Below are 144,179 nucleotides of genomic sequence, written 5' to 3' on the forward strand. Positions count from 1 at the left end.
TTGTAATGCCAGTGCATTTAGTTTATTTGACTTAAGAATTGGCAGATTATCCTTCTGCTTTACTGGGAGTCTGACCACATATCGAATAGTGTTGTTACGTACAGTTGTACGTTCAAAGAAGTTCTCACAATACATCTCATCTTTTGTTAACGGAATCTGGGTTCTATGTATGTATGTATATTTATTTTCATTTTAAATTTCATTTTTACAGTATGATTAGTAAATCTTAAATTAATATATAAATAAATATAATTAAAATAGCGACTGCGACACATGTCGTCCGTTGACATCTGGCTTGTTATTTCTTCTAATGCCCAAAATTTACGCAGCGTATTTCTTAGTCACTTCGGTGGTCTTCTGCAGTGTATTTTAATGATTCGTTTTTCCACCACTTCCATTGTGTTCATGTATAAGTGTATGATGTGTTGCATTACATTGCAGGCACCGATATTTTCATGGGCAATAATGACACATATGTCTTGTTCTTAAACAATGAAAGCACAACCTTGCAGTTCTGGCTACCACATATCTCTGTAGCCCAATCATTTGTAGAAATTCTGCGCTATGTGCCAGCAAATACTTACCTTGGCAGTGCACACATTGTCTAATAATTGTATGATAGCCTTTCACAAAATTCTTTGGTTGGATAAGTGTTCCAAACTTTTTCTCCCCATTGGATTTATCGGTCATACTATTCGAATTTTCTAAGAAATTGACCAGCTCCTCAAACTTTGGAATATGTTCTGAACTAATCGTTGACAGCTCCCAGGCTAAATGCGTTCTAGTGTCTAGTTTGTGCAGGACAATAAAAACCAACCACTCATCTTAATGTTGTACGGGATGGCCCAATTGTTCTAACGTACGTAAAGCTGACGTAATGGTGTCACATAGTAATCGAAAGCTTTTTAGTGAGCATTCAGACATCGCTGTTACGTTAACAATTTTCTTCAAATACGCGTTAAAGATTATCCTCTTGTTTCATACTTGTGGACGAGTAAATTCAATGCTGCTGCCCAATGTGCGTCTGTCGTAGTAATGTTGTCTAGCGTGTGTTGAGTTACTAACACTAACGCATATTGTAAGTATTGCAGTTTCTGCGTATTAGATAATGCAAAGACGATTGACATGAATAAATCCTTAAACGCGTACCAATGCAAATAGTTACCATCAAATAACCGAATTTTAATACGAGGCAGATTAAACGTTAATTCCATTCTTGTCACATTTCTAATTATAATTTCATTGGTATTTGAATGGTTTATAATTACAGTTTATAATTAACTATCGCACCGATTAGCTCTCCCAACGTTTCTGAATATATGATTTCGACTTCCATGTAGTTGTCTTCGCTGACTAACGCTACCACTGAGTCACTCGTTTTTTCAATCTTTGCACCGTCATGACTGTAAGCCAACAAATCTTCTCAAGCTTCTTTGTACTGTGTCCGACAACTTTCTAAGAGATTCTTCCCTGTTTTTCAGCATGCTAATTTTCTTGCAATTCTGTCCATTTTCCGATTATATATGAATCAAATGCGACTATTATATGCAAGGTAACCAGAAGTGCCCAGAAGGCTTTTCTAATCTAAAGCAAACAATTGTGCCTAGCGGCTATAGAATGTAACCAGTCGTGTCCGTCGGCTTTTATAGATAGTTCCCAATTGTGCCCAGCGGCTTTTATATACTTTGAAAAATAAAAAAAAAAACTTTATTCATTTACTTCAATAACAAGTGAAAACAATAAAATTTTACATAAAGAGGTTTTCGAACAGAAGTGAAACAACAACAAAAATTTATTTTTTAAATTATTTTAATTAATTGATTTTTTGGCTGACCATACAGCTGTTTCGAGTATTGCCAAATACCCTTCATCAGTGGTCTTGGAAATAATTCTTGTATTTAATTATTCGTAAATAATTATTTTTGAGACTGCAAGTACCAGGAATCGAACTCGGGTCCTGCCAAATATGAAGCTCAGAATCAGCGCACCTTAACCAACTGATTCAAAGCCGTACTTGACTTTTTTGTTCGCATATTTTTGCTGGAGTTTTGTTACTTTTGCTATGAAAGTTTTTATTAACAATTTTACTTGCTGTATTTATATATTAGAACGAAATCATAAACCAGCTGTAGAATAATTGAATTAATTAATTAATTATATTTTTTATTTTTAAGTGTTCAATTTCAAAACTATTCTATTCGTAGAGGCATTATTTGTTGCATGATTTGTTCTTTCTTATGTATAGAACCTAATCTAGGAACGTAATGCTGAGAAAGTCATGCTAATGTTACTCCACTAGTCGCACGGGCGAGAACCAATATTTATTGGCGAGAACCATATTTTTGTGAATAAGTTGTAATTTAACGTCAAATTTTCCAGACGAAAGTGACTATTATAATATTATAATAGTCATTATAATATTTTACTTAATAAACACATGAAAATAAAAGAAAACTGCCACGCCATGAAAATCCGATCAATCACCACGCTTGCGCACGAAAGAAAGAAAACAAAACTTGCTAACAAAGAAAAAGGAACTCACACATAGTGGTTGTCAGATTGATGTCATTTAAGAGTAGGGTATAACTTTGCTTAACTTGGCGCTCAAAAAAATCACTCCGTCACTTTTTGTGTTTTCTAAGTGAAAAACATAAAAAGTGATAATAAACTTATTACAAATAATCGAGACAGTAACTTTTAAACAAAATTTATAAAAAAAAAATAATAACCGATAAAAATAAAATATTATATTTATTTCTTTTGTAGAAAAAGTAAATTTTGACTTTGTTTTGGAATTTGTTTACTTTTCTCTAAATCACACGCCCTTGAAAACAACTGATAGAGACAGCAAATAAAGCTTCAAAGCTCCAAACAAATTTACAAGAAAAGTGTTGCAAAAGAGTCTTGAATTTGTATAATTATGTAGTTATAAAAACAAACTTATGCTAAATAAATAAAATAAATAAATAAAATAAATAAATAATTAAATAAAAATAAATAAATACGCGAAAAGACTCTTAAAATATTGATTAATAAATTCTTAAGTCAAATTAAAATTTTTATTATTTATATATTTAGGAAACCTTTTTCGTGCAATTTAAAATAGAACTTTGAGGATTCATAATTAAAAACGTATGTAAAGTTTCTTTCTCTAGAAAAGAGAGCGATTGTTATGAATGCCTGCGTGAAAAGAAAAAAATTAGCTTAACAAGAATTAAATGTACAGACATGACATTATTTCGATTTACTCGCGACGTCTAGTACCACTCCGCGCTGCTTGTGGTTGTTTTTTTCTTGTCTCCGCCTTGTCTTCTTTAGTTTAAAAAAAAATAATTTTTTTCTTTTGTTTTCATTTATTTCATTTATTTTTACTATATAAACTATCACTATATTTACTATTTATTAATTAACTATGAATTTTAAAAGAAAAAAAGGAACAAATTCTTTAATTTACATATGCATTGCTCGTACATGATAAAAGTAAAATATAAAAAAGAAAAAAAAAGAAAAAAGATTTATACATTTTTTTGTATGGTCTGGAGCTGCAGCGAAAGCTTAAGCAAATTAGAAATTAAGAATAACAATGCTGCCAAAGCCAAGCTTAAAAATGAGGGAAATGCAGTTTACATAAAAGCGGGTAATATAAGTATTGTAGAAATTTTGAAATGTAAAATGAAAAAAAAAAAGATAAAGAAAGGGTAAACCGTGGGAGGTCAAAAAACGGCCTCCAGAATTGTGCGAGATTTGGTAATGAACGGAATAATGACGAAAAAATAGGAGATATAAAAAGGGTAGTGCGCGGTTGAGGAGGGCTTTTTTTTCCACAGTTTTTTTGAAGTGATGACGTTTCTTTTCTAAACTGAACTGAAAATTATTAAAATTTAAGTTAAAGTTTTAAGCATTAATTTGTGAAAAACTATTTTTATTTAAATTACAAATGAAAAAATTAAAAAAAAAGGGAAAGAAAAAGTGTTAACTGAAATAAAAAGTTTATGAAGAACTGTTTTTTTTTAAACTTCATTTTATTATATACAATCTATTCTATGCATGAATAATAAGTACTACTTATGGCAATAATAATATATGATTGGCATGTGCGGGACTACACAGTGGTAATTACCGCGTTATGAAGAATTACAATTTCTAGAATCTACTCGGCAAATCAGAAGCGTATTAATCTACGAATGTCAAAAGTATCCCTCGTTAGGCCTGCGGCAAGGGGGTTAGGGTGAACTACCAGTCGTGAGTGATAGTTGCTGCTTATCTGCTGTATTGACTCGTACACTATAGAGATGGCAAGATCGTTATGTAGGACGTTATTCGGAATAACACATGGGGCGTCGGCGCAGATACGTAATATTTTTGATTGAAACCTCTGAATCATATCTAGATTTGACTTCGCTGCTTTACCCCAGATGGGTATACCGTATGTCCAGATTGGCTTTAAGACGACCTTGTATAAAAGCATTTTATTTTGTAGCGATAATTTGGATTTGGGATTAAGTAGCCAGTAAAGTGAGCGTAGCTTAAGTCCTAACTGCTTCCGTTTTGTAAAGATGTGGTGACGCCAATTTAGACGACGAACAAAATGTACACCTAGATATTTGGCGTTTTCAGCTTCTGGCAATTCACAGCCATTCAGTCTAACGGAAGGGCAGGTACCGTGGCGGAGTGTAAAAGTAGTTTGAACAGATTTGTTATCGTTAGTTTCAATGTGCCAAATGTCTAGGCATGCGTTTACATCGTTCAGATAACTTTGCAAAAGTTGTGAAGCTACTACAGGATCTGCGTGTTTCACCATCACTACAGTATCATCTGCAAATGTCGCAGTGTATGTTTTAGCGCTGAGTGGGAGATCTGCTGTGAACAAAGTATATAAAGTAGGACCCAACACACTTACTTGGGGAACTTCAGCCTCTATTTGAAAAAGTTCAGTGTGACAGCTATTCATTTTAACCATAAAGTGCCAATCTAGTATATATGATTTTAAGACAGAGAAGTAGCTATGCGGTAGTTGTAACTTCAATTTGTAGAGAACTCCGGTGTGCCATACTTTATCGAATGCTTGTGTTATGTCGAAAAAGGCTGCTGTGCAGTATTCTTTATTTTCCAATACAAGTCTTGCGAAGTTGTATACTCTATTTACTTATTGAATAGTAGAGTGGTGCTCGCGAAACCCGAATTGGGAATCAGACATCTATTTGCGATAATTGGCTTTAAACATTTTAGGAATACTCTCTCAAATACTTTTGACAACACAGGAAGTAAGCTGATCGGTCTGTAAGATGTTGCAAGTTCGACGGGCTTACCGGGCTTTGGAATTAATATGATTTTGGCGACTTTCCATTGAGCTAGGTAGTGTTCACAGGTGAAAATTGCATTAAACAATTGGTTTATGAATTAAAAAACCCACATGTGGTAGCTCATGTAGCACCTTTCCGGTTATCAGGTCATATCCTGGAGCTTTTTTGGTTTTAATGTTATTTTTTATGAACCACTTTAATTCACGAGTCAAAGACATAGGAATAGGAAAGTCTAATTGATGCGGTGTGTGGAGAAAACCTTCAACTTCAGAGTCTTTCAGATTATTTTTAGAGCAGCGTGGCTGAAAGACTTTACCGAGGTGCACTGCAAAAGTTTTCGCTTTATCAGCATCAGTTTTAGTCCATTGCCCATTACTCATCTTAATTGGTGGTATATGCGATGTAGGTTCATTAAGTATGCGTGTAGCTTTCCATAAGGAGTACTCAGTGGCCTCAGAGGGAGACAAGCTTGCTAAGTAAATTGCAATGCTTGCATTTTTCCTTGCCTCTAGATTTACTTTGAGTTTTTTGGAGGCTACATTCAGGCGCCTCTTATCGTTAGGATCTCTCGTCATCTGCCAGACCCTACGTAATTTATGTTTTTCAAGCAGTTGTACTTTGATATCCTTGTCTAGATGTACAGTCCTACAATTCTGTGTAGACGGAGTTGCAGACCAAGCTGCCTTTTGTACAATTTTGTTGAATTGTTCTACTGCGGTTTAAATGTCATGATGAGTTTTAAGAGGAATATATGTCGAGAGGTGCTCGCTAATGTAACTACGGAAAATAGCCCAATCAGTTCTTTTGTTGTGAAGTCTGAGTTCTGGAATTTTTAGGGCGATATTCGAATGAATTCCTAACAGAAGAGGCGAGTGGTCAGACGAAATATCTAACCACGACCGCAAGGTTAGATTATTTTTGGGTACGCCCTTACAAATGCAAAAGTCAATGACATCTGTAGCTCGTTTATGTAAATCGTTCGAATTTAACTCGAACGATTTCTTTCGAAAAGTTCTCACTTGCTTTTTCTCACTTCTTTCGAGTTTGCTGTTTATGTAACATGAAAAATTCACCACACGAGAACGTTATGGTGTGATGAGAGAAACTGATGAAAATGGAACGCTTTTTGAAAAAATTGAACGAAAATGAAACAATTTTAAAAGGTTGCTTAGTGTTTGCAAATAGCACTTGTACAAAAAATTTTAATTTATTCACTTTAACTTACTTTTTTCCATTCAAAATTCAAAACTTCTCGCAAGCAATTTGACAGGTGACAAAAACTCGAACGAAAAAAAGTGAGAAAACAATTCACCACAGTTACATAAACACTTCTAGTGAGTAATTTTTAAAGTGAGAAAATCGTTCGAGAAAACGAAGTGAGAAAGTTACATAAACGAGCCACTGGTGTTTTATTTAGATCTGTCGGCCAGTAAGTGGGTTCGCCAGTAGATAGGTGAAATAGGTTGCTTTCTTATATCGTTTTTAATAGCTCGCGTCCTCTGGGTGTTATTAATCTTGAGTTCTTGAGTTGAATTGATGACTTTTAATTGATTGATTGATTGACAGTAGATAGAGACAACAGTTATTTAACCATATACACCTCGTATTGTTATGACTATTGATTGCAGATATACTTCATTGCGATTGATGAGAAATGAGTGGTCAATATTATTTTTTATGATTGTTGTTGCGCCGCCACGGGCGTTACCAGAAGGATGGTTTGCGTTGTACATTGTGTAATATGGAAGCGTCAGATAGCTTGTCGATGTAAAATGAGTTTCACTAATAAGCATAACATCAATGTTTTTGTCAAGAAGAAAAGGCTAAATTTCACAACTGTGTTGGATCAGCCCGTTAGCGTTCCAAAAACCAATCTTTGGACCTCCCATTATTTGGATGCATTAGCGACAAATGCGGTTATGAGGGTGAGTATAGAGCTCATTTGTTCCATAACCGTTTTGAGCATTGATTTAAGCTCAGGAAAATCGTCTTGTTGAGCTGAGTTTACGTGCACCTAATTGTTCATATTGCTAGATTTGACAGCATTTGCAAAAGTTTGGCTTGTTTCATTCAATTTGATGTGTTGTTGCATTTCTGTTTAAGTTGTTATTTTTCTACGAAAGACTGGAAACGCTTTTTTCTCGAGTTGTTTGTAAACTGTGCACCCTTTATAGTTAGCCTGGTGATTACCTTCACAAAAAACTCACCATACATTATTGCCGGCGGTTTTGCGAGAACAATCTGAGTTCAAGTGGTTTTCATACGATTGTAAAAATATTTTGTGTGACCATAGTGCTGGCACCGAGTGCATTGCGGCAATTCGCACTTCTTTTTAACTCATTGTCGAATATTACTAATATTGACGTCTTCATGGCCGAACTAAGTCTTGTTTAATTTCATCAAGAGGTATTGAAGGATGCAGGCTCCTCAACACGACGTTGAAGCTTCTATCTTGCTTTAGCTTGTATGTGTGAAACTCCGTCTGTTTCTCTGCAAGAGCTTTGGTAACTTTTGAGTAAATTTCCGCTGTGTTGGGCTGTATTTAGACTTCATTATTACCCAATATTTTAAGTACAAACTCGTTGGAGTCGGATCATTTAGCAATACCCGAAGTGGTTGATATTACCAACACCCGCTACAAATATTAGTGATTGTTTAGAAATTTTAATTTCTTTAATTACTTCAGCATGTTCTGATGTGTCTCCCTGATTTTCAGCGTCAGAGTTGTCGAGAACCTCAAAACGGTTGGGTGTTGAAAACCAGTTGTTGTCAAGCTTTTTTTGCTTACTCGCAACGTTCTTATGTTCTGCGTTTATAATTGTAGCACTAGTATTAGTTTTCGTTTTAATGGAAATTGGTTTATTTTTTTCAGCTTTAAGTTTTTTTATTTTCTCTTATTAGAGATTCGCAACCTTTTTCTAAGGACTTGTCTTCAAGCGTATTTATCTTACGGGACAGCATCGAGTTCGTAGGTTGATCATTTTCTTGCGATGGTGATGAATTATTTACTTTAATTTTATAGCTGTGGAAATTTCACTAGCTATTTTTGCTATATTTGTTTTGGTCATTGTTTTGTGTAGAGGTTTGGTTGTTGGTTGGTTATTTATTTCAATGTCTTCTGTACTAAGCATTATATAGCCATTTGAAAAGGAAATTCTCTAAGTGTGCAGTAATGTGCTGAAAACAAATGTATCTGTGTGCATTGTAAAAAAACTGCCGGGTAATGGCATTTTATTATAACACTTGGGTCAGAATCGCAGGTTAGACAGATATTATTCGCTGTGATGAAATTGAAAGGTACAAATATTTACATAAATAGAGATCTCACAGTGGATGAACGGTCCAGAAAACAGAATCTGCGCGCAGTAGATAATGAGCTTAGAAGACTGGATCCTGGTGTTGAAGTTCGATTAGGTGATTACTCGCTTTTTATTAACGACAAATCTTGCACTTGGCGAGAAAACAAAATTATTGCTACTACTACAGGAGATGCGAAAATGATTAATAACTTGCTTACTACAACAAAGTTCCAGTGCGATGTCAAAAAAAATATAAGTAATCGTCAGCTGATGGATGTCAATCCAGCAAGAAATACCCTGGACTACATTGCAGTGGATGTTGCCTTGCAGGTGAATTCTAATTAGCAATTGACAGTGTGTCAGTCAGGTGCTTTCTTATAACGTAGCTAATTTAAAAAGTAAATTCAAACATAAGAATTTTTTCACTTTTGTTAACTTATATGTCATATTTTTTCTATTTGAAACACCTGTACTGGTCGAAAACCAAAATAACTTTACTTATTTCTTTCAAGATTATATATTGTGCTGAGTGGGAGCGTCTAAAACTCATAATGCTGGCAGAGCGCGTGGTGGTTGTCTTTATGGTTATAAAAAATGTTTAGAGAAGATATGTTCTCTTAAATTTTTAAACTTTGGTGATAATGTTGTACTATATTCTTGTGCTAATAAAGTTGATTGATTCTTCATTTTACGTTATTTAAATTGCACAAAATGGGAGGAAGATTTTTCTAAACTGGAACAATTTTTAAACTATTTTAATAAACCCGTTTACTGTATTGTTTGTGACTTAAATGTCCATGTAGCAGATAATCAAGTAGTTGATGGTAAATTATTATCCGATTTCCCATTTATTGCGGTAAGAAGAGTATCAAAAGATGTGAAGCTTAACACCAAGGGAAGAAAACTTCTAAGCTTTTTGGAGGACATCGGTGGTGTAATAATTAACAGCAGGTGTCGAGGTGATGAAGATGGGGAATTTACATACGTGGGACCAAATGGGTCAACTGTTGTTGATTTCTGCATCTGTTCATCTCAGTTACTTAGATACGTAAGCTCTTTACATGTTCTTTGCAAATCATTATTATTATTATTATTAAAAGAGTTGACGTGAAAATTGCCCAACAGCCTTCTTTCGTTTTTCATCAAGTTTGGAAGTAATTGCGAATAACGTACAAGTTCCGAAAAAAATGTGGAAAGAAGCGTGGGGAGGTAAATACAGAGAACGGTTAGAAATGACAACTTGTTCTGATTATATAAGTACTAACATGCAGAGTGATGTTAAATTGGATGTATTTCTTGAAAAAGTTCGCGAGGCGATAATTCATCCCATGTTTAAAAGAGGAGATCCCAATAAAGTTACAAATTATGAATATAAATATCTTGGAATATTAATTACGTATAACCTTTCCTACAATAAATATTTGACCTCTAAACTCTCCTTAGGTAAAAGTGCAATTAACTCGACATGGGCAAAGTATTTGTCTAATCCAAAATAACTTTTATAAATAGATTGAAAATTTTCTACACGGCAGCACGTTCGATTGTACTTTACGGGGCCCAAGTTTGGGGTTACAAAATTATGATCCAGTGGAAAAACTTTTTAGATTTATTATAAAAAAAGATAGTATTTCTACCCACTAACACCCCAACTATATGCTCCACTTAGAAACGGGTTTACCGACACAATACAAACACATTTCGCATATGTGAGAAAAATTCTTAATCTCCCCCCCACAAGGCTTCCTCGAATGGTAATATATAAGCTGAACGTATAATTAGCAAAGGTATATATTGGGCCAAAGATTGGAAAAATATGTGTTTAGAACTGGATGTTTCAATAACCAGTTTTAGGAGAATGGATCTTAAACTATTGCACAAAAATATTATAACTTTATATAAACGGAGTGAACACGATTCCTTTGTTGCGAATGCTAGGTCGGAATCTCATGACATGTTCCCACAGCTACAATATGACATTATGCATAATTTTTATTTCGAAAACACTCAGCACATATCGAGCCTACTTCTTATGTGTACAGGCGGTCTTTTTAATTTGAACGGTGGAGAATTTAATACATTCGATTGTTTTTTGTGTAATCGTCATGAAATAGAAAATATATGTCATATTATTGGTGTATGTCCAATTTTCAGAGAACATAGACCTATTTTTTTTGATAAAGCACTTCTGTCTGAAGAAGAAGTGAAAGTCTTATTAAACGGTAGCAATATTTATAAACTGTATAAATTTATGAAAAGGGTTTTAAGTTACAGAAGATTAATTATTGATGAATTTATATAAATAATAATGTTAATATTATGCATCGCATTTTGTATGCCAATCTGACACACAACAAATATGTTATTGTCAATTTAGATTTTAAGTAAAATTCTATAATTTTTTGTAAGTGCTGTATGAATTTCTTTTGAATCAATAAATAATAATAATAATAAATAATAGCCATTTAAACTATTTTCACTTATTTGAGCATGCCACAGTATAACCCAATTACGCATACACTTGTTTTACGGTTTGTTTATATGATTATATATATTTAATTATTTAAGTTTTAAAGTTATAAATAAAATTATTTATGTTTATTTACGTTTTTTAACAAAACACAAAAAAATTGCAAAATTAAAATTCAATTTGTTAAAATAAAAATGTTTAAATTTACATAAACTAAATCTCACCGTTCAAAATCGGGAACTGGTTTTTAAAAGTTTATTTTTTAATTGTAAATCGCTCAAGTATTCATAATTCTGGAATTTTAAATTTAGTATTTTAAACTAAAAGCAAAAAAATTACGGAGTGATCACCGATCGCGCGCGTTTTTAATCGTGAACATTTGTTTAGTCTTTTTTTTTTTTAAATGTAGACATTATTTATTGAATCTTTCATTTAGAAACTAACAATAAATAAATCAAATCTTAAAACATAATTTCTTATTGTTTTAATGAACAATAAATCTTTTTAAAAACAAAATTATTTTTAAACAAAATTTATTTTTTTCCTAAGCTATTGCTTTGGAAAAAGCTATTGCGACATTAAATTATTTAAAGTAAAATATGGTTAAAAATTGAAATCAAATCAAAAATCAGATTCAATGTAATTAAGTAAAATTTATATTTTAAATTAAATAAAAATTTGAAAAGTTAGCAGATGTTAATTGTGTCCTTCTTTTTTAAACGTTTGTGGCCTTTGTTTAATAAGCTTATTGGTTAGAATGATCTTGTAATTTTTAATAGGTACTCACGGCTACATCGAGCAGCTTTTTCTATTACTGTTGGTAAGCCCAAGTCTCTATGAAGGTTAGCATTTTTTATAAACCACGGTGCACCTGTTATAATTCTCAGGATTTTAGATTGGAGCCTTTGCAGTTTTACAATATTTGATGTCATCGCTGTTCCCCACATTTGAACTCGGTAACTTCACATAGGTCTTATTATCGACTTGTGTAGCAGAATTTTGTATGCAAGTAGTAGCAAGTAGTAGCATACGTTGTGCTATTGCGGGGTTTTTGTGTGCACTTAGTATTGCTGTACCGTCAACAAATGTTGCAGTTAAAGTGTTTTCCGTTGGGTTGGGATATCACTTGTATACAGTAGGTATGATATCGGACCTATTACACTTCCTTGGGAAACTCCAACTTTGATAGGACAAGGTTCTGAAACAAAATCTTTATATCTTAAACTAAAAGTTTTGTTGCTTAAGTAGTTGTTAACAAAAGGTGAGTGTTAGCTGGCATGAGAGTTGTAATTTTATGTATTATGTGTTCGTGCCATAGGTACTTTATCAAACGCTTAGGCTACATATATAAATATAGAAGTGCACTATTGTTTATCTTCAAACGACTTTTTAAAGAATGATACAATACACTGTGAGGATCAAATTTAATATATAAATTTCAACCCCACTAACTAAGTGGACAATAAAATCAATCAATAGAATTGTGGTGCAAAATAGCACTTTGCTTTCTTGAAATGTTTCTTGTCGCTTGCAATGGATAAAATTTGGGGTGCAAAATAGTATTTTGCTTACTCGAAATGTTATTTGTCGCTTGCAAATTTGTGTAAAAGGAAGCAAAATTATGGGTTTCGTCCTATTTGTGATTTAACAACATTGCAGGCCGTACCTTACCGACTCTCCGGCTTGTCCAGCACTCTCATCGGATACAACACTTCAACAATTCAACGCCTCAACAATCAGACGCTTCCGGTTTTCTGTTTTGTCCAACGATTTCAACAATTCAACGCCTCAACAATCAGACGCTTCCGGTTCTCTGTTTTGTCCAACGACTTCAGCAATTCAACAATCAAACGCTTCCGGTTCTCTGCTTTGTCCAACGACTTAAGCAGTTCAACAATCAAACGCTTCCGGTTCTCTGTTTTGACCAACGATTTCAACAATTCAACGCTTCTGGTTTATCAAACGCTTCCAGTTCTCTGTTTTGTCCAACGACTTCAACAATTCAACGCTTCTGGTTTATGTGCATCTATAATTTATAAAATCCTCATTAACTCTAATAAACATCATAAAAATACGAAACACAGTGTCTCCTGTTTCTTATTCAAAATATCTTTAACGTACCCCTGGTATACTCGCTGAGTTATACCCCGGCTATAGATAGGGCCGGAAAAGGTCGTTACAGTTGGCGCCCGAGCAGGGACCCTGAAAGAGCTAAGACGCTTTCTGGGAATGACTTCTTGGTATCGACGCTTCGTGAAAGATTTCTCAACAATCGTGCATCCTTTAACGTCATTGTTACGAAAGGGTAGGCATTGGCGATGGCAAGAGGAAAGCAGAAAGCGTTCGATGAACTAAAAAAGAGGTTAACCAAGGCCCCTATCCTACAATGCCCCGACTTCTCCAAACCTTTTTGTCTACAGACCGATGCTAGTGACTATGGACTAGGTGCCATATTGACGCAGCAACATAAAGAAGAAGAAAGGGTGATAGCTTACGCCAGCCGACGGCTAAATAATGCAGAAATGAACTATACGCCTACAGAAAAGGAATGCCTAGCCATTTTCTGGGGCATCCGTAAAATGCGGCCGTATCTGGAAGGGTACAAATTCACCGTCATCACTGACCATCTATCTCTAAAGTGGCTGAACTCTATCGATAACCCAACGGGGCGCATCGCAAGATGGGCGCTCGAACTCCAGCAGTTCAATTTCACAATAGAATACCGCAGGGGTAAATACAACGTAGTAGCCGATGCTTTGTCGAGGCAACCCTAAGACCAGATAGCATTAGCACGAACATCTACGACGGCAGCGAAACCTGATTGGGTGACAAAACGAATGGAAGCGGTTAAGCAGAAGCCACAGAAATATCCAGACTATGTTATCGAAAACCAGAATCTATACCGACACATTCCGAATTACTCCCAAGATGACGACATAAAACCATGGAAACTATGCGTCACCTCACATTTAAGACAACAGATCCGCCGCGAAAACCATGATGAACCGACGGCCGGTCATTTCGGAATCCGTAAGACAAAACAACGGGTGGCTAACAGCTACTACTGGCCTGGAATGTTTAGAGATGTGCGAAAATTTATTTTATGTTGCAATTCCTGTCAAAGATTTAAACCCAGCAAACAGCTTGCTGTCGGACATATGCTGACTCAGCTCGCCGAGGAACCATGGATCGTGGTGTGCGCAGACTTTATGGGACCTTTACCCAGATCTAAACGAGAAAATAATACACGATAAATTCACAAAATGGGTGGAACTTATACCTTTGCGCAGCGCGACGACAGCTGCCGTCCAAAGAGCGTTCAGAGAACGAATAGTGGCGAGGTTCGGAATACCAAAGATATTCATCACGGATAATAGGACCCAATTTACAAGTCATTCTGCACGTAGATTCTTCACGCAGTTAGGAGTTAAACAGCAGTTCACCGCCCCACACACGCCACAGGAAAACCCAACAGAGAGAACCAATCGCACGATTAAAACCTTAGTCAGTCAATTCACCGAAAGGGATATATACCAGAAATAACCCTGGCTATCAATTCATCGGTATCAGAGACGACAGGATTTACGCCAGCTTATTTGAACCACGGCCGCGAACCAAGACTCCCAAACAACGTGTACGATAGGCCAACACCGGGTAGCGGAAATATCATACAATACCCTAGTGACAAGGCAACGAAACTACAAGAAATTATAACTTTAGTCAAACAGAACACTCGTTGTGCAGCCGCAGGGCAAGCCAGACATTACAATCTCCGACGTCGGAATTGGAAGCCAACGGTGGGAGACAGCGTTCTACTTAAGCAACACGCACTCTCGATAGCAACCGACCACGTGGCAGCTAAATTGTCACCTAAGTTTAGTGGACCATACGACGTAAAAGCATTTAAGTCCCCAGTGATTGTAGTACTCACAAGCAAAGACCGCAAGTCTTTGCTCAGTGAAATAAAGCCACACATTAAAAGCTGCCAAGTAAAATACTACACCGACACGCTCTTACCCCAGTCCCCAGCCTCCCCAGCCTAATAAACACAAGCGGTAAGAAATAGGGGTGACTAATTTGGTGTTTCTTTTACTTCCATTACAGCACACATCAATAATTCCCACATCAACGCGCAAAATTGACTAAGATGAGTATTCAAGGAACCGAACATGCGAATGGCGAGATATATCCTACTGGCGACCCCACTCCACCGAAAACCACAGCAAGCCTGGACTCTAAGGAAAACTGGGTCATGTATTGCCGCGAAGTCTTTGGTAGCGATTCCGAAGAAGAATGGCCGTAGGAAGTTTAGCTACAGCAGGTCAAAGTGAACGGCCGATCGTGCAAACAAAAACCGAACTAAAACCACAACCAGTTCCAAAGCAACCGGCAATAAATCAACCACCAATCCGACCAACGACTTGGAGGCCAAGAAAATCAGCAAAGAGAGTTCGGGCCACAAAAATACCCATGCGTCCCAGCATTGAAGTACTTCTGCAGCAACAACAACAATATCATTCAGAACAAAAGCAAGAACTGGCTAAACCCGTGACCGAAGTAATGACACCAACTAAGAGTAATCCACCAGAAGAGTTAGCCACCTGTCCACCAACACCACCCACAGCTAAGAGAATCCTAGCACAGGTGTATGACGACAAACCAACTTCAAATCCTAAACCGGCGGTAAAAAAATACCTACAATCCGACAAAATAACGGCCGCTATAACGACCGAGATACAGCAGAGGATAGTGGTCTTCAACAAAAGGGGCAAGCAGAACTTCCTGTCCCAACACGGAGACTGTGTATATCAAGTCACTATGAGGAAGTCGGGAAAGGTAGTGGTCGCGCTCTTACCTTCGGGAAAGTAGGGAGGGAGTGTGAGGATCAAATTTAATATATATTAACCTACATCCGAAACGCACAATTGGGCACCTTAAAATTTTTAACAACAGGTGGTCACCTAACCTATGTTTGACAGCGAATGACACACAATCGAGTGAAGTAAGAAATAACGGAAGTTCGATGGGTAGCGTCGTGAATAAATATATTGTTTTAGTTAAATAAAGTTAAGTAATGTTATGTAAAAAGAAAGTCTATTAACGTTTTGTAGTTAACGCAAAAAACCAAATTTAAATTAAATCAAAGTTTAAATATATAAGTTTCAACCCTAAAACCCCACTAACAGCTTCTTGACCATGGACTTTGCATGTTTCTTTGAATAGAGTAAATGTAATATTGCTGCCATTGTCAGTTACTAACACGTTGGGAATCATGAATTTCGCGATTATTTCTTCAAAAAACACTCACGAGACTATGGACGTTTCGGCATCGGGTATGGCTACGCAAATCATATATTTGCTGAAATCGTCTTGGAACGTAAGTATGTTTCTATTTCCATTTAACGTAAGGGATAATGATCCCACGATGTCCATGTAGACTATGTCGAACGGCCGATTGGGTGTATCCGTTATCACCATTGGCATTTCCTCCAATCCCGAACTTTTATTCTTCTTACTCTTCTGATTTCGCAGGTCTTAACTGAGATCTTAATATCCTTTTGTATTCCGGCCCTTTTAAATTGACGTCTTATACGAAAGTAAGTTCGTAATGCTCCTTGATGCCCGCCTAGGGGAGAATTGTGAAACTTGCCTAGAACTTCTTTGATCTCTCTGCGATCCGTTAAGTAAACCGCGTCATCTTCTGTTGTCTGATTTCTCTCCTTCTCTTCCATTGCATCCGGGTCACTATTTGTATGTTGTCTTCCTTCTCGGGTGAAAATTCTGGGGACAATCTGCTTAGGGAATTCACGTTTAAATTCGTCTTCCCGGGTTTGTAGCATATTTCGAAATCAAACTCTAGAAGCTTTAATCTAAACCTCGCCAACCTCGTATCTTGATGTTTTAGATTCTCTGTTCTACGCAAAAGGTTTTTGGTCGGTATACACCTCAAAATGTGTCCCGAGTTGATAAGATCTGAAATTGCTTGTGGCCCACACTATCGCTAGAAACTCCTTGTTTATAGTAGAATACCTCTGTTCCGTCGCACTTAATGCTCTGCTAGCGAACTGTGGAGGCAAGCCCTTCTCAGGCTACCCTTGAGATAGAGCTGCCCCCAGGGCTTCATTACTGACATCCGTAGTTAGTATAAATGCTGCCGTCCACGTAAAATTGACTCCCCTTTTAAGTAGGTTCGTTAGAGGTATCACATTTGTGTGTTTGCAATTTTAGGTGATGTTTTCTCAAGGCATTGAATACCTTTCTTAACCGTGTATCATGTTCCCTGAGATTACTTCCATATATTACGATGTCGTCCAGGTAGACGAAACATTCTATTTCCTGTGAACCTGTCAATATATAGTTCACAATCTTCAGGAAAGTGGCCGGGGCTCCTGTTAGACCGCATGGCATTCTCTTAAATTCGTAATGACCAAAGCTCGTACTTAATGCTGTTTTCCCTCGATTCTGACTGTCCAAAGAACCTGGTGATACCCACTTACCAAATCCAGGGCACTGAAGTATCGACTACTCTCCAATTGGTCTAGTATTTCGTCAATCCTTGGTATTGGGAAAACTTGTTATATAGTTACCTCACTTAGACACCTGAAATCCACAACTAGCCTCCATTTCTTTTCCACATTCGTATCTGATTTCTTAGGTACTAAGTGTATGGGTGAGTTCCAAGGGAAAACGCTGGCTGGTTTTATCCCCTTGTTTAACATCTTGTTAACCTGTCTATTTATTTCCTCTCTCTGAGTTTCGGGTAACCGATATTGCTTAATATTAATTGGTGCGTTTCCCGGCGCCGTTAGTATTTCATGTTCGAGAACTTTTCTACACGAGTGTAAATAGTGTAAATAAATCGTTATATTCATCGATGGTTTGCATAATCCATTTCAACTCTTCATTATTTAAATTTTCGTGTAACCGAATGGTGTTCCAAATTGTAGTACATCTTTTCAATTTGTCATCTTCGCTCATATGGTCTTGGGACCTGGTTATATATATTTGTGATGACTCCATATTCCCCTCATTTTCAGAACAATTCTCGGAATTTAATATCGGAGTATTTGTAAATTTAACTGGCCAGTCGTTCGCATTAAGAACCGGAACGCAATCCTTGTTAAAGTTGCCCCTTCGAAGGCTGCTATATATATTTCTAGCCCATTTCTGACACTTAGTGTTGCCAGGTGCAATCTGACATTTCCATTGGAAAGGTTGACATTTTTTAGCATAATATCACTCAGAACGTGTCATTTAATTGTGAATTGTTTTATTTACAGAGACCTGAAAAATTCATCTCGGCCAAGAAATGGCAAAAGTAACCGACGCTCGATCAACGACGTATTCCGTGCAGGTCGTCCAAAACGGCCGTTGTGCCAGAGAACATTGATGCCGTGCATGAACTGATAATGCAAGACCGGCATGTGACATACCGTGAGATAGATGCATCCTTAGGCATTTCTCCCACCAGCATACATTCGATATTGCGTAAAAATGGTTTGTTCTCGTTGGATCCTGCACAATTTGACAATCGCTCAAAAAAAGGCTCGTGTCGATTGGTGCAAAGAAATGTTAAAAAAATACGTTCGAAGTGCTTCAAAAGACGTTTATAAGATCGTCACAGGTAACGAATCATTAATATATGCGTATGTCGGTCACTTCTGAGTTATACACCACAATTTGTTTGCCTTAACACTTCGTTCAATAATGTGTGTGACTAACTAATTAAAACACATTTTTTTGCCAAAATTCGTTTTTATTCAGCAACATAGTCCACTTTTAGGGAGATACAATCATTCCAACGCTTTTGCAATCTTTCGATACCGCCTTTGTAAAACAATTTTTCTTTGCCTTCAAAATAGTCGTTAGTTTCGGCGATTACTTTATCATTTGAGCCAAATCTCTTACGACGAAGCATCTTTTTGAGGTCTGCAAAGAGCCTGTAGTCGCTGGGGGCCAGATCTGGAGAATACGGTGGGTGCGGCAGAAATTCGTAGATCAATTCGTTCAATTTTGGCATCGTTTTCATCGACTTGTGACACGGTGCATTGTCTTGGTGGAACAAAACTGTTTTCTTCGCCATATGAGGCCGTTTCTTTGCGATTTCGTCTTTCAAACGCTTCAATAACGCTATATAATAGTCGCTGTTGATGGTCTTCCCCTTCTGGAGATAGTCGATGAATATTATTCCATGCGCATCCCAAAATACAGACGCCATAACCTTGCCAGCCAACTGCTGCGTCTTTGGTCGCTTTGGGCGGCCTTCACCGGCTTCATGCCACTCAGCAGACTGCCGATTTGACTCTGGAGTGAAATGGTGGATCCATGTTTCATCCATCGTGATGTACCGATGCAAAAACTCCGACTTATTGCCCGTAAACATGTCCAAACAGCTCTTTGAATCATCGATTCGTTGTTGTTTTTGCTCCGGTGTGAGCAAACGCGGCACCCATTTGGAAAACACCTTTTTTATACTTAAATGTTCGTGTATTACGGTGTGTACACTGCCTGCTGATATCTGTAGAATGTCAGCAATCTCCCTCACTTTCACTTTACGGTCGGACATAATGATTTTCAGTGTTTTTTCAACGTTTTCCGGAATAACAGCGTCATTTGGCCAGTAGGTCCAGTAGATGGAATGTCATCGGTGTCTGTACGACTACTTTTGAATTCGGCATACCAATAACAAATGCTTCTTTTTGATGGAGCAGAGTCCGAATAATGTTTTTCAAGCCATTCCTGGCATTGAACAGTATTTTTTTCATTAAAAAACAATGATAAATCAGCACACGGAATTGCTTTGAATTCATTTTTTTTTGAAAACTCAAAAGTAGCGTCACTTAAAGCACTGTAACTTGTAAACAAATGGTCGGATTAACATAAGATTTTAACAGTAAGCCTAAAAAGGTTGCCACTTTCGAAAAAAATATTTATTTAGTATTAGTGCCGCCAGTTATATCTCAGTCACACACATTATTGAACGAAGTGTTAAGTCTTCGGAAAAATTCGAAAAACGAACAAGAGAAGACGAATCATTGTTCACCATGACAACGCGGGCTCTCACACATCGGCTCAAACCAACGTTTTTTTGAGCGACCAAATCGTCGAATTGATGGGTCATCCGACGTACAACCCTAACTTGGCACCCAATGACTTCTTTCAATTCCTGTACATCAAGAAAAAATGCGTGATGAACGATTTTCGTCGCCAGAAGATGCTGTTGAAGACATGCTGTTGAAAACCTTTTTCTTGGAGGTGTCTCAATCCGAGTGGAAAAACTGCTTCGACAATTGGTTTGAGCGCATGAAAAAGTGTATAAATCAGGCTGGACAATACTTTGAAAAACATTAAAACAGTTTTTGATGATAAATATTCACATTTTCATTATTAGGCAAGAACTATATATAGGAGCACTCGTATATGCATATTAGGGGTATTTCCATTTTGTCTATTACAATCTCACTCATACTTAAACCTACTTTTACTGGAACTATTTACTTCGTTCGGGTTGGAATCGTTGTAGTGATAGCTATACAGATTCGTTCGCAGTCGAATCCTGCAGTTAAAGGCAAATTTGTTTCGTGTGTGTCCCCTACGAACCGCACACTCTTATGTACAGTATCTACTATGTGCTAGGTAGCTCATCCCTATCTAGCAGCCCATCTGCTGGTAATACTGTCCCTTCTGGCACTATATGCATCTTAAACTGTAGATGACAGATTAATGCATGCTGTATTCTTACTATCCAATGTATCGGTGCTTCCTCCGAATGCTCATACTAGGTGCCTAATGTCCCCTGCGTCATACTCAAGGTGATTCCCAATAGAATCCGCTTTAATTAGATTCGTATCTGCGCCTAAATCGACTAGAAGCATTAATTGCTTCTTCGCTGATTGATCGCACGGTACTAATATAAAAGCATCATTTTTCATTTGAATGCTTGATCCTCCGACCCCACAGTTTTTTACGATATCGGAAATACCAAATTTTTCAACAAGTTTTTCCCCTTCCCATATGATTATGGAGTTATAAATTTTTTCGAACTTATCGGTTCTCTTTCCACTTCATGATGCCCATAGGCCTTAAGACACTTATCTTTTCGTTGAAAGTTACTGTTTTCTTTCTTATTGATTTTGCTACGTATTGAGGGTTCACGTTTTGACATTGTAGACCCGTTGTCGAGGTTATCTGTGAGTCACTGGCACCCACACCATTCTGGGCCTCTTCTTCCCCACTTTTCACCTCTGTTCCTTTAAATTGTGTATTATCTCCCTTCAATATGTTATGCATATCGTCTATTGTGAATATTTCTTCTATTGAGACCGAACAAGTTATTATTCAACTGTACCTGGTCTTTCAAAATTTGCCCATTAGCTACCTTTCCCTTTTCAAAACTCCAATCTTTAGGTGAGGACTGGGCCGCTCTTAGTTTTCCGAGATTTTCTTCTGTTGACTTTCTCATAAAAGAGAAACCCTTTTATTCCGGGCATCTGAGTATCCTACATTCCGATTCCGCTCGTAATTATTCTGGAAACGTGGTGTTCCTACTTGCGTAGACGCATCTTTACGATTGGAATAGTATCTCCAGGACTGATTAGCTCCTGAACTCGGAAAAACTGGGAATATCACTTCAGTCGGATTGGGTCGGGCTTCTCCTCGTCTCGAACTAGGGCCTTCAACTGGCATATTTTTCCGTTTACAAAAGGTATTCTCCTCATGACCACTTAATTTGCACGTCTTGCAGAACATAGTCCTCAGCCGCTTGATACAATTCGCCTTCCTATGTCCTAAGTCTGCTCGAATTTGGTTTCTATCCCTAGTGGCGAACTCAATGTGATTGTCGGGTTTAGAGATCCTGGCCTATTTAGCGTGTCCAACTTTCTATTAGTGTTTTCCAACTGAATTCTGAGAGTCTCGATCACCAGCTCCTGTTTTTGTTCCGCTGGTTTACCGTCTCTCACTAGATCGTTGGCCTTTACTACCCCCTTCTTTTCCAGAGTGGTTAACAACTTTTCGTTCTCCTCCTTTGCTTCTGTCAGAAGTTCTGTAAACTCCTTCTGACTCTTCCTAAATTTTCGCTGCGGAGAGGAGAAAAGAAGACTCCCGCGGTTAGGATGGCCTGTCATAAGAGGAGACTTATATCCCCCAGTGCCAGTCTGACACTTATGCAAGAAGTGCAAATGGTAGTGAGTTGTGGGCGCCAACTTGCGACATCTGACCAGAGGTGATACTATCTGGTACTTCGGGGGCAGTGGCCCGACAGCTTCGGCTGTGCTGACCATTGGTGTTGGCTTCGAAGTGGTTGTGGTTAATACCCAAACTTACGCGGGAAGATTATTTTGCTTGTCATTCATTCGCGGTGGTGTGCGTTTCAAACCGGGTGCTGCAGCCCAAATTGTAGCAGAGGTCAGTAGGTAGGCCTCGCATCTTACCAAGGTGGAAGTTATAACTTGCATGAATTTCTTCATTGGTACCGGCAAAATAGAAGCAGACTATTCCAATGGGGCGTTGATTGACACTTAAATTAATACGTGTGTTAAGAGCACAGTGATGTTGAGCCTAGACGGCAAGAAATCACGTAAAACAAAAGAGACATCTCTCTCTTCCTAAAATTATTACACTGCAACTTCATATCGAGTTTCTACTTCACCGGATTTTATTTCCTCCACCTCCTCAATCAACTCTAACACATAAGTGATTTCTGCTAGCTGCGATAGTCTTCTACTTTGAGTGTTGTCTTTATGGATTACCGTGAATTCCTTTTTGGGTTGCAAGGAATTAAACTTTCTACACGCATGTACCTGCAATGAAGCAATAAATATCCTGAACTCGTGTACTTCCTGGACTAATTCTTTGTCTGTAAATTTATATCCGGAATCTCTGCAAAAACAATTTTATCAACATCAGCCGGACCGACAATTTTGTCATTTTCACATAAAGTTATCAAAATGGGAGCATGAGTCGAACCTCTTTTTTGAAATTCAATTGTATATATAAAAGCCTCAACTTTGCCAAAAACATCTTTATTTCAAATATCAGATATGAGTTCTTTTAACTTCGATTGAAATACACGCACAAATACTTCAGGCCATAAATGAGATGATTCATTACGATCAAAATTATTTACAATCTCCGGCCAATTCGGATTGCAAATCATTGTAACAAAAAGCGATGGCTTGCCGAAGTGCTGAACAATTGACATTGCATCTAAGTAATTTTGATACATAATTCTCGGAGACCCAATAAAGGATGAAGGCAAAATTACTTTAGGACATAAGCTAACATCTCCTACTTTATTCTTTTGCAAATAATCAGTAATATTGTAATACACATCTGCCCTAAAATTCACTTGATTCTGTCTTATAAAATGTAGTCGACATCTTTGTATTCTCACATACACATATTAACGTGCCAACCAAAATCTCCATTTGGGAATAGTAAAGGATATGCCAATGGATCTAAAGCAGAATCTAATACTGATACATTCTGAACCACACCATTTGTTTTTGAAAAAGATATTGTTAAACCACTAAAACTCACAACTGCTCACCTTTAAAATAAATCAACATGTGGTCACCCAAAACATAGTGACTGCGAATGTCAAAAATAGACACGAGAAAGGCAGTTGTCGAAAGAACGTGCTTGAAGTCTGTTTTTGCGTAGCGCGCTTATTAAAAAATGTGTTTTCAATTATAAATTAAAGGAAAGTAAAATTAAGAAATAAAGTCGAACTAATTATTTTAAATAGTTTTTTAAACTAGTGAACAAGCCTTGGAGAACCACAAGGCAAAACACAAAAATATCTTTTTTGTGAACATTTTGGCGACCGTGACAGGACACTTTCATCCAATTCGCATAATTGGAGTCGGTTTCAGCAGTTGCTGATCAGTGTACAAATATTTTGGTATTCAATTTGCATAATTGGACGCATACAATTAATAAAAGTGATCAATTGGTAGCTTTCGTCTTAACATTTACAATTTCACAATATAATCAAATTTTAAAATACAGTTGCGTGAATTACGGGTAAAAGCATTGCTCTTATTACAAAAAAAAAAACCAATAGAGAACTGTTTACAAAGCACGTGAATATAAATTCATAAGAGTAATTATTATTTTAATTAATGTTGTATTAATTAAGAAAAGTGTCGCATGCACTGTATCTTAAAGCCAGAAAAGTTGTGCGCTACACATTAGCCACAGACTTTCGATTCTTCAACAACAATAAATTTAAGCGTTCGCATCATCTGAAGGTTGAAATTGTAGCAGCTTCATTATGTCACACAAAGAGAACGTAGGAGCTATACCAAAACCACCATCAATAACATCTCTAAAGCAACAAAGAGCATCTTGCAAGGGAAGCTTAACACGAATCAAGAATCTAATTGATTCAACAAAACAGCTATCTTACATTGAACTGGAGTGTATATTATGATTGGTAGAGTCGAACTATAAGCAAGCTGCTTACTATCAATCTGAAATTGAGATTCCGCTGATGGTGGACGCAATGATTTAGATAAGTTGTATATTACAGTTAAAACTAATATATAGTCTCTCATGGAAGTACTCCAACTAAAGGATGTTGTTAATAACGAACACAGCTTTGTAATGCCACCAACAACTAACAATAGTCGTTTACGAGCGTTAAAATTGACACATTTTGACGGAAATAATATGGATTATAAAAATTTTATACACTCATTTAATAACTTAGTTAATAATGATAATACTATATCCAAGATCGAAAAGTTTAACCATTTGTTGACATGTTTAAGTGAAGAGGCGCTATCAACCTTAAAGGCCTTTCAAGTGTCGGAAGAAAATTACGAGGTGATTATTGCACGATTAAATGAGCGCTATGATAATGACACGCTAATATTTTAAGAAAATATATCTGCACTCTTCAAGGTTCCTGCGGCTTTTAAACCGGATTCCAAACAACTCAGAAACATTATAGATACAATGTCAGCGCTTTATAACTCACTTAAAACATTGAGCTCTACGACACAAATCATGGACGCGATTATGATCCATTTGTTAATGAACAAAGTAGATTCCGGTACCAAACAACATTGGTATTAGCAGCTGTCATATGAAACGCTGCCTACGTGGGTAGGCTGTTGTAAAATGTTAGAAAAAAGATGTCAACAATTGGAAACACAAAACAAAAATAATAACCTTCAAGTATCAAATCAATTAACGAATAAACCAATCAACAAGGTATCAAAACAATATACAATGCTCACAAATATAAATAAAATTCAAAAATCCGATTTAGTGTGCGTATTTTGTTTGAAGAAAAATCATTCAATTACTACGTGCCAGCGTTTCATCATTTTATCTACTAAAGATAAGAAAGAAAGGGTACGTCAATTACAATTATGTTTTAACTGCCTTAATAAGAAATATAGTGTAGCGGATATTCGTGTTGGTTTTGTAAGCAGCGACATCATTCCTTGATTCATCAAACTGTTGAGTCACCTGTACAAGTTCCTATTCTACATTCACCTTCTAATAGTGAAAATCAAAATAATTCATTCGCAGCCACAGCACATGCCATTTCAGTGAGAAGCGAGTCAATTCGAAAGAAAAGTACGGTCATTTTGGCTACTGCTATTATTTTCGTGCAAGATGCTGGTGGTTACTATCATATGTGTACTATCATATGTGTTCTCAGGTAAATCTACTAACACATTCATTTGAACATTTATTGAATCTAAGAAAATCAAAAGCATCAATCGATTTATCAGGTGTTGATGACGCTTGTATAATATTAAACTTCCAAACTCAAACTACTATACCATCTAGAGTAAGCAACTTTGAAAAAGCGGTTGAATTCCTGTTAGCAAACAACATCACTGGCTATCAACCTGACGAATCTATTTCTTTAGAAAATATGCCGATGTCAAAAAACATCGAATTTGCAGATCCTGAATTCAATGTCTCGGGAAAAATCGATGCATTATTGGGAACGGAAGATTTTTTCACGTTGTTGTTATCTGGTCGTACCCAGCTCGGCATTAATCTACCAATACTTCAAGAGACTAAATTGGGATGAATTGTGAGTGGTAAGTGTGAACCATCAAGCATGTCGTCTTTAAACTACCGAAGTTCTGCACAACATTCCAAACACTAAATTCTAATGTTGAACGTCTATGGAAATTGGAGGATGTTATCACTCAACTTTCTAAATTCACAATTTAACAACAACAATGCATTTTCTAGAGAATGTGCCGGTAAATGCCGAAAATGGAATAGTAGTACGGTTTCCGTTTAAAACCAATCCCGATGCTCTTGGCAACTTTCGTGACATAGCGTTCCAGAGATTTTATTGGATGGAACGAAAGTTGAATAAAACCCCATCACTAAAAAAGGATTATGCATTGCTTTTAGAGGAATATGAAAATCTAGGTCATATGTCCCCAATCACGTCTCCCGATCTGAGTCGTGCTCACTTCTTCATACCACATCATTACGTTTTGAAACTAAGTAGTGAGATCACGAAATCATGAGTGGTATTTGACGCGTCATGTCGGTCAGCGTCACAAGTAGCACTGAATGACTTACTGATGGTCGGACCAACAATACGAAATGATTTATTTGTTACACTAATTCGTTTTCGTAAACATCAGTATAGGTTGGTGGCCGACATAATAAAATAAAAAAAATGTACCGTCAAGTGTTGCTTCATCCAGTTGATAGGCGCTTACAACTAATAGTATGGCGAGAAAATGAACACAAACCAATCTTAACGTATATGCTTAACACCGTCACATATGACACATCAGCGGGTCCACACCTTGCGATACGAAGTCTCCAGTACGCTGCTGAGCGGACGATTTGGAAACTTTGGTGCAAATAAAAGAAGAAATTTCTGAAATAATGAGTCAGTTTGGGTTGGAATTGTGTAAGTGGCATTGTAGTCATCCTAGCTTAAATCCAACTCTCGAACCTTCAGCTGAATGAAGACACAACCAGTGCACTCGAAGTAAAATGGAGACCAGATAAAGATGAATTTATGTTCTCGTTTAAACCTAAAAAGTTGTCAGGTATTATTACTAAAAGATCGATTCTATCATTTACAGCGTCATTTTTTGATCCATTGAGCCTAATCAATCCAATCATTGTGGTACCACGAATTATATTACAACAGTTTTGGATACAAAATGTTTCATGGGATGAAGGCATTCCAGAAATTTTAGCAAGAAATTTTAAAGAAATCATTGATGATTTGCAACATTTATCGCTGCTGCATATTCCTCGTTTCGTACGAATTGCCATCACAATTGAAGTGCAAGTTCACGGCTTCTGTGATGCATCTGTAAAGGCATACGATTGCTGCCTATACTTGAGATGGTCCGATTCACAAATCGCACTTCATTGGATTCGTTCTGAATCATCAACACTATCCGTTTTCATTGGCAATCGAGTTGCCGACATCCAAAATTTGTCAACAAATACTACATTTCGTCATGTTGATTCTGCAAACAATCCTGCAAACTTGATTTCGCTTGGGTGTTCGGTGCACACATTACAGCCATCCATATGGTTTCACGGGCCAACATTTCTACAAAACGACCTTAATGAATGGCCTCTGCAGTCATCAGTGGAATTACATACCACGCATCTTAATCTGGAACGCAAGAAAACGTGTCTGATTATTCAACAAAGCAAACCACCATATATTGTCGAGCAAATCCATTATTATGGTACCCATCTTAAATGCGTGCGTACATTTGCCTACGTGTTACGTGTCATTCAACCACGATCAAGAAAAATTGATGAACTCACTGCTAGCGAATTAAAAAATGCTCTATATCACATTATTTGGGCTATTCAACAACATCATTTCGCTAGAGAAATTACATTACCGAAAAACAAAAGGCCAATTAAAGGCCCTCTAGCAAACTTATGTCCATTTCTCAAACGATTTGGTAACTTGTTGTTCTTACGTGGCCACCAGTCTGATGAATGCAGATGTGTCGTATGAAGTGAAGCATCCTCTATTATTGCTGAACCGCGAGTCTTAACAACACTCATTCAACAAGAATTCTGCGTCATAAACTGTAATTCTTTAGCAACTCAGGTAGTTCATGATTGCATTCACTATACCAAATATAAACCGAAATTGTTAGAACAAGTAATGGGTAATCTTCCTAAAGAACGGGTCACTGAATGTTTACCGTTCCTGAATGCTGGAGTCGAATTCGCCGGACCAATACCCACACATTTGAAGATACGAGATAAGCACCCATATAAACCTTATACTGCTTTGTTTATATGTTTTGCAAGTAAAGCGTTGCATTTGGAGGCTGTAACAGAATTATCAGCAGATGCATTCATAGCAGCATTAAAACGATTCGTTAGTCGTCGAGGTGTGCCTATGAAGATATTTTGCGACAACGCAACTAATTTCGTTGGTGCAGACAACAAGCTCCGAGAGTTCCGCAATTTCTTCAATAAACAAAGTACAATTAATACTATCACGTCACATTGCGCAAATTTACGTATTGACTTTCCCTTTATACCGCCAAGGGCACCTCACTTCGGAGTACTCTGGAAAGCTGCGGTAAAAATCACAAAATCACACTTGTACACAACCCTATCAATTGCTCGACTTACATTCGAATTACTGGCAACGGCTTTCGTCGAGGTCGAAGCTGTGATGAATTTCCGTCCACTTACAAGTACATCTACAGATCCTAATGACCTATCAGTCTTAACACCAGGTGAATTGTTAATCGGCAAAAAACTAAAGCACATACCTGAACCAATAATTACATCACAGGAAATTTCGTTACTTGTCGATGGAAACAAATTAATGCAGTAAAATCTCAATTTTGGCGTCGCTGGCAACATGAATATTTATGCACTTTACAATCACGATATCGTTGGCAACATCTAACTCGCAATTTAAGGGTTGGAGACTTGGTAACCATTCATGACGATAACCTGCCACCTATGAAATGGCTTATTGGTCGCATCATTCGAACGGTAACAGGAACGGATGGTGTTGAATGTTTATATTTTATATTGCATTTTTTGTTTAAAGTAGTTAAAATAAAACGCGTGCTGCTCATTTTTATTGTCAATATGCAACCCAATGTTGACTTTCGTCAACCTTGCACATTACATACGGTAATCTTAAAAAAACAACAACTTTAATTTTATACAGTTTTTTAGCTTCCAGACTGAACTGGGTTTTTTGATTCTCTCTCTTGCATTTCAAGTCCCAAGTGAACAGCACGCGTTTTATTTTCAATTTTCGATTTATTAAAATTTTAATTTCTTAAATAAAGTGTAATTATTCTGAATAAAATACTTTCGTTGTAAATTTCATTTTTTTTCATAACTTCAATAAATACAAAAACTCTTGTATTTTTTCATTGGCGCCCGAGCAGGGACTTGAAATTAAATAATAAATAATTTAAAAAATTACGAAAAGTGAAATTTAGTGATTATTGTTCGGTGAATGTTGGTGTGGTGAAGTATCAGCACCAGACAAAAACCGCTAATAAAAAAAAAAAAAATTTTTAAACTAAATTTCGTGAATATATTCTAGAGCTGCAATTGGCAGCATCGTGATTTTCGATCAGTTTAATTTTTCATTTTCCACGTGTGTAGTGGTTGCGGTAAATGTCGGTGTGGTGTCAAGTATCAGCACCAGACAAAAATCGTTATTAAAAAAAAAAAAATTCGCTTGCATTCACGAAGACCGTTTGTCTGCTGCACTTGTCTCCAATCAAAATTTCATTTTGCGATCCTCCAGCCTAAAATTAAAACGTGCCCAAATCCTAAATAAAGTTTTGAAGTGAAATTATTTAAATTATTTCGGAAATTATAATTTTTTGTCGCAAAAATAATTAAATTCGCATTTTCCCGTAAACTTCCCGGAACTGTTTTTCGTGCCAGCAAAGTGAGAAAGTTTTCGCCAATTTTTACAACAAAAATTTTCCTGCTCAATTCTTATTGCTGCTGTTGGTCACTGCTACTGCAGTTTCCTGATCAATTCTATTGCTGCTGTTGGCCGCTGCTACTGCAGACTGCTACTGCATTTCGCTGTTGCTGTTCGCTGCTGCTGCAGATTGTCGCTGCTATTCACCGCTGCTGTTGGTTTTCGTTTGTTTTCTGGATGGCGTGCCACTGTAACACCACTGCCGTTTGCCAGGTAAGAAAGTGCAAATAATGAAATTGTTGTACCAGGTCATGCTCTGACTAAACAAAATAGTCAAGAAAGTATTTTAAATAACTTTGCACTGGTAATTATTTGCACTTTTAAAACACATATATTTTTCTATTTCTATAATAAATTATTTGACAAACGTGAAACAAATTTACGAAGCTGAGGTTGAGCTTCATTAACAAATACGTTCGGTAAATCCAATTATTTAATACAAATAATTGAGTAATTTGCAGGGGCAAATTATATACAAAGTGAATGCATTTTTCGTTTTCGTTTTCGCCAGTTACTTGCAACTACTTTGTTGGAATTTACCCATAATCACAATATTGATTATTTATCGTTTTTTATTATTCTATAAACAAAGTGAGTGCATCTTTCGTTTCGCTAATTTCTCGCGTTTACTTTGTTGGAATTTACTTACAACCGTCGCTCAACAGTATTCAAATACTCTTATCGTTCTTTGCGCTGCATTGCCTTCTCTCTTAAAAAATTTAGTAAATTGTGTTCACTATGTCAACAAAAAAGCGAGCATCATCCCCACAAAAAAATGAAGAATTGGATAAACTACTCCAGCAGCGAGAAACTGTAGTGGCCAGTATCTTGCGTATTAAAAAAGTAATTTCTGAAAAAACTGTTGATTTAAACCCTGTAGAACTGGAATGTAGGTTGGACATTCTCAATTCATACATTAAACAGGCCATGACTTGCCAACAAAAAATAGAGTGTATCAACGAGTTTGATGTATTTCGGCCAGATCTAGAAGAAATCTGCGTTGCTTCGAAATCATTGTTTCTACAGGCGTTAGGTAAAAACCGCAAGTCTAGTATCCCTGATACTTCGCATGAATGCAGCAATCATCGTTCCAGGCTGCCAAGTATGCGTTTACCTAAATTTAGTGGGAAACATTCTGAGTACAAAAACTTCATAAGCCTTTTTGAAAGCTTAGTGCACAATGATCAGTCGCTAAGTGATATTGAAAAATTCAATCATCTCATTTCGTGTTTGTCTGACGAAGCTCTTGGTACAGTTAAGGCATTTCAACTCACTGAAACTAATTACTCGAAGGCATTAGCTAGTTTAAAAAGAGTTTACGATAACACTTGTCTAATCTTTTTCGATAGTATCTCGCAGCTTTTTGAACTGCCAGAAATGAACAAGCCATCTGCTTCTGCATTACGCAATATCATAGATACTGTTTCTGCCATATATGAGTCCCTATTGTCAATAGGAGATGATAAGAACATTTCAAATGCGATTCTTATTCATTTAGTCATGTCAAGAGTCGATGCCGCCACGAAATCTAAATGGGAGGAGCAATTAGATTACAATAAGCTGCCGCTCTGGTCTGATTGCGAGACTGCATTAAATAAGCGATACCAACACATTTCTGCTGACGAAGCTTCTACGTCAAGGTCTCGATCGAACAGGCCAAAACAAGACAACTGGCAAGGTAAGAATGTAAAATCGTCACTTATGTGCAAGAAAAATAGTTCGCAAGAGGAAAGTAGATGTTTGTTCTGTAATGCGAAGGAACATGTAATAAATTCATGCTCCGCCTTTGCTGCCCTCTCAGTTACTGAACGGTTCAATTTCATTAAATCATCTTCGGCATGTATAAATTGTCTCAAGAAAGGGCACACGGTATCTAGATGCAAGGCGTCACGCTGCAGAGTGTGTAATCGGTCGCACCATACTCTTTTACACCAATATTCTACTAACACTCCTCAAACAGGTTTATCTTATAATCCAGAACAACCTATTATTTCTCGTGCCTCTGTGAATCATAGCTCATCGAATGACGATCAAATTATTCTAGCCACTGCAGTCATAACCATTCAAGGAAAATCTGGAGAGTATCAGCTGGCCAGAGCACTGCTCGATTCCGGTTCTCAAGTCAACCTTATAACCGAGGAACTTGCACAACGACTGCAACTAAAAAAAGAAGCGAAAACTCTAAACCTGATTGGCATTGGTGAAACAAACTCCACAGTACGGCAAAAATTACATGCCACTGTGAGATCACGTATTAACTCTTATGAGTTTTCTACTGATTTTTGGGTAATGCCTTCAATCTCCACTTACCAACCCGACAAATTTGTGTCAATGAGTAATTGGAATGTTCCTTCTAATCTTTCACTTGCTGATCCGCACTTTCACAAACCGCAAAAGATAGATCTTCTACTTGGTGCCGAAAGCTTTTTCGAACTGTTGTCGATTGGACAAATAAAACAAGGTACTAATCTTCCAATTCTCCAAAAAACTTTACTTGGATGGATTGTATCAGGAAAATATAAAGATGTCCCAAGTAATGTATCTAAGATATGCAATTTAATACGCCTTCAAGAAGCAGAGTCAACAGGTGATTTCTGCTTAAACTCTCTTGTGAAAAAATTCTGGGAATTGGAAGAAATTCCCAAGGAGCTCACTGTCAAAAAATACACAATAGAACAACAACACTGTGAGACCAAGTTTCTCAACACAATTTTACGCTTACCTTCAGGGAGGCTTAAGGTGCAGCTTCCTTTCAAGTCCAACCCCAACCTTCTAGGTCAGTCATATGAAACAGCAAAAAATCGTTTTCTCTCACTGGAACGCAGGTTGTCGAAAGACTGTATGCTTCAGAAGCTGTATATGGAGTTTATGGCAGAGTATCGTGACTTAGGTCACATGACATTAACTACTGACAACTTTTCTTCGACACCTCATTACTATATACCGCATCAGTGTGTGTTGCGACCTCAGAGTACCTCGACAAAACTTCGCGTCGTGTTCGATGCTTCATGCCGAACATCTTCACAAGTGTCGTTGAACGACATTTTAATGGTTGGTCCAACGGTACAAGAAGAATTGTATTCAATCCTACTTCGCTTTCGTATGCACAAATACGCGATGACTGCTGACATTACAAAAATGTACCGTCAAATCGAAATTGACGAGGCAGATCGCAATTTTCAGCTTATTCTCTGGAGGGAAAAACCTACGGATCAGATTAGCGTTTATAAACTGAACACAGTGACATATGGTACTTCACCTGCTCCTTTCTTGGCAACACGTTGCCTAAACTACTTAAGTGACCTGTACAAGAATTCTCATTCAGTTGGAGCAAGGGTTATCCGACATGACTTCTATGTCGATGACCTATTGACTGGAGCTGACAGTCTGAAGGAACTGGAAACAATTCGTACCCAATGTACTGAAATTCTTGATGCGGCTGGACTTAAATTAGCGAAATGGTTTTCAAACCATAAAACGTATGACTCGTCAGACTTCTTTCTAAATGTTAATAATACTGATTCCACAAAGGCGCTAGGTATACACTGGATTCCCCAGAATGATACGCTTAAGTTCCATGTAGACGAAAAGTTTCATGACTTGCGAGCAACAAAAAGAAACATACTATCAGTATCAGCTCGACTCTTCGATCCCCTCGGACTAGTATGCCCAATAGTGACTAAGGCAAAAATTTTATTGCAAGAACTTTGGCTTCAGAAGCTTGACTGGGATGAGTCAATTCCTATGCATCTCGATTCTAGCTGGCAAGCATTTAAAAGCAACCTGACTCAGATGGACTCTATTTCCATTCCGCGGTATGTTCATATTCATTCAAATATAAAATGCGATATTCACGGTTTCGCCGATGCGTCAATGAGAGCGTACGGCTGTTGCATCTACGTCCGAATTCATGATTCGAATGGGATTCATTCTGAATTGTTAACTGCCAAATCTAAGGTTGCTCCTTTAAGCACAAAATCATTACCCAGATTAGAGCTGTGTGCCGCTCATTTATTGGCTAAACTATGGTCTCGAATTCAGCCGTTGATTACTTGCGAAATCGGGGATGTTTATTTTTGGACGGACTCTGAAATTACACTTCATTGGATTAAAACTCACCCATCTACTTTAGCAACAGTTGTAGCAAACAGAGTGGCAGAGATCCAAGAATGGACGAGCGAAGTTCTTTGGAGACACGTTCCATCAAAGCTAAATCCTGCAGACTTAGTCTCCAGAGGATGTGATGTAGATGAGTTGATTCACTCAATTTGGTTTCGTGGCCCATCATATTTGCTTCAAGATGCCACTAACTGGCCAAAAAATAGTCATTTTCCACTATCAACAGATGAGAAAAGTTTAGAGAAACGAAAGGTCAAGGTCGGACTTTTAGCAGTTGAAATTGAACCTAATGTCATTTCAAAACTAATCTGTAGCCAATCATCTTACCCAAGACTGCTGAGAATTTTCGCGTACATTCTACGTTTTATCACTAAGAAAAATGAGAGAGCCAACGCTCTTATTCCGACATCAAAGGAGCTTAATTGGGCATTCTTGAAAATCGTTGAATTTATTCAAAATCACGAATTCAAGGAAGAAATCGAAAAAATGAAGAAGTCGCATAAATTACCAGTCAGCATTCAAAAACTAACTCCATTCATTCATACAGTCCAAGATGGTTCTCGAACATGCAATTTGCTTCGTGTAGGAGGTCGTCTACTAAACGCACCACTGTCTTATGATTCAAAATTTCCCTTGCTGTTACCTAAAAAATTGCATTTTGTCGAGATTTATTTACGATTTCTCCATACAACCAATTGTCATGCTGGTCCAAAAGCCTTAGAAGTGCTGCTTCGTGAAAAAATTTGGGTCATAAATTCAAGCAAGGCATGCAGTAAAACCGTAAGAGCATGCATACATTGTTTTCGATACAAACCTAAGCTGTTGACCCAAGTAATGGGAAACTTACCTGCAGATCGGTTAAAGGCACTACGACCCTTTTTAATTAGCGGTGTCGATTTTTGTGGGCCTGTATACACCACTTTGAAAATTCGTGGTCGACCACCAGTTAAAATGTATATCGCAGTGTTTGTTTGTTTCACGTCAAAGGCTATACATTTAGAACTTGTAACAGATCTGACAACTAACTGTTTTATTTTTTGTCTTAAAAGGTTTGCCGGAAGACGAGGACTCCCAGAAAAAATCTATTGCGACAATGCGACAAATTTTGTAGGTGCCGATCGCAAGCTGAGAGAGCTGATAGAGGCGTTTCGAGAGCACAAGGACGATCTGGCATACTATGCTGCACAAAAGGGCATAGAGTTTGTCTTCATACCACCCAGGGCACCTCATTTCGGAGGATTATGGGAAGCGGCGGTAAAGTCGGCAAAACACCACATACAACGAACAACCAACAGTGCGCTTCTTACCAGCGAAGAACTGCAAACAGTGCTCGTAGAGGTAGAAGCCCTGCTAAATTCTCGGCCACTCAGTCCATTGAGTCAAGACCCGAACGACAAAGAGGCGCTAACACCAGCACACCTGTTGATAGGAGGTACTCTCCACACGCTGCCGCAAGAATCCGCGCAAGGCGTCTCCGACAACAAATTGACCACTTTGAAACGTTGGCGTCTGTTATGCGAGCTCAAACGGAGGTTTTGGCAGGCCTGGTCGAAAGATTACATCCTACAGCTGCAGCCCAAGAACAAGTGGGTGTTCGAGCAGCCGAATCTCGCAGTCGGCCGACTAGTCGTCGTCCAAGAAGACAACCTTCCCTCTCACCAGTGGAAGCTCGGAAGGGTGGAAGCCGTAACTACAGGTCGCGACAATAAGGTCAGGGTCGTTGACGTCAATACCAGCAACGGAATTCTGAGGCGTCCAGTTCACAAATTAGCGATGCTGCCAGAAAATTGAACACATGATCGTGCTTCAACGCGGCCGGTGTTGAATGTTTATATTTTATATTGCATTTTTTGTTTAAAGTAGTTAAAATAAAACGCGTGCTGCTCATTTTTATTGTCAATATGCAACCCAATGTTGACTTTCGTCAACCTTGCACATTACATACGGTAATCTTAAAAAAACAACAACTTTAATTTTATACAGTTTTTTAGCTTCCAGACTGAACTGGGTTTTTTGATTCTCTCTCTTGCATTTCAAGTCCCAAGTGAACAGCACGCGTTTTATTTTCAATTTTCGGATTTATTAAAATTTTAATTTCTTAAATAAAGTGTAATTATTCTGAATAAAATACTTTCGTTGTAAATTTCATTTTTTTCATAACTTCAATAAATACAAAAACTCTTGTATTTTTTCAGATGGCAAGGTCAGAGTAGCCGAAGTTAAGACGCCTGAAACCATATTTACTCGACCCATTGCGAAGTTGGCGTTATTACCGATGTTGAATGATTGATGATTCAAGATGATTCAATGGGGCCAGGATGTTAAACCACTTAAACGCATAACTGGTCACCTTTAAAATAAATCAACATGTGGTCACCCAAAACATAGTGACTGCGAATGTCAAAAATAGACACGAAAAGAGCAGTTGTCGAACGAACGTGCGTGCTTCTTAAAAAATGTTTTTTCAATTATTAATTAAAGTAAAGTAAAATTAAGAAATAAAGTCGAACTAATTATTTTGAATAGTTTTTCTTAAACTAGTGAACAAGCCTTGGCGAACCGCAAGGCAAAACACCAAAATATCTTTTTTGTGAACATATATCATATTTCTCTCAAAGGGTGGTTCATCATTTACAGTCGTAAATATAACCGCAATATCATTCGAGTTGCATCATTATATCTTCGTATATCTGTATCACGATTGACGGTAATTGCCATATAAATCACTCTCTGTGCATTGCATACTCTATAGCAATGTTCCTTCATTGTACGAAATGAACGAATAAATGGATTAATTCTATACAATTCAACAGAAATTTGTCTCAACGAAACAGTATCGCAAGTTTTATTTCATTGCTCTCGCTTTCTATATTGAACAGTATCGTAACTGTTCGAACCAGACATCGTAAGAATACAACGGAGCATAATTTGGCGTACGACCGTATGCTGCTCTGTGATAAAATGTGTTATGAATTTTGAAATGATAAATTCCTCTTGAAACTATGTCAGAAATATTAACTTCCGAACTGACTATAGCATAGGCCGAATTGTAGCTTTGAATATTGTCAAAATAATTTTTGGACGTTTTCTTTATATTTTTATCATTTGATGTGAAACCGTCATACAATGAATTAAAAAAATCATTTTGTGGGTGATGTCCATTACCCTTATGAGAACACATTGTGCAGGAATTTCGTTCACACATTGTATTCTCTGAAGCAAAATGCTTAGCTAAACAATGCCTACAAACCAAATTCATAGAACTAATAGGAAAGGGATCAAAATTAGGCGGTATTTCAACCAATGCACATTTCAACGAACTTCGCAAAGGAACTGAATTATTATCAACATTATCATCAATTTCAATTAAATTTATATTTGTAGTAATAATTACATTTCGTGTTCTACTCGATTGCATATTGATAAAATAGATGTATGTGTGCGCATGGACGACACTACACTTCCAAAAAATATTTCATTAATTGAATGAATGACTGATTAGCACTAAATATCGGCTACCGTACATACAAATTTTGTTCACAATTTTGTTCACAAATTGAAAGTAAAGAAAACTCACCAAAATAAAACAAACGTTGTTAATCCAATTTTCGTTAAAAGTTGCAACAAACCAACCGCATGCAAAGAAACCGGGAACAAATTCTAACACTTATTATTTCGTTGTTGTTGTTGATATTGTCGATTCTACCAACTACATAAAATTGACCTTGGAAAAAAATTTGTCAAAAAATTGACTATCACACAATACACTTGAAATTAATCTAAAAATTTCAAACTCCCCAAAATAAAACGAATAATATTAAAGGTTATTTCCACTTCAATGTGTTTATTTTATTTTTATTTTATTTTTCACTAACAATACTTAAAATTTAATGTGCATTAAAAATGTAATTGTAACAGAATTCAGTATTGCAACACGCAACGTCCAAAAACAATTAAAAGTGGAAAAAAGTCGCAGACACATATCTATTGTAAATGATACACAATTTGCTACAAAAACAATTACATTGAAAAACACATGTATTTTGTTGTTGTAGTCGCTAAATTTAGGTTGACGCATTTTTATCTGTGTTCCCGCTAACGTGCAAGCGAAAAAATAATGTGCACGTCTTCACCTTTCCAACAGTATAAATTTTATTCATTTATATTTCTTGAAGTGAGCGAGGCTACACACTTAGTTTTTTTTTCTAAAAATAAGTAAAATATATTAGGAGTATTCAGGCAACTGATTAGTTACTTAGTTGATTCAAAAACTTCATATAAAAAAAATTTAGCATTTTGATGTTAATCAGTTGCTTGAACGACCCAAAATGGGTAATCTGATTAGTTTGTTGTGTGCAAATGCCTTGGCAGCACTCGTATCAATATTCGTAAATTTTAATATCATTTAAATTTATCATATAATTTATCATATAATTTATCATATAACTAAAATTGCAAACGTGTCATAGGTATATAAAGAAGTAGAATATTCAATTTTATACTTTTTAATTATATTTTATCCCTTTAAAAATTATACTTTTACTGAATTTTATTTATTAATTTATGTTATTATTTTTGCATTTTCTTTTTAAGAAACCCTATGCTCATACCGCCGACGCTTGGTACTGGCAGCACTATTAATCAAATTTTCACTAATCTGAGAATCTCCGAAATAGTAGATTTTCTGCTTAGTTTAATTTTTGTATGCAAATTTTTATTGTAATCAACTACTAAGCAACTCATCAGTTGCCTGTTAGTAAACACTTTTGATTTGTTTGCATAAATATGTGAATTTTTGCTACATGCAATAGCAAATAAGTAATATACCTATATTAATGTCATATAAGTTTGAATTTCGTTATATAATGTACGCAATTTACAAATATGTGTACTTCAATAACATATTTAGATCAGGGTTTGAATTGCTGTTGCTAATTTCTAGAAATTATTTTTGACTATGAAAATAAAGTAAGTAAAATGCAAATGCAACAACAAAACGTACACAATGCAAATGTGTGTGCACGAAACGGGATTGAAGATTTTAACTTTATATACCGTGGCTCACAGCTTATTTCGTGCAAGCAATATTTTTGTAGATTTAGTCGTGAAAATCCAAAATTTTGTTCAAAATAAAAAATTTTAAATATGCAACTTTAAAGAATGTTTAGTTTTTATTATAAAACAAAAAAAAAATTTAGCAAAAATATCAATATTCAAGAAGTTAAGTGAACAAAAACAAACACACACCAAATTCTGACCTCACAGCTTATTTCCTGCAATACATTTTTTTTTAGAAAATTAATAATTTTTGGCATAAAAAAGTGAATTTTAGTATTTAGTGGGATAGTTCTTTTGTTTAATTACTGCCTCCAACCTTGAACGCATTGAAATAACTAATTTTTGAGTATATTCCACTGATATTTTTTGCCATTCCTATTTTAAAGCAGCTTTCATACTTTCCTTGCTATAAATGTTATGTTTTCTTATGTTAGTTTCCAGAATATGCCATAAATTTGCTATGACACTAAAGTCAGGTGATTGGGGAGGTGTTTGGATGATGTGTGGACAATTCCCAACAAGCCAAGTCTGCACAAGACCCGTCTTGTGCTTCAAATCGTTATCCTGGTAAAAACAGAAATTGTTAAATATGCCTAAATATTCGGCACTTTTATGCAAATTTTGCTCTAAAATATTAAGAAACACTTCTTTATCCATTGTTGATTCTATAAATTGTAGATTACCTACTCCTGCCGCTGATTTACACCCCAATAGTATCACATGCTTCCCACCGTGTTTAACTGTGCCATATAAATTTTCTTTTTCGAGCTTAGTATGTGATATATTTGGCGTATTTTTAATAGTATTTCACATATGATTTACCATCTGAAGCGTAGAGATTAAATTTACTCTAATTGACAAAAAATACTGCGTTTCAGAAAGAACTATTCTTGTACAGGTGGTGTTTGGTAAACTGCATGCGAAACCGTCGGCAGGCATGTGATAGTATTGGGGTGTAAATCAGCAATTTATAGAATCAACAATGGATAAAGAAGTGTATCCTAATATATTAAAACAAAATTTGCATAAAAGTGCCGAATATTTAGGCATAATTAACAATTTCTGTTTTTACCAGGATAACGATCTGAAGCACAAGACGGGTCTTGTGCAGTCTTGTGCAGCCACGGTATATAAAGTTATGCAATGCATTAGCAATTAGTCGTTTGACAAAAGTTGACTGGCCAATATTTACGCATTAGTCAAAATATGGTCGCTTTTGCTAATTCTCAGAAAGCAATTCAAACCCTGAATAAAAGAAATAAATAAATATATTTAGATATATATATTCAGAAACATATATTGAATTCCAGTATGCAATTATATTTATAAATATATTGTACTGTCGTTAGAATAGTTGTAGGACATATAGAATAAATAATTAAGATGACCATACAGATTGACCGCAATATGCCCTATACTTCGGCATTATATTCAGAAAATATAAAAATTATATTTTAACAAACAGAACATAATTTTTTTTTATTTAATGGCACTGCGTGTGCCAATTAAACAATTTTTGGGTCATTGATTTAACCAATATTTTAGAAAAAATAATATAAATGCTTGGAACACACTAAAACCTCTGGCCCTTAGACAGCATCGCGCGTTGACAACGCAAAAAGTCTTCTCCCGCCATTACACATCAAATTTTACAAGAATTTTTTAAATACGCCTCCAGCAAACAATGCAAAATTTGTTCACTCATCAGTATTAAAGCAATCGTTGAAGTGTCAACAGCGATTGCTATGCGTAATTTCCTTACGAAAAATGATGTTTTACATTTAATTTATAATTTTAATTTATATATTTATATTTATTTTTATAATTTCAATTTATATCTTTATTTTTATATATATTATATTTTATTTAATTTAATTTTTTTTTTTTTTTTGGTATATTTTAATAACAAAATTTCCGTAGGTGCACAATGCAATTAATATTTAAAATAAAATATTCATTGTAATTTAATGTTTGGTTATTTATATATTTTTGTCAGCCTAAGGTTATTAATATTTTATTTCTTCTTAATAACATGTTTTGGAAATTGAAAAATTTTACCTAGGTAGAAAATACAAATATTTAAAATAAAAGATACAATTCATTCATATTTCCAAAGCATCGCATGTTAACGACAAATCATGCTTGCATTTAAACGATGTTTACGCTTCCATTTCTCAAAATAAATAAAATTTTGCATGCCGACTAAATCCGACTGTATATGCAAAAACGCAAGAATGTTTGAAGAAATATCAAAATTTTTTGATTTTCGTCAACGCATTTCTTAAAATTTCAAATGTTACTATTACCGGTATGAAGTGAGCGTAAAGATACAAATGTCCCGACAGGGAACATTTGTTGTGAACGAGCCTTTATTTCTTTTTGTTTGTTTGCTATGACATGTGTGAAATATATTTAGTATACGTCAAGTCATTGAACAGGTAACATCATATTTTTTCATCGTGTTAAAAATGTCGAATTTTGTACCAGAAAATGATGATTTGCGGAAAGCATTCATTTTTTATTTTCATTTGAAGAAAAGTGGTGCAGAGTCGCATCGAATGCTTGTCGAGGCATATGGTGATCATGCTCTATCAGAAGCAACATGCAAAAGATGGTTTCAACGGTTCAGAAATAATGATTTTGATGTGAGAAATGAAGAACTTGGAAGACCGCCAAAAAAGTTTGAAGACGCCGAATTGCAAACGATATTGGATGGAGATGACACTTTGGGTCAAAAGCAAATGGCAGAAATGTTAAATGTTGCACAACAAACAATATCTGACCGTTTAAAAGCTATGGGAAAGATCCAAAAGTGTGGAAAATGGGTGCGATATGAATTGAATGAAAGAAAGATGGAAAACCGAAAAAACACTTGTGAAATTTTGCTTCAAAGACACGAAAAAAAATCGGTTTTGCATCGGATTGTTACTGGCGATGAAAAATGGATTTATTTTAAGAATCCTAAACAGAAAAAATCATGGGTTAATCCGGGACAACCATCAACATCGACTGCAAAACCAGATCGATTCGGCAAGAAGACAATGCTGTGTGTTTGGTGGGACCAGAAAGGTGTGGTGTACCACGAGCTCCTAAAACCTGGTGAAACCGTCAATGCTGGTCGCTATGAACAACAAATGATAAATTTGAACCATGCATTGCTCGAGAAACGACCAGAATGGGCCAGAAGACACGGTAAGGTAATTGTTGGAGATTGTTGGTCGCACAGCACGAATCTGCAGACCACCAAAGCACCAAACCAAGTTCGATAAATTTCAAATAATAATTTATTTGCACAACGAATAATTTAGTTCCATAAACTTCAAATAATAATTTATTTGCACAACAAATAATTTAGTTCAATATTAATTCAACGTAATAATTTATTTATTGAATAATACAAGCAACTATGTATAACAAATACAAAGAGAAAAACAACCGCCACCGATTTGACATCTGATCATGCTGCGATCTTAAGCACAACTACTCTCCAAGCGAAATTGCAAAAAGTACAAGAGCGCATTACGAGCGCGATGCGCTCTGTTGATTCTCTTGATTTCCTACAACATGCTCCGCCCGTTGAAAGGACCCTTTCAAAACGTTTAATCGATAGGGAGTGGTGCAATTTTGTGGATAGGCCGCCGAAGCACACCCTGGTTAGTGCGAATATCTACTGCGCGAATTCTTCCATCTTTACCTGTTATAGTTTCCACAATCCTGCCCAGTTGCCAGTGTTGTGAAGGAAGATTGTCATTGTGAATAATTACCAAACGACCAACAGTGATATTAGTTTCAGGTTTAAGCCATTTAGATCTAAGCTGCAAAGTGTGTAAATAGTCACGCCGCCACATTTCCCAAAATTGCTGTTTTAAGTACGTAACACGTTGCCAACGAGATAAATATGATATGTTGCTTATTGTATAATTCCTTTCAGGAATTGTAATTAACGAAGAGCCTATTAATAAGTGTGCAGGCGTTAAAGCCTCACCATCGTTCGGATCGTCTGATAATGGAATTATCGGCCGGGAATTTAAAATCGCTTCAGCTTCAATAATCACGGTTTGTAATTCTTCGTAAGTTAGGCTAGATTGTGCCAAATTTTTTAATAATAATGTTTTGAGAGATTTCACCGACGCCTCCCAAAGTCCACCAAAATGAGGTGCTCTTGGCGGAATGAACTTAAACTCAAATCCAGTATTGTTGCTGTACTCTTGCATTTCTCTAAGCCCTTGCTGACTGAAAAATTGTTCTTTAAATTTATTTAGTAGTGTCTGCGCGCCAGTGAAATTTGTTGCATTGTCACAATAAATGCGCTGCGGCAGTCCACGACGTGATATGAATCTTTTTAGGCCTAGAATGAAATTATTAGTGGATAAATCTGATATTAATTCAGTGTGAACTGCTTTTGATGAAAAGCAGACAAAAATTGCAATATAAGTTTTATATGGAACTTTACTACGAATACGATATGTGGTATAAAATGGTCCACATAAATCAACTCCTGATATTAGAAATGGTCGGTTTGCAACTAATCGATCAGCTGGCAGCGAACCCATGATTTGTTGTAACAGCTTCGGTTTATAGTGGAAACAGTGAACGCAGTTACGCACTACCTTTCGAGCTACTTCCCGAGCATTAATTATCCATACTTGAGAGCGTATTAGACTAATTAAAACCTTAGGACCAACGTGCATGTGTTTACGATGTAAGTATTCCACAAAAATTTGAGCAAACCGATGATCACGTGGCAATAAAGCTGGAAATTTTGCATCAAAGCCTATTGGTGCATTGGTCAATCGTCCTCCTACTCGAATTATATTAAATGTTCCGCTTGTAGTGACCGTTTTATCCAAAAAGAGGTTTAGTTTTTGCAAGTCTGGATTCAAGATTTTACCCGATTGAAGTGATAATATTACACTGCGATATGTACAATGTTGAAGGTGTGATATAATACGCCAAAATGATTCTTGAAATTCACGCACTGTAATTGGACTCACGTCGTATACGGTTTGATTTTTGTTTATTGGTACTTTGTTAAAGACTCGAAAGATATATGATATTATTCGAACAATACGACGAAATGAGGAAAAATCGTCAATAATTTTATTGAATATATGTTCATCGATACCATTGTTGCTACATTTCAAGACTGTAGGTTTTCGTTGTTCAAGGTCCTTTGCGAGAAATTCAGTTTTTGATGTTTCTTTTGGCCATTCTGCTAATTGAAGCGACAAAAACTTTGGTCCACAAAACCAAATCGAATCCTTCAGCTCGCTTGCTCGACAGCCTCGAGATACTATATCAGCTGGGTTTTGCTTACTTGGGACGTGACTCCACCTAATGCCACGCGAATAGTCCTGCAGTTCAGAAACACGGTTAGCTACAAAACAATTTAAAGTTGACGAATGCATCTTCATCCAATGTAACACAATTTTAGAATCTGTCCAAAAAAAGATTTCATTAATAAATGGTAATACTTTGGGTTTTATTTTGTTCCAAGTTTTACAAAGAAGTACGGCAGCGCATAATTCTAAACGAGGCAGCGATACTGCTTTTATCGGCGCCACCTTTGATTTCGATATCAACAACGATTTGTAAAAGCCATTATGCTTTGACCGAATATATATACAACATCCGAATGCTCGTTGGGAAGCAATCCGTGTACCTGACTGTAGCAAGCTGATGGTGTTAAAACATATCTTGGCACTTCAATGTGGTTAAGATATTCCAAATCAGATTGAATTTGTATCCATGATTGGTTTAGAAGTGAAGGCAATGGATCATCCCAACCCAGTTGATGAATCCATAATTCCTGTATTAAGATTTTACACCGTATAACAATAGGACTCAATAGTCCTAAAAGATCAAAAATTCGAGCAACAACTGATAAAATAGTACGTTTGGTCGCAGCCTTTGACTCTTGTTGCTTATATTGAAAGCAAAAAACGTCATCTGATGGCCTCCACGCCAAACCGAGAGTTTTGGTAATATCATCTTCATTTAAAAGAATTTGGTATTCGTCACTTGAGTTTACCCAATTTTTGTGGTTGGAGGTCCATTTTGCCAATTGTAATCCTGCACTTGCTGCTATTTTATTCACTTGTGATACTTTGATGCAAAGCTCTTTAGCTGTGTCTGCTCCCGTTAGCAAGTCATCAACATACTGAAGCTCCAATTGGCATCTCCTTTTGATACGCATTTGCAAGGTAAGTCAGGCTTCTGATGGCCAGAAATAGTGCTGCTGACATTCCGTAAGTTACTGTGTTGAGCTGAAAAAGTTGCAGAGGTTCATTAACAGTATTTCTCCAAATAACTAATTGAAAATTGCGATCTCTTGGATCAACTACAAACTGTCGATACATTTTTGATATATCCGCAGTCAGTGCATAGCGATATAAACGAAATGTCAATAATGTCAAAATAAGATCCTGCTGAATTGTAGGTCCCACCATTAAGATTTCATTAAGTGATCGACCCGATGATGTGCGTGCAGATGCATCAAATACGACGCGCAATTTTGTTGTGATACTTTGAGGCCGCAATATGCAATGATGAGGTATTATATAGTGCGGTGTGATATTGACACGACTCATATGACCTAACATCAAATATTCTTGCATGAACTTAACATAATCCTCTTTGAGAGTCTGCTGACGCTCTAATCGACGCTCAAGTGAAAGGAATCTTCGTTTCGCCATTTCAAATGATTCACCTAAGACTTCTGGAGACTCTTTAAATGGTAATCGAACTTGTATTTGACCATTGCTTATAATTGTGGTATTTTCTACAAAATGTTTCTCACAATCCAACTCCTCCTTAGAGTAATTAATTTTTTGATCGCTTTCTAATTCTTCAATTTTCCAAAATTTTTGTAACATTGAGTCTATATTAGACGACTGAATGTAGTTACAAGTGAGTGCCCGGACAGTAGGCGTATTTTTATATTGTCCTCCGATGATCCACCCTAATTCGGTATTTAATAAACATGGAAGGCTGGTGCCTAACGAAATTTTCCCATCTAATATTAATTCAAAAAATCCCTGCGTACTTATTAATAAGTCAATGTGTTGTGGTTTAAAAAATAATGGATCAGCTAAAACAAGGCCTTCAGGAAAATTCCACGATGTCGTGTCTATCAACTGCTCTGGATGGTTCAATGAGATACGTTTAGTGACAGCGAATTGCGATGACCATTCAAATTTTGATATTCGAGATTTTATAGTTGCAGTTATTGAATGGCGAATTTGTGTTCTAACATCACCAATGCCTGACACTTCCTGGTTTATTCGCTCAAATGGTAATTGAAGTTGCTTTGCCATCTTTTCAGTGATAAAACTTATCTCTGAACAAGAGTCCAGTAATGCTCGTATAGGTTGGTATAAACCGTATTTATCCTTAATAAGTACTACAGCTGTGGGAATCAATGATCGTTGTTTAGTACGCGATACTAGAGAAATTGATGGAGATTGCGGAAAATTTAGTTGTCCAGGTGGACTGTCTGACAAATTTGGTCTCACATTTTGCTCGATGGGTTTGAATTTATGCAAACACGTATGATGCATACCATTGCATATTCGACAGCGAGCTGTAGATTGACAATTTTTAACGACGTGCCCTTTGCGTAGACAATTTAAGCAAACAGAAAGATCTTTTACGAATTTGAATTTGTCGTTAAAAGTCAGTTTTACAAACGATGGACATGATCCTAGGCTGTGGTCTCCTCCATTACACTTCATACAATTGATTTTGGTGTTAACAAATGTGGTCAATTTTCTGTTAAAAGAATTATTTTTGGTATCATTTACTTTATCATTATTGCATCTTTTCGAATTGCTTTCCAGAAATTGACATCTTCGACTCAAAAGTGTGTAGCAACTTTCCCAAGATGGCAATGACTCAAAATCTTGCTGAGAATCATAAAAAATTTTAGTTTCGTTATCCACTTTAGACAATACTAAATGAATAACTATGGCGTTCAGAATGTCTGCTTCCGAACCCAACGATAGAAGTGAACAGAATAAAGCAGACACTGTATCTACAATATGCCTGAGTGTGATTGAGTCGCCCTTCGTCATATCTTTAATAAAAAAAAGGGAATTAATATGTTCCATAAAAATTAAGACCTTTTTGTCATATCTCAATTGTAATTGCGTTAGAGCCTTTGTATAATTTTCCTCGGTTATTTAAAATGGTTGTACTACGCTCAACGCCGCACCCGAAAGACAACTTAAAAGATAATTAAATTTATCAATTGTTGTTATCGACGGGTCGTTGTGAATTAAATTTGTAAACGCAGAGAAAAAACGTTTATATTCGCTGTATTTACCATCAAATCTTGGCAATTTCAATGCTGGTAAACGACTATGATGTGAGGAGTTGTTTAAAATCGACGAATTCAATACACTTGATTCATGTATCGGCCTTATTTTTTGATTGTTGATTGCGGCCACAATAAGTGATTTTATGCTGACATATATGTCCTCTAATTTGCTACGCCTATCATCATCCGGACATGCTCGTTCAATTTTATTTTGTATTTGACAAACTTCTGTAAAATACGATTCCAAAATTTGCAGTCGACATTCTAAAATGTTAACATCCACAAACGCTAATTCCTTCTCTACCTTCGCCTTTATGCTTAGCATGTTTCGTTCCACTGATGTTCGCTCTTGTTTTAGTGAAGAGAGTTGCTCAGTTACTGAGTCATTTTTTCGACGAGTCATTTTTGCAAGTAAAACAATAAGTATAATTAATTTCCAAAAGAGTGTGATGATATGCACGCAATTGAGTCGAGTGTGTTTAAAAACCGCTGAATACGAATTTCACTCAAATGCACATGTGCTTGGGTACAAAGTCCGAATAGCGAACTGTTCAAAGTGCCGCTTTTTCAACCAAATAAACAATTAAGACAGCTCTCGATGCCGCCCGTCCTGTCACGGTCGCCAAAAATGTTGGAGATTGTTGGTCGCACAGCACGAATCTGCAGACCACCAAAGCACCAAACCAAGTTCGATAAATTTCAAATAATAATTTATTTGCACAACGAATAATTTAGTTCGATAAACTTCAAATAATAATTTATTTGCACAACAAATAATTTAGTTCAATATTAATTCAACGTAATAATTTATTTATTGAATAATACAAGCAACTATGTATAACAAATACAAAGAGAAAAACAACCGCCACCGATTTGACATCTGATCATGCTGCGATCTTAAGCACAACTACTCTCCAAGCGAAATTGCAAAAAGTACAAGAGCGCATTACGTGCGAGATGCGCTTTTTTGATTCTCTTGATTTCCTACAACAGTAATTCTGCTCCATGACAATGCACCTGCACACAAAGCAAAACGGGTTCAGGATGCAATCAAAACACTTGACTGGGAGCTGCTACCCCACCCGCCGTATTCACCAGACTTGGCTCCTTCCGACTACCATTTGTTTTCATCGATGGGACACGCATTGGCTGAGCAGCACTTTGATTCCTACGAGGAGGTCGAAAATTGGGTGTCTGGTTGGTTTGCTTTAAAAGACGAACAATTTTTTTGGCGTGGTATCCACAAATTGCCAGAAAGGTGTTCAAAATGTGTAGAAAGCAATGGCCAATACTTTGAATAAAATGTTTTTTACTTTCCTATTAATAATTAGTGTTTTATTTTCACCAAAAAACGCTAATTTCATACCAGTACACCTAATACACAAACAAATTTCGCATTTCACAAAGTAAGAGAAAAGTAGGAGAAAAAATTCTCATGTGTATATACGCGCATAAAGGGATGAGTATATTTGTTGTTTTATCTGGGGCGTGTTTAAAAAATTGTTGAAAAATTTGATCAACGCGCGATGCTGTCTAAGGGGCCCTTAAAGCGCAGTGCAGACTATCATTTTTGTGTCTCACACAACTTGCGCTCTCTCTTGCTCAAATTTCTTCTAGCGACCAAATTTGAACATGTATGACACGCAAGAGTCGCCATTCACGCAAAATTTTTGAAGAGTGAGGGTGCTTTTCGCACGCTGTGTGAAATTTATAGTAAAATTTTAATATTGAAAACATGAATAGTCAACATCTTAAGAAATTTTCCATAAATAGACAATTCAAATAATAAAACAATATACATATATTCATTGTTTTTCAAGACATTTGATAATTTTCATATTTTTGTTAGTTTCAGGTTATTAACATTTAAAATTCTTTTATATTAATAACAAGTTTCAACAAAGAAAAGCATATTTAGAATACAACGTATTATATCTTAAATTGAGGTTATTAATTAATTGTTATTACGACTAATTTTCAATACGTTTTTTTTTACTGGGCTTAGATCGTTAATTCAACGATTTTCATATTTAGATGTTTTTTTAAATAAAAATTACTTATAATCATCGTTTATAAGTTAGTGTTAAATATTTAATTGTATTCTAATTTTTTATAAGAATTTTGTATAAAAATTTATATTGTTTTAATTAAAATTTAATTAAATATTTACCCCAAATTTATAAATGTAATTTTAATAATAATAAAGAATAATAATAAAAATAATAAATACATTAATAATAAAATAATAAAAACACGTATTAAATTTATATTACAATTCTACATATATCGTCTGCTTACGATAAATTTGTAAGGTAAAAATGCTATTATATGACGTATGAATTTTTTGGGGTGACAGACTATCATGCGCTATCATGACAGACTATCATTTGGTGAGCACGCCAACATGTTGGTGCTGTGTCATTCAAAGGTGCAGACTATCATACTTGTGTGTCACACAACGTCTTTTTGTCTCGTATGACACACAAAAATGATAGTCTGCATCGCTCTTTATTTAACAAATAAATGGTGAAGCTTGAAATAAAAATAAAAATGAAGCTTGAGTATTTGGTATTTATGCAATTTCTGAGAGTGTATTTGTGATTTTGTGTCGTGCTCATTGAAATCTTCATTTTATATAAAATCTTTTTTGCTACCAACCAATCCAATTGTACACACGACATATTTTGCTATATAAAAAACCTAGTTCTTTTAGATAAACGGCAACAAAAGTTTTTTTACTTTCACTGTTATTTTGCACACCTATTTCACGTGTTTACTATTTAAATGCGAAGGTAGATGACACAATATTTTTAAAAAGGCATAGACTTTGGTATTGTAATTTTTTTCTGAAAACACATGTGTCTGACATATGTATGTGCATTGCACTCTTGCAAATTATTTTTAAAGTAATGTGTTATAAAGATAATATTATTAATAAAGCTAATATTATTAATACAGCTAATATTATTAGTTGCACGAATTTTTTAACAAAGGCAAATCACAAGTTTTCATATTTCTGTGTTTTTGTTCGGAGCGGTTTTTTAATTTTGTAAGATTCAACGTTAAGTTTGCGATAAAGTAAATATTTTTGTTTTTATATTATTTATGAAATGAAATGAGTCTGCATACTTACTATTTTTAAAATCCTCGTTTATGAATAATATAATATGAGATATAATAGATATAATAGAATAATAAATATCCTGAAAATTTCCTACCATTAAGTATTTAATTAGATATTTTGTGAGCGGGAATAACGGATCAGCGCAACGCGCAATCTTTTGTTTATTATTCATGACCATGACGGCGTAATAAGGCACTAAGATAGTTTTCGAAAGCTTTGGGTAGAAAGCTTATAAGCTCAAATAAAATTAAAGCAGTATGTGAGTGCACAACTCACATAATTTAAAAATTAAAAAAATTATTGTATAGCTTATGGAGCTTATGGTCGTAAACATCAACATAGTTTTTGATTTGGAAAGCATGGCAGCAGCATAACTAAATACAATTAAATAATAAACCTAGCATTGTCTTCTTGCACTAAAAAATGAAAATGGAAATTTGCTATAAAACTGTAAACTTACCTCTAAGTGAGCAATTTTTTATTGATACTGTTTTGCTTTTTAAATATTTTTAAAGTTATGTTGTAAGTGGATTCTAGCTCTCCGTAAAATTTTTAAACATTTGTTACAGTGAGATTATTTTCTTATCTAAAGTAAAACAAATAAGATTTGATTTCAACTAGTCTCATACGTATTTCTTGAAATACTTGAAATACAGGTAATTACGTCTAATATAATACAGACACAGTACCAGCTATGTAATTTTGAAAGTGCATGTAAAAGAAAAAACAATTCCAAAAAGTGATTTTTAATTACTGTTGTTGACAAAAGCTAAATAGATTCATGCAAAAATTACTGTATCTTATGTCTGGGGTTGTAGATGAACATACATATGTATATTATGATACATTAACAAATGCATATAATTATGTACCAAAAATTTGAACTTTGGTATTAACTTTTAAATTAAATCGCGATTTTCGGATTTTAAATTATTACTTTTATTACATTTTATTTCAATTGCTACAAAACGATTTGCTGTGCATACATGGGGCTTACTTTCACTTTTTATATATAATATATACAAAATTTAATGTTAATATTTTAAGCCAAATTTTGTGTGTTTTTGCGTGCCTAATCGATGTCTTAACTCTTTTGTTTTTTTTTTTTCATATTTTTGACATACTTTCGTTTTTTGCTATATTTTAAACATAATTATTATACCGTTTATTGAAAAAGCAATTTGTTCGTAGTTTTACCGATTAAATTATGACTATGATATCCCAAAACATATCCGCTAGTCAAACAATCTTTTCCAAAGCTTTAATTTCACTAAACTTAGTTTTAACAGAGAAATAGTAGTTTGTGCCAGTGATCGCGAATCATTTGACTAAATATTGGACAACACTCAAAACTGATAGTTTACTTCTCTTTTTAAACGTGTCGTTATAGAGACTTGGGTTGAAATTGAGTATGTAAATCAGTAGCTCGTTTATAGTAAAGAGTATTGAATATATTAATTTAATATTTGTTTACATAAATCATTCAAATCGACTAGCTAGAATGTTTTCTCACTGGCATTAAGTAATAATTGTGAATGACCTAAGCCTAGATAGCAACGACGCTGAGGGGACCAAGCCGGAGTTGGAACACGAAATTTTTCTAAGTTTATTAATTTGTCAAAATTAGCCAAATTTAAGCTTTATTTTAAAACATAAACTATAAGAGAGAAAAATTTACATTTATGTACTATATGTATGTATTTATGTTTTTTGTAGTGTTTAAAGGAAAATTAATTTTATTTCGGTCCCGTTGTTGCACACGAAGATATAATGATTACAGTACAGTAAGCTAAAAAAATGCTATGAAGAATTGGAAACAATTTTTTATAATAAAATTAAAATATCTAATTGAGGTTTTAAAATTGTGTTTTGTGATGTATTTTTGAACATTTTGCATTTTTACTTTATTGACTTGGATGATTAAGCAGTTTCGATATCGAAATTTAATTCGATTTTGCACAACTTCTGTGCATACGATTTTTCTGATTTTTACTTTATTTAAAAGCTTTCAGGTGAATATTCGTGCATGTCGGGTCCGTTTGTGGTTGTTTTTTAATAATTTTTTAAGTAAAAAAAGTCAGCTTTTTCCGAACAAAATTGAATTTGGCTGATTTTGACAAATTAATAAACTTAGAAAAATTTCGTGTTCCAACTCCGGCTTGGCCCTCTCAGTGTCGTTGCTATCTAGGCTCAGGCAAATATTTACTACATTTGTGGTTGCATATTAGCATGTAGCTATTTCTTCTAATTAGAAGAAATAGTATAAATTATTGTTCTTGGAAAATCCATTGTATACATTAATACAATTATAATGAGTAAATATAGGCATAATTTTTTATATCAGTTTTACTTCAATTTACATAAAAATTTTAAATGCGCTATATAATTCCAATATAAATGAAGAATTGGTAAACTAAAATCAATAGTAAATATAAAATAACTATTACTGATATATGTAAATATGTATATATAATTAGTCATGAAAGTGTTTCAATAAAGTTTAAAAAATTGTATCGTATTTATTAAAATAAAAGTTCTTTTTATCGTGTTTCACATAAACGTACTATATTTATATAGATGCTGATAGAAAAATACATTTATAGGAAAAGTTAGCATCTAATAGAAAAGTTAATATGTGTTCATACATTTCGGGTATTAGGTTGCATTGTTTTAATATTTTGTTTTAAAAAGATAAATATTAATATGACCTTTTAAAATTCAAAAAAAGTTTGGTATATTGTAATACCATTTTAGCTTGTACATCAAATTTTTTCAATATAGAAAATCGTACAGATGTATATGCTGTTTACTACTACATATTTTTTGTAGTTTTAAGCAATCCTTTCAGTAAGGTGAAATGTTTTTTATGTATAAAATTCAAAAAATTCTTAACTAGTTAATAACAACATTGTAAACAATAAGGATCAATTTCATCGCGTAGTGTTAGAAGAAATATTAAATGTATAAGCATTTTCCGCACCACCTAAGAGGTATGCTTGCTGGCGCGTTACCAAGTTTTTGGTGTTCGGTTCCCCAATAGGCCTATCCACCAAAATATTTTATTTAACAAATATACAATTTTATGTAAATACAATTTAGAATAACTTAATATATACAAAACAATATTACTATTTTAAAAATATTTAATATTAAACCAAAAATAATAAGGAACTATTAAATTAAGGATAAATTGTAAATAAATTTAATAAATTATAAAATTAAAAACTAAAATGTTTTATGTTTAAGCAAAAAATCATTTAAAGAGTATGAACACTTTTGTGCTGTTTATAAGTGTTGAAAGTATAATTGTTTATGTTTAAAATTCAAAACTTTATTATCTCGATTAAAAAATTTTAAAATGAAAAATTGTGATTCTAATTTTTCAATATATGTAGTAAAAGGAGGAGGTGGTTAAACTAAATGGCAATTTTGGAATTGCTTTTCTATTATGAAAATATTGGTTACTGAAAGGTCACTAATGTGTGGAAAAGTCGACAGACAATTATGATTAATTTGCATTTTTAAAAAAAGACACCCACATATATAAGAGAAAGCATTACGATTTAAAAATATTTTAAGGTCTACATCTATATTAAAATGGCAATTATTAAGAAATGCGTTATGATCTTTATTTATGTCTATTTCCAGGAAGTATCTAAAACAAGCTTATCTGTACATGAAATTGAAAGGAATGGGTTAATATTATGGCAGTCGAAATTAGGGAAATATTCGCAATTACCGTTAACAATGTTAACATATTGCACGCCCCATTTTTTTTGAAAGAGACACGAAAACATATGAGGTGTTTTTCTTGTACAATTACCACCTCCTCTTCTAATTTCACCAAAAAAAATGTTCTAACCGATCTTGGCAAAGTTTTCTGGTCAATAAAACTTGAAAACCTTTTGTGGAAAGAAATTGCCTATTTATATTATTATATTTATATTTATATTAAGAAGCCAGCCATTAATAGAAAAAAATGAAGGCTTAATATTTATAGCACCACTATCTTCAATATTCAGAGACTTAAGTAAACTTTGTGCCTTTTAAGAAATTGAATTTGCTCAACTGAGCCACAGAAACCTGCTTTGAAATTAAGACCTGTAATGTTGCTAGAATTAAATATATCAAAAAGGTTATTGATAAATTGAATGAAATCTATAGTATTGTTAAATGTTATAGTATTATCTATTAAATAGTCTGAATTATGTATAGTTTTCATACCTGTAGCAACAGTGTTGCTGAAAATTTGTGCTGCGAAAGTAACGTTCATTTTATGAAACGAATCGTGTCTAATATGTGCGTTTGTCAGTTTAGGCGCACATTTTAAACTATTTTTTGAATCGATACTGTAGAATAATACAATATCTTCCCAAGAGACTTTTAAGCTTTTAAAATATAAACAATTTTTGCTATTTTCTAAACAGTTTCGTGTGCTTTTCAGCAAGTGAGGCGAATTATGAAATAAATAAATTTTACCACCATTCACCTCAAAAAATGAATTGTCTTCGCTAACTCCTAAGCTTTTGGCTAAACAAATAAAATTTTTTGCTTGATCAAAAACAAAATGGCATGAATTTAATCCTATACTTCGAAGTTGCTTAATTACTTCAATTAGATATCTCTTTATAACTGTCGCTTTACAACTACTACTAGTAAAGAAGTAAGCAAAAGGCTGTGACCATTTATCTCCACCAATTCCTTGAACTAAAAAGGTAAAAGCACTACTTGCAATTTTGGAACTGCGATTCTCGTCACCATAATATTCAAGGACAACAATTTTATCGTTGTCCCTATCATATTGCAGGAGAGTTTTTAGAGAAATTTCGTTACAGGAAATTGAAACATACTTCTGAGCGTATGTGAAGTTCCGACTACGAAATTCAAGGGACTTAAGGCTACTATTTATGCAGCCTGGAGATTTGGGCCACTTTGAAACAAACTACAAAAGAGTTCGCCCTGTTGGTCAATTACAAGAAGTTCTTAAATATTTATAGGCTATCGGAGACAGAAAAAACACTCCTAATGTGAGAGTTTTTAAAATCTATTCATACCTATAGCCGTTTACCGGCCTAAATTTTGGTCGGGCATTACTTCCCGGATTAAATTGTTCGTGCAACGCATTTTTGCAAAAAAGTGCCTATCACAGACATAAAATATCCGGTTTATGGAGTCAGTAACTCCTAACAGGACCTTCCACTCGTTTCTATAATAAAAATCATAAAACGACCATTACTTAAAATTTGTATGAATACATGTAACACAGTTTGGAGAACTATTAACCCAGTAGAAAACGGATCGATCCGTCATCGAAGACGTCTTCAAGACATGGATACATACATGAAGACCGATCGATCCAAATGTATGACGGTCTTCGAAGACGCTTTCATACAAATTAGCCAAATGTCTTCAATGAATTTTTGTGTACATGTCTCGAAGACCGTCTCGAAGACCATGTCTTGCATAACGGACGCATTCGACAGAAAGTTGTGCGCTCTTAGTGCAGTGCTCATATAATTTTTTCACCCTTTTTTTTATTTCTACTCTTTTATTGCGCTCTTTAAATTTTAAATGAATTTCAATTTTCTCTTTAAATAAGTAGAAAGAAATTGTTGTATTTTGTACTTTTATTTATTTTATATAATAATTTCTTACATTACATTCAAAATTAAAAGTTTTAAAAGTAAATTATAAATTTTATTATAAATTATTATAAATTTTATTAAGATATTAAAAATAAACTAGTAAAAACTAGTAAACATAATGAAAATTAATTTAAATAATTAACTTAATATAACTTAACATATCTAAAATTAACTAAAACTAATATAAAATAATTTATAGCATTTCGCTATCATCAATTGTTGAAGTTTTATATGTTTTCAAAAGCGTTGAAGAGGATTTTGGTACAATTAAACCTTCTGATCTTAAGAGTTCTAAAATATCATTACCACAACGCCTGTTAATCCTGTGTTTTTTAAATATAACAGCTAATTTTTCACAAGTGTTTTTAGTTTTTTTATTTTCAACATCCTTTGTTTCGTTTCTTAAACAACTTTCACTGGAATTATTGTCTTCAATATTAATATCAATATATTTTCCAGGAACTAAGTCAATATTTAATTTGTTTTGATTTAATTTCTTTTTTTTTAATATTTCATAGTTTAATGATTTTGTTTCTTTATTCATTTTGATTTTTTTAATATTTATTTCACAAATGTTTATTTACTACACTTCAAAATTATTGCGTCACTTCATTTATAAAACATAGCGTCATCTGAGGCAAAATTCAAATAAGTTGCTATGAACACTAAAAATGAGAGAGAAAGCAAAGAAAGAGTATTTACATTCATGTTTTGAGCAATTGTTTTGCAAATTTGCTTGAACATGCGGACGCGGTATCAAAGACCGTCTTGAAGACAATGTCTTCGAAGACCACTTTTTCTACTGGGAAGGAACATTTAATACAAAGATAATTGTTACGAAGAAAACAGATCACATTGACTAAATCGCAGACTTTGTTCAAGCAACAACAAAATTTGCAGCAATATAAAGTGGAATGCAATTGGGCGCCCAAGGTCTTTTGTCTGTATGATTTGAAGAAAAAAACAAACAAAAAAAATGCAAATTGTACAATATATTTTTAAAACATACAATTTTTTACACTTCTGTTTTGTTAAAATATAGTCAACATAAATTTAAAAATCTATATATAATAACAACACTCAACCAAAGTATAATTAAAAATATTAATTTCACATCAGGATTTTTCCATTTTTATAATTATTAGTATGTGATGGAAAAAATAATTTTCTAATCACTTTCAAAGTACTAAATTATAAATAACATGCACAACTTAATTCGTAGTTTATTATATACGCTAATTAGGAACACATCTAAGTTTCTAATGTGTTAATAGATTTTTATATTTACTTTATTCTACAACAATAAATTGTGTTATTTTTAATTAATAATATACCTTTGGAAAAATTATAGAGATGTTTGAAATTTAAACATCCAAGTACGCACTTCTCTTTCATCTGTAAATAAATTTTAATTAACTAATATTTCGTATATTTTTCTGGAATAATTACGTTTTTTAATGCTTTTATAATTGAAAACAAATTCCGCCTTATTTTTCGTATTTGTGCACTTAATTGCAACTTTGGCGCATTTTCTCGTAACTGATTTTTAATGTCAAAAAACCAAAACAAACAACGAAATTTCTCAGAAACTTCTCCTACTTTAGCAAATATCGAGGTGAGTAGGGACCGGGTGGGCAAAGTTGCAGGGTCCAGGTGGGGAAAATATTCACGCGCCATTATGTAGCATTAGGCTTTTTGTTATTGTACTGCGTATTATTTTCACCTCATTACACAAAATTTTGAATATTTTTTGAATAATCCAGAAAAATTTATACACAATTTTTCGAGTAACTCTCAGTTTCTTTTCTTTATCTTCTTTGGTATTATGTTACGTAATACATACAGAAAGTAAAATACATCATTTCTATATAAAATATTAATTTAATGTTAAAATATTACAACGAAGATTTAATATCAAAATTTGTAATTTTTTGATAATTTTATATTTTTGTATTACCCACTTTTACACAGTAAACAGATTCAAGCTTAAATTATGACATTGTTGCGATATTGCTAAATTTAAAGAAATAAGACGTAATTAACAGCTGCAATGAAAACATTTGACCCGGTAGATCACGGACTAGATCCAAATTTTCGGCTTACTAACTTTTCAACCTTACGTGGGTGAGGATGTAAACTACCCCAAGATGCTCTTAACAAGTACCTTGAGGAAGCAGACATAATTAGTTCCAAATATAAAATACATCAGAAAAATGACGAAAATTGTGTTGGTAAGATTACTTTTAAATATAATGTGATTTAATTCATTCCATTTTTGTAACTTTAGGTTCAGGAATGGATTGTGCTGTAATTCCGTTGCCGCGATATAAGCAGCTTTCTTTAGTACAAACTGTAGATTTCTTTTATCCGCTTTTAGATGATCCGTTTATTATGGGAAAAATAGCTCTCGCTAATGTTTTGAGTGATGTGTACGCAGTTGGAGTAACCGAAATAGACAAACTCCAAATGATTATAAGTGCTCCAGAACAATTATCGAATACTGAACGCGATGTTGTTATTCAAAAGATTATGGAAGGGTTCAAAGATAGTGCAAAATTTGCTCGTTGTAAACTTTTTGTTGATAGCATTACTGTCAATCCATGGTGCATTTTGGGTGGTGTGGCTACAACAGTTATTAAAAATGAAGAAATCATCATGTAGGTAGAAAAAAAAGCATATTTTTTGAACATGCGTAGCAATAATATTATTAAGATATATTGGCTTTTTGTACTATAAATTTTATTAACTAAATCACGTCGTTATTTAAATTGTGTGTTGCTATTGTTGTAACCCGCGTGGATTGAGTAGTGCCTTTCGGGGTTGGTGAACGGCACTTGTTCGTCGAAATTGACGAGTGGCTTCGGGGTGTAGACCCGGATGTTCACGGAATCAATCTTGGTGTTATAACTTGCTACGTAACATTTTCAATTTAGACAGTTATTAATGTATTATTTTCGTTTTTATATAATTGTAAAGGCCATATGGTGCAAGGGATGGTGACGCTCTTGTACTAACGAAACCACTAGGAACACATTTAGCTACAAGTGCTTATCTATGGATGCAAGAAAATAACGAAAAATATCAAAAACTAGCCATCCATTTAAGCAATGATCAACTAACGGAAACATTCGAAATTGCTGTGAAATCGATGACATTTTTAAATAAAAACGGTAATATATAAAATACAAGTGCAGTGTTTAACAATAATAAAATAATTTCAGCTGGAATTTTAATGCATAAGCACAATGCTCACGCTGCTACCGATGTCACTGGTTTTGGTTTATTAGGTCATACTAATAATCTCGCACTGTTTCAAAATGAATCTTTGGAATTCAAAATTACTAAAATACCTATAATTAAAAATGTGCTTAAAATTGCCAACATAACACATCAGGACACTAAACTAAAAACTGGCAAAGCAGTAGAAACTTCAGGAGGGTTACTAATCTGTTTATCACTTGCAGACGCATCTGCATTTTGTGCGGAGTTCAAAGAAGAATCAAAAGGTGAGCAGGACGCATGGATTGTAGGACATGTTGAAAAATCTGTTCAACGTAAAGGCAGCGTAATCGACAATCCTGAATTTTTGGAAATACAATTTTAATTATTATTTCAATATATATATATTTGAGATTCCAATTTATGGCGAGGTTTTCTTAAAGATTGCTTAATCAGGAGAATCTCCGATATTTTTTTTGGACTTAAGTTTATATTTTTATACAATATGATACATTGTTCATACATCATACAAATAAACCAAGAAAACATACATTTTTTAAAACAATAATTTGATCTTAAATGTAATGATGGACAATTTATATCAATCCGAAAATATTTTAGACTGATGTCGCATTATTTTGGATTCAGTCATTTACCAAAAAAAAAACAAAAGTGCTGATAGAGAGAACTATTATACTATTGAGAAACGTGTTCTACAAAAGCTTTGATTTTAAGACTACGAGAAAACATCGCAACACAATAGAATCCAAAAGCAATTTTTTTCCTAATATTGAAATTTTATTTTATCTATTTTTTCTTTTAATATAAGATTACTAGCTGACCCGGCGAACGTCTCCCCTTGCAATTAATTGTCCTTGCTCAGCTGAGTTGTAATATTTGTTGTTATTCCAATATCTGTGTAGATAAAGAGATTGTCAAGTTTAACCGTGTCATATGGCGTTTACATTGGCCGAAAATGGCTCATTTTGAATGAACCATTTGAAAGTGTTTACATTCGTTGTAATTCGTTTGTTCTCATTTCAAACAGCTGATTTTTCAACTTGCTTGTTGATTTGATTTTGGCCTGTGCCAAAAAAATATTGCATGAAGATTAAATATGCTTTCAAACCTTACAATATAAACTTAAAACATATTTTTAACTTCGATTAATTACCTTTTGGGAAGTAGAAGTTCTAAAAAGAGGTGCATCGTTTTCAAGAAAATGCAACCACCAAACATTTGTTTACCTTTTTTTGTAAACATGTCAAAAACAGCTTTCTCAAACTGTGAAAATGCCATGAAAGGCTTTTATTTAGGGTATGTTCAATGGATTCCCTTGCATTTGGAACATATGTGGAATGCATTCGAACGTCTTTCATACAGAATGTGAGAAAATTGCTCATTTTCGCGCTTGAAATTTTATATGCAAGAATGAGCCATCAGCTACTCATTTTCGATTTTTGACCAAAATGAGCCATTTTCGGCCAATGTAAACGCCGTATTAGTAGTGTCCGTATATGTCAACTTAACTTTTAGCATTTTAATGCAAAAAATAATTTTGACTTTTTTTCTTTTGAACTGCAAAAAGCCCACATGCATTACTTATGTTACAAATATTTTCATGTTATTTCAAATCCTTATAAGCACTACATTTCAAATGAAAAGGATTTTTTAATATTATATTAACATATTATTATATTATTATTATTTAATATTATATTAATTATGGGCTACTATAATGTTACCTTAAAGCTAAATCATGAGCAACATTTTTTGATAGGCCATTTTGAGCGTATATATATATATCAGAAGGTTTTTCAATACGGTAGCATGCAACATATAGTTGCCCATGCGAAAAACATGGATTTTCCAAATTTATTCCACTTACTTTTAGTTTACTGCTAAACGAATTGGAAAATGCAATCGTTTGAATTGAATTGAAACATCGGTTGGTATAATTGGTATGCGTGGAAGCAATATATTTTTTCTCTGAATTTTCCACTTAATTGTTGATTCAATTAAGTTCATCATAATTCTTTTTATAACTAATCTTGTTCCATTACATAATTTTCGTGGATTTAGATTGCGTAACAAAATGATTGGTGAACCAATTTTTAAGAACTCAGTGGGATAATTCACAATCTCGTTTTCATTTACTACTTTATCGATGGACATAAAAGAAATTAAATTACCAGGCAGTATAGCTTGAATTTTGAAATTGATTTCATAGCCATCTAAGTTTTCGACAGCCAGAATCGCTCTACTTTGAAGCCATTGATGATTCCGATAATTTTGATAGGTATGTGTTAGGTAATAAGCTTTCTATTAATTCCTCTTTCGAATTAATAACACTGGTCAACAAAGATTTTGTCGTAGAGACGTTGTTAAGAGATCCTAGACGTATTTTTCGTGCTGATTCCGAATCTGTATTTAGATTCTTTCTATCACGTCTAGATTCGTCAAAACACTTGAATGTATATTTTTGCTATAAAGTCGTAATTTACCTACTGCTCAAAAAGTATCCGGATTTTGTTGTTTGTTAACTACTTTTTAAGTAATAGACCTTTTTCAAAAATTTTTTTTGTTATGTTGGTACACTCTTTCTTGACATATGATACAAATTTCAGCGCCATCTGACAATTAGTTTGTTTACAGCAGCTGTTAATGTGAGACTACCTCAAGTGCATTTAGCGATTTTTACTATGGAAAATTCTTGTTGTACGCGATTTTTTGACCAAACACGGCACCACTGTCATCGCTCAGGCACCATATTCGCCAGATCTGGATCCGTGCGAGTTTTTTCTGTTCCCGAAACTCAAATTGCCCCTTCGTGGTAAGCGTTTTGAGTCGATTGAATCGGTAAAAGAAAATTCGCCGAAGGAACTAAAAGCCATACCTTCACGATTAAAGGGTTGGAAATTGTTGGATCCAAAAACTAAAATTTCTATGTATCGATCTCGCCATGACGAATTAAAATTATTCTTTTCTCAAGAAAACAACCTTATTTTTTGCAATGATGTTCTATCTGTTATGGATACTCTTAATTTTGAATACAACGATGATGATTGGCGTTTGTTCATTGATTCTTCTAAGGTCAGTTTAAAGGTTGTTCTCTTACATAATGGAAATGAAATTCCCTCAATACCGTTAGCCCATGGAACTGATATGAAAGAAACTTACGAGAATATGCAGTTTCTCTTAAAAAAAATTCACTACGAAAGATATAAGTGGAAAATTTGTGGTGACCTAAAAGTTATTGCAATTTTACTAGGCTTACAACTTGGTTACACGAAATATTGTTGCTTCATCTGTGAGTGGGATAACAGAGACAGAAAATTGCATTACTTGAAAAAAGATTGGCTACAACGTAAAGCACTCGTTCCTGGAATCAAAAATGTCCTCTTCCAGCCTTTGGTCGATCCTAAAAATATTCTTTTGCCACCTCTGCACATTAAATTAGGACTTTTTAAAAATTTTGTTAAAGCCATGGATTACTTATTTAAAGCAAAAATTTCCTAAAATAAGTGAGGTTAAGATTAAGGAAGGTATTTTTATTGGGCCACAGATTAGAGAATTGCTGAAGGACTCGGAATTTAAACAGCAATTGAGTTCAACAGAAATTAACGCGTGGAACTCATTCAAAAATGTAGTTGAGCATTTTTTAGGAAATATATTGGCTGAAAATTATCGCGATCTGGTGGCTAATCTAATTGATTCATACCAAAAAATGGGCTGCAATATGTCTTTAAAACTTCACTTCCTACACTCTCACCTGGACTTTTTTCCACCAAATCTTGGCGCCGTTAGTGATGAACATGGTGAGCGTTTTCACCAGGATATTTTACACATGGAAAAACGCTACAAAAGAAATTTCACTAACATGTTAGCAGATTACTGCTGGACACCAAAAAGTTACTTACCTGATGCTCAATATGCGAGAAAAACATAAGTAAGTACCATTTTTTAAATTCACGATTTATTTGCTGAAACCCCTTGAATCACCCGTTAATCCGGTTGTCTAAAGAAAACTAGACGTGATAGAAAAAATTTAAGTCCAGATTTGGAATCAGCACCCAAAATACTTTTAGGATCACCCAACAACATATCTAGGAAAAAAAAAATTTTTGTGTAATTTTACAAAAATTTTCTGGAAATTTAATAAAGTATATGGACACTTCGCCACAAAATAGATGATTTTAGGCACACATTGATTTCATCAGCATAGGTTGAACGTTTAATAACTGGTAATGTTTGTCTAAAATCACCTGCCAATAATATTAAAGCCCCTCTTAAAAGTCTATCGGTGGCATTTAAATCTTTAAGTGTTCGATTTAATGCTTCCAATGAATATTTATGTGACATTGTGCATTCATCCCAACCAATGATGGGACATTTTTGAAGTACTTTAGCCATATTTGAATGTTTTTTTTATATTGCAGAAATGCAATAAATAATTGCTTCATTTTAAATAAATATATAATAAAAAATTGGTGAAATTAAATATCATATGAAACTACTATTTCTTTCAAATACATAACGAAAACTATAATTTTATTTAAGTTTAACAATTTAACATAAATGCATTTATTAAGAAACAATATTTTGACCAATTTTCAATTTATTTCAATTAACATTTAGAATTTCTATCTGTCATTTCTGCTACTTCGTAAAAGTTCGAACAATATACACAAAAATACACAAAAATAAACAAAACAGAAATCAGTATCATTCAAACTGTCGGACAGTTTGAAACAGAAATTATTATTTGTTATTTAAGTTAAAATTATAACCAATATCGAATGTTTTAATAGCCTATGTTGCGCTTAGAAACTATATAAATATGATCTGAAACTATCAAGAAGATTAGTTCAGTCATTGAAAAGTTATTGAGTAACAAACAGACGAACAAACGATTATATATATATATATATATATATATAGATAGATATATTTTATAATAATTCATAACAATAATTTATTTCTTTTATTTAATAGTAATATAATAGTAATTATAATAATAAATAAATTGTATAGCAATTATGCTATTTACATATAGCCTCACCTCACCTAGAGAGAAGACCCAAATAAACGAAAATGCTTATCTGGTATCTGGTAAAATGCTTATCTGGACGTATCAAACACGTTGCTCTTTGAAACTGTACCAACTGATAGAAGCTCACCAAACATTGCACCTTTAGCAGCATCGCTTGCAATTTCCGACACAGTAAGTTCAAGAAACAAAATAATCTAAACAGGCATTGAACATTATATCAGTATTAAACGTAAACTAAGTCCTCAAAAAGATGTGTTAAAATAAATGAAACTAATAAAGATATGTACCCACAAACATACTTTCTGATAATAACTTTGCTGAACTAGTTGAATCTACAGAGGAAGTGTTGTTATGTAAAGTACTTTTTTAAATATTAATTGCCTGGCAACTCTGGCCTGCCATTATTCTATATTCCTTTTTCTTATTATTATTCATTACTCATTTTTAGTATAGTTAATAAAGTGAAGTAAAGAACTTGTTAAAAAATACATCGGACCGTGTGTTTCACTTTTGCTAAAAATATATAATAGGTTATGGGCCCAGCACGCTTCCACTGCGAAGTAAAAAGCACGTGCGCATAAAAAGTAGATTTAATATGTGTATATAAATGTCGGGAACGGTGATTCGAGTTGAACCGCTTAATGCGGAAAACTACGATATATGGAAATTACAAATGAAAGCTATTCTCGTAAAAAACGATTTATGGTCATATGTCGAAGGTACTGCGTCGTGTCCAACGGGCGAAGGGGCTGCAAAATGGATCAGCTTTGATCAGAAAGCGTGTGCTGATATAATGCTATCAATAAGTGCATCAGAATTAAGATTAATTGCAGAATGCATAAATTCAAAGGAAATGTGGATGAAACTACAAGCCACATATTCATCAAAAGGGCCTGCGCGCAAGGCGACGTTGCTGAAAAAGGTTGCACTTTCGCGCATGAAGGAGGGTGAAAAGGTTCGAGAACACCTCAACGATTTTTTCGAAGCCGTGGTGAAATTAAAAGAAATTGACGTCACCATCGGGGATGAGCTTCTTGCCATACTGCTCCTATATAGCCTACCCGACTCTTTTAACACTTTCAGGTGCGCGTTAGAAACGCGCTACGAGCTGCCAAAGCCAGACATACTTCGAGTGAAAATATTAGAAGAAGCTGAATCGCAAAGGACAAAAGAAGATAGACATAGTGATGAAAACTCTCTATACATAAATCGAAATAAAAGCCTAAACGCAAAACAAAACAAACGATACAGTGATTCTAAACGAAACAAACAATGTTTTAATTGTGGCAAAATCGGACATTTTGCACGTGAATGTAAAAATAAAGCAAAAGCTGAAAATAACACGCAAATGAAAAATTCGGAAAAATCTGTAAACAATAATTTTAGCTATCATGTTGAAGATGCATTTATTAGCTCAATAAAAGAAAATTATTGGTGCCTAGATAGTGGATGTACTGCCCATTTAAGTGCAAACCGTGAATATTTTACAGACTTTCAAAAATCGAATAAAGTGCTTAACTTAGCAAACGACAACACAACAAATATAAACGGCGTCGGTAAAATGAAAATAACTGTAGACGTAGACGGTCGTGATAATAATATTGATCTTAAAGAAGTTCTATATGTCGAAGACTTGCGTACAAGTCTACTTTCTGTATCAAAAATAGTAGACAGCGGATATGAAGTGCATTTTCGTCCTTCAGATGCAATCGTATTGGACAAATATCAGAAGGTTATAACTCGAGCGAAAAGATGTGGAAATCTTTTTATTGTTGAAAATAAAAATCATTTTGCACAAGTTGCTGAAGAAAAATGTGACATTGAAAAGTGGCACCAGAAAATGGGCCACATAAATGAAAACGATCTTAAAAAATTGGCTAGTAATAACCTAGTACACGGATTAAAATTAAATCCTAAACAAAAACTTCCGACTTGCGAAATTTGTATTAGTGAAAAACAAACACAAAAATCGTTTCCTAAGAGTAAAGAAACTAGAACAAGTGATTTATTAGAGATCGTGCATAGTGATGTGTGCGGACCAATGAGAACAGCATCAAATTCGGATGCAAGATATTTCGTAACATTTATTGATGTCAAATCACGCTATTGTCAAGTATATTTTATAAAACAAAAATCCGATGTATTAAATGTATTTAAGCAATACAAAAGAGCAGTAGAAACACGGGTAAACGAATTAAGGCTTTACAATCAGACAATGGTAGAGAATACGTTAATTCTGAATTTAATTTATTCTTGAGGAAATTTGGTATACAAAGACGCTTAACTGCTCCATATACGCCGGAGCAAAATGGTATTGCTGAACGTAAAAACAGAACTCTAGTTGAAATGGCCCGTTGCATGATGAAACAAGCTGAAGTTCCGCCAAATTTTTGGGCAGAGGCCATAAATACAGCGTGCTATATTCGGAATAGGTGTCCTACAAAAGCATTGAATGGTGTAGTACCGCACAAGTTGTGGACTGGTAAAATGCCAACTATTGTACATTTTCAAGTATTTGGCTCTAAAGCATATGTCCTAAAAAAGGATAAGACTAGAGATAAATTCGATTCGAAGTCAGAACCTTATATGTTTGTTGGATATTCAAACGAAGCGGAAGCCTATCGGCTATGGTCACCTACAAAACGAAATATAACAATAAGTCGTGATGTCGTGTTCGTAAACAAAAATATCTATCATAATAAATACGAAAACATTTATATTAACAATGAAAACGACTGCCAAACAAATGATTATATCGACATTGCGTTCGAAAATTCTGAAAATCAGAAACCGTCGGTCAATCCGAAAATTGTAGAAAATACAGATACGCGAGAAGAAAACTCCATTCGTAGAAGAGGTCGTCCGAGACTTATTCGCACAAATTCACGCGGTAGGCCTCGAAAAGAATATCACACGTCAAATCGGAATGGTGAATAATCATCCAACGAAGACGACAATACAAGTTCAGTAAGAAAAATTACTGATAAAAACCATTCAGATGATGAACCTGACAACAACGTTTTTGAAGATTGTGAAATGGCGTTTCTCACTACATATCAAACTCCAGTAACGATTTTAGAGGCACTTGAAAGCGATGAAACAAATTCCTGGTCAAAGGCGCTAGAAGACGAAATGGTGGCACAACTAAAGAATAAAACATGGGAAGTGGTCGAAAGACCGAAATTACGAAAAGTTATTGGGAATAGATTCGTGCTTCGAACTAAAGATGACGGAAAACAGAAAGTACGATTAGTAGCGAAGGGTTTTGCACAACGACCAGGTGAAGACTTTCATGATACGTTTTCTCCAGTCGTTCGTTCAACATCTATAAGACTACTTGCGGCACTGACAGCAAAAATGGATTTGGAGATCCATCAGATGGATGTCATTACAGCATACCTAAATGGAGAACTCGAAGAGAGTGTCTTCATGGAAATTCCCGATTATCCTATACCATTCCCGAACAAAGTTGTTTCATCAAAACCAGTGGGAAAAACTTCAACAGTATTGTGTAGAAAAGTTAAAGAAACAGCGCAGCATTGGTTAAAGGCGATTAAATCAAGTAAGTCACCTGTATGTTTATTAAAGAAAGCTCTTTATGGACTCCGTCAGTCTGGGCTATCATGGTACATGAAATTAACAAAGAAACTACAGAATATGGGTCTAAGTGCAGTACAACAGGATCCTTGTGTATTCACTAAGCGTGAAGGCAACGACATTGTTTTGATGACAATATATGTAGATGATTTACTAATAGCGTCCAATAATAAGTTTCGTATAAAAGAAATAAAGGATGCACTTGCGAATGATTTCGAAATGAAGGATTTGGGAATAGTAAGTACTTGTCTTGGCATCGAGTTTCATCAAAATTTAAGCAAGCATCAAGTTTTTCTTTCACAAGAGAAGTATGCAAAAAGCATCATTGAAAAGTTCAATATGAAAGACTGTAAACCAGTGAAGACTCCCATAGAATTGAACATTAAGTTAACAAAACCAACAAAAATTGATGAAGGTGTTATGAAGATGTATCCCTATCAAGGCTTGATAGGAGCATTAATGTACTTAGCTGTTACAACTCGACCTGATATTGCATTTGCTGTAAACTTTCTTAGCCAGTTCAATTCAAATTATAACGTGGAACATTGGAAAGCAGCAAAACGAATTCTAAGATACCTTAAAGGTACAAGCAACTATGGTCTATTGTATGAGAAAAACAATGAAGAATTGTATTGTCTGGTTGACGCTGATTGGGGCGCTGACTTAAACGATAGACGTTCATATTCAGGGTATGCGTTCATTATATCAGGAGCAGCGATATGTTGGGAAGCTCGAAAGCAACGTACAGTAGCGCTTTCAAGCACTGAATCAGAATATATGGCCATATCTGAGGCCACAAAAGAAGCGTTATATCTAAAGGCAGTCCTTGATGATGTTGGCATTACAAGTAAGACAATTGAAATCTTTAATGATAATCAAAGCGCTCAAAAATTAACGGAAAGCTTCAGGTATCATCCACGGACAAAGCACATTGATATTCGTTATCACTTTATTCGCAGCAAGGTTAACGACGGCACTGTTAAAATCAAATATATGCCAACAGAAGAAATGCCCGCAGACGTCCTTACCAAAGGACTCACTACAGAAAAGCATGTTAATTGCTTACGGAAATTAGGAATGAAATATTAAAGTCATATTTTATACATAATAAAAGCACTTTATTAGGGGGGGTGTTGTTATGTAAAGTACTTTTTTAAATATTAATTGCCTGGCAACTCTGGCCTGTCATTATTCTATATTCCTTTTTCTTATTATTATTCATTATTCATTTTTAGTATAGTTAATAAAGTGAAGTAAAGAACTTGTTAAAAAATACATCGGACCGTGTGTTTCACTTTTCCTAAAAATATATAATAGGAAGCTAATCAGCCTACAACTAGAAAGATTAAACCTCCTTCAATCTACCTACGTAAACGCAGTTTAAATACTCTTGCTACACTATCTGTACGTCTGATTGGAAACAATTCCATATTGTTTGATTGTTTGCATATGGTTCCTTTAACCAGGGGCCATGTACACAACATTAAACTACAAATTGATGCCGAATATAATTTCAGGGTCATAAGACAAACAGCAAACTATAGAGATTGTCCTACTTATACAATGCTGATGCACAGGTTAGCTCTGCAGAAAGAAGCTTTATGCAAACTTACAAGAAGTATCCCCATCAAATTAGATGGAGTAACCCAACTTTTGTGTTCTAAGCCTGCTACACAAGGTGTTTCATTTGCCGTCAAATTTGACAAATAATATGCAGCTGCAGTTCAAAATAATAGTTTGGAAATAAAGATCTCCACTTTCATCCAGATCTGAACTTAGTTTATTTCAGTCATGCAATCTACTTTAAATGAGATATTTAAAATGTAACGCCAAATACTCATATTGCAAATTTTTTTGTTTAAGTTTGTTTTGTTGTGAGTACTTTAAAAAGAAAAATTAACTAAACCTTACAAACTTCATGTCCCGAAAAAGTGTGGATGTAATGATTTGTTCAGAAGCAAAGATCTGTAATTAGTTGTTACGGACAGCCAACGTATTGGGCTGCAGATAAAAAAATACTGAACCTAACGGGCTTCGCCATGTTCAAAGACATAAGTAGAAGTTCTGTATCAACATACACAAGCTGCGACCTGACCATTCGCCAGTTATATTCTGTTTACTTGATAGTCCTTAGCTAATGGTGGTTCCTATAGCATTACAAAGCCTAGACCAAACTGGCTCAAGCATAAAGAGTGCATTAATCTCACATACACACAAATTACAAGATAAAGTGCAAACCTAATATTCAGTAAGCATCCTCGGTTTTAAACTCAATTCTTATTTCAACGGCATACAATTACACCTGTAAAGACAATACAACTTATACATGCAGTAAAGTACAAATAGTGATACAGAAAATTAAGTTTAACGAAAACATAGGTTAAGACGTGAATGACAAAAATATAGGTCCCCTTCAGTGAAAACTTGCTTTAAAGATGTTAAAAGTAGCTGCACTAAGCAGGGAAACTAAACTCACACATAACTATGTTCAAAACCTATGTCCAATTGCAAAAAACATTAATTTTTATGGAATACTAGCAAAGGCATTAATTTCTCAATAGAATCCGATTCTTCAGTAAGAAACTCTGATGAAGAAATTCTAATGCAGTTACAGATTACTTAAAAGATATATTCCAAGCAAATACTGCAACAGAACATTATGACTTTCTCACTCAATCTTTTTAGGCACCATCTATTGACATGAAATCGCTGCTGCTATAGGTATTACTGCTGATGTTGGTATTGATATCGCTGCTGCTGTTGGTTTAAGTTTTGATTCTTCTTATATAAATTTTACTGATTTTCCTTTCTGCTTCATAAGATCGTTAAAATGCCAAATATAGTATAAAAAGTTCATAATTTCTAACATGAGCACAGCATCAACTATAACACTGCACCTTACTCTTTGTAGATATTGGTTTAGTAGTTTCAACAATATTTCCATTGATGAGGATTACTTTTATATATAGGGTGTTCACGGGGCACTGGTTATCGAGTTATGTGCGTATGTACTTATGTGAGCAACAACAAAATGCACTGAATAAAAATAATCAACTTTGCGCGACCCTTGCCTGTGTATACAAATTTATGTGGTTTTGTGGTTATTTGTAGTGTTAAAAAATATCAATTGCCTTAATACCCCAGGCAATTGATTAGTTGCTTAGTAGTTGATTACAACAAAAATTTGCATACAAAAATTAAACTAAGCAGAGAATTAACTATTTCGGAGATTCTCAGATTAGTGAAAATTTGATTAATAGTGCTGCCAGTACCAAGCGTCGGCGGTATGAGCATAGGGTTTCTTAAAAAGAAAATGCAAAAATAATAACATAAATTAATAAATAAAATTCAGTAAAATTATAATTTTTAAAGGGTTACAATATAATTAAAAAGTAAAATTGAATATTCTACTTCTTGATATATGACACGTTTGCAATTTTAGTTATATGATAAATTATATGATAAATTTAAATGATATTAAAATTTACGAATATTTGAGTATTTCACTGTTAACATACGTTTCGCTGTTGCTGTTGATATGAGTGCTGCCAAGGCATTTGCACACAACAAACTTGTCAGATTACGCATTTTGGGTCGTTCAAGCAACTGATTAACATTAAAATGCTAAATCTTTTGTAATATGTAGTTTTTGAATCAACTAAGCAACTAATCAGTTGCCTGAATACCCCTAATATAAAATTTAAGCAAATGTCATCATAAAAGAGATTAATTTCACCGAATGGCACCACGAATTTTGAATTTGAAATTTGCATCACTAACATTCGTAAACAAGCATTTAAATTTTGCAAAAGTAAGTAAAAATGTTCTATCCGAAATAAAAAAATACATATGACTTATTTATTTCCCATTTTCAGTGTATAACGAAATCCGAAAACGCAAAAGAAAATATGAAGTGAAGAAATGAACTGAGGAAGAAATGAAAAAAATTTTAAGCTATATATAAAAGCACAGGAACCTAGAGGTGATTTCTATTTTGATTTGTAAATAACGTTTTTTGAATCATTTAAATAAAACAAAAACGCGTATTCGTTGTTTGAATCTTGATTTTAAACTGAAAAAGATTTTAATATGTTACAATTGAAAAACTTAGCGTTGCTTCCAATAATTAGCATCGATAACATAAACAAAAATACAATATCAGAAGCAACTATGCTTTATTTAAGTTAGGGTATATTGATTGGAGTATCATCTATGTAACTTGTATTTTTGTTACTTTGGGTTATAACTTTTGTTTTTATAAATATATTTTTTTTTTTCAGTTTTTTCCATTGATATTACAAATATCTTATATATTTAGTAATACTTTTAACAAATGAAAATTTGGAAGTTTCAGTTATCTTGAATCATCATTTAAGATAACATGATAATGATATATTTCATACAAATTTCAATACATTTCATAAATAATTAGATAAATACATACGTAAATAAATAAGTAAACAAAATAAATAAATAAATAAATAAGTAAGTAAATAAATAAATAAATAAGTAATAAATGAATAAATAAATAAATAAAAAGATAAATACATAAACAATAAATAATAATAATAATAAACTTAATTTAATACTTAATACTTAAGTATGTTGGAAGTGTACGTTTAAGACGTTTTTTGTACCCTAGTTCCAGGGCAGGAAGTCTTCTCATTTCTATGTTTGAATGCTGAAGAAATTTAGATAAATGGTTAGCACTGCTTTTTTGAATTGTTTCGTCTACAGTAGGGATATTCAGGTCTTTGTGAATATCGTCGTTTCTGATGTACTATTTAGCATTTACTATCGTTCACAGGATTTTTGATTGGAGCCTTTGAATAGTATTTATATAAGTCTTGCAGGTGGTTCCCCATATTTTAATTCCGTATTTCCAAATCGGAACAATAATAGTTTGTAAATTAGTAGTTTGTTATCTATTGACAGACTGGAATTTTTACCAAGAAGCCAATATAGATATACAAATCTTCGATGAGCATTATTTTTCTTCTGAATCATGTGCTCCTTCCAAGTCAGCTTTTGTTCTAATAGCATGCCCAAGTATTTTGATTTCTTGCAGATTGGTATATCAAAGTCAACAATTTTTAGTTTCTGTTCTTCAAATTTCTTGTTGGTGAAAATAACTTGGACAGTTTTTTCGGCATTTATCTTTATCCCCTAGGAGTCAGACCAATGCATCACTTCGTTTAGATGACTTTGAAGGTTTACAGTTGCTTTAGTGATATCATAGTTCATTGATAAAAGTCGTCAGCAAACGTTTCAGTTAGTATTTCTCCACTTTTTGGGTTAGGAATGTCTGCAGTGTATAATAGGTATTGGATCGGGCCTAATACACTCCTTTGAGGGACACCGACTTCTATTTTTATCATGTGGGATATGTCGTTTTGATATTGCACAAAGAAGTATATATTTTTAATGTAATGTTCACATTTAAGTTTAGATTAAGAATAATTTTTATTTATTTTATTTTCACTTACAATCTTACAAGCTAACTTAATTATAATTCGAACTCTACTCTCTTATTTTGTAATCTTATAAAAAGCTTTTCCCATTTATATAAATGCTTAAACTCTACAGCCCTCCTCCTAAGATTATAATTATACATCTATAATAATTAAACACGATATACATAAATAAAAATATAAAATATAAATATAAAAGATAATTCAAATTCATTTTAATTCACTTAAAAAATTATATAATTATAATTATGAAATATTTAATAACAAATTGTTACTCCGTATAAATTAAATTTTATCTATAAATTATTCGTTATAATTAATCTTAGTTTTACGTTCTCGCAGACGCGAGCAACCACTATCTACTTTTACATCCTTAGTCACATCCTCCCCCGTAGTAGCGACGGCTAACTCTGCATTTGGGCTTGATTTTTCATCAGCACCGTTTAACTCCTTTGTAGTTGTGTTATTTTTCATAGTACTACCACTGTAAGCCATCATCTGGTCGACGTGACGTTTAATCACCCTCTTAGTTCTTGATATTGTGCAATCATATGTTCGTCGGCCTAAACGCTCCTTAATTATTGCTTCCTGCCATCCTACCTTATTTGGATCTGAAAAATCTTAGATAAAGACCGGTGAGCCTTCCGTAAAAACAATATCTCTAGACCCCCCGTGGTTTTTAATGTTACTAAGCTGTTTTTTACTCACTCTGTCTTTGACTTAAGGTGGTTTTAATAAATCGAACAGCGGTTTTATCTCTCTACCTAACATAAGTTTAGCTGGAGACTAACCTGTTGTACAATGTTTCATAGCACGATAATAAAATAGAAATCTTTTAAGCACTACGTCTAAACTTCCTTTTTCACCAGAGCTCAAACTTGCTTCAAGAGAAAGGTTTTGACAAAATTTTCGGCTTGCCTATTTGTAGCTGGAAACCCTGGAGGTGTAAGAATCTGTTTGATGCCATTATCTTTTAAAAATTGGTGGAATTCCCATGCTGTAAATTGGGTTCCATTATCGCTTACTATGGCATCCACTAAACCATACCTACAAAATAACTCCTCTAATTTCTCCACCGTGAACGCTGCTGTTATATGCTTAGTTTTAAAAAATTCTACCCATTTGGAGTATGAGTCGACTACGACTAATAAGTAAACATTCTTCACTGGTCCGGCAAAATCCATGTGAATGCGCGACCATACTGAGCTAGGCATTTCCCACGGAATTAATGGGCTTTTCTTTGGACTAGGCTGAACCTTTTTACAAGGAATACAGCTTATAGATAGCTGATAGCTCTACTATATTCTTATCTATATTAGTCCACCAAACATAGGACCTAGCCAAAGCCTTTGTCTTTACAATGCCTAAGTGAGATGCATGTAACTCTTTTAAAATACAGTTCTTCAATGTGTGAGGTATTACGCTTCTAAAACCCCATAATATACATCCGCACTCAATTGAAAGCTTTAAACTTTTGGTTTGAAAAGGCGAAAATATTTTATCTTTTAATAAATGCAACTTCCTAGTTTCAATAGCGGCTTTTACTTTCGGTAAACAGGGGTCGCGAGCAGTTTCTTTCGCAATTACCTTAAAATCTAAATTTAGTTCATTATTTTTCGTTATAAAAATTATATAACTATTTTTCATCTGTATCTACAGAAGGAGGCATAGCTTGAGGTATACGCGAAATATTGTCTGTGAAATTGGTATAATGGTATAATCAAATCCAGACAATGTCAAAGCCCATCGCTGAATACGAGCTGCTGCCATCACGGGCAATCCCTTATTTTCACCAATAAGTGATAAAAGGGGCTTATGATCAGTTTGCAAAATAAACTTATTACCAAGCAGATAGAGTCGCAGAAAAACTGTGGGACAGTACCATTAGAGAAACAGTGGGACAAGGTCCTGGCTATAGTGACGCATCAGTTTGTAAAATAATAGGTTTACTGGGGTCAACAAAAGCTAGAAACCTATCGGATGTAATTTCCTTTTTAAGATGTTCATTAGCATAATGACACGATTTTGTCCACCTAAATTTAACACCCTTTCTTCACAATGCATATAACGGCTCCATAATTTCAGCAAATTTAGGAATAAAGTTGGAATGGTAATTAACTAATTCAATAAATGCACGAACTTCAGACAAATTGCTCGGTATTGGAACATTAACGACTGCTAAAATCCTATCTTGGTTTTTTGACAAACCATTTTTATCAATATCAAAACCTAAATAGGAAATTGTTTTCAGAAAGAAAACACACTTATGAGCGTTTAAACGCAATCCCACGTTCTCTAACCTTTTTAAAACTTTTTGAATGGAGTTACTATGCTCCTCAATAGTATCCAGGTAATTAACAACATTAGGTATACCACGCAATGCGTTTTCAATAGTTTTCTGAAAAATGGCCGCGGCAGGCTTAACACCAAATGGTATCTGGTTCCCCTTTTTTTTTTTTAAGCTATACGAGTTAAGAGATGTGGAATCCTCAAAAGATACTGGTAGCCCGTACTACCAGCATGCACGATTCGCAACCAAGACTTACTCTTTTGCTTGGTACTGACCGTACTGAACCTCATCCTAACACCGTACCTGTTCTAACCATAAATCCCTCCGGAACCACATTTAAGCATTACTTCGGAGGGTGGTGAGTAAGCGATTGCTGTCATCTCTTACTGCATTTCTAGATCTTTCTGCTGCTCTCACTCCTTCTATGATTTCTTTCGTAAATATACACACTAGGTTCCAGATTTCTGTTGATCTAAACATCAGTCGCATTATGTTATCATGGGTGACCTGTTCTCTGATTGCTCTTGTCAAGGAGCTGCGATGGCTCTCATATCAAAGAACACATGTTCCACCGTTTCTTTTGTATTAGCACATGCTGGGCACTTGTCGTCTTCGTCATGTTTGAACTTAAAAAGGTATGCTCTGAAGCAGCCGTGTCCAGTTAACATCTGGGTAAGATAGTAGTTCACCTGTCATTGCTTTCTGTTGGTCCAATCACTTATCTTTGGAATGAGCTTATGTGTCCATCTTCCTTTCGTGGATATATCCCAACTCCGTTGCCACTTATTCAATGCTTCTTCATTGAGCTGATTGTAATTTGTAACCCCAGTTCCTTTTGCCGCATGTTTTTCCTTTTCAACTTCTGCTTCCATCCCCTTCATGTAGAAATGAAAGGCCTTTGGATCAGACTCAAGATAACATGCTAAATGAGTTAAAACGTAACATTAAATTTTTAACAGAACAAATAAATCTATTAGACATTAGTTGTAACAGTCTTAAAAAAGAAAATCAAAAAGTAAAGGCAGAAAAGAATAGTACACTATCACAAAAGAAAGAAGCTGATAAGAATGCTGTTGATGCAAAATTAGATAGCACGAGTGTTCAGTACCACACTGATGAAGAAGAATTGGCGTTAGAAACTGACTGGATATTGAAACAAAAACGGCCGAATAAAAAACGAAAAGCTGAATCTTCTCCAGAGCTTTATGTTTCATATGATAAAAATATAAATCCCAATCCGAAACCGGAAATTCTATTAAATACTAAAGGCCCCAAAGTGCATTCTCCCCCTCCAATAATGATATCAGGAGTTACTGATTACATAAAGATTTACGAAGACATTAAAAATACTGCGAGAACTGATTTTTCATTCAAGCTTATAAATAACGGGAAGTATAAGCTCAATACAAGAGAAGCAGATGACTACAGAACCATAACAAAGCTGCTGTCTAATGCTAAGATAGATTGGTACTCATATGAAGATAAACAAACAAGACCTATTCGTGTTATTGTTAAAAACCTGCATCACTCCTGTGAACCTAAACTTATTGTCGAGGACTTACAGAGACAAGAGCTCAAAGCCATAAGTGCAGAATGGAAATTTAAATGGAAAACAAAGGAGCCGTTAGATATATTTCTGCTCACCTTTGAGTCTATTGAAGACATTAAAAAGGTTTACGGAATAAATAATATATTAGCTACTATTGTCTCCATTGAAGCAGTAAAAAGACCAAACCAAATACCTCAGTGTAAAAATTGTCAAACTTTTGGTTTCATTAGGAACTACTGTTCAAAAATGGCAAGATGTGTCAAATGTACGGGAAAGCATCCAACAACAAGCTGTACAAAACCAGCAGAAACTTTACAAAATGCTGCAATTGTGGCGAATCTCATCCAGCTAACTATCACGGATGTATTGTAGCCAAAGAGCTACAAAATATGCGAAACAAAACCGTTCAGAAAGATAACTAAAATAGTAAGCCAGATAAACCCAACTCTACTGCCACTGAATATATAAACAATTTACCAGTTTCTAAACTAACACAAAATTATGAAACACCTTCATATGCCCAAGCACTAAAATGAAATAATAACTCTCAAAACCCTGGAGAAATTTCTGCAACCTTGCAGTTGGTACTTCAACTGCTACAAAACCAGGAAAAATTTAATAAAGTTTTAGGTGAGCGGATAAGTAAACTAAAACAGATCCTTCCCAAGTACCTTATGTAATGCAGTCTTCAATAAAAGTTATGCTCTGGAACGCAAATGGGCTGCTACATCAACAAAACGAACTACAGACTATTCTTTACAAAAAGTCCATCGATATATGTCTAATAGCAGAAACGCACTTTACGAGGGAATCACATATAAAATTTAGAGGTTATGAAACTTACCACACTACTCACCCGAATAACAATGCACGAGGGGGAAGTGCTATTATAATAAAGAAAACCATCAGTCACTATGAAGAGGAAAATATCAGCTGTAGCGAGTTTCAAGCCACAACTGTTACAATAAAAATACAAAATCAAAAATTATCAATTATTTCGGTCTACAGTCCTCCAAGACATTCTATTAGTACAGATCAATATATAAACTTCCTTTCTAAATTTAAAAATAAATTCATTATTGGCGGCGATTTCAACGCTAAACATGTCCATTGGGGTTCGCGGTTAACTACAACTAAGGGCCGAGAACTATTAAAAGCCATACAAGCCACAGGATATGATGTCTTATCAACTGGAAGCCCAACATATTGGCCAACTGACCCAGCGAAAATACCGGATCTGATTGACTTTTTTATAACTAAAAAAATACCGAAAGAACTCTTACAAATAGAAAATGGATACGATCTCTCTTCTGATCATTCACCTGTGCACCTCTCTATTAATAAAAGTGTAGTCATAAATGAAGCTTACCTAATAAATAGATTTACTGACTGGGATTACTTTAGGCTGCATCTTGAAAACACTCTTAATCTTAACTCTGATCTAAACTCAGCGACTGAAGTGGATAACGAAGTTCTTCTATTTACACAGCAGATTCAAAAATCAGCATGAATGAGTACTGCACAGTTCTCTAAACACCAGATTAGACTAACTCTTCCAAAAGAAATAAATAAACTGATATGGGAAAAAAGGAAATTGCTTACAAAATGGCAACAAATACGATCACCAACTGATAAAACGGAATACAACCAACTTCGCTAAGAGAAATAAAAAATGAAATAAGAAATATGAAACTAAAAAAGGCTCCTGGTTGGGATCAGATAACCGCTGAGATCTTAAACCAATTCCCTAATATAGGAATAATCAAACTATGCAAAATAATTAATGCAGCTCTGCGCTTAAGACACTTCCCAATTAATTGGAAAGTGGCGGAAGTACTTATGGTACACAAACAAGGAAAACCTGCTAATGAAGTTTCGTCGTATCGTCCAATTTCTTTATTACCCGTATTATCAAAAATCTTTGAACGAATTTTCCTTAATAGAATACAGATTGTTCTCACAGAAAATCAAGCAACGCAGCATTCCATTGATCAAATTATTAGTTGGACTAAAAAATGGAAAATTGAGCTCAACCAAACGAAATCCGTCCATGTAAACTTCACAAAAAAAAAATTGACTATTTGCGCGATAAATATGTGCAGTGCTCGCATACCATACTCAAAACAGCTAAATACCTTGGAACTTAGATGCTAAGTTGAAATGGAAAGAACATATAAAGAAAAAACGAGTTGAATTAGAATCCAAATACAAAAATTTATATTGGCTTCTTGGGAACAAATCACCCGTCTCTCTAAACAATAAATTAATGATATACAAGCAAGTCTTAGCTCCGGTATGGACGTATGGAATCCAGTTATGGGGATGTGCACCAAAATCCACTATTCAAATCATTCAAAACTTTCAAAACAAATTTTTAAGAAACTTAGTCAACGCTCCGTGGTTTATTAGGAATACTGACCTCCATCGGGACTTGAAGATCGAATCTGTGGCTGCAGTAATCCAGAAGCTCGCGGTAAAGCACCAAAAACGATTACAACAGCATCCAAACGAAACAGTCAACCATCTGTCTAATACATCTGGCCTGCTGAGAAGACAACTTCACAATTCTAATAAGTATACTGAAATGTAACAAAACTGCTTGATAGTTCTTGTATGAACTAGTCGTAGTCAAATGAAACATGTATTTATATTATTGTACATATTGTGTTTCAAATATTAAAAAAAAAAAAAACAAAACTTCTGCTTCCTGCTGTACTGACATCATTCCGGCAATAACCATGGCCGCGTCAGTAGATACTGTACGGAATGCGGAAACAACTCTGAGCGCGCATCTTCTGTAGGCTGCGTCTACTCCTAATCGGTACGTCTTTTTATTCATTGCATCTGCCCATATGGGAGCTATATATATGTAGGAATAATATAAAAGGGCAACCCTGCAACATTTTTGATCTGACGTTTAGGAAGAGTTGTTAAATTTTCATAGTAAAGTAAAATAATAGTTTTAAGGAATTAATCATTAATTTCGAATTTGAAATAAAAGTGTAATCACACTACAATTAATTTGGGGGCTCAACCGGGATTTGAAGGTGATAAAAGCAAGTAAGGTGTTGTGCATTGTCAAAAAGAAGAAATTAAAAGCAAGAAGAAGAAGAAATTAAGAAGTAAGAGATTTAGAAGCAGGAAAAGATAAAAAAAATATATACGTGACAATTACAACACAAAACAAATAAATAAACCTAAAACGAAGTTATATTTGAAATGGATGCACAGTCAATACTAGAGTTGAAGGTTGAAGAATTAAAAACGAAGCTGAGTGCAGAAGGCTTGTCTACATCAGGCAGGAAAGTAGAGTTGCAAAACAGACTATTGGTACATTTCGGATTCACTGATGAGGAGGATGAAGATGTGTCTGAATATGATATGGCTACCTCCAACGAGCGTAGTGACAGTAGTAGTGCTAGAAGCTTTTTCACCCTCAAAGATGTACAGGAAAGCATGACTCCATTCACAGGGAACGATGCAGCTGATATTAACCAGTGGATTGGCGAATTCGACGACAATGCGGTAACGCTGGGATGGAACAACATCCAAAAGTTTGTATATGCCAAACAACTACTACAGGGTGCTGCACGTCTATTTATCAGAAACCAACCAGGCGTACATAACTGGCAATCGCTAAAACGATCGCTCATTGATGAGTTTGGCCAAAAACTGTCGTCAGCAAAAATCCATGATATGCTAAGAAACAGAAAGCATCGCCCGAATGAAACACTCAGGGAATATTTGTACAACCTGCAGGAGATAAGCCGACCAATTGACCTAGACGAAGAAAGTTTAATTTCATACTTTGTTGATGGCATAGCTGATTCGAAGGTAAATAAAACAACATTATACGAAGCGCAAACAATAAGTGAGCTGAAACGACGCATTATAATTAACGAAAAAATCAGAGGAACAAACGAAGTGGGTAGAGTCAAAGCTCCAGTATGCAACGCTAAGTCGTTTGAACACAAATTCCCAAAACAGGAAATAAAACGTAGGTGCTTCAAGTGTGGCGATGTGGCACACTTAGCGAAAGATTGTACGATTGTTAATTACAAATGTTTTCGCAGCAACAAGAACGGACATCGCTCGTTTGAATGTAAAGAAGCAAAAACAGGGCAATCGTCATCATCCAGCAGTGGAATTAATTCCGTAGAAAACATTGGTAATGATGTACTTGACAGTTTAAGCATTGTGTTATCCAAAAACGGTGCCAAATTTTGTGTTCCAGAAGAAGAAGCAGATATAGCATCTATAAAAACGAAGAATGACATAACTACAAATGATGAAGATGAATTTAAAATTTTTTGTGGAATGGCAGATGCGGTAGACCAGTCATCAAACACAGACACAGCACACCTTTCATTTGAAATGCAGGAAGAAATTGAATCGTTAGTTACAAATTATAAACCAGCGAAATATGCAAAGTCACCCATTGATATGAAAATTGTCATGATGGATGATGCACCGATATATGAAAGCCCACGACGGTTAGCATACCATGACCGAGTAATAGTGAACGAACAGGTGAAGGAGTGAATAGAACAAGGCATTGTGCAAGAAAGTTTTTCGGAATATGCTGCCGCAGTTGTATTAGCGTCTAAAAAGGATAAAACAAAGCGTCTATGCTGCGATTATCGTAGATTAAATGAAAAGATTGTGAAAGACCGTTTTCCTATGTCGTTAATCGAAGATGTTCTGGATAAATTACAAGGTGCAAACCTTTTTACGGCACTCGATTTGAAGAACGGGTTTTTTCATGTTCCAGTAGAACCATCATCACGGAAATATACTGCATTTATCACCCATCAAGGGCAATATGAATTTCTTTACGCACCGTTTGGTATTTCAAACTCACCAGCTGTGTTTGGCAGATTTGTTCAAGCAGTTTTTCGTGAACTTATACAGGATGGTACAATCATCGTTTACGTTGATGACATAGTCATACCATCGAAAGACGAAGTCGACGGAGTAAAAAAGCTTAAACGAGTTTTGAAAGTCGCTGCGGAGAAGACGATCCAAATAAGATTCAGCAAGTGCCAATTCTTGCAGAGAAAAATAAATTTTCTGGGGTATGTTATAGAAAAGAATAGCATACAACCTTCGTATGAAAAGATTGAAGCGGTAGAAAAGTTTCCAATACCGAATAACTCGAAGGCTGTTCAAAGATTTATCGGACTCACATCCTACTTTCGCAAGTTTGTAAAGAATTTCGCCGTAATAGCAAAGCCGCTCACTGATTTGCTACGTAAAGAAGCAAAGTTCACATTTGGTGAAGATCAAGCAGCAGCATTTCAGCGGTTGAAATTAGAGTTAATAAAAGCGCCGGTCTTGAAGATCTATGTATGATCCATTTGCAGTTACAGAAGTTCACACGGATGCTAGTGCTCATGGCTTTGGTGCGATTTTGATGCAGAAAGATCCTGATGATCAAATGTTACATCCGGTACAATACTTCAGTCGTAAGACCTCTTCTCCCGAAAGTAAGTATCATTCATACGAATTAGAAGTCCTAGCTGTTATTCAAGCATTAAAGAAATGGAGGATTTATCTAATTGACAAGGAGTTTAAAATCATCACCGATTGTAATGCATTCACGTTAACTATGAAAAAGAAAGACGTTCCGTTGAGAGTGTCACGTTGGGCAATGTTCCTGCAAGATTTCCAGTATAAAATTGAACATCGGTCGGGAACGCAGATGAGGCACGTAGACGCACTAAGTCGGATGCACTGCATGATGATACAGGATACATTTACACATAAGTTGAAAGAAGCGCAAAGTCACGACGGCTGGCTTAAAGCGGTTAAAATGATTCTAGATGGTGGTGGTAAGTATGACGATTTTTACGTAAAGAATGGGGTACTGTTTAAGAACGCAGATAAGGAACTACTAGTTATTCCACCAGCAATGGAACGAGAAGTAATCACTGCCGCTCATTGTAAAGGACACTTCGCTCAGAAGAAAACGCAAGACATCGTTGAGAAGGAATATTTTATACCGCAACTAAAACATAAGGTCTCTGATATCGTCAATTCCTGCATTAAATGCATACTTATTAATACCAAAGGTGGAAAGAAAGAAGGATTTTTGAACTCTATTAACAAAGGAGATCAACCTCTTTCGACGTATCATATCGACCACGTAGGTCCACTAGAACAGACTCAGAAGAAGTATAATCATATTCTTGTTATCGTTAATGCCTTCTCGAAATTTGTCTGGCTCTATCCACCGAAAAGCACAGACGCACAATCACTTGTTAATATTCTAGAAAAATAATCAGTAGTATTTGGGCATCCAAGTCGTATAGTGTCTGATCGTGGCACAGCGTTTACGGCAAATGCATTCGAGGAGTATTGTAAGTCAAGAAGCATTCAACATGTCCTTATTTCAACTGGAGTTCCTAGGGGTAATGGGCAGGTAGAGCGTATTCATCGAATAGTGGCGCCTATGCTAGCAAAGCTATGTCAGGAGAAACCGACATTGTGGTACAAACATGTTGATAGAATTCAACAACTTATAAATAATACTTCACCACGTAGTACAAAAGTAACGCCGTTCAAAATTTTAACAGGAGTTGAAATGAAAACTTATCAGTACGACGAACTAAAAACATTATTCAACGAAGAGTTATTAAATGAGCTAGATGAAGAAAGAAACAAGGTTAGAGAAATGGCGAAAGAAAACATCCATAAGATACAACAAGAAAATAAAAAATCTTACGATTCAAAGCGCAAAGAAGAAAGGAAGTACACAGAAAATGAAACAGTAGCAATAAAGAGGACTCAATATGGTTCAGGGATGAAACTTTGACCAAAATACTTAGGTCCGTATAAGGTCAACAATGTGTTAAATCATGGTCGCTACAAAGTCGGAAAGATTGACGATCACGAAGGCCTGCGTTCGACAATAGCCATCGCGGAAAATATGAAGCCATGGACCGAGGCGTCCGGGTCGTACGCCCAGTCAGGATAGCCGAAATGTAGGAATAATATAAAAGGGCAACCCTGCAACATTTTTGATCTGACGTTTAGGAAGAGTTGTTAAATTTTCATAGTAAAGTAAAATAATAGTTTTAAGGAATTAATTATTAATTTCGAATTTGAAATAAAAGTGTAATCACACTACACATGTAGCATTAGACTTAACTACATTTGTCAATAACTGCTTCTTCTGTTGCCTAGGTCCACCTATATTGGGCATTATTCGCGATAGCGCACATGTTGTTTTTGCACATTTCGTAGCAACATATCGTAGATGCTCTTTGAAGCTGAGTCTATTGTCAATCATTACTCCAAGATACTTGATTGCTTGTTTTGATGTGACTCTCTCATTGCCAACAGTTATTGTAATGAACTCCATCTTTTTTCTGCTGCTTACAAGAAGGACTTCAGTTTTATGATCAGCAAGTTTGAGGCCTACACTTGCGATCCAGCTCCTTACCTTAGCGACCGCATCATTGCATGTTGTTTCTATATTTTCTATCAGCAAAACCAATAATTTCTGCGCCTTCTGGGAGCTCTAGTCTCAACACTTCGTCATACATAATATTCCATAGTATTGGGCCCAGTACCGAGCCCTGCGGAACCCCTGCTGTTACTTGATATGACTTCGTGCCTCTGTCTGTGTAGTACAAAAGCACTCTCTCTTTAAAATAATCAACGATTATTTCTACTAGGTACTTTGGGACATTTTTCCTATGAAGTGCTGCTAGTATAGTGTCCCAAGCCACCGAGTTAAATGCATTTTTAACGTCTAATGTAATAATGGCACAGTATTCTTTGTCTCGTTCGAGCCAACCGTCTCATTTAATGGCATCCTTTGCTATGGCTATGTTTGCTTCCACGGCGTCTATTGCAGAGTATGCTTTCCGAAGGCCAAATTGTCTATCTGAAAAACCGCTGCCATTCAAGGCTTCCTCTAGTCTTCAGCTGATTATCTTTTCTAAAAGTTTACCGGCCGTGTTAATCATACATAGAGGGCGGTAGCCCGATGCATCTTGCGCGTTATTTCCTTTCGGTATAAGCACCAACTTTTGTGTTTTCCATATATGAGTAATTATTCTCTCTTTTACACATGCGTCGAACACTTTCCTGAATGAATCAGCGTTGACTTCTGTGGCTATCTTTAGTGCCAGGTTTGGTATTCCATCTACTCCGGGTGCTTTGTTTAATTTTAACCCTTTGCATACTGCTTCCAGTTCTTGTCTGCTTACCTCAGGTATTTCATTTTGTGGCTTACTATCTTGCACTGAATAGGTTATTTCAGCTCTCTGCGGAAAGAGACCTTCAACTATTGCTTGTAGCTTAACTGCGTCTATTGTAACTGGTGGGCGGTAGCTATATAGTTTTTTCATAACGACCTTGTACCCTAAATCCCCAGGGATTATTCTCGACCTCATCACACATCTCCCTGTAACATCTTGTCGTACTATTTGCTATCGCCTTTTTTAATTCATTTCTCGATATTTTATTGGCTTCCTGGAGCGCTATGAAGTTTTCACGACCCCTTGCTCTTTGACATAGGCGCCGTGCATGTTTGCATATCCTTCTCAGCTCGGAAATTTGGTAGGTCCACCAGTATACATGCTGTCTGCCATTCTGCCGGCCTCTCTTTGCCATAGATGCGTTGTTTACGCCAGGCCAAAGGCATTGACCTAAGTTTGCAAAAAACAGGTTTTGCATCTTCTTTAAGACTTAGCTTAACCTTATGCACATTATACGTTCCTAACCCTTCAGCAAAAACGGTAAAATCTACTTTGTAGACGCGCTACTCATTTACTGACTCAATATGCTTATTTGCATCCCAAAAAGTGACATAAAATCTCTATCAAAAACAGAGCGGCTAAGCGCATCACTATTTACAATTCGCAACTTGTGCGATTGCCCACGACACTTAATTGAAGCACTGAACTCACCCAAAATCCCCACAATATCACCACTGTATGTGACGAACTGATCGTTGCATTTCTGCAGCTTAATTCTTCCAAAATATTTATTGAAATCGCCTTTCGACAGTAATGAACAAGCTACTCCAGAATCTATCACAAATGCGAGCATAGCACCGTTTACTTTTGCATCAATGACGAAAGGAGGTGGTGACTTTGGATGACACTTATCATCTACACTAAAAATAGAAAAATCATTAATATCAGAATTATTTACTAAATTAGAAAAATTGTTGCACTCATTATTATGTACATAACTTATTGTTTTTTTTTTAAACAAATGCTGGCCAAATGGCCTACACGACCACAATTATTGCATTTGCAATTTTTAAATTTGCAGCTATTGCTTTCATGGTTTCTCCACCCACAATGTTTAGAGCTCTGCCGTTGCTTTTTACTGCCGCTGCCACTGCTGCTGCCGCTGTTTGCATTCCTGCTATGCAAGCAAGCTTTATTCATACTCGCACTGTTAGTGCCCTTGAAATGCAAATTTCTTTTAAAAAGGGCATTAACCTCCAGATCGTGGGTTTGTTGCTGTTTGAAAGCTTCATTTTTTGCTTCCCTAATTATTGCAACTTTTAATGCCCATTCAATTGTTAAGGTCTCGTCTTCTTCGCACAATCTTTCGAATGTTCTACCGTCTAAAGTAGTAACGAATTTGTGCCCCGAATTTGCAATTTTTTGCAATTTTTTTAAATGTACAAACCACTCCGTGATCGTTTGTCCTTTTTTACGAATAGCATCAAAAAACCTTTTTCGCTCGCGAAAAATAATAACCGGCTTATTTTATAAAAGTAACTTCTCAAAAGTGTACACAATTGATCATACGTCTTGGTTGCAGGCAGATCCGTATCACAGATATCCCGCAGTAGTCCATAAGCCTCCACTCCAATGCTTTTTAACAGGATCGAACGCTTGATCTTATCGTCCTGACAAGCCATTTCAATAAAATGGGAATCTAGGATCGTCACTCAGTCGCACCAACTGTCCACCTGCGGTCTGAACTCCCGCACACCTGACGTGGTCGGTGTCGGTGACACTTTCATTTTGTGCCATATTTTCCAAAAAAATTTTTTTATGATAATTTTTGTATAATTTAATTTGCACGAGTTAAAATATTTTTCATACAAAATTTATATGATAATTTTAATTTTTTTTTTTTTTTAATAATAATTTTATTTTAGTTTAAATAATTTTTAAATATTTTTAAATAACTTTTATATCAAAATCTTCCTCGTCGCCAATGTAAGATTCACGTTTAAGTTTCGATTAAGACTAGTTTTTATTTATTTAATTTTAACTTACAAGCTTACAAGCTAACTTAATTATAATTCGAACTCTTCTACAACTTTCCCTACTTTCCAAACAGAATGGAAATTTTATTGCTGATCATGCAGTTAAAGATGTTTCTAATGTAAATGATAGCTGTTACAGGTAATTCTAGAAGGAATTCCGATATCTCATCATAGCTTGGTGATTTTATTGGGTTGATGTTAATAGTGATGATGTTTTTAATGGTATTTCAGCAATTGTTGTCTTCTTAATTTTAACGTTCTTCTGGGTCAATTCTTGAGTAGTGCATGGTTTGTATCATTTTTAGGATTTGTAAATGTGCTCTTAAAATACTCAGCGAGAACAGTTGCTTTTTCTTGGTTTGTGCGGGCCCAAGTGTTATCTTCCTTTTTCAGCGGCGCACAATGGAGTATGGCACCATTACTACCCTTTGTCGCTTTCCATAAGGAGTATTTTGTAACTTCTGTAGCACTCAATCTTGAGATAAAATTTGATACATTTTTTTGTATTTCAGCCTCTAATAACTCTTTCAGCTCTTTTGTTAATTTATTCAACTTTGTCTTTATTTGTGGAGCCAGATTTTTCTCAACATTCTTTTTTGTTTTATTTTATGTTTGATGTACTTCGGGACAGGTATTACATTTTTGGTTTTTGTTATTGGTGTAGATGCAGATGCTGCAGATAATAGTAGAGAATTGAAATTGATTATTGCATTATTTATTTTCTCTTCTGTTCTTAGAGCTACATTTATAACTAATTGTTCTTCTATTAGCCCGCGATATGTATCCCAACCCGTTTTATAATTGTAAGTATTAATGTTCGTATTGTGCATAGTAAGAGTTGCGCTGTAAACTAGTACTATCGGTGAGTGGTCAGAGGACAACTCAAGGCTAGAATGAATGGAAAGGTTACTTACATTTATTTTTTTTGTTATAAAGAAGTCAATCAAATCAGGTTGCTTTCTTGGGTCACTAGGCTAGTAGGTTGCTTCACCAGTATTTATAAATTTTGCTTTATATTCATTCAGTACAGTGTTTGCCCTTTGCGTTTGTTAAACTTGATCCCCTGTATATAACTATACAGTTTTTTATGAAGATGGCAGTTCCACCGTGTCCTTTTCTGTGGGGATGATTGGTTTGAAATATTGTGTAATTTTCTATTTTAATATAGCTTTTTTCAGTGAAATGCGTTTCTAAGGTTAATAGTATGTCGATCGAAATTGAGTACAGAAAAGTTTTTAATTCGTTGATATGTTAACTTACACCGTTTGGATTTCATGCTACTATTTTCAAGTCATTGAACTTACCCATTGATTTTTGTGACCAACGCCGTTAAAATGTTCATCATTCCTGACATTTATGTTATCAATGTTTACATCATTTCTTTTAACTCTGCGAGTTCTGAGGTGTAAGAGTTAGATTTAACAGGTGTTTGACGCGTAACTTGGGCATATGATAATGTTATAATGCCAACATTCGCCGTTATCATTTTTGTCCGATAAGCATGCGAACCTGTTTGTTGGTTTGGCAAGCCAATAGTTCGTCAGGGTTTGCTGATTTGACGATTGCTCTTTTTGCTCTGCTTTTCTTTTTGATTATTTTGAGAAGATCTATTTCTTTTTGTTGAAAGTGGAATACTTTGAGTGGTACTCTGCAATTTTTCCAATGGCGAATTTCAATATTTAATGACAGAAACCAACAACCCTCCTATATTACAAAAAATTATTGGCAGAAACAAATATCGATACAAATTAGAACATTCTAAAATGTAAAGTTCGCCACCTGAAGAGCACTTTGCAAAAAGCTAATGCATGGACTAATTTCAAGGTCGGTGGAGTTGAGGATGATGACAATGCATCTACTGTAAAAGGTAAACTTTATAATCATTTAAGTGTAGACTATTTACTACAATAGTTTTAAATTTTTTGTTTGTATGCAGACAAGGTGCTTCAAATATGTCTACATTACGAACAGCTTGTCGATATTTTTTCACCTTCAAAAGAAATTGAATTTGTTATAATGGACACATCGAATGCATTGGAATGTACTTTTGATGCAACTAATTTGGAAGAAGACAGCGTTGTATTGAATGGTGAACTATCAGTATCATCAGAAACTATCTCCTTTGAAAACAAGGTTAAGCGTACAGCACGCCCTACTTGCATTAATAAGCTCACAGATATGGAAAATGAGCAGTTCAAATTTCAAAAAAAGCAATTAAGCTTAGAAATTGAAAAATTCGAGTGGACAAAAGAAATGGAAAAACAAAAATTATAATTGGAAAGGCACAAAGTTGAAAAAAATTAAAAAGTATAAAATTGATATAAAATGTAAAAATAAATAATAAAACAGACTTATTAAAAAAATTTTTAAATGTTTACTTTTATTCAAACATCAAATTATACAGTGCTTTTAGCTCAGGTCTAGTCTTTTTAGCTCAGTTGTAGGTGCAGCAATAGTATTGCTATCATACTGCGCTTCACTCCTTTCGCGATTCTCACTTTCTTATTGTGAAAATTACGGTCTTCCAACAAAATATCATGCAACAAACAATAAACGAGAATCCAAGAATTGACGAATTTTTGGTTCTTCTTTTCTTTTATTTTAACTCTTATTTGTTTTAAACTGCAAAACTTTTCTTTAAGGATTCCGAAACAATTTTCTATTCTTACGCGGTATTGGCTGTGTCTTTTATTGAATTTGTTTTGTTGTTCAATATTCATTAAAGAAGAATTGATGTGATATGGCGTTATTAAATGTTTAGTCAACTGTTACGCAGTATTACCTGCAATCCATTCTTCTCCTGTAAATAAGCACGCGCTGTTTGTTGCAATGTGTGATTTCTTAAATATTTTAGAATCGTGGTAGCTTCCTGGATTACCCACTATGGGTGCCTGATGCGGAGTTTATGATCACACACAATTTGCAATTTAATGGAATACATTCGTTGACGAGAGAAGTATGATTATTGCTAGGTTTTTCAGTCAGTTTTATCTCACTTCCATCAATATAACCAACACAGAATGGTAACTCACTGAACGTATGAGCAATAAGTTGCCTACGCTCATTCGCAGTAGGCCATCGAATGTATGCTGGTAATTTCTTCAAAACTGTTGAAAATACTCTCTGGGTAATTTTAGTCAGAGTGCAACCATCCCCCACTCCAAAAGTTGTCGCAATTTTTCGCACTGATGCACTTTCTCCTGAAAATCCTAAACGGAATAATACTATCGCGAGTTGTAAATCGACGGGCAGTCCCGGACCTTTATCATTTGCATCATTTATCATCATATATATCATTTGCAAATACTTCAACACGACGAACAAATTGACTCTTGTTGACACGTAACATTTGCAAAAATCGTCCCTCGTCGAAAAAAAATGAAATATTATCTCACCAATGAATGGATTTTGGCACACTTAGTTTATCCCCTCGTCGAAAAGATGTGATTATTCTCACATCTTCCAGTAGTTCATCCATTGTTTCATCTATGAGCCATTGGTCGAAGTGTGCTGTGTCTATAAATGGAAAAAACTTTGATTTTTCCAACTTTTAAGCTTCAAAACACATACTTTCGATAAATTCAAAATCCTTAATAGCTGCATTTATTTTCAAGTCTATAATTTGGGTTTTTATACTCTTTTTAGGCATATTGTGTACATTTTGCAATTTAAATTTCTTTGTACTGACGACAAAAACAAAGAACAGCTGATTGTATAAAAATAACCAGATAACCTACGTAAGAGTCCGTTCACGGTACACACAGATTATTTTTCATTTTATCACCGTGAACAACCTAACTTTAATCATTTTGTTCTAATTGAATATATATTTTTAATTTAGTTATGTTCGTTAGTTGTGGCGGAGGGACGACGAGTTCTCCTCAATTAGCTAAAAAAAGGCGTTTTGAATCCACAAAAACCTTGTAATAGTGGGTAGTAGAGGCATTTATAAAGTCAAGAATCTGGCTAATGCTAATGCTGTCGCCGAATGAATTGAAGAAGGGGCCCCTAGAAACTTTAGCCTAGTTCTGGCTGACTGCTAAGGCGGCAAGGGTCCACTCACTATTTACCTGTCGCATAAAATGGTCATAGATTAACCTCCGAGCTGGCAGGGATCGCAATAGGGGTATCCGTGGAAGAGGTCCAGCAAGCTCGTTAGCGCGCATTTCTCACAATATTATAATGCCCGGGAACCCAGACTAGTGCATTCGCTTAGTGCATTCATAAATTCTTTACATTCTTGCACTAATCTGAATAACATATAGACTGCTGATAAGGCTTTAATAGCTGCCTGACGGTCAGTTAGACTGTAGAAAGCCCATATTTAAAGCAAGAAAACACACGCCCTAATGATGGCGAAAATTTCTGCCTGAAATATTGAAGTAAAATCTGAAAAATTCATCTTAGCCTTCATCCATCTTAGACCCGTCGGTGTAGATCGCTATCTTTCCTAGTGTTGTAAGCTATCCCGCCTCCCAATCCCCTTTTGATGGAGTTTCGGTGACGAAGTTACTGTCGAAGTGTAACCGAGGACATAGGTGGTCTGAATCTCTGCCTTCATCAATCGGATAGATTGATGCAATATTACCATGTCCCATGCGATTGAGCGCCAGGAGTTTAGGTCTTTAAGCCCCTGTGCGCTGAGAATAGCAACTTGCTTGGTGTAAATATCAATGGGCAATAAGTTAAGTATGACATTAAGCGCATTGATAGGCATGATATTAAAGTCCTCGTAGCTCCCACACATGCAGATCTTTGCATTCTGGTTAGTCTTTGAATAATGTACTGTTTGTTTAACGAAGGCCACTACACCAGACATCCATACGTTAGAATTGACTGAACGACGGCTGTGTAAAGCCAGAGAATCACTTTGGGCGACCAATTTCAAAATTGCGTTTGAGTTCAAAAAATTACCTCGTCGATGTTGTGATGGAACATTAAACGGATTCTATTCCACAACTTAGCAAGCAAATGTGCAGCGCATAACTCCAAACGAGGTAAAGATTTGGTTTTCAGTGGAGCAATTTTTGATTTAGCAGTAATCAACTCATACTTGAAACAATTTGACATCTCATATCTTACATATATATAGCAGCTTTATAGTCGTACTGATGCAACAGAGAAACCATGAATTAGGCATTTAACACTAAAATGCAAAATGACATATCGAGGAATTGAAATTAAATCTAGCTGCATTAAATCATTTTTAAAAGCCTGCCAAGCCGTGTCAAGGCGAATAGGTATGGATTCGTTTTAGTCAAGTTTCTGAGACCACAGTTCTTGCAACAAAGTTTTTGCTTTCACAACAATTGGGCACAATAAGTCAAGAGGGTCGAACAGATGATCTGATATTGATAATATAGTTCTTTTTGTTGCACGAATATTTAGGTAAGTGTCGTCCAGCTGAAATTTAGATACCTTGTGCTTTAGTTGTATCAATATTGTTTATATTCAACGATTTTTTTAGCTGTCCTGATGGCTGGAGTGGTTTGGGAGCCATTTAGCTAATGGAACCCAGCTGTCTCTAGAAATTGTGAGACTTGCATTCAAATTATTTCGAGTTCAGTAAATAAAATTGCACCTGTCAGCATGTCATCAACATAGAAATCGGTTCGAATAACCCAATTGGAAGCGTTGATTGAGAAAGATCACTTAGATGGCCTGAACATCGAGTTGCTAACAGAGGATACAGATAAGTTACGAGTTGTTAAAGTCATGTGACCTAGATTTATATACTCTTTCATAAAATCCACATATAAATCAGCCCAAGACTGCTGGAATCAGACTTAAAAGCAAGCACCAAGAAGATTATTGATTCTTTGTGACTTGTAAAAATATGGATCAGCAAGCTCAATGTTTGCCAGAATCTTCCAACTGGCTGTGGAAATATTATGGTTTAGTTGGTAGGTAAATATTGTTCGCAATATAGAACTGACTCGCGATCTTACAGTAGCATGTAACTTATGCTTTACTGTGTTATTTATCTTTTCAATCTCAATTAATGTTTTAATGTCTTCCCTTCTAAACTGTAATAGCTGTGCAAGTTCCTCAGTCATGAAATTTGTTTGGGAACCGGAATCAAATAAGACTCTGGCTGTTCTGTATTCTCCAGACTTACTCTTTACAGTAACTAGTGCTGTAGCCAGAATCACCTGTTCGCAAGTAGTAGCACTATGATTTACAAATGCGCTTTCAGAATCAGAACTACAGTTGCGTGAGGGATGATCGGAGTGTATTTGAGCAACAATGTGTGATGTTGTCCCGTACACACTCTGTAGTGTGATAATTTACATGCTGAAACGGTATGCCCTTTTTTTAAACAATTTAGACAAGCTGGAATTGCCTTAACTGCGTCGAACCGTTGTGACACAGGCAATTCAGCAAATGCTGTACACGAAGTTATCATGGGGCTATCAGACGTACAATATAAGCATTTGCATCATTGGATTGATTTACCTTGTTGCACAGAAAAGTGGACTTTAAGTTAACGCAAGAGCTTCATCTGACAAACATGACAATAAATGGTTGAATTTTTCGATGTCCGTAAGAGTTTCATCACTATGAAAGAGGCTTTCATACAAACTAATGAAATTTTTATATTCAGAGTATTTGCTACTAAACTTTGGTAATAGCATACTTGTCAACTTCGATTGCGGCTGACCACAGTGGTGCGAGATTGCAGGGCTGCTAACAATGCGATGTTTTTTCAACTATTGTAAGAATAGAGATTTGGTTGAAACATAAATGTCTTCTAGAACAGAATAATCGTCAGTAGGATTCAGTTCAAATATTTTGCTCTGATATTGCATCGCTCAATGTAAGAGTTAAGTATCTCTAATCTACACTCTAACTTGCTAGGACCTTTCGAAATATTTCCGTCTAGTAAATTCGACTTTAACTTTAAAATGTCAGCAACTACAGCTTCTCGAAATTCTGTTGCGGTGCCAATACTATTTGTTTAATCAAAAAAAAGTGGTCCGCGATGCACCGTTGTGGCTACGGGCAGCAATAGTGGTGAAACAACAAAACGGTAAAATTCTACTTTCTACCATCTACTTTCTTAATAAAGGAGGGACAAAAGTGGTCATTTGCTAACAGTTTGGCGAGCCGATTCTTTAATACTTTCAATTTGATGGCAATGAGAATTCCATGACACCTTCGTGAAGCGCTTTTTTGTAAACCCTTAGAACATCCTTATATGGAGTCCATATCTTAGTACGATAGCTTTCGTTTGAAGGTTTTCGAGTATTCTTACGGAGCAAAGAGAGCTTCTCATGCCACCATGGTGATCTACATTTCTTCGAGAACACGATGCTTTAAAGGAAGAAATAATGGTTTTAGTAAATGAGTTGACCCTACTCTTTAACTCCCTAAACGAGTTAATTGGAGCGGGGTTTCTGTTGATTTTACTATTGAAAGTATCCCAGTTTGACTTCGTGGGATTACGTTGAGACTGCTTAGCTACTATGGGAATATCCATCACAAACATGATGTATCTATGATCAGAGAAGAAGTTTTTGGCTAAGACTCTCCAATCATTGATTGCTGATGAGCGTGAAGTCGAGCAGAACAGCCAGATTTTTCGTAGAACACTTATCAACAAAGTTTCTTGTTTATAATGTGGTCTTACTAGTGCCCTCAACCTCTTCCAAAATGTTATACAGTAGAGCATTTTTGAAAATTTTGAAAATTTGTGCAGCTTGTATCAGTCTTGACATTAGTTTCACAGCTCCCGTTCCATCTTTGTGTCACTTCGCCGTCATGCTGCGACTTTCTTGAGATCTATTACGCTTGCCGCCATCTTCGACTTTGTTGCCGGTGATAGAAAACAGGCGCAGACTTTCATTATGAAGATACTCCTCCACAATGGCGCGGTATTTAACAGCGTCGACTTCGTCACGTTCATGGACCTTGCCTTATTTGTTGTTGCTCTCGATTTTCCTGCCCTCGATTGGAATCGGTAACGATCTCCATAACATCTGATTTCAACAATTCGTTTTCCGTAAGTTTGGTGGGTTTATATGCTCCAACCACGAGTTCCACGGCAATATCGGGGGGATTTATTACATGTTCGTATTAGTCCACCATACACGATAAAGCAGCCGCGGCGGACTCGAGGATAATTGGACAAAAGAAATGGCCACCATAGCAGCGTCCCATACCATGGCTAGATCACACTTAAACTCTAAAACGGTCATGTATTGGGGAGGCTCCACAAAAATACAGTTGAACTGCAAACCTACACTCGGAGAGCATGGATCGCGTAACACTCCCGAGTTAAGGGGACTTTCATACCATGATCAAAAAGCAGTGAGTGGTGTGCAGCTATTAAAGAGCTAAGGACATTAACTCAATTCCTCCTGATCTTAGCTGGGCACCGTCCTAACAGCGTACAGGACAAGAAAACTATGTGATTCATTACCAGACGACTTCCTCGTGAAGGGTTTGCCATCCATGTTGTGTATTTAGTTTCAACTAAATACCCTAGAATTTTAAAAACAATTTGTTACGAACTGTTTTCTTGGTACGTAATGCAACTTGTTAATATGACTCATTTCTTTTTTAACAATTTCTGCATACACCGCGGAAGCCTTCGTTGCAAAATATTATTGAGTTCAACCACTGAACTCAACATTTTAATATATGCGAAACTGCATTTTATTTTATTGAGTTCAACCATTGAAATCAACATTATAATATATGCGAAACTGCGTTTTATTTTATTGAGTTCAACCATTGAACTCAATACCCAAATCTTTATGCAGAATTGTACGTTTAACTAACTAGGTCAATATTTTACTTTCTATTTTCTGTAAAACAGCAGAAAATAATGGAAATTTCCGATCATGCATTACGCACATGATCAATGTTTTCACTGGTTCCAAAAGGTGAAAACATGGGTGGAAAGTTTCGAACGAGTTGGTTGATAGAGTGGTGTTCAAGTCGTGAGTTGTTTTTGGAGTACTTGAGCGTTCTTCTAAATAATTTATATTATAAAGGTGTTTTGTTGTTTAATTTAAAATAATTTGTATAATTTAGTTTGCATAATACATGAATACACTTACATAGGTATGGTAAAATAAAGATAAAGTCCCAACCGCGAAGAGTCGAAAAAAAATACAATGCAAAACAAAAGGTACAACAGAAGAAATTAAATTAGTGAATAAGCAACTGTAACCTACACCAGCACCTACAGCGACATCAACTAAAACAGCATCTACAGCGACTGCAGCCATAGCACCAACATCAGCAACTACAGCAACCACAGCCACAGTACAATAACAGCAACTACAGTATTTGCGGCAAATGCAAAGGAAGCAGCAACTGCAGATGTACAGCAGCAATATAAGAATTTTTTAAATAAAATTAAAAGACATCGTGTTCAAAATTTGAAAGTGCGTATTTATTTGTTGGGTGCACTGTTGTGGGAACACAAAAATAATTTGGAGAACCACAACAATGTTTACTGTGATTTTCAAAATTGTTTGGTAGTCTGGTACTATGAATGTTTACTGTGATTTTCTTGCTTTAAAATATACCTTTGTGGGGAAGATGGGGTTAGTGAATATAAATTTTGTTTATTGAATATATATATAATAGCTTTCAAGTGCATCGACTAAAAACCGCCTTTGCACTTGCTAACAATTATATATATATTTTTACTAAATGTAATGTAATATGGGTTAACCAATTAGACGCGAGTAATTTAAGTATTAACCAATAGTATCAGTACATAAGATTCTATTGGAAATTAGTATTAAGAAACTATGTTAGATTTAAGAATTTAAAAAAAATAAAAATCAGTCTTGCTTAGACACTCAAAAGTAACGCGTCTTTTATTTGTACTGAAGATAACTTTACATGGCGATCCTGCCAGGAGTTGCAGTAGGACCAATAAGATCTAATAAATCTAATAAATAAATATGCATTAATTTGCAGTATACAAAAAACAAATAAACTACATAATTAACATATTAACCAAAACTGTCTTAATTTACAAAATATTTATTAATTGTTTCACTTTAATGAGGCCAAACACTTTCGTCAGCGCATTAACCACATAAAAGCTGATATTGCAACACTGCAAAGCGTTGGCCTATAAACAAACAAGTAGCACTTGAATTGTGCAAGCAATAATTGTTAAAACATATGGTTATACTGCAAAATAAAAATATCAATAAAAAAATATACTAGGTTGATCCTTTACCGGTGATATACGTTATTTTGCACACAAAAGTTGTACAGTAATTTTATTGTTTGTATAGACTGCTTGCATATATACTGAAGCCCCATATGCTTTTTCTGAAGCATCTGTGAATATATGAAGTTCACTGACTTGTGGAACTTCCGTGCTAAACACATGCCGTGGTATTGACAGTGGTTTTAAGTGTTTTAAGTTCTCTCTGAAGGTAATCCACTAAACATGCAGCTTGTCAGATAGTGGATCGTCCCAATTACAGTTGTTGCATAAATAATTTGGCTTGAACCACTACTGGAGCTAGTAGTTCTAACGGATCCAAAATTTTAGCCAAATCGGAGCTTACTATTCTCTTAGTAATTTTTGATTCATAGTTGGTGGCTGTATTGATGCTTCTTGCGGTGACCATGCGAGGCCCAATGTTTTAAAGTTTCACTGCTTAATCAGAATCAAAATCTAAATCTACCTCCTGATGTGATACTGATATATTTTGAAGTAACTTCGAATGATTTGAACATTATTTACGTAGGCGAAATCCTGGGCCTTCTAACAGTTGTATGAGTTGTTGTTGCATGTCTATTGCTGTTCCTATGTTGTCTGATACCCCTAGGCCATCATCCACATAGAAATTTTCTTGCAACACTTTTGATGCTAGTGGAAATTTATTCCGAAATTCGTTGGTTAAATGATTAGGACATCTGGTTGCTAAATAAGGTGATGGTCGAGTCCCATAAATAACTACCATATATTTAGTTGGTAATACTTAATTGGTTGATTAGTACTTCTTCTAGAAATTATAATCTGGTCATTAGGATGAACCCATATCTGTCGATACATTTTTTCTATGTCTGTTGTAAAGACATATCTTGGCAGTCTGAATCGCAGTAGAATAGTGAAAAGATCACTCTGAACTACAGGACCTACGTGTAACAAATCATTTAATGATTTTCCAGAAGTTGTTTTGGCTGATGCGTCAAAAACAATAGGTAATTTGATGGAACTGCTTTCTGGTCTCAACACACAATGATGTGGTATAAAATAACTGGAGTTGTCCTCCAGTTATTTACATCTACCTCAATCATATGACCAAGCGCCTCATATTCGACCATGAACTGAACGTATTGTTGCCTTAAGTTGGAATCCTTTATCAAACGTCTTTCTAAGCCCAAAAACCGGTTGAACGTTGTGCGCCTTCTGCCTCCTGATGTTTCTACGGATTCTGCAAACGGTAATTTTACTATGTACTGTCCCTTTTGATTTTTCTGAACATTCTTTACAAAATGAGTTTCACATCTCTGATCTGCAAACGATAATGTGGTGTCTATTTCCTTTACTTCTTCGAACTGCCAGAATTTCTTTATCATATTATCTATATGTTCACCTTCTTCCATGTCAGTAAGCATGCCGCATGTAGCTGAATTTGATGTCTGACTTTCCACTTTTCCTGAAACAATCCCACCAAATAATGTGTTTTGCAACGTTGGTAAATGAGAAGCCAGTCGAATTGTTCCTGACATCATTACTTGATGATAGAACTCTGCCCCTAGCAGTACATCAATTTTGTCAGATTGATTAAATAGTGGATCTGCTAGTACTATTGTCTTTGGTATAGCCCAACTGGCTATTTCGACATATTTTGAAGGTTGAGGAGACACGATGTTAGGTAATACGAATGCTTCTAGCTGAGTTCAAAACATGTTAATTTGAGAATGTAGCTCAACATTAATTCGATGCTGAGATTGTATTCGTTGATTATAAGAAAACGCTTGTTGATGCCAGTCACTAGCACACCCAACAGCAGAAGCCAATCTCATTCTACATGTCGATGCGAGCAATACCGCGGTGGGAGCTGCATTGCATCACATCCGTGAAGGACGATTCGAACCACTTGGGTTTTATTCAAAGCAGTTGACTGACACACAACAACGGCACAGCATCTATGACAGGAATTACTTGTCATTTATCAAGCAATTAAGCATTACAAACATATGGTAGAAGGCAGGAACCGTACGGTGTTGACTGATCATAAACCCATCATTTTCGCATTTCACCAAAATCCTGAGAAAGCATCGCCCAGACAACTCCGTCATCTGGATTACATAGGTCAATTTACTACTAATATCAGACATTTCCCCGGAAAAGATAACAGCGTAACTGATTTTATATCGCGTATTGACGGAATAGAGGGAGAAAAGCAGATTGACTTTGAGCAGTTAGCAAAGAGCCAACGAAGGGACCTGGAGCTACAACAACTCTTATCACAGGGTGAGACTTTGCTTCACTTAAAATTGGTGCATCTAGTTCATCGAATATTATTGTATGCGATTTCTCAACAAAGCATGCGCGATCAGTGGGCGATTTGTCTAGCCAAATATTAAGAGGGATGTATCGAAAATGGTAAAAACAGCAGTACACGTTGATATCGTGGGGCCATTACCACCATCAGAAGGATACAGCTACTGCCTGACATGCATAGATGAATTTAGCCGGTGGCCTGTTATTATTCCCATTATGGGCATTCGTGCAGACACAGTAGCTGCGGCGTTCATCACGGGATTTCTTTTTCTGCTTTATTTTATTTAATAAAAATAAGTAAACGAAACTAAACAATCCAGTGCAAGTAACTTGTTTCTTTTAACTGTATACAACAAAATATATAGATTCACTCCAATTACATCACATGTACACATTATATTTTTTTAAATAATAATGAAGTGTATTAAAAAAACTAAAAATAATTGCGTTAATGTTCAAAGCTAAGAAATTAATTCAAAGTTAATGGAGACGCAAACGGCACAATCGGCAAGTTTAAAACTAATCTTTCCGTGACATATATTCAGTTATATATGTTTGCTTTTTTGGTTTTATTAAATCTGAGGCAAACATGTCGTTGCAAAGGGCCAGCAGATTGCTTATGCGTCTAGCGGAATACAATTCACTTTTGTTGCACCATTTTTTTAACGCTCTCAATGGTTGTCGAATTGGAAACCCCTGATAAGACTTTAACAAATTCGTATTCGCTTCTATCTGAAGACTCAACATCTCTACTACGTTCATATGAAGATCCGTCATCAAACACATCTTCATTCCATCTTTAAATGTCTTTTATGCAAATGCTATTGTTCAGATCTATTTTCGCTAAAAGAGCCTGAGTTCTCTAAATAACTTCATTGCATTCATGATCTGCTTGCAGCAATTATACTAGCGGTACATCATCGTCGCTATCATACTGATTAGGGTCCTAGTTGAATAACTTTGACCAAGATTCATTTATCACTCTTTTTGGTACCTCATCCCAAGCTTGTTTCAATAGTACAATCACATTGCGGATTGGATGAGATTTCAAACTATTCGATGAAGGATAATATAAAGAATAATAAACTATTTTTCCATCGTTACTTCGAAGTTTTTCAATTAGTGCATGAGCGGAACAGTTATCGATAAGCAAAACGTCTTTTGGAGGCAAGTTATTTTCTTGAGAAAAGTAGGTGATCTGTAGATTGAAAATATTTTTAATTTTCTGAACCTACAATCAATTTTTTTCTTACTTCTTTAATAAATATTTTGTGAAACAAATCATGAAATATACAAGATGTCATCCATGCATTTTTTGAAAAGTTGTAATGAAGTGGATTATTAAATCCATGAAAACTCCTTGGTTTTTTCGCTCTCCTAGTTACCAATGGTACTAATTTAGTGATCCATCAGTATTCGCTCCAAGTAAGATTCTTTCTTTTTGAATTTTATATTCAGGGGAAAGTTTTTCGAAAGTAGAGACGTGTGTTCTAAAAGATAGGCAGCGGAAAAATAATCCGCTTTCGTCTACATTACATATTTGTGAATCGAGTAATTCCATCTCATCAATCTTCGCACGAAAACTGTGAATTAACTGAGTGACTGCAGAAACATCACTAGAGCTAATCTCGCCACAAATTTTTAATGAACGGATTCCATGTCGCTTCTTAAATTTATTAAACCATCAGTCACTTGCTCGGAATGCATTTTCAGCATTATCGGGATATTCCTCTCTGAATATTTGTTTGGCTTTCTCCCTTAGTATCTGTCCAGTTAATGTACATTTTTTTTCAAGTTGATTTAATAACCACTCATAAAGAATCTGTTGTATTTAGGGATATTCAGCGCTGTGCAGAGATTTGCTCATTGCCTCATGGTAGATATTTGAGACAACATTTAAAATTGCTGCTCTGTTTGATTTTATGTAGCTGATTGCAGATGGTGTCATATTAAAATTATGCGCTAACCGCTTCCCTAGAACACCTTTGTCGACTTTTTTTAAGATTTTAAATTTGATTTCCAACGATGTAATTTTTTTGCGTTTATTTAACATTTTCAATGATCTACTTTCATTTTCCTATAGAGACTGCGAAAATGTGTACACGCGTATCAAATTTCATACACAAACACATAATAAATAACGAAAAAGGGGATTCCTATTTTTATTCTGCTTTGTTCAAAACAAAATAACGAATAACATAGATAAATCCAAACAAGAAAAAACAAGATATTAGAATTTTTAATTCTAATTTTAGATTTGAATTTCAGACAATTTTAATTTGTGAACTTCGACTGTATTATATATTTGTTTGCCAGTAGTTTTTATTTAAATTTTATGTATATACACCAACAGCGCAAGCGATGTCATTTATGCAGTTGTGATAACTGCGATTTTTTTCTTCTTCTTTCTCCATTACTACGTTCAAATATTTCGTTTTTTTTTTATTTTCTTATTATAAACAGTTGGAGTCATAAGTGTACAAACAGGCAGTACAAACAACTTTGTTTATAAATTTATACCAAAAAAAATTAATTTATTAGGAACTTACTTTTTTTGTTTTTTTATAACATTTAAAGCACAATTTTTAAACTTCACGAGTTTATTTGCTTTTGTTCAAAAAACAGCTGAGATTTCGGTGCTTTTATTGTCAAGGGTAGCAAAACAAGCGATCAAAAGTCCACAAGCACTTGGTTTTTCTGCAGTTCTAATGCGAGTTAAATGCTAATTGGTGCGAATTTGGATTGCGTCTTATTTGTGCCTATTCTGAATCGCATGGAAATGGGAGTTTTTACCCGTTTCCCAATTTTGCTATTCTAAATTATATGGGAATGGGAATTTGTTCCCTGTTCCCAATTTTGCTATTCTAAATCATATGGGAATGGGAGTTTTTCCCAATTTTGCACAAAATCTTTCCCAAGCAAATTGTTTTCCCAAGCAAGCAAATAAAGTAGAAAGTAATATAAACTTATCATAAATAATCGAGACAGTGACTCTTTACAAAATTTATAAAAACAATAGTGCCCGACTTAACGTCAAAAATGATACATTAATATAATTATATAGTTTTTATGTAAAAAAGTGAACTTTGACTTTGCAGAATTGCCTTTCTTTTTAAGTTCCTTATTAGTCTTAAATTCACACACATTTAAAAACAGCTGATAAAGACAGCAAATAAAGCTTTAAAGTTTAAAATAAAAAGTGTTGGAAACAGTCATAAAAACTAAACCAATTGTAACTCGTGTAATTGTCTAATAATATAGCTAAATAATTAACTAATGCTATATAACTAAATTAATAAATACGTGTAAGGACATTCAAAATATTTAACAAATCTTAAAGTAAAAAAAAAAATATTTGAATTCAAACAAAAAACAAAACAAAAAAATTTGTAAATTTAGAATTTTAAATAATTAAAAAAATATAAACCAACTGTAATTATATTGTAAACATACTGTATGAGCGATTGCGAACGCATTGTACGTCAACAGTCTCTAATAACAACAGCTTCAAAAATTGTGTAATGAAGAAAAATATGAACATCTCCAAGACAAAAGATCGAATCAAGCTGTAGTCGTAATCGTACAGGTACAGGTAAAAACCACACAAGCCAAAAACAAACCAAACTAGATTCATACTGGTTGAATCGACCTGTCAAACCAAACCCATACACAAACCTACAGGTAGATGACAATGAAATAAATGAAGAATCGTTAAAAAATAATGATAGTACTCCTTCAAAAGTACAAAAATTTTCACCAATATTTATTGATAAGGTACATTGCATCAAGCCTCTAATAGATCTATTAAACGAACATGCGCCTAATCAATTCTACTTAAAAGTACTAAATCCAAGTCAAGTAAGAGTTCAACCTTCTACATCTGACTCTAACGTAAGTATTGTAAAACAGTTTGAGTTCAAAAATACAGAATTCTACACTTAAAAAACAAAAAACGGAGCGAAGCTTTAGAGTCATATTGTAAAAGTTGCATCACTCAACCGATATTGAAAAAATCAAAATTGCACTTCTGGAGCTTGAACATAATTCTGTAAATGTTTGGAACATTAAACGTAGAAGGTCAGGAGAACCTCTTCCCATGTTTATTATCGAACTTGCTCCAAACCTAAACAATAAGGATATTTATTTGATTAACAAACTCCTGTATACTACAGTTATATTCGAACCACCTCACCCGAAACGTGAAATCCCTCAATGTGCAAACTTCTAACAGTATGGGCACACAAAAAGGATACAGTCACCGCTAAACCAAGTGTATCAAGTGCGTTGGAAACCATGTTTCTGTAAATTGTGATAGGGAAAGTAGATCCAATGATGTCAAATATATTTTATGTGAGGGAAATCATCCCGCCAATTACAAAGAATGTCAAATCTACAAAAAGATGCAAATTCAAGAAAATCCTCTGCCCTCTTTAACCAAAAATTACATTACGAATTCTCATTCATCACAAACATTCGCACAAATAGTGAAGTCAGACACCAGTAGCGCAACAGAGGAGAAGCTTTCACCAATTCCATATAATTTTGTGGAAGAACTCCGTGAGATGACATCACTGTTGAAATAAATGCAACAAATCGTAGTAATGACAAATTTTTTGATCAAATTGACGACTAAACAAAATTCTTGATTTAGTCGTAGTTATATGGAACGCAAATCGAATAAAATCGAAATGAAAGTATTCTTAAAAATAAACCAGGTCGACATAATGCTGGTATCAGAAACCCATTTTATGACGCGTAAATTGAATTTTATGAACTACGTAAAATTCTTTCTTTAAAATTCCCAACTACGAACTTTATCACACAATGCATCCCAATGGTAAAGCAAATGGTCGCCCTGTGAACCTCATAAGGAAAACGATAAAACATTATGAAGTAAAACCATATTGCTCGAATAAAATTCAGGCCACAAACATTGTAGTACAAACTAAAGAAGCTGATGTAACTTTCTCATCACTCTACAGCCCACCGCGTCACAGTATTTCGAAGAATATGTATATATCAAACTACAAACCTGCATTAACAATGTTGGTCTATGGATGAAAAATTTGCGTATCAAACCAAATGAGTCAAAATCTGTCCAAGTAACATTTACTACAATACGTTCTGTTTTAATAAACAATACTTAATTACCACAAACTGTAGAAATAAAATACTTGGGCATACATCTGGATAGTAAACTAACCTGGAAACCACATATATTTAATAAGCGTAAAACCTTGGGTCTCAAATTGCGAAACTTATTTTGGTTCCTCAGCCAAAATTCCAAACTGTCACTTGACAATAAGCTACTTATATACAAAACTGTACTAAAACCAATATGAAGTTATGAAGCCCAATTATGGGGTACTGCAGCAGACTGGCAATTATCTAGCGTTTTCAATCTAAAACACTACGAATGATCACAAACGCACCTTGGTATATAACGAATGAACAGCTGCATAAATAACTACGTGTTCGGATAAACCAAACCCGCTGGTTACACACTTGATGTCTGTTATAATCTAGTATGTTTTATATTAGTTTAAACAATCCTAACTAATGAAATGTAAACAAATCAGGGTTTGAATTGCTTGCTGAAAATTAGCAAAAGCAACCATATTTTGACTAATGCATAAACATAGACCAATCGATTTTTGTCAAACGACTAATTGCTAACGCATTGCATATGAAAATGAAATAAAAATATGCATTAGCAACAGCAAAAAACGTAAACTGGTTTCATTTTGATTGCTTGCTAATAGTCAATTTTACATTTTTGACTATTATGCGTTTGGAATATATGCAACGTGCTTGCTTATGCGTTAGCTGCTTGTGTTTTACTATTAGCAAATGTGTATGGATTTCTTCTTTTTGTTTTTGTTTTAAAGGAATATGTACGCATTATTTCTTTGTTGGTGCATTGAATATAGTTGTGCAAAATTGTAAGTAATGTGTGTGCGTACAATTTGTATGCAATTAATATAATTTTATCTGTAAATAGATTATGCCTAAATTTATGTTTTTTTAATTATTAAATTTATGATATATATGATATATATATATATATGATATATATATATAAAATCGGCAGAACCGATTTTGATGAAATTTTTTGTGTGTGTTCAAGTGGATTCAAGGAAGGTTTAGATTCACAATTTGACCCACTGGATAATGTCTTTTTAATTAATTTTTTATTTTTTGGTATCCATATACATTTATATTAGACATTTAAAAGTTATTCATGCTTACTTTGATTTATTAAAAAGATTAAACTCTAAAATGAATCGTTCAACTATCCTGTTGAATTTTTGAAATCACTGGTTTTACCAGAAATACTACCACATAACTTAAGATTAAAAATTGGCTCACCTATAATTATGCTGCGGAATTTAAATGCACTTAAGCTATCAACGGCAGTTTTACGATTCATTTTAGAGATTTTAAACTTTCTAAAGAAATCAAAGTAAGCGTGAATAAATTTTAAATTTCTAATATAAATGTGTATGGATACCAAAAAATAAAAAATTAATTAAAAAGACATTATCCGGTGGGTCAAATTGTGAATCTAAACCTTCCTTGAATCCACTTGAACACACACAAAAAATTTCATCAAAATCGGTTCAGCCGATTTTATATATATATATCATATATATATATATATCATATATATATATATATCATATATATCATAAATTTAATAATTAAAAAAAACATAAATTTAGGCATAATCTATTTACAGATAAAATTATATTAATTGCATACAAATTGTACGCACACACATTACTTACAATTTTGCACAACTATATTCAATGCACCAACAAAGAAATAATGCGTACATATTCCCTTAAAACAAAAACAAAAAGAAGAAATCCATACACATTTGCTAATAGTAAAACATAAGCAGCTAACACATAAGCAAGCACGTTGCATATATTCCAAACGCATAATAGTCAAAAATGTAAAATTGACTATTAGCAAGCAATCAAAATGAAACCAGTTTACGTTTTTTGCTGTTGCTAATGCATATTTTTATTTCATTTTCATATGCAATGCGTTAGACATTATGCAAGCAATGCAATTAGCAACAGCAATTCAAACCCTGAAACAAAATTAGTCAGATATAAACTGTCAATCGTGTCGGTCATATTTACTTCAGATGGCGACGAGGATAAAAAACTGCAATTATTCAATCGCTTTCACGCTTATTTCGTGCCGTTTCTCTTCATGGTAGGCACCTTGACGTGGTGTAGGGGCTTAGCTACAACTCGGACTATAAATATGAATATTCGCAATCACCTGGCATTTGCCAGATGACTATGAATTTTTATCGTTTCTAGAACGAGGTGTACAGCCAAAATCTACCTTTAGGTAGTTTTGAGTTGTCATGTAGTCTATGTTTTCACGTAGTTGTGTTTGTGTTATTTTATGTAGTAGTAGTAGTAGTAGTAATTTCATGTGTAATAGTAGTAGGTAGGCTGACTGACGTGGTCCGAATGGCTACTATAACATCTTAGCGTCTCGGGGAGCAGATGAGTCTTTGCATTTTGGTGCTGCTCATCAAGTTCGGCAGTCAATCGATCGGCCTTTAATGGAAGTTTAGTTGTTTGTAGGATCGATGACCCCAAAGCAGTTAGGTCATGTCTCTGCTGGTTTTGTGGTCGCCAGCAACTAGGCGGGATGAAGGAAAACAGCCTGGGTTTGATTGAAGATATTAAACAATCTATAGTTTTTGTCCCTAGTCTAAAATTTTTATATAAGGATGTATGGTGTAGTATGTGTGAATGTATGAATGAGACCCGAACAACCCCCCAATCTACGGTGGAACAGCTATGCCTGTAGGAACTTGGTCACGGGACTAGTGATGACCTTAATAGCGAACTGCGGATACCAGGCGACCTCCGCTTTCTGTCGGTAAATGGGCTCTGACGATGGCGACTTTATAGTTCCCTAATACTCGTGGGATATCATATGGATACATCTAATATACAAACTAAAGGGGATGATGCTACCCTTATCGCATCAAACACTACTGATGTCGGGCAGGGAATTAACAACGACCAGTCGACTGTTGTGTCACAGGTCAGTGAACCTTTTGTAGATGGTGCTGTTGGGCACATCTGCAAAAATATACACGCTGTGGAAAATGTTGTTTTTCCACAGTATACCGATGCTAGCAGCACAGAAACTGAAGGGTCTGATGCTGCCTCTTTTGACATTGATGGAGTCAGTCTCTGTTCTGAACAGTCAGGTGTTACTGTTGTCAATGTTTGTATGAAAGGGATCAGTTTACATGACCAGATGGGTTTTGTGTCTAAACTTCCAACTCGTGCGCCAGCTAAAGGGGCTTTATCTGACGACATGGTCATGCCAGCTGGTAAGAAACCAAAGCAGAACACCTCGATTCAGAGATCGAGTAAACCCTCTTTCAGCCAAGTAGCCAGTCAGGCCAAGGGGATCAAATTAGGATTTGTTCCTTTTGATTTGGCTAAGTGCCCCCTAAGCAGGGAACAGATTGCACAGCTACAGGAGGCCATAATTGAGACTGCCATAGGGTTGGCGTCAGACGAGGTTAAACCAGAATTTGAAGGTTGTTTACCTCGCACGGGATGGCTCATGGTGGTGTGCACAAATAACCAAACAGCTGAATGGGTCCGTAAAAATGCGGCAGCTATTGCAACAAAGGCTAAACTGGGCGCCAAAGTGGTTGAAGAGTCGGAGTTCCCAAAAACACACCTTGTGCGAGGATACTTTCCACACGGTTGCGATTTTGAAAACACCAAGGTTCTTGCCACAATTGAGGCCCAGAACAGGATTAAAGCAAGCACCTGGAAAGTATTACAGCGGACCGCAGAAGGTTCACTGCTCCACATCGTCTTTGCTGTCGACGATGCATCCTGGAACTCACTGGTCCAGAGTGGGGGTAGAATAGCATATCGCTTCAGCCATGTCAAGCTACTGCTTAAAGCTAACAGAATGACAAAGGAGGGGCAGCCAGAACAACGGCCTGTGGAGCAAAAGGTTCCAAACAAACTCCAGATCACACGGACGGAGAGACAGAAAGTGGAGCACGTGCTCCCACAATCAATACTTATGTCTACTGTGACTCCCAATGCGGCCCCAACTACTAGTTGGAGCTTCACCCACCTGTGGGTGGAGCATTAACAACTCCAAAAGAGCGCCAGAAGGAAAGAGGGCCACGAAGAGCTCGACTTCAGAAGGAAGTCGAACGCTCTCTTATTAAAACTCAATCAAAATGAGCAACATAGGGGTGTTACAGGCGAACCTGCACCACGCGAAAGGAGTATCGGCTACCTTGTGCAGGACCTTCGCCACAAAAGGGCTGACCATAACGCTTATCCAAGAGCAATGGACAGTCGGTGGGCATATAAAAGGCCTTCAACATCAATCAAGTAAGTTGATATATAAACGTGACATAGAGTCGTTTAGAACTGCTATACTAGTAAACAAAAATGTTAACTGTATTCCAATTCCAGATTTCATCCAGAGGGACTTGGTGTCGGCCATTTTTGAGGTCCCGACGGAGTGCGGAACACGAGAGATCGTGATCGCATCGGCCTACTTTCCAGGCGATGCAGATGAAGCACCACCTGAAGCAGTCACAAACTTGGTAAGTTATTGCAAATCTAACAATTTACAATTTATAATTGGTTGCGACGCTAATGCGCACCATACCTTATGGGATAGTACTAACATAAATAGAAGAGTGCCCTCTTTAGTATGCTTTTAGAATATTTTAGTAGTAATAACATCAGCATATTGAACAATGTTTCTGAACCCACTTTTAATAATGCCATTAGAAGAGAGGTTCTTGACCTTACTCTTTCTAGTCAATTTATCTCCAATTATGTTGTTAATTGGAGGGTCTCAAAGGAGGTTTCTTTATCTGACCACCAACATATTCTTTTTAAACTGTCGGGCCAGATTTTACATAAAAATTCGCCAGCTGCACGTAAGTGCATCAACTGGGAAATCTTTTGACTATCCTTAGCTAGTAAGGAGGATCAATTACTGAATTCAATCAGTCATATTGATGAACTTGAATTAGCAGCAGATCAAATAAACTCTGTTATCTCTCAGGCGCACGAAGATGCATGTAGGGTTGAACCACGTACATCCAGACGGGATCTGCCATTGTGGACAGCAGGCTTGAAGAAATGCGCAGGGAGGTTAGAAAGCTTTTTAATTTAGCGAAGCGATCAGGGGTGTGGGTGGACTATAAAACATCCTTGACTGCCTACAACAATGAGATTAGAAAATCTAAACGGAAATCATGGAAAACTTTTTGTGACAGTGTTGACAACACCCGCAAATGGCTCGCCTTCATGAAGTGTTGAGAAAGTCTCTTTCAAATGACATTGGTCTATTAAAAAAGAGTGATGGTCTCGACATAGCAAATGGCAGGGAAACTTTACAACATTTACTACATGTGCTCTTTCCAGGATCGATCTTATGTGATGCATCCATAGATACTCCCTTCTGATAACATCAGATTGGCAGTTAATTCTTTCAGTCCCTTCAAGTCACCAGGAAGTGATGGTATCTTCCCGGCATTTATACAAAATGGCATAATGGTTCTTATCAATCCTTTAAAGGTGCTTTTTAGGGCAAGCCTATGCTGGAAGCATATACCTGAAGCTTGGAGAGAAGTGAAAGTGGTATTTATACCAAAAAATGGTAATAGACCAAGTGATGACGCTAAATCGTATAGACCGATTAGTCTCTGATCCTTCCTCCTGAAAACTATGGAAAGACTCATAGATATCTATATTCGTACAGAATTGTCTAAAAGTCAACCGCTTCACAAAACACAATTCGCTTTCACCAATGGGTAAACGAGATAAAGCATCGGCATTTCCATGCTCAGTACTTTTACGATACCGAACATCATACTGATAAGCCATTAGTATAATAGCCCATCGCTGTAAACGATGTGACAGCATCGACGGCAACTGAATAGCAGCTGATACCATTTTGTTGCAAAATACGAAGCACTTGTTCTAGGCGGCTGATATGTTGTTGAAATGTAAGTGCGGAGATGATGATGTCATCGATATAATTTCCGCAACCTTCTACGCCTTGAAGTAACTGCTCAAGTTATCTTTGGAATATAGCTGGAACGCTTGCAATCTCAAACGGTAAACGTTGGTATTGGAATAACCCAAGCGGAGTGTTGACAACCATTATTGTTTTTGCTTCATCGTCGAGTTCCATTTGTAAATACGTGTCCTTAAGGTCGATTTTTGTAAAATGTTGACCGAAATAAATTTTATGAAAAAGATTTCGCGTATGGGCAAAGGATATTGTTCAATGTCAACTTGCGCATTGATTGCTTGTTTAAAATCCCCACAAATTCTTATGGAACCATCAGCTTTTGCCGCTAGTACAATAGGCGAAGCCCATTGGGAAAACTTCACAGGTTTCCAAATACCCGCATTTGTCAATCGATCGACTTCTTTCTTGAAAAGTGACATTTGCGAAAATGGAATTTGTCGGCTTTTGTAAAATTTTGGGATGTGAATTTGGCTTTAAAACAACACTGACCTTAAAGTTTCTTATTGTGCCAAGAGCTGGTTCAAAAACATAACTATATTTCTTACACAGCTCGCTAATTCTGTGTGATTCACTTTCAGTAATGTTATAAATTTACTGAATCTCAAACCCGAATTCTTTGAATAAATCGAAACCAAATAAATTGTTATAGTTTTCGACATCCATGACAACGATTTCCACTTTCTTTTCTTTTCTGCCACCTACGCAAAGTTCACCAAGCACTGGAATTTCCTTTTTGCCAAAATCGAATAAGGTCAGAAGAGACCTATTGTACCAGTTTCACTATTGATTAAACAAAGCCCCTTAAAGCTTTGTGAATAAAGTCTAGATATGATGTAGTTTATCGTCTGTTTAAATTTTTGTTTGTATTTAAATTCTTATCAGCTTACAGACCCGAACAATTAAACGCATTTATTTAAAAATGTTGGCAAATATTTCGTTCTTTATTTAAGAACTTCATCAGTGCTATATAATAACAAACATTAATTTAAATATAAAATACTAACATCAAAATATATATACCTTATTTTTTATAAAATGCAGTAATTTTCTGTTCCACAATAGTCATTAGTAATAAAAATTGAATTAACAAATTAAAATAAAAAATTAAACCAATTAAAATTCACACATGCTAGTTATTTATGTCCAAAAAATTGTGTATTAATGCTAGTTATTTATGTTCAAAAAATTGTGCATTAATGTTGAAGGTAAATCACCTGCTGAACTTTTACATGGAAGGCCTGTTCGTACCCTGTTGAGTCAACTGTTTGAATCGTCTAAGAAGCACCTTGAAACTTTGAAACGAAAAATGAAATTCAGTCTAAAGCAACCTGTCTTCGCTCAAAACTACGCAAGAGGGGAAAAATGGATAAAAGGAATTATTGTGAAACAACTTGGTAAAATGGTTTACCGAGTGAACACATCTTTTGGTTACATCTGACCTCTCTTCACAACCAATTCGCTCCCACTTTCGTCAATGCAACGCCGCTTGCATCTAGCCAATCAACATTAATTCCTAGTGAAGAACGTTCTACCGAAGTAGTTCAACTTCGAAAAAGTGGTCGTATTCGGAAGAAGTGATTTAAAGCCGACGATTTCAGGAAAACTTAAACCTTGTCAAAAATTAAGAGCAGAGAAGTGTTATAATTAGTTTAAGTATTAGTATTAGTTTAAGCAATCCTAAATAATGAAATGTAAGCGAAATTCAGTCAGATATAAACTGTCAATCGTGTCGATCATATTTACTTCAATGTCCCCTTCCAACACTTTTACAAGGCTAAAAAAAAAAACATCGAGACACCTTTTAGATATGTATATGTAGGTCACACACTTTTATTTTAATTATATATAGATATAGTCCGGTGCAATGCACAAACTGCTAAGAGTATGGCCATACTAAGTCATATTGTACTCTTCGTACAGTGTGCGTAGATTGTGGCGAGCTTCACCATAGTACCGAAAGCGATAAAAAAGCATTAACGGATACCAACTCCCAAAAATGTAGCAACAGCAGTGGAAATCACACTGCAAACTACGGAGGCTGTCCTATTTATAAAGAACTGAAGTACAGGTTAGCTCTGCAGAAAGAAGCGTTGCGAAATCCTACAAGAAGCAACCCCATTAAATTACCCCATTATAACTTTAAAATCTGTTGCACCAAGTGTTTCATATGCTAATGTCGTTAAATCTGACAATCAACAAGCCCCTCTAATTCAAAGTAATAGTTTGGAAATAATGATCTCCACTCTCACCCAAAGCTTAACTCAGTTCATGTCAATCAAACTACTCTTAACGAGATAGTTAAAATGCAAAGCCAATTAATGCAAATGTTTTTGTCTAATTAATGAGTACTATAAAATGTTTTACATGGAATGAAAACGGCTTAAGCCAACATAAACTTGAACTCACAAATTTCATGTCCCGAGAAAGTGTAGATGTAATGCTTTGTTCAGAAACACATCTAACTAACAAAAATTTCTTTTCTATTCCTGGTTATTTATTCTATAAAACCAATCACCCAGATGGCAAAGCACATGGTGGTACAGGTATTTTGATACGAAAGCGTCTAAAACACAATTTTCTTTGTACATATGCTCATAATTATATGCAAGTCACATCAATATACCTTAAGCACAAAGGAAAAAATTTAACTTTATCGGCAGTTACTGCCCTCCTCGCTTCAACATTACTGAGACCCAATTTACGGATTACTTCTTAACTCTAGGTGAAAGATTTCTTGCGGCGGGAGACTACAACGCCAAGCACACGTATTGGAGTTCACGACTCTGTAATCCAAAAGGAAAACAGCTCTACAATTCTATTTAAAGTAAAAAAAATGCACTAGACGTAATCTCTCCTGGGCAGCCAACATAATGGCCTGCTGATAACAATAAAATACCAGACCTAATAGACTTCGCCGTGACCAAAGGCATAACCAAAAATTTTATCTCAACATACACAAACTGCGATTTGTCTTCTGACTATTCTCCAATTACATTTTGCTTACTTGATGGTCCTTAGTTATATGACTGTTCCTATAGCCTTACAAGTCCTAGAACAAACTGGCTCAAATATAAAAAGTACATTAATTCACACATACACACAAATTACAAGATAAAGTGTAAGTCTCATATTGAGGACGCAACCTCGGTTTTAAACTCAATTCTGATTTCAGCAGCAGAAAACTCCACCCCTAAAGACAATAAAATTTACAGATTCAATAAAGAACTTACAAATAGTGACATAAAGAATTTAGTTTTATCACAAAACTTTTTAATGACGTTATTAAATTTGGCTTTTACCCAACAGAGTGGAAAACATCCATGATTATTATGATTCATAAATCAGGTAAAGATCCCACGTTTACCTCTTCATACAGACCAATAAGCTTACTGCCTTGCTCTTTGAAAGAGCACTGCTTTTAAAGCTGAAACCGTTCCTTGACGTTCAAAATTTAATACCCTCCCACCAGTTTGGTTTTAGGGAAAAACATGGAACTATTGAGCAAGTGAATCGTATAACGAATGAAATAAGACACGCATTTGAACTCAGGGAATATTGTTCCGCGGTATTCCTCGATGTTAAACATGCATTTGATAAAGTATGGCATAATGGACTCATATATAAGATACGCTGTTCATTACCTGCAAATGTCCACTCAGTTTTAGAATTATATTTGCATAACAGAAGCTTTAAAGTTAAATGTAAATCATATACTTCTAATAATTTCCCAATAGAAGCTGGTGTTCCACAAGGAAGTGTTCTTGGCCTTATCTTGTATATATTGTACACATCTGATATCCCAATAAGTAGCTCAGTCGTCACCACAACGTTTGCTGATGATACGGCAATTTTATGGCGAAACAAAAAGGTTGTGTTAGCTTCAAACCAACTTCAATCTGACTTATTTCGGGTGGAGAAATGGTTGTCAAAATGGCGTCATTTTTACCTTAAATCGGAGCACAGCTTCAACAATTTTACTAAATAACATTCCTATACCACAAGCAGATAATATAACGTACTTAGGTATTCGCCTCGACAGACGACTAACTTGGTACAAACATATTGAAGCCAAAAAAATTCAGATGAAGCTCCAAGCTTCTAAGTTGCATTGCCTAATTAATAACAGATCTTCCCTGTGCCTAGAGTATAAAGTAGTCTTGCATAATAGCATCATAAAACCAATATGAACTTATGGTATCCAGCTATTTGGTAATGCTAGCGCTTTAAATATTGAAATTGTACAAAGAGCTCAGTCAAACATACTAAGAATAATCACTGATGTCCCATTGGTATATTAGGAATAAAAGTATACACAGAGATCTACAAATTCCCCTAGTTAAAGCTGAATTTGACAATATAAGAAAAAAATACAATAAAAGGCTGACAGAGCATGTTAATCCCTTAGCAAGAAATCTCGCACTTTTATCCATTACTTCCCGCTTAAAAAGAGCTGACCGTCCAGCCATTAATTAATATTCAACAGCTTGAAGTAATAACCGCACCTTTCTTTTAACTAATCTGATAAAGTTGAACCACTTTTTTAAGAAACCACCTAACATTCACTCCAATGAAACTTAACCCATTAGTCTAAGTGAGGTTCGTGATATAAGGTTTACTTATTTTATTTTATTTTATACAAATTTGTAATATTATGTAATTAGTTATAAGATTTTAAAACTTATTGTTAGTCTCATTGTAAGAGAAGATGCAATAAATAAATGTATGTTTAAATAAAACAAAAAAAAATATATAGATATGTCACTGGACATAGTCCATACGTGGCTTTTTTTAGATCGTAATAACTATTTTTCTATTCATGTTAATATATATTACTTATTGTCATTCATCCCTGACAGATTGTAATAAAACAAATGGATTATAAAAAAAACAAACTAAAAAAAAAAGCAAATTGTTTGGGAGACAAGTTAAAAACGTATTAAAAAGCATTTCATTTAATATATAAGTAACTTATAATGATGAGATTTTTGAATATATTTTAATAAAATTATTATAATAAATGTAATATTTGTAATTTTTATTTGTTTATTTTATCCATACGGATTAATAAGTTTTTCGAATATATTTTAATAAAATTATTTTAATAAATTTAATATATTTAAACTTTTATTTAATATATCTTATTAAAATAATTATTTTAATAAAGGTATTATAACAAATTTAATATATTTAAATTTTTATTTATTTATTTTATGCACTAGGGCTTTTTCCAAATTAAAGAATATTGTTATTTAAAACAATAGATAATGAAAGAAACTCCATTTCTGAAATGAATGGTATTCCTCGAATAAGTTAAAACAAATTTTTGCAATTATGCGCAGGCAAAGCATTACTTCTTTTTTGTTGTAACATCTGCACAATCATAAACTATTATTAGTTTATTAATTTAAGAACATTTCCATCCTAATTATAAAAATAAATAAAAGTTTTGGAGAGGAGCTCAAATTTGAGTTAAAACATTAAGAATTTCAATTAATAAATAATATATTTTAATTTGTTTCATTGTATATAAGAAAGCAATAAATTATATACATATTTAAATAATAAAATAAATAAATAAATTAATATTGTTCTATTATTATTCATTATATTTATTTCTGATAATTTGTGCAGCAGACAAATAGTGCGATTTTTACATTTAAATCAACATATGATTCTTTTCTTTGTTTTGCTCATTTTCGCACTTTTCGCCATTGAATAGTGCCATGGTTGCCAAAATTCAACAAATTAAATTTGAATCTTTTGTTGTTCCCAAAACAGCTGTCTCCCAAGCAATTCAGAATAAGGGAGTTGTACTTTTGGGAATAGCGTGGGAACAGGGAGACTTGTTCCTTGGGAGTATTCAGAATTGCTATGATTGTGTTTGTGGTAATTAATCATAAAACTGCAAAAAATTGTATTCTGCTTAAAATACTTACTACAGACTGGCAATGGTGTCTTATCGGAAAGAAGTAAGCGTCTGAGAAAGAGAAATTATCATAAAATTTTAGGTGGAAGGGAAGTCGAACAGGAAAATTGGACGTTCGTTTGGAAGATCACACTGCAAGCCTTACATATCTCTAATTAATCGAAAGAAGCTGCTTGCTTTTGCAAATACATAAATATGTAGAAATACTGGAGGAGTTTTGGAATAATCTGCTTTACTCCAACGAATCCAAGTTCTGTGTTTCTAACATTCAACGATGGCAATAACCAAAATCTTTCCCCAACTGTAAAACATGAAGGCACCACCTCCACCTCAAGAGTGGTGCTCTTTCTTCCCCAACCACTATCCATCTGCATCACCACTCATGTATTCGTCTTGTAAACCTTACATGTTATCTGCTTTACAGATCCCAGCAAGCTGTAACAATTACAACAATAAACAACATTTGAATACAATAAATATAAATTATTTCCATATTTTTCGATTGCAAAAATTTGAAGACTAGGGGGTCTTCCCGCTACAAGATTCGCTACCCCTGTTATATTCATACGTACTCTTTCATGTTAAATAATATGTGTGTACTTTTAACATTCCTAAAAGAGACGTCATTACATCATAAATGTAATTTGGCACACTTTCTTTTTATGTAATAAAGAAAAATAACACTGCACTACAGTCTGATGACACCATAAAATAAAAACAAACTGACCGATAATATTTTTTTTTGTAATATGAAAGACATTTGTGTGCCAAATATATTTTGAAATTGATTGGACACAATCGCTATACACTCTAGAATCTTTGTTTCTTGCACTCTACAGTCGACTTTGATTTGAGTAGTGAAGACACTAGCGATAAACTCAAAGCTTTATTTGTTTTAAAGTAAATTGGCGCACTAACGATATAGTTTTGCCTTGTAATATGACAATGTCTAGCCAAATTTTAAAGTACAGTTTATGTTTCGTGTATATGAAATATAACTTTTCCAGCACCAATTGCAGTTTTTATTTTACATGTGTGTTTTGGTATTGCATTTTTAATAAATATTTAAAATTATTGTAAAGTTTTAACATTAAAGGTTCTCTTTGTTAATTCATATATTTTCACTAACATGTTTTAGAGAAACCAAAGCGTCCAGCACGTTCCAACGAATCGTATTCATCATCTTCTAATTCATAAGCTGGCCTATATTTTTTCCTCATACTAGAAGCACCGTATATCTTTAGATGGGGGTTGGGAATGGTGTTGTTTTTATTGCCTATTGATGTATAGCCAAGGTCATATAATGAACAATAGGGCACATAATTTGATTTTAAGTAGTTCCACACATCGACGCATTTCCAATCAATTATTGGATTTATACGCATTATAGCTGGCCAATTGAAATCACATGGCTATACACATAAGTCGTGTTAATAAATTATTTGTTTCATTTAAAGTAACATAAACAACTTACTTGCATAACTTTTATTTCTCCACAAAATGGATCTGTTCTTCTGCAGCCCATGAATATAGCTTTAATATGCGGCATTTCATTAGTTATATCAAAAAGAACTTCTTTAATTCTGCCTGTTCGTTTTATTAACTCAATATTATATAAAGTTTTGCTTGACTCAACAAAATCGTCAACTTCTTCAAAGGAGTTTAAGTCTTGTATGTATAGTGCTGGTATTTTAAAATTTTTCAAACATTCCTGCTGAAAGTACTTGGCCAATATGTGCAGAACTACTGTACAATCTTTCCCACCATTAAATGAGAGCATTATTTCTACAGGTTTATAGATTTGCAGGCTTTGTGTAATAACCTATTTAATAACCCAAGGGTATAAAAATTATTAATTATTAATTATTAAATTAAGTCCGCACTTTTTAAACTTGTGAATTTAAATTCACTATATGATGCAACAACATATTACATTGTAAAACCAAATTAAAGTAATTTGTTGGTATGAAATTTGTTGTTTTTCACTAGCTTTTAACGAAACGGACTATACTACCTTAAATACCGCTTTTTCCATATCTATCGTCCTTGAATTATTGAAACTAGCATTTTTGGTAACAACAGCATCCGGTTTATCACTGCACAATAATAATGTCTCAGCTGTTTTGTCGCTTGGTTCTTGCTCTAAGCATTTCATGGTGATTTAACAAAGATACGATATTAAGATAAGTCTTGTCGAAATGCCAACAATGTTGTTTTAAATCTGAAATTAGATTGTTACAAGAGAATTTATTCAGAAGGTATAACAAGAGATAACTTATTGAAATACATATATACATATATGGGAAATTATAAGACCATATCATAAGTTCAAATGGAATAAAAGTTTTCTGATAATCTTTCCTATTTCAACGAGCTTTTACCTGTTTTACAGTATTAATTTTTTCCAGTTTTGATCATTCCAATAATCTCAAGATTCTTTACTGTTACGAAAATGTATTTTAAAATAATTGTAAGATATTTCAATATGGGAAATATATTCAAAATTACTGATCATTTTAATATTTTTAATTTTCCAATGTTTTTAACTTACAATACTCCACCGGTTACCATTTATTGAATTCCAATTAGCGAATTTTTCAAAAAGCTTTTACCACAAGCCATCTGAGTTTGTTATCAGAAACAACACAGTGACTGTTTACTGTAGCCAATGACAAAAAAGATGCTGTCACCAACTACATTACACAATAATAAAATAAAAACTGCAATATAATGTTTTTAGCGCATGGTTTCTATTATTTTATCGTTTCTAAAAATTAACTAAAGAGAGACTACTCAAATCACATATCATTTGCAAATAAACAGGGTTGTTAAATACAAAATTTTTGTTTTTATACCTAACCAACTCACCTGCACCTAGATAGCAACGGCGCTGAGAGGACCAAGCCGGAATTTTAACACGAAATTTTTCTGAGTTCATTAATTTGTCAAAATTGGCCAAATTCAAGCTTTTTTCACCAAGTAAGATATATGATTTAGATAGTAAATTCAATAATGTTTCATTTGGTATATACCTTATAATTGTAAGTTGCGTAATAGCTCAGATATTCAAAAAATAAAAACAATAAAATTTTTTGAAAAAACTGCACTTTTTACTTAAAAAATTATTAAAAACCAATCAAAGACCGCGGAAACATGCACGAATATTCACCTCAAAGACAATAAAACAAGCTTTCAAACAAAGTAAAAATCAGAAAAATCGTACGCTTAGAAGATAGCGTCGACGATAAGTCCAAAATGGAAATGAAACAGTCGCATGATAAATGCAGTATACTTTAATTAAGGAAAAATTTAACATTTTATTAAAATTAATGTGTCAATAAACATTATTAAGTAGGAAATTGAATTAATTTACTATCTCCATCCAACTTTTATGTATAAATGATGTAATTTGTATGAATAATGAAAAATGAAAATCAGCCCCAAAAGATGGAGTCACTAATTTATTAATAACTTATAAACTAGAGATACCTTTTACGGTATCTCTTTTGAAAGAGGATATAATTGCCTTTCATATCATATAAAGTTATGTATAAGTTGTCTAATTAAGTTAGGAGTAATGCTGCGATGAAAGTAGAGATATCATTTTCAAAAAGTATTTAGTTAAAACTTTATTACTTCACTTAAAATTATATATAACAATAACAAATATGTTTATTTTTCTAAATATGATCGGTTTTTAAATAATATGGAAAAAATTTTCTTCAAAATAAGGAAAATAAAATTTTGTGAAAATAGGTCACATTACAAAATTAATTATATCTTTTAAAGCAGAGGTACCATTTTCCTACAAATCAGCTTAATCGAAAGAGGACACTTCAAGCTTTCATTTCATTCATATTTATAGATGTCAATTAACTTAAAAGTTATTGAGTGTCAAAGTTCAGAAACTAATTTTCTTTTAAAAAAGACATTTTTCTTATAAAAAGCATCTACCAGAAGTCAAAAAACAGTTAATATATATTGAAGCTTTGATTACAATACTCTAATAAGCACAATTATTTGAAAAAAAAATCGAAATTAGTTTAATTATATTAATTATTCAAAAATTTTGTACAAAGTTGGTTAATAGATGGCATACCATCTTGAATTAAATTCGCTGAAAAATGAAAATGGCACTGAAAAACACAATGTACAGTTGAAGAGTTATTGGTAAGTCTATAGAATTTCAAAAAAAAAGATAACGTCCAATTTTTATTAAGCTTGCTGCATCAAAGATATTATCGAACTAAGAAACTAGAATTTTTTCTAAAAGGATTGATGTACGATATTTTATATCTTGTTGGATTAACAAATTGTATATAATTAAATGTGCACTAACTTGGGCATGCACAACAGTTAGAGTTGCATTGATGATAAATGTTATTAAAATGTTATCAAAATAGTTATTACTATTAGTTACTACTATTATTAAAATGTTATCAATAATCTTATTACTGTATTACTGTACTGTATTATTTCAATAAAAAATTAGAATTTTTTTTAAGACGATTAATGTATAATATTATATATATTGTTCGATTAACAAATTAAATAAAATTAATTTAATTATACGCTAACTTGTGGATGCAAAACAATTGAAATTACATTGATGATAAATTTGGGAAATTTAAGGTCATGTAGTTAGCGTCGAATTTTTATTACGATGTTATTTCAATTTTAAATTAATTAAAATATTATTATTCAATCAATAATTATGAAATAAAAGACAGATAACAGTAAAAAATATGTTTGTTTTTTAAATATACTTAGTTTTTATATAGTATAAAGCAAATTTTCTTTAGAAATGGAAAGAAAAATTTTGTAAAAACGAGGTTACATTACAAAATTAATTATAACTTTAAAAGCAGAGATATCATTTTCTATAAATTAGTTTAATTGAAAGAGGATATCAAGCTTTCATTTCATGTATTCATATCTATAACTTGGTCGATTAACTTAAAAGTAATCGAGTGCCAATGTTCAGAAATTAATTTTCTTTTAAAAGAAAAAATTTTTATCTTACTAAAAAAGATACTTGATTTACAGAAGTCAGAAAAATGTTGGTATATAATAAACTTTGAATATAATACTATAATTATTACAATTATTTAAAAAAATAGAACATTCACAGATTAAATGAAATTCATTCAAATGTGCGCTTACTTATTTATGCACAACAGTTGGAGTTTTGTTGTTAAATTTTGGATATTATTACTTTGAATTAGCAATACTACAAAGAACACAGCAGATCGTTTCTATTAAACCGCTAGCGAAAAGGCTCTTCTAAAATAGACCAAGAGTATAGATTAAGATATGGCCAATATTTACTTAAAATTAATAAGCAAATGTATGCATATCGATGTGATTGTTAAGAATATCGTTAATTTAATAATTAGTACACGATCCGCAGCTGCAACAATATCAGCTACCGTGGTAGTCGTAACAACACCTACCGCAGCCGCAGCCGAGCAGCGATTTACTTACAGCTGATTTTGAAAAAATAAAATGGTATCTCTAGTTTAAAAGTTGTCAATAAATTAGTGACTCCATCTTTTGGGGCTGATTTTTATTTTTCATTATTCATGCAAATTACATCATATATACATAACAGTTGGATGGAGATCGTAAATTAATTCAATTTTCTATTTAATAATGCTTATTGCCATTTTAATTTTAATAATATATTAAATTTTTCCTTAATTAAAGTTTACTGCATTTTTCACGCGGCGTAAACTGTTCCAATTCCATTTTGGACTTATCGTCGACGCTATCTTCACGCACATTAATTGATACAAACTCTTAGTGGCCGACTTTCAGCTAGACTAAATTTCTTGTCACACACTTATGTCTTTAAAATGCATTTTAATCTTATCAAATTATGGACGTGCGATACGAAAAGTTAAAAATAGAATTGTTTTCGCTTTTACCTAGGAAATTGATTGCCAAATTAGTTTCCAGTTAAGCGCTACAAATTTCAATATGCGTTTTGCTTATGTATAAAGAATTGGCTGGCCAAATTTTCAGTTCTATTAGGAAACATGTTATTTGCAATAGCACTGATTGATTTACACTAAAATGAATGCAAACCCTTTACAATAAATAGTTTTTAACTGAATAAAATACTTTGGAAGTCAATCAAAATAAGTTATGTGTATAATCTATATGACGGAATAAAACTTTGTAGTCAACATATTAGATCATAAGTATTCACCAAGCTCTCACTTAATGACTCTCAATTTAACAAAAAATGTTTCAATCTATTTTTATAAAATTTTTAGTGACTAACGTTATTTGCTGTTTTAATAACGATTTTGAGGAAATTGTTATCAGAACTAAGTTGGCCCGCTTACCAAGTGAATGAGGCATTTATGTATTATAATGCGAACACGGTATTCGAGTCATCTTAAGTTCATGGAGAAAATTTCTCTTTATCTAAATGACACTAAGAATAAATTCAACTTTTTAAATTTATTTTTTTAATTTCACAATTCATATACATATATTTAATTTTAAGTTACGCTTTTTCAATTTTGTCGGTGGTTTCAAAATATAAAAATTTGATACAATTATTTTCAAATTATTTTAATTAAAATTTTTTTTTTAATTATTTCTTTCTTTTCTCAAATATAAAACCAGAGATGTGAGTTCCAAACTGTTTTTTTCACATAAATATATTGTGTAGTTTTTATTACTTTTACATCGTCAAAGGATTGTAATTAAATAAATAAGCACTTGAAGTATTGAAAATAAATGTATTTACTTAGTCTTTTATTCTTTGCTGGTAACTGTATATAATTATTAATAGTTAAGTTAGGTAAGGTTCGGTTGGAGTGGCGTCCTTGCGACCAAAGCTTAAAGTCACTTGAGCTTAAATAATAGCTGGTTTTAATAATTACTTGCCTTTATAGCCGTAAGTGAATGTTTTATTGTTTAAATCAAAAATTGGATTAGTCAATTTATGGTTAAGACACAAAACTGGAAACTTTAAAAATATCGAAATAATACAAGATACTTTCTTGGGGCTAAACTCTTGGGAGGAACATGTTAGTTCCATTATCTTGAAGCGCATTGTTTAAATTTACATGCAAAACAATAACAATGAGGTGAACCAGCAATTGATCTGGGCTACATTCTGGTCCAATGAACAGTCGGAGTCATAAGTCTACAGGCAGGCAGTAAGAAAAACTTTGTTTGAAAATATTTACCAAATAACTCAATTTATTAGAAACATGCTTCATTGTTTTTTTTAACATTTAATGCACAATATGTTTGCAAAGTTTCTTTGTACATGTTCAAAAAACAGCCAAGGTAAGGGTGCTTTTATTGTCAAAGCAAGACAAGCGGTCAAAAGTCTAAAAGCACTTAGTATAAGACAACGTTTTAGTGTAAATTCCTGATTTTTTATGCAATTTAGTAACTACTTAGGTAACTGCAACGCTTCTTCGAAGCTACAATCAATTGACTGGTCTACTGAATCGCCCCATTATTTTCATATTCTGTCTTTTATATGCTGTTTAGACGAAATTGAATGTTTACGAATTTTTCGTTTCATAAGTACCCATAAATGTTGAATTGGATTTAAATCCGGTGACTGTGGAGGCGTATTTAGCAGTTTAGTGGCGTTATAAAGCAACCAAAGACACAATTTCTGCGACATGTTTAGGATCATTGTCCTGTAGAAAATAAAATCCATCTGTTATAGTACGTTTCCACTACGTACTTAGTAAGCTTCATTTACTGAGTAAATTGCATTAACCATACAAAGAGCTTCCGTGCTTTTTGATTTACTATACAATATAGTAAACAAAATTCGACCAAAAAAATTATACCAAATATCACGAATACAATTTGGAAATTATAGAAATTTGACATATTTGACACATGAAACAAAATGTAAACAAAAACAAACAATCAAAATCCAAAACAAACAATAGGTAATCATTTTTTTAAACAATTGTTTTTTTTATAAATAATATATATAATTTATACATAAAAATATTAAAATAAGTTTATTTATCAAATATATATTTGATATAATTACAAAATTTCATATATTATTTATTATGTTGAAGCCAGTGCACTTAAGCACTTTTACTCTTTCTTAACTCGAGGTAATTTATATTAAATCTAATTATATGAAAAATGTATAAGTGTATGTTTTTTGTTGTGTTTATTTTTTATTTATAAGCTATTAGTGTTATCATTAGCTATTAATTAACATTGCCTTGTATTTTTTGTATTTGGATTGTGGTTATTTAGTGTTAGAATCAAACACTTATCTCTAGACTACTGAGAGCAGAATGAATGCATTCAAAATCTGCCACTGGCAATATTTTAGAAGTCAGTCGTCATCTATATCTAAACAATATCGATGTTATGCTGATTTCAGAACACACTTAACGCGTTAAAGCTGCATACGTATACAAGGTTATTCTTTTTATGACACCAAACATCCCGATGGTAAGGCTCACGGTGGTACTGGTATATTTATCAGAAGTACTATGAGACATTACGAACTAGAGCAAATTTCCGAAAAACATCTTTAAGCCACTACTATTTGCATACTTATCGCCCAAATGAAGCTAGTGTTATCTGCTGTATATTGCCCTCCTAGATTTTCGTTAACAACTGACCATTTTACAAAATACTTTGATTCCTTAGGATCGAAATTCCTAGCAGCAGGAGATTTTAATGCTAAGCACACCTTCTGGGGCTTCAGATTAATATCGCCACGAGGAAGACAACTTTATGCAGCTCTTAACAAGGGACTCATCTGGAAATCCCACTTATTGGCCGACCGATACCAGTAAAACTCCTGATTTGATCGATTTTGGTGTCATTAAGGGTTTGAATAAGGATTATATCTCTGCTGACCCGTCATATGATTTGTCTCCGGTGATCTTAACACTGACAAATATTTCCGAAAGTCAACACTATAATATTAAAACATTTGTCAACTGGTGTAACTTTAATAGAGAAGTTGAAAGAAGTCTTCCAGAAATTTCTGCACTCCGTCACTCCGATTGAGCACGCTGTCGATATATTTAACAAAACTCTAATTGACGCTGCTGCTGAGTCTACTATTGTTCAACAGGACCATGCAAAAAGAACAATTTTTCCATCGACCTTGAACGGTCTCTGCTAAACGTGATGCGAGACGAGATTGGCAAAGATACCGTGCTCCCAGATCTAAACTCAGCCTCTATGTAGTGACTAAAGCCCTGAAAATAGCCCTTGATGAGGAAAGAAACAATTCAATACAAAATTATTTAGAAAGTCTTGGCTCTCAAAAAGTGCATAATTATTCCCTATGGAGAGCTGCAAAGAAATGTAAAACCCCAATTAAAAGAGAACCTCCTATAGGCAAACAAGATGGCTCTTGGGCTCGTAGCGATGAAGAAAAAGGAACTACTCTGGCCTTACACCTACAGAATGTTTTTCAGCCAAATCCCCAAATCAATGATTTCCAGCCTAACATATCTATCTTAGCTGACATACAAAACCTTCCAATTATAGAGCTTTTGGAATTGAAAGAAGTTATAAATAACATTAACCCAAAAAAAGCACCCGGACAAGACCAAATAAATGGGAAAATGATTAAAGACTTGCCGAACTCAGCGATCGTCTTCATTCTCACCATTTTTGACAGCATACTGTCTCTTGGGTACTTTCCGACGCATTGGAAAACTTCGCTGATAAAAATGATCCCTAAGCCTGGAAAAGATCCTATTTAACTGTCTATAGTCTACTATTAGTTACCATTTCTCTTGGCTTTTATTGCTTTTCTTTTGTTCTATTAAAATTGGTGCATTATATGGGCTAACGGATAACTCTACTATATTATCTTCTATTAATTTTTTTCCTTTTTTATTTATTTCTTCTATTTGCACCTGTAGTGTTCTATAGTTTTTTATATACATAGGTGTTCTGTCAGAGGTCGAGATATGTTGTTTATAGAAATTGTTAATAGTTAGTTTTTCACCTTCTAGATGAAAAATTTCTTGGAAATCTTCAAAAATGTCTTGAATTAGTTTTTTAGCACTTTTATCTAAACCTTCTATTTTTAATAAGTTCACCTTCTAGTTAAAAAATTTCTTGGAAATCTTTAAAAATGTTTAGATTTAGTTTTTTAACGCTGTTATCTAAACCTTCTATTTTTAATAACTTCTTAATTCGTTGAAATCTTGAATAATCTCTGTTTTTTTTTGTGGTGATATAAAATATTATAATCTTTTAATGGTTTAATATCTATTTTAGCATTTTTTATTAGTACTGGAGTTTCTTTTGTATTTAGCAATCTTATATGCTTTAGCCTTCTTTAGGTAATAAGCATACAATTAAGGGTTTTGCGCAGGTTTATATTTTCAAAAAAATATTTTCAAAAAAAAATTTTTTCAGCATTGGCGCGCAAAAAAATCACTCCGTAACTTTCGGTGTTTTCTAAGCGAAAAACTTAAAAAGTGATATTAAACTCATCACAAATAATCGAGACAGTGACTTAAACAAGATTAATAAAAAATAATAGTGCCCGATAAAATAAAATATTATTATATTTATTTCTTTTTGCGAAAAAAGTGAATTTTGACTTTGTTACCGAATTTGTTTACTTTTTTCCAAATCAGACACACACTTGAAAACAGTTGATAGAGACATCAAACAAAGGTTAAAAGCTCAAAAACAAATTTACAAAAAAAGTGTTGCTGTAAGGACGGAATTTTGTACAAATTTCCGCCCTACATAAACTTACTATTTTTACTGAAATTCTCTGCATAAAAATTATTTAAATACGATAAACACAGCGAACATCCACACGCACAACAAACACCGCGAACATCCACACGCACGATCAACACCGCGAACATCCACACGTACGATCAACACAGCGAACATCCACACGCACGATCAACACAGCGAACATCCATACGCACGATCAACACAGCGAACACCCACACGCACGAAAATTATACTTGTGCGGTTGTGCGTTCAATTAAGCAAAGCAAAGTGTCGTATATAAATAGCGGAGATTTTATATGAAAAATCACTTAGCACCGGCACACCAAAGTGAGTAGATCACTACTCCAGCGCTAAGTCCCTTTTAGAAGCCCATAGTGTTTCGACGCTAAGGCTAAATAAATTCGTAGAACGTATTGAATAGATTTTATAACGCCTTTGATGTTTTGACGTCTTTGGCTAGAAACTAATTGCGTAGATTTGGAAAAAAAAACCCTTTGATGTTCTGACGTCTTTGGATAAAACTTATTGAATAGATTTTATAACGCCTTTGATGTTTTGACGTCTTTGGCTAAGAACTAATTGAGTAGATTTGGAAAAACAAACCTTTGATGTTCTGACGCCTTTGGATAAAACTTACTGAGTAGAGTCAAGCTTAAAATAAATTATTGAGTAGAATCAAGACTGGAGTAAATTATTTAAGAAAAATTTTAATAAATAAATTTTAAAATAATAACAATCAAACGGCTTTTAACTTTCCTTGGTTTACCAGCTTCGAACTAGTCAATAAAACAAATTTATTGCAACGACCCAGACCGCGACTGAGTAATACCTCAGCAAATTAAAACGACGAATCCGTGTCGTTACATTGCAAACGGGTAGAATAACTAAACAAATTACAAGTCGCAAATTTGAAAAATTGTGTAATTAAATAACAAACTTATGCTAAATAAATAAATTAAATAAATACGCGAAAGGACGCCTCAAAAATTTATTGTTTGATAAATTCTTAAGTAAAATTGAAATTTATATTACCTTACTTATATTAATAATATATATTTATATTTTTTTGATATATATTATATTTTTCGTGCCATTTAAAATATAACTTTAAAGGTTTATAATTAAATAATTAAAAAGTATAAGTTTCTTTTTCACAACAAATTACACAGAGACAGTTTCCCGCGATACCAACCACGATATGCCTATTAATAGATCACCGCCTTCGCATAGCGGAGGCACAAACCACTCACTCATAGTTCTGAGAAGCCAATCACGAACCAAACAGCAATGCTAAACAACCAATCCCAAAGGCAACGCTTTTACTCGGTAAATGAAACTTCTTGCAAACAATCAAGCTATCAACCGCAAAGTCCAGCATCATCTGCAGCGGAACATGTTAACATATTGCCAAATATATTGCAAAAGAACAGTAACATAGCAAAAAATCCTAATTCTCCCAAAGTCCGTGGCATGGATAAATATATTCAAATCATTAAAAAGAAAACGTAGCCCGAAACAAGAAAATACTAACAATGCAATCTTGACAAAAACTCGAAAAATAGAAAATATTTCGACAGCGAATCGTTTTGCCGTTCTAGCCGAAGATGATAAAAATACCAGACCCGCCCCTACCCAGAAACCGCCACTCATATTTCTGCGTGAAAAAAACTCAAACGCTCTTATATACTCCTTAACACAAAGTATTGGCAAAGATTCATTCCATGTTGTGCCTCTTCGTAAAGGAAATGTCGATGAAACAAAAATTTCGATCAACGAAGAAAAACAAACCAGATTTGAACACAGCAGAAATTAAAGAAGCATTTGCAGAAAAAGGATTTAAAACAAAATCTGTATACAACATTAAACTCCGCGATAAAGTTTCGACACCGCTATATAGAATAGAGGTTGAACCTGAAGAAAAGAAACTCAAATCGAACGAGGCTTACCTAATTTAGTCCCTACAATTCTTACTCCACAGAAAAATATCAGTAGAAGAACCGCACAAGCGTAAAAACCCTGTGCAGTGTACTAACTGTCAGGAATATGGACATTCGAAGTCCTATTGCACACTCCGCAGTGTTTGTGTTGCATGTGGCGATTTTCACCGCACTAAAGATTGCACATCAAATAAGAAGGACCCAACAACAAAAAAATGCGGAAATTGTGGAGGCAACCACACCGCTAATTATAAAGGATGTGTAGTATACACTACCGAAAAACAAAAAATGTTTCCAGCTTTGCGTCCCCGCTCACAGTCAGTAATCCCACCACAACCTATTCAAACACAATTTCAGCTAAATGCTCCATCCGACTCCAACAATTCGTGTACTCGAATTTCATATGCAAACGCTGTTAGAGGATTCACTGGCCCAAGCAGCGTCCAAAATGAAAGTTCTACTAAACCATCCCCAAATATCGAAAACATGATCCAACTGTTTATGGAAAATATGACACAATTTATGAACACTATGCAAAATATGATGTAGAGAATGATTCAAAATCAAAATATCCTACTTTCTTGCTTCTGGAATGCTAACGGCTTAAGCCAACAAAAAAACGAACTTGTATTGTTTTTACAATCACATCAAATTGACGTCATCCTTATCTCAGAAACCCATTTTAATGAGAAAAGCTACTTTAAGATACCTGGTTACATACCCTTGAAGCAGAACATATGCAGGCGACAAGCATATGTCTAGAAGAGTACATAAAAGGTCTGACTATAATCTCAATTTATTGTCCACCAAGGTATAAAATAACGGAACTTCAATTCGAAGAATATTTTACAAAGCTTGGATCCAAGTTTATAGCGGCTGGCGACTTCAATGCCAAACATACATTCTGGGGCTCAAGACTTATATCACCAAAAGGAAAATCCCTGATGAACCAGCACACAAATTGTCTAAAATTTAAAAAATATATTAGCTCACATATTAACACCGACACTTCCCTAAAATCAAGTATTGAAATTGACAAGGCCGTACAGGACTTCACAGCTTTACTTTAACAAGCCGCTCGAATATCAACCCCACTCCCAATACCCCCACACCTATAAACTACCATACATCGAACGAAATTGCAACCCTTATACAGGAGAAACGACAAGTACGACGCCAATGGCAAAAACAAAGATTTCCCCGAATTAAAAGACAACTCATGAATCTGACGAAAGCACTTCAGAGATTACTCAAAGAAAAAAAATCGCATAGAATACGAAAATTTTATTTCACAGTTGTCTCCAACGCAAACAACAAAGCCACTAAACTCAAGAAAAAGCCCGTTATACCCAGAGCACCCCTCCGACTTACAGATGGAAACTGGGCTAAAAGCGATGAGGAAAAGGATGCTGCTTTTGCAAATCACCTTAAATATGTATTTACCCCAATCTCTACTTTAACAAAACTTGAATCTCTGCCTTACTCCACACGAAACGATAATATGACAATTTGCTTCAATAAAAAACCACAAAAAGCGAAATCAAAAATTTAAATACCACAAAATCCCCTATATAAATAAGAAAAGAATAATACCTAACCACCAATTTGGATTTAGGGCAAAACACAACACAATAGAACAAGTACACCGCATAGTACGAGTAATTAAGAAAACGTTTGAGAAGAGACAGTATTGTTCAGGCGTCTTTCTAGACATAACCCAAACCTTTGACAAAGTTTGGTACGAAGGATTGTTTTGGAAACTTGAGAAACATTTACCACACAATATGTCTTCAGTTATCAAAAAGTACCTCTCAAATAGAAGATTTCTTATAAAACAAAACTCTTTTGTCTCCAATGCCTTCCCCATTACGGCCGGTGTACCCCAAGGTAGTGTATTGGGCCCTCTGCTGTATTTGATTTTCACAGCAGACATGCCAACCAGTGACTGTACAACAACATCAACATTTGCGGACGACACTGCCATTCTCAGCCATAGTGACGACGCATCCACAGCCATAAAATCAGTTCAAGACCACCTCAACAAACTGCAAAAATGGCTCGATCTCTGGAGAATAAAAGTTAACGAATCGAAAAGTGTACACATAACTTTCACTCTTCGTATTAATGGAAAAGTAATACCACAATGCAATGACACAAAATACTTTGGAATGCATCTCGACCGAAGGCTTGATTTGTACACAAAAGTACAAAATCAAGCTCTGGAACCAACAAAATCCACTTGCAAGCAATTTTACCCAAAGCGCTGGTACTCAGCGACTCAAAAGAAACAATATAAATCCGGCTATTCAAGAAGAACGCCCGACATGGTAACGAAATTGGACGAAGCTTTGGCTAAGGACAATTAATTATTTTTCTTTTTTTTTAAATATTTTAATACAGCAATTAGCAGCGAAAATTTATTGTTAGTTTTAAGTTGATTTTTAAAAGATTCAATAAAAAAAAATAAAATTTAACAAAAAAAAAAAGTTTATATTTATTTTATACATTTATATTTTTGTTTTTGTTTTAAACGAATGTGTAAACAGTTTGTTGTTTTTCAATTGTAATTTTGTTTTTCAATCACAATTATACCTGTAATCTAGAAACTAAATTACAAATTACGATTATACAGTAATTCGTTATTAAGATTTTCAGTTAAATGACACTTGTGATGTGCAAACTCAATTATCAGTTATAATTAATCCGCAATTTATAATTGACCGTAATACAATTACAAATGTAATCATTACTGCACAGCTCTGACTGCACCGTATCAAATGTTAAAATATCATTGCCAACGACATTTTCATTAAAACAAATTCCACTTTTATTTTGTACATACAGTCGGAGTCATAAATCTACAAACAGGCAGTAGGAAAAATATTTACCAAATAATTCAGTTTATTCGAATCATGCTTCATTGTTTTTTCATAACATTTAATGCATAATGTTTTTGCGAAGTTTCTTTGCACATGTTCAAAAAACAGTTGAGATAAAGGTGCTTTTATTTTCAAAATAGAAAAACAAGCGAACAAAAGTCTACAAGCACTAAGTAATGTTGCAATCTTAGGCAAGTTAAATGTTTATTCGTAATAATTTGAATTGAGTCTTATTGTGTTTGTGGTAATTAATTATAAAACTACAAAAAATTGTATTCTGCTTAAAATACTTACTACAAACTAGCAATGGTGTCTTATCGCAAAGAAGTAAGCGTCGGTGAAAGAGAAATTATCACAAAATTTTGGGTGGAAGGGAAGTCGAAATGAAAAATTGGAAGTTCGTTTGAAAGATCGCATTGTTCGGTTCATACCGTGATCAAAAATTGATAAACTACCGCAATTATTACGTGAAAGCCGCGTTTTGGTAGCCCACCGAAACTTACACACCGTGAAATCCGCTTAATATTAAATTCGGTAAAGAAAAATCCATGATTGAAAGCATTGGAAATTGTACGTAATATACAGGGAAGCTTAGCAAAATATATTTCCGTGATTACCACACACAGAATTTTGAAATAGGCTATTTTTCAGGGTAGAGCAGCACGAAAGAAGCCTTACATATCTCTAATTAATCGAAAAAATCGCATTGGTTTTGCAAATAAATATGTAGATATACCGGAGGAGTTTTGGAATAAAGTGCTTTACTACACGAATCCAAGTTCTGTGTTTCTAGCATTCAAGAATGTAAATTAGTATGGCGTAAGCGAGATGAAGCATACAATTGTTCACAATATAAAAGCGGCAGCTGCTGCATATACAAAAGAAAAATTAAAAAATTACATATAATTCAAAATCAACAAATGATAATGCTTTCTTCAATGATTACTAGAAAAAAAGGATGTGCTAGACTTTGGTAAGTACGGGCAGTAAAAATTATTAAACAAAGAATAAAATTTTATTTTTTTTTTTTTTGAACCTTGTTATTTATTGAATCTTTCTAAAATGGAAATTGACAATAATTTTGCTAATCTTAACAAACTAAAATGTATGCTATTGAGCTAGAGAATTCATATTTATCAAGGATTTTCTTTTAAGACAATTTGGTGCAGTTGCAGAAGTTAACAGTCGAACATGAGGATTTGGATGCGACTTGAGTCTCTCTCGAAATTTAGGTATGTATTGACGAATAACTTCTTCAACAGTTGGTAAATTAAGATCTTTGGGTTTTTGTTTTTAACGTACCACGGGGCGCACGTAGCTTGTCCTCTCTGGATTTTTTCTATATTTGTATTGCTCGCTGAACACCACAGTTCAATACCATAAGTCCAAATCGGCTTTAATATTGATTTATAAATTAACAATTTGTTATCGAGACTGAGTTTAGAGTTGCAATTTAGAAGCCAGTACAATTCTCTATATTTAAAATTCAAGTGACATCTTTTGGATTCAATATGACTAGTCCACGTGAGCCTTCTATCTAGATGAATTCCGAGATATTTTACAGAATATGATTGGGCGATATCCACATTAATTATTTTAACTGCAGGACATGTTTCTCTCCTTAGAGTAAAAGTCACTTGAACACATTTGGTTTCATTCACCTTGATTCTCCATTTTGAAAGCCACTCTTCAATCAAACCAAGATGCGTGGATAAATTTTGTGATGCTATAGTGCGGTCACGGTCGGAACTAACTATGGCAGTGTCGTCGGCGAACGTCGTCAGCAAATTGTTTGGGTATTGTGGAATATCAGCTGTATAGATTAAGTATAGAAGCGGCCCAAGGACGCTACCCTGAGGAGCGTTGATATCGTACTCTTGCGAAGTAAACGATTTGTGTCTGACCCTATATTTTCGATGAGTCACGTAGGATTTTAGAAGTTTATGAACATTTTTTGAAAGCGAGAGTGTTATTTTAAATAAAAGTCCTTAAAGCCACATTTTATCAAATGCCTGCGCTGCATCAAGAAAAACTGCCGTATAATATTGTTTTGAATGTAAAGCTAAGTGTATTTCGTTAGCTATTCTAAGGACCTGTTCAATTGTTCCATGATCTTTGCGAAAACCAAATTGATGGTCCGGAATTATGTTTTCTATCGGCGAGGAAATCAGTATTTTTTTAATTAGGAGTTTTTCGAACATTTTTGATATTTGTGGCAATAGACTTATTGGTCGATATAATGTAGCAACTGAGGGAACAAAAAAGTAGTAGATGATAAATTTTCACTAACTCGTTTAGAAAACTTTCCAGATAAATTTGGTAAGCGAAATATTGTTCTACTTTAGACATGACTAGTTCTTTCCATCAAATATCACTCAACCATGAATCTTTTCTATTGATAAAGATCATTAATAATTCAAAGGATTACCTTTTGGACTAAAAATTTGAATCAATAGTTATCAAAGAATGCTAACTTTAGCATTAGCTGGTTTAGACACATCCGCATTTTTATACGTTGATGACATAGGTAATAATTTTTGGTTCAAATTTAAAAGTTCATAATCAAAATCTTTTGAAAGTGTTTAGCAGATTACAACAATATAATCTTAAGTTAAATCCCAAAAAATGTAATATCCTACAACCAGAACTTGTATACCTTTGTGACCTCATAACAGCCAAGGGAGTCTGCAACAGATCCAAGCAAGCATGAAGTAATTAGGACTTTCCAAAACCCAGAAAGTCCTACACATGTTGCCATGTGCAATTATTATCGAAGGTTTATACAAGATTTTGCTGAAATAGCTAGACCTCTCAATAACTTACTAAAGAAGAATCATATATTCTGCTGGTTAGAAGAAAGTGATAAATCTTTTGAAAGTTTAAGAACAAAGTTAATTTCACCACCAATCTTAAGTTACCCAGATTTCTCGAAAAATTTTATATTAACGACAGATGCCTCTAATTATGCGTTAGGAGCAGTTTTGTGACAAGGAGAAATAGGAAATGATAAACCGACAGCTTATGGTAGTACAACTCTAAACAAGCCTGCGATAGAGAAAGAACTTCTTGCAATTCATTGGGGAATTAATTATTTACTTATACTTATATGGCAGAAATTTTACGGTCTATACTGACCATATGTCACTAGTTAGTCTTTTTACTCACAAGAGTCCATCCTCAAAGCTAACAAGAATTAGGATAGATTTAATGAATTACAACTTTAATGTCATATTCAAACAAGGAAAAATGAATACAAATGCAGATGCACTGTCTAGGATTCAATTAGATTTAAAACAACTAATTGAGATGATACCTACAAACATAAATGTATTAACCAGAACAATGACCAAAAATATTCAAGCACATGAAAAATAAAGTCAAGAACAAACCTTAAATGCTAACACGGAGATTGATCACCTTCACATGTGGAACGCGACATCAATATCAGATGTAAGGTTTATAAACAAACTTGTATTTAAAAAGATAAATCATTCTTCAGATGGAATTGAAGAAAAAGCACTTGAACATAAAAATAAAAAGTTCAATGAAAATAATGCAATAAATATTAAAGCTGCAAATAAGATAGTTGTCGAATTTAACGAGAAATCATTATCAGAGATAAAATTGATTCTGAGGAAGTTATTATTCAAAATGAACAACTTAAAAATTACAAAGCTATCGCTGGCGGAAAATGATAAAGTATTAAATAAAATAAACTTGCAAGAACTGAAAGAGATATTTAATAAGCTGCAAAAAGAATTAAAATTAAAAGAAAGTCTTGACATAATTATATATACACCACCGAAACAAATAGAAGATACAAAAGAAATGCTCAGATTAATAAAAGAATATCACGAATCTCTACATGGAGGACATTATGGAATTAAAAGATGCATAAAGAAATTGAAACAACTTTTGTTTGGAATAAAATGAACAAAATAACACATGTGCAAGAGTTAAAATAACTAGACATAAGAAAAGAAAAATACCAAATTACCGAAACACCAAACACAACTTTTGATGTAATAACAATTGACACTGTAGGTCCAATAATCCCATCTAACAATAACAGATACATTTTGACACATCAATGTGAATTAACCAAATTCGTAGAAGCTATGCCTTTACAAACAAAAGACGCCGTCAACGTTGCGAAAGAAATTGTAGAAAAATTCATACTTAAGTACGGTTGTTTCAGAAAAATGAAAGCTGACAGGTGTACAGAATTCACAAATGAACTTCTCAAAAACATTTGTAAACTATTAAAGGTAGAAAAAGTAACATCAACACCATTTCACCATGAGACATTAGGAATAGTTGAAAGAAACCATAGAGTTTTGAATGACTACTTAATGACCACGAAAGCAATAAACAATTGGACAATTGGGAAGAATTACTACCTTACTACGTGTACAGTCACAACTCAACTCCACATACAACAACAATCTACACTCCATTTGAATTAGTATATGGTAAATATGTAAATTATGTGCACTACCATGTGAAATTATTAAAAATAAACAAACTATATATGAAATTGAAATTATGCTAATGAATTAAAAGTAAAATTAAAATTTGCTCAAAATAAAGCAAAAGAAAAATTAATAAATTCCAAACACTTAATGCAAGAAAAACAAAAAAATGTTAATAAAGCAAATTTTAAAATAAATGATTTTGTATTTGTTAAAAAAGGCAACAGAAAGAAATTAGAAATCCCATACAGAGGCCCATATAAAATTATATCACAACAAGGAACAAACAGTACAATATTAATGAATGAAAAACTTGTCGAACTGCACAACAATAAGTTGATAAAATGCAAAACTAAGCAAAATAATACTTATGTAATAATTTATCTCATTAAATTTTTTTTTTTTTTAAATCGTTTTATCATATATGGTATTAAAGAACAATAAATAAAACAAAACAAGACATAAAGCAACTAGTTATAGTTAACTAACAAGCAATTTAAATTTAAACAGATTAGTCGATTCCACATTTCAATGATTTAAGCCTAAGCTCATTAAATAAGAATATATTATTATTAATCATGTTGTAATCATTATATACAGAATAGAAATTAAATACATTATATTATACTAAATATGTTATACGAATTGTAAAATTATTATTACATTATATTATACTAAATATGTTAATGAATAGATATCATATAAATTGTAAAATATAAACTAAAATATTCGACTAAAAACATTACATATAGATAAATAAAATAATGTGTAATGTAAATTAATTCAAATTTGTAGAAATTACAACTAATTTACACTTTTGTAAAGGGGTAGGGTGTTGTGCCCATGACCTACGTAAATGCTTAAGTGCAAATCAATTATTCTTAAGAAAATATATCAAATGTTAAAACTTATGATATTGATAACTCAAATAAAGACGACACTATTCATTCTCAGCCAGAAAATCTCAACGATCACTTCACAATTCTTGACACTGTCGTAAATCGCTTTAGTAAACAAATTATACTAGAAGAAAATAAGAAAACTGAAGCAGCAAATGTTTACAAAAACAAGTGAATTTTTACAGACAAGCAAGATATTTCCTCTGAAAACGTTATCAATATAGTAAGAAGACACTTTGATAGAGGAAAAATAGCAATATTTTCTAAACTCAATAATTATGATTACAAGTTATAGCAAATTCTGTTAAGTTCTTTTTCAAATATGTAACAATCACTTTTCAGTCGTTTTTGTTTGCTGAGGTAGCAAAGCGGCTGCCCAGGTTTGTTGCAATAAAATTTATATTTGCGGGGATTGTATTTCGATCAATAAAGGAAAGCGAAGGTTTATAATATAATTGAATAATTACTTTATTTACTTCAAAACAAAAAAATAGATATATATCAAATAATATACATTTGTACATAAATTGCTATATAAAAATAAATTTATAATTCCAAAGAAAATGCTAATGTGTTGCTAATGGTAAGCAAATGTTATAATTTGCGCGCGTAGTTATGTCACCATTGTGAACTAATGTCACCTGAGTATACAATAGTGAACTATGAAATCTGTTAAGATAAAGTGTGTTTATTGACTAAAAAATAAATTACAAGAAAAAAGTTACAGTAGTTGATTAAAAAGGGGCTGCAAATGTAATTAAAATGAATATTACATATTCAATACTCCCACTTTTTAGTTACATTATATAATTTATTACGACATTAGAATATTACTGATAGATTTTTTAAACCAATCTGTAGCTCGTTTATGTAACTTTCTCACTTCGTTTTCTCGAACGATTTTCTCACTTTTGACAATTACTCACTAGAAGTGTTTATGTAACTGTGGTGAATTGTTTTCTCACTTTTTTTCGTTCGAGTTTTTGTCACCTGTCAAATTGCTTGCGAGAAGTTTTGAATTTTGAATGAAAAAAAGTAAGTTAAAGTGAATAAATTTAAATTATTGGTACAAGTGCTATTTCCAAGCACTAAGCAACCTTTTAAAATTGTTTTATTTTCGTTCAATTTTTTCAAAAAACGTTCCATTTTTTCAAAAAACGTTCCATTTTTTCAAAAAACGTTCCATTTTCATCAGTTCCTCTCATCACACCATAACGTTCTCGTGTGGTGAATTTTTCATGTTACATAAACAGCAAACTCGAAAGAAGTGAGAAAAAGCAAGTGAGAACTTTTCGAAAGAAATCGTTCGAGTTTAACTCGAACGATTTACATAAACGAGCTACTGATGTCTAAATAAAATAAACTTTTCTTTTGGAACTGGTTTTGTAAGCCCGTCTGCAAGCTGTTCACCAGATGCCACATAATTCAAGTCGAAAATCTTTTCATTGTATGCATTCCTTATAAAATGATAACATACATCAATGTGTTTTGTCCTTTTGTGAAATTCAGGATTTTTTATTAGTCGAATTGCACTTTGGTTATCAATGCAGAACTCCACCCTCTCTGGATTCCCAAGATCAGATCAAAACCGCTTGAGCCAGATTAATTCCTTTGCTGCGCTAGCTGCTGCAATATATTCTGCTTCAGTTGTTGATAATGAAACGCACTTCCGACGCTCAGAACACCAGCTTATTATGCCCTTATCTACCATAAAAACAAAACCTGAGGTAGATCTTCGAGTTTGCACATTACCTGCGTAGAGCATCACTGTAACCGCACAGATAAAGTTTGCTGTTACTCTGGTAGTAGATTCCTATGCCAGTCGTACCTTTCAGATGTTTGATTATTCTTTTGACTGGAATTAATGTGTGCTGTTGCTAGCTTTTCAAGATATCGACTTACGTTAGATACAGCAAAAGCAATATCTGGCCTTGTAGCTACTGCCAGATACATAAGACTGCCAACCGCTTCCCTATATGGAAAATTGACTTCTGCATCGGGAACAAAATTGCTCAGATTGCTTGCGCTGTCTACGGGTGTGGCTACAATAGGAGAATTTTGCATTTTATATTTAGCAATTACCTTTTTAGCATAAGCTTCTTGACCAATGTAAATTGATCCATCAGCCTTTCGATTGATTTCAATCCCCAAAAAATAATTTGCCTCAAAAGTTTTTATTTTGAAGGCTGTGTGGAGGTGGTTGGTATTTTACCCCACTTATTTATTTAAAACTATATGACAATTATAAAATATGAAAGTATACTATATATATGTGGTTTTCTGTTTTATTTCACTTATTATTAATAAACGCAATGCTGGCTGCTAGTTAAAAATGCTTATTCTCATCTGTCGGAATTCTTTGTTAAGTTAGTGTGAATGTTGTTTGTAATTGATAAAATTTCGTAAAAAGACGTCGCGTTAGTGTTGCAATTTGTGCTTGGGTCTTTGCTCCACTGCCCAACGTTGACAGTTGTGAATTTGAATTGTTTACCTCAAAGGATCTTGCTCAGCAAAGATTACTTTGCGTACGTTGTTGCTGGTTCTGTCCTTCTGGTTGTTTTGGGCCGGATTGACTAATATTTCCAAAAACGATGGTTCCGACGACTGCTCATTGCTTTCTGCTATGAACGCTGGTTTTAACCTTTCTATTGAGACATTTAACTGTTTGATGCCAACTTGAATCTTGAAAATTCGTTCACTTATTCTTTTGATGATTTTGTGCGGGCCTGTGTATGGCGGTTCCAGTGGTTTTCTTATATGATCAGAACGTAGGAAAACGTGGGTGCAGTCTCTTAAACCTTTGTGAATGGAAATTGGTGATTTTAAATGATGCGATGCTGAAGTAGGCCTCAATTGCTGTAACTCTTTTCGAATTTGATCTAGAAACTTTCCCTGGCTGCATGATGGAACGTGGCTGCATGATGGAACTGTGCCAGAAGCTAGTTGTGCTGCTGATGTACCTATGTCTTCTTTTAACGCTGACCTTAAACCTAGTAGAACTGATGGAAGTAACTGTAACCAAGTTTGTTCAGGTCTGGCCATGAGAGCTGTTTTCGAAGTACGATGGAATCGTTCTATCATGCCGTTAGCTGCCGGATGGTAAGGAGTCGTACGAACGCGTTCGGTTCCCAGTAAATTGGGTAGAGCTCGAAAGGCTGTCAATGTTGACAGCCTTGACATTGACGAACCCATGACTTTACATCTTTACGGATTGATGGTCATACATACTTTGTTCTTAATTGATGGAACGTCTCTCTGGCACCGGGATGTGATAGCGAGTGCACTAGGTTGAATACGTCTCTTCTCAATGACTTTGAAATGAATGGTCGTATGCGATCAGTTGTGATGTCACAATATGTATCCAGATCCGCTTGTAGTCTTAATTTCTTTAGCTGCAATGATGAGTTTGATTTGAGTGCTTCTTGTAACTCTACGTCATTAACTTGAGCTTCACTGATGGGTTCTAAATTACATGACTGTGGCATTGTTATTGCGCCTACCCGTGATAGAACATCAGCTACCATGTTGTTAGGACCTGATACATGTGTTATGTCAGTTGAAAATTCAGCAATGTAGCTTAAGTGTCGCACTTGACGGGGCGATAATTTTTCCAACTTCTGTTTGAATGTAAAAATGAGTGGCTTGTGATCGGTTCGGATCATAAAATGTCGTGCTTCTAACATGTGTCGCAAGTGTTTGATCGAAAGCTATAATAGATTGCTAAGAGCTCTCTATCATAAGCACTGTAATTTATTTGTGCTGCTCTTAATTTTGCAGAGTAAAATGCTACTGGCTTCCACTGATCACCCATTTGTTGTTTGAGAACGGAACCGATTGCTGAACTAGATGCGTCAGTTGATAATCGTAACGGATATGTTGGTAATAAGTGTATTAATTTGGAGGCTGATGAGATACTCGTTTTGCATTTATCGAATGCTGTGTTGAGCTCTGTTGACCACATTACTTCGGTTTGCAATTCTTCTTGGAATCATTAAGAAGGTTATTCAATGGTTCGTGTATTTCTGCAGCTTGTGGAATACACTTACTATAATAATTCATTACTCCTAGAAATTGACGAACTTGATGAACTGTTTTCGGTTTTTCATACTCACGTATTGCATTGCTGTTATTCGATCTTCTGGAGGCTCTGTCCCGTCAGAAATGATGTGATAACCAAGGAATTGTAACGATGGAACACCAAACTCGCATTTCAACATGTTAATGCTTAAATGCGCTTACTGAAGTTTGTACAATACTATGTCTCGGTGTTTTTCATGTTCGGTTGCATCTTTGGAAAAAACCAAAATGTCATCTAGATAGCAAAAAACGAATGGTACAGATCGGAATATGGAGTCCATATGGCGCTGGAACATTTGAGTTGCGTTTTTTAGCCCAAATGGCATTACGACGAATTCACACATTCCCACTGGAGTGCTAACTGCAGTTTTGTAAATATCTTCCGGGTCCATTGGTATGTTATAATAGGCTCTATTGATGTCGATTTTAGAGAAGATCACACTCCCGTGAAGTCGTTCTGATACCTGATCAATGTATGGTATTGGGTAGCGGTCTAATTTTGTGCTGGCGTTCAGCTTACGGTAGTCACCACATGCCCTCCAACCATCTGTCTTTTTTCTAACAAGGTGGATAGGGTTCGACCATGGACTGTTTGCTGGTCACACGATTCCTTGCTCTTGTAGTGTGCGGAATTCATCACGAATTGCTGTTTCGCACCAGAATATCTTTTTGGCTTCTCTGCGAATGGTCGGTATTCTGTTTTAATCCGATGGCTTACCTGGGAGCTTGTTGGCAATTTGTAATTGTTAGGATTGGATCAGTTGATGTATTTGCGAATTACGTTGGGTAATTTAGTAGAGGTATTTAGGGTAGATAACGAGTGTATTTCCGCGTTCTTTACGGTACCTGTGACGGATAAGGACGTGAGAGACCTTCATGTTTAGCACCAACCCGAAATTTGCCAAGAAATCTACGCCTATGATTAGTAACTTGACCTCGGCTATTATAAAGTTCCAGATAAAATTGCGACGTAGTTCTAAATCAATGCACATCCTTCGAATTCCGAAAGTGTTGATGGTTGTGTTGCTTACTGCAAACAGCTTGACGTCGTCTGGAATTGCATATGAGTTTTGCGCTATTGAGGTGAGTGGAATAATAGATACTGCTGAACCAGTGTTGACCAGAAAATATAATTTGCTTGCCTTGTCGAGAATATGAAAACGGTTTTCGCTTGTGCAACTAAAGAGTGCGTTATCGCCTGCTGCACATTGTGGCGGTAACGACTTTAGTTTCCTGAGTTGGAATTAGGCTTTTTGGATGCATCGATGAATTCGCATGGCTGTTGATATTTTGTGGCATTTGCGTATATTTGCGTTTGTGTATGATAAAAGCATAATTTACTGCGGCTTTGGCTGCTCCGATTGCTGCTTTTTCGATTACTGCGACCAGATCTAACTTCTGATGTCAAATTGCTGACAGTTGCTATTAATTGTTAAATAGAAGTCTCGAGTGCCAGTAATTTCGATTCTAAAGATGGAACGGTTTTTGTCTCATTGTGAATTGCTGCGTCGGTGTATTGTGGTCATAACGTAGTGCGCAGATAGCATATTATCCATTATTCGGTCGGCTAACTCTGCTGTTTGATCTGTATTACCTGTGTTGCTTGCAGACAAAATGCACCTTAGATTGCTAGATAACCGTTGAAGCCAAAGTGCTGCTAAAGCTTCCTTAGAAACATTCGTACCAGCTTAATTTTGCATTTCCCTAAGTAGCTGTGTTGGCCGTTTGTTTGATAACTCTAAATTAGTTAATAATTTCACCAGTTGTTTTTGTTTCGATTCTCCAAATCTTTTTATCAGTTCTTTTTTTAACATGATAAATTTATCTGTAATGGATTGACATTTTGCGATATCTGCAACTTGATGCAAGGTATTATGATCCAGTGCCGTTATGACAGTGTAAAATTTTGATGCATTTGCTGTTATCCGATGCACATGTAATAATCCTTCGATTTGAGCAAACCATAATTCGGGGTCTGTT

At 34.4% G+C, this 144,179-nt stretch overlaps 9 protein-coding genes across 13 annotated transcripts in view; 2 read left to right on the top strand and 7 right to left on the bottom strand.

The window, feature by feature from the left end:
- The window catches only part of LOC119668778, a 17,785-nt gene extending 5,522 nt beyond the window's left edge, over window positions 1-12,263 (bottom strand). The window contains exon 1 of the mRNA XM_038078409.1: window positions 11,857-12,263. Within this exon, the coding sequence (XP_037934337.1) occupies window positions 11,857-12,016 (160 nt within the window). The 5' untranslated portion in view covers window positions 12,017-12,263. The remainder of the gene's footprint in view (window positions 1-11,856) is intronic.
- An 18,499-nt stretch (window positions 12,264-30,762) lies between these two features.
- LOC119666177 lies at window positions 30,763-35,852 on the top strand. The gene is made up of 2 exons (XM_038075460.1): window positions 30,763-35,192; window positions 35,255-35,852. The coding sequence occupies exons 1-2, from the start codon at window positions 30,763-30,765 to the stop codon at window positions 35,850-35,852; spliced, it is 5,028 nt and encodes a 1,675-aa protein (XP_037931388.1).
- Window positions 35,853-42,800: 6,948 nt separating this feature from the next.
- LOC119666178 lies at window positions 42,801-44,609 on the bottom strand. Its single transcript, XM_038075461.1, has one exon. The coding sequence runs from the start codon at window positions 44,607-44,609 to the stop codon at window positions 42,801-42,803; it is 1,809 nt and encodes a 602-aa protein (XP_037931389.1).
- Window positions 44,610-44,779: 170 nt separating this feature from the next.
- LOC119666179 lies at window positions 44,780-47,921 on the bottom strand. Its single transcript, XM_038075462.1, has 4 exons — window positions 47,525-47,921; window positions 46,119-47,275; window positions 45,445-46,013; window positions 44,780-45,383 (listed from the first exon to the last, which is right to left on the bottom strand). Exons 1-4 carry the CDS (start codon window positions 47,919-47,921, stop codon window positions 44,780-44,782), a joined length of 2,727 nt encoding a protein of 908 aa, XP_037931390.1.
- Window positions 47,922-57,815: 9,894 nt separating this feature from the next.
- On the top strand, window positions 57,816-60,056 carry LOC119668779 (selenide, water dikinase 2). 3 transcript variants are annotated; one of them, XM_038078411.1, is made up of 5 exons: window positions 57,816-57,902; window positions 58,259-58,518; window positions 58,575-58,944; window positions 59,264-59,457; window positions 59,509-60,056. In XM_038078411.1, exons 3-5 carry the CDS (start codon window positions 58,583-58,585, stop codon window positions 59,889-59,891), a joined length of 939 nt encoding a protein of 312 aa, XP_037934339.1. In that variant the 5' UTR covers window positions 57,816-57,902; window positions 58,259-58,518; window positions 58,575-58,582; the 3' UTR covers window positions 59,892-60,056. The 3 variants fall into 3 exon arrangements, with proteins under 3 accessions (XP_037934339.1, XP_037934338.1, XP_037934340.1); XM_038078412.1 differs by lacking the exon at window positions 57,816-57,902 and adding an exon at window positions 58,106-58,135; XM_038078410.1 differs by lacking the exon at window positions 57,816-57,902 and having other exon boundaries at window positions 58,098-58,518.
- Window positions 60,057-98,920: 38,864 nt separating this feature from the next.
- Window positions 98,921-102,616, bottom strand: LOC119666180. Its single transcript, XM_038075463.1, has 2 exons — window positions 102,548-102,616; window positions 98,921-99,589 (listed from the first exon to the last, which is right to left on the bottom strand). Exons 1-2 carry the CDS (start codon window positions 102,614-102,616, stop codon window positions 98,921-98,923), a joined length of 738 nt encoding a protein of 245 aa, XP_037931391.1.
- A 15,306-nt stretch (window positions 102,617-117,922) lies between these two features.
- On the bottom strand, window positions 117,923-120,032 carry LOC119668784 (FAD synthase-like). Of its 3 annotated transcripts, none has more exons than XM_038078419.1 (5): window positions 119,753-119,982; window positions 119,583-119,642; window positions 119,225-119,422; window positions 118,676-119,023; window positions 117,923-118,613 (listed from the first exon to the last, which is right to left on the bottom strand). In XM_038078419.1, the coding sequence occupies exons 3-5, from the start codon at window positions 119,354-119,356 to the stop codon at window positions 118,326-118,328; spliced, it is 768 nt and encodes a 255-aa protein (XP_037934347.1). In that variant the 5' UTR covers window positions 119,357-119,422; window positions 119,583-119,642; window positions 119,753-119,982; the 3' UTR covers window positions 117,923-118,325. The 3 variants fall into 3 exon arrangements, with proteins under 3 accessions (XP_037934347.1, XP_037934344.1, XP_037934345.1); XM_038078416.1 differs by having other exon boundaries at window positions 117,937-118,613; window positions 119,216-119,422; window positions 119,753-120,032; XM_038078417.1 differs by lacking the exon at window positions 119,583-119,642 and having other exon boundaries at window positions 117,937-118,613; window positions 119,216-119,422; window positions 119,753-119,980.
- A 20,577-nt stretch (window positions 120,033-140,609) lies between these two features.
- LOC119666181 lies at window positions 140,610-141,314 on the bottom strand. The gene has a single exon (XM_038075464.1). The coding sequence runs from the start codon at window positions 141,312-141,314 to the stop codon at window positions 140,610-140,612; it is 705 nt and encodes a 234-aa protein (XP_037931392.1).
- A 2,573-nt stretch (window positions 141,315-143,887) lies between these two features.
- The window catches only part of LOC119666182, a 417-nt gene continuing 125 nt past the window's right edge, over window positions 143,888-144,179 (bottom strand). Inside the window, exon 1 of the mRNA XM_038075465.1 lies at window positions 143,888-144,179. This exon is cut by the window's right edge and continues 125 nt beyond it. Within this exon, the coding sequence (XP_037931393.1) occupies window positions 143,888-144,179 (292 nt within the window).

The sequence above is a fragment of the Teleopsis dalmanni genome, chromosome 1, assembly GCF_002237135.1.
Source record: "Teleopsis dalmanni isolate 2A chromosome 1, ASM223713v2, whole genome shotgun sequence".
NCBI lineage: Eukaryota > Metazoa > Arthropoda > Insecta > Diptera > Diopsidae > Teleopsis > Teleopsis dalmanni.

Bases quoted from the DNA above. Each gene is read 5' to 3' on its own strand.
- LOC119668784 (XM_038078416.1), bottom strand. From the start codon at position 119,356: ATGAAATGCTTAGAGCAAGAACCAAGCGACAAAACAGCTGAGACATTA. The intron at 119,024-119,215 runs GTAGTATAGTCC...GTTATTAAATAG, and splicing joins TGGAAAAAGCGGTATTTAAG to GTTATTACACAAAGCCTGCA. The intron at 118,614-118,675 runs GTAAGTTGTTTA...TTATGTGTATAG, and splicing joins GAGAAATAAAAGTTATGCAA to CCATGTGATTTCAATTGGCC.
- LOC119666180 (XM_038075463.1), bottom strand. From the start codon at position 102,616: ATGGAGAAAGAAGAAGAAAAAAATCGCAGTTATCACAACTGCATAAAT. The intron at 99,590-102,547 runs GTATATACATAA...TTTTGAACTCAG, and splicing joins ACATCGCTTGCGCTGTTGGT to CTAGAAGCATTCGTATTACC.
- LOC119668779 (XM_038078411.1), top strand. From the start codon at position 58,583: ATGGATTGTGCTGTAATTCCGTTGCCGCGATATAAGCAGCTTTCTTTA. The intron at 58,945-59,263 runs GTAGGTAGAAAA...ATAATTGTAAAG, and splicing joins AAAAATGAAGAAATCATCAT to GCCATATGGTGCAAGGGATG. The intron at 59,458-59,508 runs GTAATATATAAA...AAATAATTTCAG, and splicing joins GACATTTTTAAATAAAAACG to CTGGAATTTTAATGCATAAG.
- LOC119666178 (XM_038075461.1), bottom strand. From the start codon at position 44,609: ATGCATTCGTCAACTTTAAATTGTTTTGTAGCTAACCGTGTTTCTGAA.
- LOC119666177 (XM_038075460.1), top strand. From the start codon at position 30,763: ATGTCAACAAAAAAGCGAGCATCATCCCCACAAAAAAATGAAGAATTG. The intron at 35,193-35,254 runs GTTTGCCGGAAG...CAAATTTTGTAG, and splicing joins TTTATTTTTTGTCTTAAAAG to GTGCCGATCGCAAGCTGAGA.
- LOC119666179 (XM_038075462.1), bottom strand. From the start codon at position 47,921: ATGACTCGTCGAAAAAATGACTCAGTAACTGAGCAACTCTCTTCACTA. The intron at 46,014-46,118 runs GCACTCACTTGT...AATTACTCTAAG, and splicing joins AAAATACGCCTACTGTCCGG to GAGGAGTTGGATTGTGAGAA. The intron at 45,384-45,444 runs GTCAGCAGCACT...GCGTATCAAAAG, and splicing joins AACACAGTAACTTACGGAAT to GAGATGCCAATTGGAGCTTC.
- LOC119666181 (XM_038075464.1), bottom strand. From the start codon at position 141,314: ATGGGTTCGTCAATGTCAAGGCTGTCAACATTGACAGCCTTTCGAGCT.